Source organism: Thermobia domestica, unplaced genomic scaffold, assembly GCF_964235325.1.
Source record: "Thermobia domestica unplaced genomic scaffold, izTheDome1.hap1.1 HAP1_SCAFFOLD_464, whole genome shotgun sequence".
NCBI lineage: Eukaryota > Metazoa > Arthropoda > Insecta > Zygentoma > Lepismatidae > Thermobia > Thermobia domestica.
The window spans coordinates 1-144,179 of NW_027656174.1; the positions used below are offsets into that span (position 1 = coordinate 1).

The 144,179-nt window shown below is 35.8% G+C and overlaps 3 protein-coding genes across 4 annotated transcripts; 2 read left to right on the forward strand and 1 right to left on the reverse strand.

Annotated features, from left to right (window-relative positions):
- Nucleotides 1–680: 680 nt before the first annotated feature.
- On the forward strand, nt 681–21,038 carry LOC145676904 (inactive CLIP domain-containing serine protease A3-like; the record flags this gene model as incomplete). Its single annotated transcript, XM_081747673.1, has 5 exons — nt 681–815; nt 6,264–6,388; nt 9,959–10,195; nt 14,317–14,518; nt 20,749–21,038. Coding segments are annotated over 5 exons (867 nt in total), but the record flags the coding sequence as incomplete, so codon positions are not given.
- Nucleotides 21,039–27,314: 6,276 nt separating this feature from the next.
- LOC145676906 (fatty acid-binding protein, muscle-like) lies at nt 27,315–59,963 on the forward strand. The gene is made up of 4 exons (XM_081747676.1): nt 27,315–27,579; nt 42,966–43,138; nt 50,366–50,464; nt 59,742–59,963. The coding sequence occupies exons 1-4, from the start codon at nt 27,495–27,497 to the stop codon at nt 59,793–59,795; spliced, it is 411 nt and encodes a 136-aa protein (XP_081603802.1). The 5' UTR covers nt 27,315–27,494; the 3' UTR covers nt 59,796–59,963.
- Nucleotides 59,964–78,756: 18,793 nt separating this feature from the next.
- LOC145676905 (chromosome-associated kinesin KIF4-like) lies at nt 78,757–141,740 on the reverse strand (the record flags this gene model as incomplete). 2 transcript variants are annotated; one of them, XM_081747674.1, is given in 14 exon segments in its annotated part: nt 78,757–78,866; nt 84,013–84,069; nt 95,756–95,958; nt 97,086–97,250; nt 100,656–100,820; nt 102,851–103,057; nt 109,568–109,681; nt 110,917–111,053; nt 121,365–121,503; nt 124,874–125,065; nt 126,316–126,537; nt 132,838–132,982; nt 138,677–138,873; nt 141,567–141,740. In XM_081747674.1, coding segments are annotated over 14 exon segments (2,211 nt in total), but the record flags the coding sequence as incomplete, so codon positions are not given.
- Between the last annotated feature and the right edge of the window lie 2,439 nt (nt 141,741–144,179).

The following is a 144,179-nucleotide window of genomic DNA, read 5'->3' on the forward strand; positions in this document are numbered from 1 at the left end:
TATCTTCCCTGCCCATATCTGGTAAATTCTATAGTAATTTTGGGCACTTTTCTGAAGTTTCCGCGGTCTGAAATTTTCAGGAAACACTAGTTGGGACCTAAGGAAGACGTTGTGATCAATTTTGAACCGAAAATCCGAGGGCCCGTTTATCTTCCCTGCCCATATCTGGTAAATTCTATAGTAATTTTGGGCACCTTTCTGAAGTTTCCGCGGTCTGAAATTTTCAGGAAACACTATTTGAGACCTAAGGAAGAGATTGCGATCAATTTTGAACCGAAAATCCGAGGGCCCGTTTATCTTCCCTCCTACCAAACATTTCACGAAACGGAGCACTTTTAGTAAGATCTAACAACAAGTGCCACCTTGTGTGCTCATTGTAAAACGAATCAAATATTTTCTTTTATTTCTTACATTTCTCGATATCAGGAGAGATAACCAAATGAACCAGTGTCTTGTGCTGTAGCTGAAACAATACCCCATCTTATAGTACAATAACGTTTCATTGCGCAGTAGAAAAGGGAATGAGCTAAAATAATGTACTGACTTCCGGGTGGTGATCCACCTTAATATTCTGTATATTATTATATATTATTATTATTATTATTATTATTATTATTATTATTATTATTATTATTATTATTATTAATTTTAGTAAGTGGCATTTTTATTATATTTTACAGCCTCCATCTGGCGTCATCTGCAGTCCAAATGAAGTCTGGTGTTGTTCTAATCCTGGAGGTCCAGGTCCTTCAACCTCAAAATGTGGTACACGCACTATAATTCCAGTCCCTGGAATTCAATTAGAACCTGGACAAGTAAGTTATTTTACCCAATGCCCTCGCAATTAATATGTACTTAGATTTCGGTTACCGTAAATCAAGGTTCTGCAATGTCCAAGAACTGAACTTGAAACATAACTAAATACTTTTGTGATAGACGTCTAAGCTCTGGTGTGAAGGGTCATTGGTTCAATATCAGGCCAATTGAGTTCATGATAGATAGCATTATGACCATTGGTTTTTCAAGGTACTCTCGTTTATTCTTGCTTTTTGGATCAAAAGATCCAATATATTTCAGGCAAAAATGTTCTTGTAGGCATTATATCTCGAGAACTACATACAGTGTAGAAAAACCGAAACTATCATTTAACTCAGTAAGATATGCTTATTCTGTAAAAAATACGAAATCTCGATTTAGGGGCCGTTCAAAACTTTTGTGGCCCCTGATCCAAAAAAATCAATATATTTCATTCAATCAAATATTTTCTTCTACGCCCCATATTTTGAAAACTACAAACAGTGTAGCCAAACTAAAACTAAAAATTTACTCAATATGATATGCTTATTCCGTAAAAAAAGAATATATAAAAACTCGATTTAGGGGCCGTTCAAAAATGTTGTGGCCCCTGATCCACAAAATTCAAGGTGTTTCATTCAATCAAAAAAAATTTTGTATGCCTTATATCTGGAGAACTACATACAGTGTAGCGAAACCCAAACTATCACATAACTCAGTATGGTGTGCTTATTCCGTACAAGGTACGAAAACTCGGTTTAGAGGCCGTTCTAAACTTTTGTGGCCCCTGATCCAAAAACTAATTATTGGCCAAGATCGCAATCTTTTGATGCATTTTTTGAATCATTCCTAAAATTCTTGTTTACTTTCGCTCTCCAGTAAACTACTTTTATTCTGGGGGACAGGAACAACATTCGGAAATAAAAGAAAAGTCTGGAGAATCTTATAAGATCTTTAACACTTTTGTACTACAGCCAAAAATATAGCAAGCAGATACCGTGGGGTCCCGTATAGAAATTTTATACAGATATATTTCAAAACAATACTTTATGCATTGTACTCCAACTCAGACTGTCACCTTCGAAATCACTGAAATCTTCGTGATCGAAAATAGAAACGAAATACTTTGACGAGCTCGTCACGAGATATCATAACAAGCACAACAACTAGAATAGTCCAGTCGTATCATATTCTTGGGGTTGTTGCTGGAAGTAACAGGCTTTAGCCCTTTGAAATTAGCTACTTTGTTATTCACAAACTGTTCAAAAATACAAAGCAGGTTTCAAGATTTCTGTTGCATCGAAGTGTAACTTGAAGAAGAAAGAGTCAAGGCCACAAACAATGTAGTGTTATGCAAGAAAAAAATTTCTCACTACATACCCGACTTCCTTCATTATATCAATAATTAAGTAATTTTCAGGAACAATATATTACCAATTTCTGCCGTCCATTGAGCATTATGTATTATACTAATTATGTTCGGTTGGTAAGAAGAAAGAAAAAAGAAATAATTGATTTCATGAAAAAATGAAATGAAATCTTTGAGTTTTACGTCCCAGGGTAATGTCGGCTAGGCTAAAGGGGGTGGTGATGATGAGAAATGAATTAATTGGTGGAATGAAGAAAGGAGAACGAAACAGGGGAATCTGGAGAAAACCCACGCACACGGTGTTTGTCCACCAGAGAGTTCACTTGGCTTAAGCGGCGATTGAACCAGGGACCCCACGCACCAGAGGTGAACGTTCTACCATTGAGCCACCGCGACCCCATGATTACTTCATGAGTATGACCTTGTGGTACTTTTACGACTCCAGTGGTAAACAATCATTTTATACATAGCAGCAAACGATATTTTGAATTAAATATATTAAAGGTATACTTGGGATAAAATACAAGAACAGACTTTCAAATACTCACGTTCATTTAACAGATATATAGTTAGTTCATTATATATCTCCTGAAGGTAGTACACAAGGGTTGAATTTAAAATTTGATCATACATTGAAAGATGCTAAAGAGAGGGCGTAACCCTGTAATGGCTGAGGTTAGTTTGCCCCCAAGTATGATGAAATAAACAAAAATAGATGAATAAAGAAATTTCACAAACCTAATCCCTTACCTTAAAAAAGTGTGTTCTAAGTGCGTGTGTATATACATAACGGGATGAATGAAATAACTTTCTGGTACGTAATAGAGGTCATGAAACATACAAAATTTCGAATTTTATCGTAGCTGAAAGTTAAGAAAAAAAATCTGGAAGAAATTTTCCATACATTGAACTGAATATGTACTTAATCAGCGCAGGAACTATCCAGGAAATTATTTTACATTTTTTTAAAATTCATTTTCTCAATTTAATATCAACAAGAAGTAAATCGTTTATATTATAAAAGGTTCGACAATAAAGTTTAAGGTTGATACTGCTACTTTGTAACTACTCATAATCATAAGCATTCTGCCATTATTAGCAGGTCACTTGCTTTAACTGAGAAGCTTCCATGTTCCACGGTCTTCCTCTAACCTCTTCGTCTTCACCTATGATTTCTCTGTTTTGATATCGTTCATTTGTTGTGGTCCCCTTCGCCCCCTCTCCCTCTTTCCTGCCACCATACCCTCTAGCACTTCCCTAATAATACAGTTCCTTCTTATCCAATGTTCCAGCCACTTTCTCTTTCTCTTCTTATTACCTAAAATTGTTCTTTTCTTTCTTCTTCAATGAAATTCTTTCTGTTTTTCAATAATAGTATTGAAATCTGGAATAAGTTTTGTCAATTTTAGGTTTGATTTCACTTTAAGGTTTTAATACTGCAAAGAGCAGAAAAGGTCTGCTCACATAAGTAAGTGGTAGGGAAAGATCATCAAATGTTGCAATGCCTTTTTAGACAGCTCTTCATACTCACAATGCACACGCAACCAAAATCTACAAAGTTCGTTTTCTTTGAAAACTTTTTCTGGTACGATAGGAAAAGGCCAGGATTTTCTGCCAGGATAGTTCTAATAACTGTTCTTGTTCTGTGTTAGGGAGATTCATACCTTGAATGTAATTGATTTCTACATTAGTGAAAGTATTTTCAATCCAACCATTACCAGCTTGTGGAACAGGGAAATATTCTCGTAAACTTGCAGCTAATGCTTTCAAGTATCCTACACCTACAAGTGTTTTGTACATTTCGGCAGAGAGTATTTCGCCTGAAGAATCAATGAAATCTTTGAGTACTGGAAACGATGAATAGTTATTGTTTTACACTCGTATGCCCGCAGCTGCAGTTTCTTAATCTTAAAAGTACTTCGTGTATAACAGCTATGAATTACATTTTATTACAACAGATTTCAATTTTTAGGCGTCGCGGACCCCTGGCTAGGTCCCACGGACCCCATTTTGAGAACCATTGATTTATATCATCATTAATAATACTAACCAGGTATCGAAAACTAGTTACCTGTTCTATTTTCTCACCCCATATGAATCAGTTAAAAATCAAAAATGACCTACGTACTCAACACTGATAATGATATATGCAGGAGCAACGGAGTATTTGGCAAAATATTAGGGAGCAGGTTATCTTTTAAAAGACAACAATTCTTTCTAAAACTGACTTAAAATTCCATTTTATACACTTGACAATTTGCAAGGGATTTCGAGTCATAATTATGCCTCTTCCGTTTACGACTTTTCTCAGGTGATTGTTCACTGGTATTTGCGCACGAGACGAGACAAATAATGTTCTCTCGTCTCGTCTCGTATTTTTTTTTTTGTAAAAATCTGGTCTCATTTCGATTCTCGAATAATTCTTTCTCGTCTAATCTCGATTCTAGAAAAGTTTGTATCGTCTCGTCGTGAAAATATTCCCATCCTGTTTTCTAAATTTATGTACAAAATTTATGCCTTATTTTTTTCTTAATTATGTCCAGAAGTTATCAAAATCCTTTCAGGTAACAAGAAGTCCAACAAGGAAGTGATATAATAACATTTTAAACCATATTTATTATTGGAGTGTATTATGTACTGACTTATATTCTTTAAACGTTGATAAATAATCTTCATTATATTTGCACTATCACATTATCAATTTATAGTGTTATATTATAATATTAATTTATAGTATTATCAATTTATAATAACAATTTATAATATTATCAATTTATAGTATTATCTATTTATAATACTGTCAATTTACTGTATAGTATTAATAATGTATAGTATTATCAATCTAAAATATGAACTATGAATTTATAGTATTGCCAATTTATTATATTATCCATTTATAGTATTAACAAATTGTAGACTTATCAATTTATAATATCAATTTATGGTATTGTTAATTTAATATATTATCAATTTATAGCATTAATAATTTATAGAATTATAAATTTATATTAAAATTTATAGTATTATCAATTTAAAATATTAACTATGAATTTATAGTATTATCAATTTATAATATCACTTTATAGTAGGGATCTAAACAATTTATAGTATTATCAATTTATAGTGTTATCAATTTATAGTATTATCAATTTATAGTATTAACAATGTATAGCATTATCAATTTAAAATATTAACTATGAATTTATAGTAAAATTTATTATATTATCAATTTATAGTATTAACAAATTGTAGAATTATCAATTTATAGTATTGTTAATTTAATATATTATCAATTTAAAATATTAACTATAAATTTATAGTATTATCAATTTATATTATCACTTTATAGTAGGGATCTATAACAATTTATAGTATTATCAATTTATAATGTTATCAATCTATAGTATTATCAATTTATAGTATTAACAATGTATAGCATTATCAATTTAAAATATTAACTATGAATTTATAGTAAAATTTATTATATTATAAATTTATAGTATTAACAAATTGTAGAATTATAAATTTATAATATCAATTTATAGTATTGTTAATTTAATATATTGTCAATTTAAAATATTAACTATTAATTTATAGTATTATCAATTTATAATATTATCACTTTATAGTAGGGATCTATAACAATTTATAGAATTATCAATTTATAGTGTTATCAATTTATAGTATTAACAATTTATAATAGTATCAATTTGTAGTCTTATCAATGTGTATTATTATCAATTTATAGTATTAACAATTTATAATACAGTATTATCAATTTATAGTTTTATCTATGAATCATGTTAACACTTATACTAAAACAGTGTTTGAGATCTAAGATTAGGGTGAATAGTATTGTCCACGAGACTCGTAAAATTTCTTGTCTCGTCTCGTTTTCGAAACGAGAATCGAGACTAGACGAGAAATCTCTCTTCTAGTGGGCAGCACCATTCTTTCCCTTTTTTCTTTTTGACTTCTAAAAGTATTTCCATTCCGAGATTTCAAAATTTGATCTGAATAGCTTAATGAAAACATAGCTTAATGTAAATGTGTCATTGTCAAACTATTTAAATTATTATTATTTTTTTTCTTGCTGTAGGCTGAATTTGGAAAGTATCCGTGGGAGGCGCTAATTCTTGGAGTGAACAATAATTATGTAGGGGGTGGAGTCTTATTAGATAGTCTGCATGTTCTAACTGCAGCCCACAAAGTAGCTTCTTATCCGTAAGTATTCGATTTTTAAAATATTTTAAACAGGTAAATATATACAGAGTGTTTGTAAAGTCAATATTGGGGTGTACCATTTGGTTATTAAGTTACATTTCAACGTATGCACCCGCAATTTCAACACACACTTCTGGAATCTTTTAGGAACAAAATCTACTGCCCTTCTTAGCATCTCAAGTGGAACATTTGCAAACACTTCACGGATATTTTCTTCAAGACTGTTCATATTCCTTAGTTTTAACTTGTACACTTGTTCTTTAGCCTAACCCCAAAAGAAGAAGTTGCACGAGGTTAGATCGGGGCTGCGAGTAGGCCATTCTCTTGGTTCTGGAAGCACCACCGACCTCCAAACTTCATACATGGCGTCAATCTTAGTTCTGTCTTCTACGCTATATACACCAACCATTTTTGCAATTTTCACTGGATCAACTTCTGAAATCATAAATGGTAAACCTCACATTAGTAAATAGTATTACATGCAAGCTAGAGCCGATGCTAGTTTCTAGAATGATCTAAATTGAAAATAGGTATTGAATTTACAACCACCCTGTAGAACTATTAAGCATTCGAAATATTAACATTTCATTAAACAATAATATTTCTTAAGAGGAGTGGATAAAAGCTTCGATTTAACATGAATCATGAACACTTTTCATTTGTATCTGGGATCTATGTAGTTCATGAAGTTCTTTAGTGCTGCTATACTGATGGAAACTTCATAGGCATAATTAAGTTGTAATTTATTATATTAAAAATCGATTTCCTTACTGAGTTTTCCATATAAAAACAACCTCATAGACTCAAGATATACGAGGCAGTACCAAACGTTTTGCCATAGTTCGAAAAGTAATAAGAGTAGAGTAATGTAATTACATCTAAATAAACTTTAGATATCGAAGGTTAACTGTGCAAAATTTTAAGTTTCTAAATATGTTCGTTTTTAATATATGCACCTGCGAAATAAAGCCTCCTTTGATGCTGATTTAAAAATACGGATTTCACCATAGAGATATTTACTATGTTAAAGATGTTGTTTACCTGTTGTGAGATACGTATCATATCCATCGTAGTTCAAGGATGTTTGTTATGACACTGCTCTTGCTGATTGTACTCTGCGGAAGTTGGTGCAGGAATTTACAAACGGAGAAAAATACACAATTCAGTCGGCATGTAAATGCTGTTTTTACCAGGTTACGCGCGTCAACACATTAAGTAATGTTGTTTCATCCGTAGTACGATCTACACCACCGTTCGGTGAAAATTTTGTATTGTGGGACCACCATTTCAAATCTAGAATTAACGCCATGCCCATTCCCACGGTGGTAACTACGTATATAATGTTGTTACTACTTTCTTACGATTGTCCCCTCTTGGTTCTTTCTAAATCTGTGACTCCCTACCTTACGAGAGTAATAAGATGTCATATCATTCTGTGAGAAGGGAAGAGAGGAAAGATGTTTTTAACACGAAATCCAGACGCCGAACTGCAGACTTGGTATGGTGTTCCCATCTGCTGTACTTTTATACATGAAATTACATTACTTAAGGATCGCATCCGCGTAAATACGATGTATCCACACGGAAATCCTAGTCTTTTTTTCTCAGTGCAGGGGCGTAGGGATCAACTGAAGATCTGCAAAGGTCTGGAAGCCTAATTTGTGCAACTAATTCAAAAACCATTGCTGCTGTATAGAGGTCTTGGTCATGAGAACAAAAGGCTTACCATTATGGATATTTGTAACTGTAACTTTACAGGATTCTCACATTGCATCGTGGAAAGAATTTTAACAGATCACTTGAAGTTGTCAAGATCGTTTTACGTTAAAGTCCTCGACTACTACTGGATGAAGACAAGATGGTCTCCCGGGTAAGAAGGCATTTTACAGGATAAGAATATCGAAGTGGTCTTTCATGCATTCTGTTCCCAAGAAATAGCCCCCAGTGACCTCTGTATGTTTTGAGAACTTAAGGGTCTTCACTACAGTGAAATTAAACTACCGCTAATTTTAGAGTTTTTCTGTAATATCTTCAAAACAAATAAAAATATTCGAAAACCAGAAACGTAGTGAACTAGACAATACGATTTTGCATGTGATACCTTTACCACTATTCACCTATCTGCTTTTAATGTGCCGCTATTTACAGAAACCACAAAAAATGCTAAATCTATCTACAGTTGCGCAAAATCGTATTGTCTAGTGCACTACGTTTTTGCTTTTCGAATGTTTTTATTTATTTTGAAGATGTTACAGTAAAACTCTAAAATTGGCGGTAGTTTAATTTCGCTGTAGTGAAGACCCTTAATAAGGGCCCATTACGAGGAAGAAGTTTTCAGTCCGGAAGTCCCGTCGGAAGTGCCTAAAACACACTCCACAAGAAGACTTCTCAGACAATTTTAACAATGGGATAGAAAGATTATTGTAATAGTATGTAGAAATAGGCGGGAATTGAGTTGAAAACTGACAAAAATATATATAAGCCGAAAATTTAAAACTGTGTGGTTTATGGGCATCTCGATCTAATTTTAATACGTATCTCGTATAATGAAAAGTTTGTATGGTCCATGTGAAATCTAAGCTTTCAGTATGTACTAACTGTATCAATTCCTGTTTCCTGTTAAGAAAAAAGAATAAAAAAAAGTTCATAGAGAAGTAACGCTTGGTTCAACCAACACAAGAGAAGATGCCTGTATGTCTGAAAGTTTCCGATAGATGAAGAGAGGTATTAAATATATTGGGTGGTATTCAGAGAGAATTCGTTAATCGAAGGTTAGCCACAGACTAGTTAGTAAGTATAGTAAATCTTTACTAAGGAAGGTGCACTTTTTGGTATTCAGAGTCTACTTTGAGAACAACTAAAATTATGATTTGGGTATGATTAACTAACAGAACCTCAATGCATCGGTGAGTAAAATAAATGTGGCAACTACGGAAAAGTAGATGAGCGCATGCGTAGTCTGTAAAAATGAAAATACATGAATTACGAAATACGTAATGTTGTGTCGCACTCTAAACCGTGGGTAGAAGATTAGTCTCAGCTCTAGATTAATTAGTCACATGTGATTAACTTCGTCCAATACTACGTCCTAATCAGTGATTCTGAATACAATTTTGATAACCATCCGTTAGTCAAGCCCGTAGTATGGTGTTAATCAGACGTCAGAACGACTCTGCATAAGGCCCATTATGTCTTGATACATTAAAGATTTCGAAATAGTTTAAAGCATGCAAAGGCTCCTCTAAGAGAGACACTCTGACCTAATTGAAGTCGATATTGAGTTCGAAGACGTGAGCAGGAGACAAGTAGAATAAAAGAAAGTACCTAGTAGATAGTGGAAAGTTGAAAAGATGAAAAACATAAACGTGTCAGAACAAATAAATGCAGCCATAAAACAAACTCATTATAATGATTCTGGGAGTTCAACATACCAAAAAAGTGTTAATTGCTCTTTGGTTTAGTACATCACAAGTTCAAAATTTAACTATCGATGAAAATTAGTCGACTGGCTCTTGTATTGAATTAACGTAGTTGATGGATTTAATAGCATTATTCGTGTTCTTTTTCTAGCAATGGCGAAGGCCTGAAGGTGCGCATGGGAGAATGGGACGCCAAAGCCAACTCAGAACCTTATAAATACATGGAATTTTCTGTGATCAGAAACTTTATTCATCCAGGATTTAATCCCAACAACTTATTCAATGATGTGGCTGTATTAAGATTAAGTAAACCAGTACCACTCGGGGCTTTCCCTCACATCAACACAGCGTGCATTCCACCGCCTACTGCAAGATTTACAGGACAAAGGTAAGAGTCTAATTAGTTGAATTTATTATTATTATTATTATTATTATTATTAGTAGTAGTAGTAGTAGTAGTAGTAGTAGTAGTAGTAGTAGCAGTAGCAGTAGTAGTAGTAGTAGTAGTAGTAGCAGTAGCAGCAGTAGTAGTAGTAGTAGTAGTAGTAAATATTTTGCCTTTTGGCTAGTCCTGGGACTAATGAGATTTCTTTCTTTTCAGTTTTAGGATTGGGCCTGAAAATGTTTCTTCCGCGTTTTTCAATATTCAGCTTCCACTTTTAGCTCTCAATATTTTCTTCTATTTTGCAGATCATCGATCAGTTGTATTCTTCTTCTTCCTATTCCTCGCTTTCCTTCCATCTTTCCTTCTATGGCGGTGTGAAGAAGACAATTTCTTCGCAAAATGTGCCCCGTCGTTCTTTTAGAAAAAAATGTTCTAGAGGGCACTGCTGGTACTATTCCATTTATTATTATATTATAGGCTATTATTTTGGTCTCCTCCGGGAGGCACTCTCAGAGCTCCGGGGAACCAGTGTCCCCAAATCATGTCTGGAAGAAACACTGGATGTTTCCAATCCAATTGGCCTTCCTATGAAAGGATGTTGGCTAGAAGTGTCCTCTTTACTCCTATCCGTTTTAAGACATCTTCTCTTACTCCCTCTGTCCATTTTATCTCCTTCATTTTCCTCTAACACCTCATTTCGAAGTTTTCTGAATGTTTCTTCTCTAACTTCCACAAAGTCCAAGTCTCTAACCATACAGTACAGATATATAGATAGCACTTGACCAACTTCTTCCAATATTAAGTCTGCTAGTTAAGAATGATCTTTTCTTGTTGCATGCTTCTTCGGCTATGGCAATTCTGGATCTGATCTCTTTGGTACCGTAAGCGTCTCTCGTCAAAATACTTCCAAAAATACTTGAAATTATCGACCTCTTCCAGTTCTCTTTGTTCTACCTTCACTTCTAAGGACGCGTTTCCACAGAATATTCTCATAACTTTCGATTTTTCGATGTTGATTTTCATTCCATATATTTTCCCAGTGTCAACTATTTTGTCAATCATCTCCTGTAGTCCTTCTTTGGTTCTAGCTATAATAACCGTATCATCTGCATATTTTATCTTGTTAATGATCTACCCTCCAATCTTGAAATCTTCAATTCTCAAGTTGTATTAGTTGAATTATACAATTCCAAATAGATTCATTATCAAATTATAAAAAAAGTGTGGTTTCCTAGCGGTTCTAGAATATACCAGTGACAGATGCAAAGAATAATTTCAAGTAGGGTCATGGGTTAACATGTACCGTGGTCCGGGACGGCAAATGTTGGGGATGGAAATTTTTCTCGGATTTTTTTAAATCATACTCCAGTTCTAAATTTATTATGGACGCGCATAGATACTACACTGTGTTACCAACTTATGTTTCTCTCTCTACACTATTTTCTTTACTTAAATCTCATATTCCTTGTGAGAGGAAAGAATGGCAAAATCTACTGCTCAATTCTGATTATAAAATAAAATGAAGATTAAGTTCCTTCAACCAGAAACATTGTGCGCTAGGAGCACGGGTACAACATCAAGCCATTGATAGGCTATTGATATTATGGGGGCGGCAAAAATGTTGAATATAGATCTCGGTATGAGGAATTATAAACATGAGAGAGAAAGTTTAATATTTATGAATTAAATTAGTTAGACCCTTTCTATTTGAAATGTGTCCTGTTGGCACTGCTGTTGATGTGTGTTTTCCCTACCTCGCTCAAAAGAGAAGGGGCAAGTTGCTTTGACCGAGATTCTTCAATAGTTTGATGCAGACAGGGTTGCCACATTGAATTATTTCACGGGATTCGATGTGCACTGTCTTGATAGCCGTTCCAAGTAGCCTACGATCTTTACTCGCCAAGACCAGATGACTGATTGACAAATTGGCAACACAGGAGAGACCACGCATTTCTTTCCTCAAAGCAAAGGGAAGGTTCCCTCCTTAAAAGGGCGACGGGTGTGGGGGTCTAAGTATGTTTCACATATTTTACGAAGGCACACTTGAAATACAAGATCTTCGAGAAGGGAAATTTCCTGAATTTTCAACTATTTTCTTTCTTAAAGTACTAATAATTAGATTTAAAGATTCTGATTTCTTAAAGTATATATTGGCCTTATTTCATAGATTTATTTAAGTAGATAAAGCATGAATTTCGAGAACTACCACTTTCCGTCATTTAGCTTTTAAAGGGATGCGTACGCTTATAAACAGAACTTTTGGAAAAGTGAAATTTGCTCTTTTCTGTGGATCAGCGCCTGAATTCGTCATAAATTATGCAATGAATTGATCTAAAATTCTGGAGAGTTAATCTAATAGAAAGAAAGAAAGAAATTGAAACCAGCTTCCTTAATCAGTCTGTCATAACGACCATGAATGGGTTAATCTATTCTCATAAAATAGAGTTAGCATAATTTGAAATCCCAAATTACAGTCACCCTTCCGTCTGGTTAACTTTATATAATCATTAACTTTCGACACAAATATGACAAGTTTCATCTTTTCCTCTCAAGTTTGTTTTTACAATTTAATTAAAATAGGTATATTGAAATGTGTAGATATGAAGAGTAATTAAATAAGAGCATACACTAATTTTACGTATTCACATTTTAGTAGATCTGATCGATTGACAATTCTCTCTCTAAATACAAACAGTCAAACATGTATTTACATCTGATATATCTGAAATTAAATTAACAATACTCTTAAGCTTAGAAAATGCGGACTTAAATCAGGGAGCTTCGGAAAATGTATGCGGATGGAATTGTTTACACTCAAAATGCGGACAAATCAAGGAATGTGGGAAAATATATATCGGATGGAATTTTTTACACTCAAAATGCGGACAAATCAAGGAATGTGGGAAAATGTATGCGGATGGATTTTTTTACACTCAAAATGCGGACAAATCAGTGAGTGTGGGAAAATATATGCGGATGGAATTGTTTACACTCAAAATGCGGACAAATCAGTGAGTGTGGGAAAATATATATCGCATGGAATTGTTTACACTCAAAATGCGGACAAATCAAGGAATGTGGGAAAATGTATGCGGATGGATTTTTTTACACTCAAAATGCGGACAAATCAGTGAGTGTGGGAAAATGTATGCGGATGGAATTGTTTACACTCAAAATGTGGACAAATCAAGGAATGTGGAAAAATGTATGCGAACGGAATTATTTACTCTCGAAATGTGGCCAGATCAGGAAGTTTCAGAAAACGTATGGGGACGGAATTGTTTACTCTCAAAATGCAGAATGTCTAAATAAGTGCTGACATAGATAACCTTACAAAAACTAATAAGATAGTAAGACCCTAATAGATATGATATATGAACACAAAACATGAATAGCTATTTTAGATGCCAGATATGTCTCTTACACAGCAATAACCCGTGGCTCTGATCGGAGTAGTAGAAACAACTCTAATTGGTGAAGATAACAGCGAATATGTTAATATTCTTCTTTTATCTTACTGTTTTGAAAGTTGTAAATCACCAAATTTGCTAAATAAAACAAAAAAGAATAATTAATGTAATTACAAAATCTAATGTAGCTGATATAATAATGGTACTTTTCTTAATAACTACATACTTCCACTACCTAACACAGTAATATCGTATTTTAATATACACTTACCTCTGTTTTTCTTAGCAGTTAGCACTAGACAAACGAACACACACAATAACAAGTCAGAATTCGCTCCATAATAACACGAAAACCAGTCGAGCATGCACAGCAAGTGCTGGAGACTAGCTTGAAACAAAACATGACAGGTGACGCTCACATCAAGAAGAACTGCATCAGAACAGATGCAAAAATCTGCATCAATCGAGTAATCTTAAACCACAATGCATTTATATGTCTCAAATGACCCGTTTTTTATTTTGGATCGTTCTCTCGGGTTGAAAATGCTGCGCATCAGTAACAAAAACGAAATTTATACATATTAACGCGCCATTTGATGCACGTAAATGTTTCAAATTTCCTGTGATGCACTTGTAGTTCTGTGTGAAACTTTCATACAATTAAGTTAACTACCTTAAAAACTGAAAATAACAAAACTACTTTTACCTTTCCAGATGTTGGGTATCTGGCTGGGGCAAAGATGCGTTTGGTCCAGCTGGGAACTATCAGTACATTCAAAAGGAGATTGATGTTCCTATTTTACAAACGGACGACTGCGAACTCAAACTTCGAGGCACAAGGCTTGGACAATACTTTCAGCTCGACCGCAAAAGTTTCCTATGTGCTGGAGGGGAACTTGGGAAAGACGCTTGCACGGTGAGTATAGCTGCTTTGCTTTACTATCACAATGGTTTTCAGTAACGTCTACGAGATTATGTTTGCCATAAGTAAAACAGAAAACTTTCTCTTCAGTGCTACAGATATTAAAACTATTATAATTATACAGTAAAATGGACGTCTTAATTCAACGCAGTGAATCCACTGTTAAATTTTGGCATATGCCTATTGCTACTTCAACTCCATTGTATTTTGGAGTAAATTGTTAAAATGACAGTGGTTAGATCATGTACCTAACATCATGACTTGTAGTATGGAGTCATTTCAGTAACACACCACTGGAGTTGTTTTCTATATAGTTGCTAAAATATTACGTTTACACAAAATGTCTTTCTTACTAAACGAAATTTACTATTATGAAGGATAATGCATGGCATCTATTATTTACAAATGGTTACGAGGAAGGAATTAAATGTCGACTGAAAGCAGGCAATTCATACTGTTATTCAGTTCAAAATCTTTTCCCATCGCGTGTCGAGGAATTTGAAGCTTAAAATATATAAAACGATAATCATGTCTATTGTGCTGTATGATTGAGAAATGTGGTCGCTTACTCTGAGGGAAGAACGCCTCACCTGCAAAGACAAGAAAAGAAAAAAGGAAAAAGAAAGATTTGTTGCAAATGTTGGTATAGAACAAAACTTTAGGTGTGTGTGAACATTATGTCGCGAACCACACATTTCTATCTATCCTGCTCTCTGAATAATAAGCAATTAAAGCTGGAAAGTTCATTTTGTAACACCCTGTATTATTCATTAAAGATTATTTATTCTCATATTTCATTTGTTATAATGTTGAATATGCTTAATTTTAACAGAAACCATACAACTCATGAAATTAGACTTCAAACCTTTAATAATGAATGAATATGTCGAAGGAATTTTCACCTAGGCATTTGTGCCCATTGCCAACAAATGTGGGCAATGGAAAATAAGGAAGTGCTACGAAATTACTATTAATATGACATATTTTCTGTTTATATAATAACGAATACTCATGCTATTACGATTTAAAAATCATGTGAAACAAGTATAATAAAAATTCAAAGCAACGATATATTAACTTACCTTTTGCAACTGTTCAGTGTTCTCTATTCTTTGACTTCGACATGTACTAACAAGCAAACAAATGAAATTCGCGCTACGAAAGCAACACATTACAATGAATATGGCCATTTCAAGGATGTTATAAAATAGAGGATCTGCCCTTGCAACAAAATCTTGAAGCCATTCGTCACAGTTTCCCCACCCCTACTCTGCCCACTCCGCCCAACAGGATCGCAATGGTTTGAGCCAACAATCATGGCGGAAACGAAAGTAGCCAATCAGACGATGGCAGAAACGAGAGTAGCCAATCAGACGTGCCGATGTTCGGTTGTTTTTTGGATTCATCGGTTTAATAGGATGAAGGTACATATGGGCATATCCTCTATTTATAACATCCTTGGGCCAGGTCCTAACTGTGTACTGTAAAAATATTTCGTTCAATAATTTCGTATCTAATTTAGGACATGAATAACAACTACCAACAAATGTGAGCTATGAGCTCTAATGGGATAATGTTATCATTTGGTAGCCACAATTCCTGAATGAAGGAAAAGCATCAGGGAAATGACCAGCAAAGTGACCAAACGCGGTTGCCAAATGTTCTTGGCTTAGCTCCATTTTCACGAGTCTTAATGGATTGAAAAATACACTAAGAATAAATGAATTGCACTAAGAACATGAAAAACATATTGAAACACTTCTGTAATGAAAATTTTGTCAGAAAATGCATACATCGAATAAGCTATCTTTGTAAAAGATTATCAAAAAAATAACACTTTGTTTGGTACTTGATATGAATTTCAAATATGCCACGTAAAGCTTCATTCATAGTTCAAAATAAAAGCTAATACAAATTCTGAAGTTACATAGATACTTATGATATCCCTAACTAACTAACTAACTAACTCTATGGCCTATGGAACCCGGAGGTTCAGTGCCGCGTTCACAAAAGCTCTCCACTGACTTCTATCCTTAGCTAATTGGATCCAGTTTCTACTTTGTATTCCTATCTCTGCGAGATCCATCTTAATATTATCCTCCCATCTGCGCCTAGGTCTTCCTAATGGTCGTTTTCCTATGGGTCTACCAGTCAAGACTTTGAAAGCGTTTCTACTTTCTTCCATTCTAGCTACATGACCTGCCCACCTAAGCCTCCTAGACTTGACGACCCTAACAATGTTGGGTAAACCGTATAAACTATGTAGTTCCTCGTTATGAAGCTTCCGCCATTCCCCATTCTCGTTCCTCTTGGGTCCGAATATTCTTCTCAGGATCCTGTTCTCAAATACTTTCAGTCTATGTTCTTCCCTCAGAGTAAGCGACCATGTTTCGCAACCATACAGAACAACAGGCATGATTATCGTTTTATATATTTTAAGCTTCAAATTCCTCGACAGAATTCGCGACGACAAGAGATTTTGAACCGAATAGTAACACGAATTCCCTGCTTTTAGTCGACATTTAATTTCTTCGTGAATATGATTTTCGTCTGTTAATATTGATCCTAAATATTTGAAAGTATCCACTTTATCAAAAGTATTATTTAATATTTTAACGCCTCCACAATTTGCCGTATTACGGTCCCGACGCACTTCCATGTATTTAGTTTTCTCTGCATTTACTTCTAAACCCATGTCCCTGCAAGCGTTTAATAATATTTCTGCATTTATTTCTACTGTTCTCCTATCATCCCCTATTAAATTTACATCATCAGCATATGCCATAACCTGGTGAATGCCGTTCAACTCTAGGCCCTGGTTGCTATCTTTGATTTTCCTTATGACATATTCCAGCACACAGTTAAATAATAATGGCGACAACGCATCTCCTTGTTTCAGGCCATTTTCGACGTGGAAGTTCGTGGACAAAAATTTTCCTACCCGGACTTTACTTTGGGATTCACTTAAACATATCTTAATTAATCTAATTAGCTTTCTCGGTATTCCAAGCTCTGTAAGAACGTTGTATAATGTTTCTCTCCTAACCGAGTCGTAAGCCTTTCTAAAATCAATAAATAGTTGATGTACCGGGGTATTGTATTCCCACTTCTTTTCGAGTATTTGGTGAATGGTAAATATTTGGTCGATAGTTGATCGATTTCGTCTAAATCCGCACTGATAATCTCCAATAATTTCATCTGCGTATGGGGTCAATCTTGCTAACAGAATATTTGAAAGGATTTTATAGGATGTTGACAGAAGAGAAATGCCTCGATAATTATTACAGTCAGTTTTGTCGCCTTTCTTGTGAATTGAAACAATGATTGACTCTTTCCACTCTTGTGGCAATTCTTCCTTGTTCCAGATAAGGAGAATGAGTTTGTGTATCTTGTTCCACAATTTTTCGCCTCCAGCTAAAATTAACTCAGCCGGAATTTCATCTACACCCGGAGATTTGTGTTTCTTTAATTTCTTTATAGCGGCTTCCACTTCTATTCGATTGGGTTCTGGAATATACGGTTCTGCGGTGTGTATCTCCTTTTCTCCACGTACATTAGTTTTTGGCTGCGTGTTCAGCAAATCGTCAAAGAAATCTTTCCATCTATTTAAGATGCTATCCGTATCAGTGAGAACTGTTCCGTCAGATTTCTTTAATATATAAGCACGAGGTTGATAGCCTTTCTTAAATTCGCTGATCCCCTTATACATGTCCCGAATATTTTTATTTTTACTATTATCTTCAAGTTCCTTAATTTTAGCTTTCAAAAAATCCCGTTTCTTTGTTCTAAAAGTTTTGGAAGTTTCCCGCCTGATATCTGCGAAATTTTGTGTAGTTATTTCATTCGGATTTTGTAGCCACCGTAATTTTGCCTGTTTTCTGTTCTCTACTAGTTTAATGCATTCTTGGTCGAACCATGGTTTGTTCCTACGTATTTCCGCGTGTCCCAATTTTTCTATTGCTGAACTTTTAATGCTATCTCTAATTTCAATCCAAGTATCTTCAACACTAGTGCCCTCCGAGTCTTCTAAAACCGAGAATCTATTCGAAACTTCAATCTGGTATTCCTCTCTTACCTGGCTCTCTTCTAATTTCTTTAAATCAAATCTCTCCGTTTTCGGACATTGAGTATTACATTTATTCAACGATAATCTCTCCCGTATTATCGCTGCTACCAGGTAGTGATCAGTGTCACAATCAGCCCCTCTAAACGACCGGACGTCAATTATGCTAGATTGTCTTCTTCTATCTACTAAAACGTGATCAATTTGATTATGTGTTTTTCCGTCTGGTGATGTCCAAGTGTATTTATGAACGTCGCGATGTGGGAATTTTGTACTCTTCACGATTAGGTTTTTGGATGTTGCAAAGTTCACGAGCCTAACACCGTTGTCATTACTTTCCTTATGCAAACTTTCGTTCCCTATAATCGGTTTGAAAATATCCTCTCGTCCTACCTTTGCATTGAAATCCCCTAATAGAATCTTCATATGGTATCGCGGGAGTTGGTCAAATATCCGTTCCACTTCTTCGTAAAAACTATCTTTTATATCGTCACCCTTATCTTCAGTTGGAGCATGTACATTTAAAACAATAATATCACACCACCGTCCCTTAAGAGTAATAAAAGAAAGTCTGTCAGTAACAAATTCAACCCGTTTAATTGCTGGTAATATTCGTTTGTGAACGAAAAACCCTGTTCCTAACTGGTGATTTTTATTTCCTTCCCCGTAAAAGAACGTAAAATTTCCGGAATTCTCAGATCCATTTCCTTCCCACCTAACTTCCTGAACTCCTACTAAGTCCATCTTGTATTTCTCTAACTCACTCGTTACAGATTTTAACGCGCCTGCCCTATAAAGACTTCTAATATTCCATGTTCCAAATCTCATGTCCATTTTCTTTTGCTGATGTCGTGCCAAGTTATCAGTCCTTGTCCGAGGCTTTTGTGAATGTTTCTGAACAAGTACCTTTTTTTACAGGATGAGGGTGTTAGCCTTACCCAAACCCCCAAGCTGGAGGACCACTCCTAGTCGTCTGTCCGCGACTGCTTATTCAGTATATTCGCAGCTAACCTCTATATCTAGAGGCCTTCTCCTCGATCCGCAACCTGAGGACGCGCCATGCCGTGGTGACAGGAACCCACGTTACACGACTTATGATATCCCTAAAAGGGTATTCACATGCTATAAATTACATTAGGCTTATAGATGTATATGTTGATGCATAATATCTTGAAACAGTTGTGATTCATTTGCTAGGTCACTGCTCTTAACAACTAATAGGTTTGTTTGATCAGTGAGGAATAATACAGTTGGTAGTCCTGATGTGAAAAAAATGAGTCATTTGTAGATCATGTAAAACAAGTTGGTCAGACTGCATGGAAATTGTTCCTGGCATTTTAACATACATTTCAAGAGACCAAGATGTAATATCTATGTATCACATTTTATTGTTTTACTTCGGAAGCATTGGAGTTAGGCAAAGGTGTATCTAATCTACGTATATATAAATGTATAATTTCAAACAATATCGATACTAGGTAAAAGAAATCTCTACGGGCATTATACAGAGTCGTTTTGACGTATGATTAGCGTCATACTACTGCACGAAACATTAGTCGAACTCTAGTATGGCATTAATCATGCGTCAAAACGACTCTGCATAAGGCCCTACATGTCTTACATTTACCTATCGCCATGGCCTCGGCAGAATATTACGAGGGGGAGTCCGAAAATAAGTTTCCCAGGCAACTGTGGATAGAGGTGGGGATGCAAGACCAAAAATAGCATGTGGCATTCAAGACCAGAGGTACCTTTATTTTTCCATATAAGTACAACGTACATTCAGACATTTATCATACCGGTCTATCAGCTTCAGAAATCCTTCCAGGAAAGATGCAGGGCTCTGCATATGGAAGAAGCGTCGAACAGCTTCTGTAACTGCAGCATTGCTTCTAAAACATTACCGCAGAAAGTCTTCTTCAAATCCGGATAGAGAAGGATTCACTGGGTGCGAGATCAGGATTGTATGGCGGATGGGCAAGATGTTCCCACCCAAGAGTTCTCCTGGGGAAAAGGAGAGGGGAAACTTATTTTCAGACTCCCCCTTGTACGAAATCACTGTAAGATTCTAACTTTTTAAACAAAAGTTTGTCATTAGATTCTTGCTTTACAAGTTTATGCATTCTAAAACTTAATTTTATTATTACAATTATTATTTTAGGGCGATGGAGGTTCACCACTTGTCTGTGAAGTAGCGAACCAATTTTATGTGGTGGGCATGGTGGCATGGGGTATTGGATGTGCGGATCCTGGCATTCCAGGAGTCTATGTAAATGTCATTAATTTCATCGACTGGATCCAACAACAAATGCATCAACAAAACTTCTAGTGATGTCCTTTCTTACTACAACTCAACAGCTGTTATCACTGCTTTGATTAGAAATGTTTTTATTTTTTACAAAGACTTCATGTACAAATTAATCATTTATAAAATATATGTATATATTCTGATTATATTGTTTCATTCTGTAATTTAATAGGATCACGCTAATGGGCCTTAAGGTTGTAGTGTTAGTAACTCCTTCCGTTACTCCATACAATAAGGTTGTAGTGTTAGTAAGTCCTACCGTTACTCCATACAATAAGGTTGTAGTGTTAGTAACTCCTTCCGTTACTCCATACAATAAGGTTGTAGTGTTAGTATGTCCTTCCGTTACTCCATACAATAAGGTTGTAGTGTTTGTAAGTCCTTCCGTTACTCCATACAATAAGGTTGTAGTGTTAGTATGTCCTTCCATTATTCCATACAATAAGGTTGTAGTGTTAGTATGTCCTTCTGTTAGTCCATACAATAAGGTTTTAGTGTTAGTATGTCCTTCTGTTAGTCCATACAATAAGGTTGTAGTGTTAGTATGTCCTTCCGTTACTCCATACAATAAGGTTGTAGTGTTAGTATGTCCTTCCATTATTCCATAGAATAAGGTTGTAGTGTTTGTAAGTCCTTCCGTTACTCCATACAATAAGGTTGTAGTGTTAGTATGTCCTTCCATTATTCCATACAATAAGGTTGTAGTGTTAGTATGTCCTTCCGTTACTCCATACAATAAGGTTGTAGTGTTTGTAAGTCCTTCCGTTACTCCATACAATAAGGTTGTAGTGTTAGTATGTCCTTCCATTATTCCATACAATAAGGTTGTAGTGTTAGTATGTCCTTCCGTTACTCCATACAATAAGGTTGTAGTGTTTGTAAGTCCTTCCGTTACTCCATACAATAAGGTGTAGTGTTAGTATGTCCTTCCATTATTCCATACAATAAGGTTGTAGTGTTAGTATGTCCTTCTGTTAGTCCATACAATAAGGTTTTAGTGTTAGTATGTCCTTCCATTACTTCATACGATAATTCGAACAGACGATTATTTATTTATTTATTTATTTTTGCAATAAACAGCTAGAGTCTGTTATTTCTGCTGAGTCTTTTATGGAATCAATCCGTTAATATTTTCATTGACAACGGTGGCTATTCCTATCCCATACATGGAAATTTACGCTGACGTTAAAATTTTGGGGTTTAAAAGGTGAAATTTTTTTGAGGTTGAAAATGGTTTTGAAATTAAAATACCTTTTGGTTAAACATCAAAAAATATTGATGAGCATAAAATCTTTCCTATTTTGGTTATATATATATATATATATATATATATATATATATATATATATATATAGGTGGGTCCAAGGGGGGCTACAGCCCCCTTGACGCTCAGGTATATACTGGATAAAATGAGCTTCAATCCTGTTTTTCACTGGATAAAACGGCAAAATATGGTTTAGCCCCTCCCTTTATCATATCATGGATCCGCCCCTGTATATATATATATGGCCAAAATTTTCTGGAATTTCACTTTCCGGATTTCATTTTCCAAAATCCGGAATTTTTCTAATTTTTGGAAATTTTTCGAATTCCGGATCTTTTCCGATTTTACTTTCCGGATTCCGAAAATGGCCATCCCTAATATAATATATCTATATCTATATCTATCTATCTATCTATTTATATCTATATCTATCTATATATATATATATATGTGTGTGTGTATGTATGTATGTACTCCCCCTTGACGGAGTACATACATACAACCTTTTTTGACTTTGCAACCTTTTTTGACTGACAACACACTTTAGTGAACTAGTGAACATCCGGGACATCGCGACACACCTCTTTGGTATTTTTATTATAAATAATAATAATAATAATAATAATAATAATAATAATAATAATAATAATAATAATAATAATAATAATAATAATAATATCTATTATAATAGTGAAACCTATTAATTTTTATAAAGACTCTATATAGCACTGAGCATTATGGCTACCGCTGGAGGTGTTGACTGGTATAGTCTGTCTCTATCTTAAATAATAATTATTAGCTTCTTTATGATTTTTAAATTCTAAAATTTCGTGACATAATTACCTTAGAGGACTTTGTGACACACTAGTGTGTCGTGAGACATCGGTTGAAAGCCATTGGTCTAGAATATTGTTGTATAAGTGATGCTGAACAGAAATGCCTCTCAGTGGTTAACAGATTCATTAGTTAAATCTAAAAACAATATTGATGTTTTTAAAGCCTAACATACTTGGGACATGAGAGGGTACACAAAGACTAGAGTATTGCTATTGTTTTGGTATCAGCTTAACTTCAAATATAAAATTTATGTGGTTAAATCTCAATAAAAATGTTGGTGAAATTAAAACTTCACATAACTAACTGAGTATTCATTTATTTGCACAGGGTTTAAGCCCCAATTACAATAGGCTTGCATACAGTATACTGTACAGAAGGGTTTCATAAAGCGAAATAAAAAATTCATAGAGACAAACGTAATAAAAGTAAAAGTTACAAGAAAAAAGAAAGAGAAGAAAGTTACTCAAGAATAACAAATAGCAAAACATCACAATATATATATATATTCCCAAGAATAGAAAGTTTGTTAACCTATACTAAATCACAATAACAAACTGGCGAATCATGAGTAGCGAACGCAAAAATTCAGACAAATTTAGAATCCAAATACAATACAGTTACCATATTGTTCGTTTCCTTTGAAATAACCAGAGATTCTCTTCTAAGACATATCATTATTCACATCTGGTGCATGGGGTCCTTGGCTTGATTCCAGCTCGCTTCAAGTGAGCTTTATGGTAGACAAACACCGTGTACGTGGGTTTTCTCGGGGTTCTCCAGTTTCCTCCCACTTTCTTCGTTCAACCATTTCATTCAGTTCTCATCATCAGCGTCTCATTTAACCTAGCCGGCTTAATCATAGGACGTATAACTTAAAGATTTAATTTCATTTCCTAGTCTAAACTCTAGTAACGCAACCTAACCTTCCTTACTAACCTAAACTCTTTCAACGTAACGCAAATTAACTTAACTTTACTTACGCTGCTAACTTAACCTACCCTACTAATCTAAACCTAACCTACTCCGTGCAAATTTACGATAGTTTGTCAAAATCAAAAAGTGCTTCACTTTTCTTGTTTTAAATTATTGTCTGGCAAGGTAATTCGCGAATAGTTCCCTCCGGATTTGTGTAAAATTGATTTAAATGCAAAGTACTTCGCGGCCCAACGTGTATTGTACTAATTTTTGCGTCCCATGCCGGTAATTTGCATATTTATGAGCCTTCATATATCCGGATTTCAATTATACTCTACTATAACGCTCGGACACAAGATTGCTTTTAGTTTCGTTAGATGTAACTGGTCATGAATGTGGGCATACACAAAATAAATTGGATCAAGTACTGTTTCCCTGACACATGTTACCTACCCCGGCCGCCATCTTGAAACTGTCATGTTGGATTCAACTTTCAGTTTTTCGAATGGGAATAGGTACAAGTGATACATCAAATTTATGTACAATTTTCTCGGAAATTTACTGGTGTAGTGAGTTTTACCGTAGCTTGTACCGGTTTACAAGGTATTGCATGTTAAATGTCAGGCGTTTCACGAATATTGAACCAAATAGAAAGTTGTGCAGGGCCCCGTGTGGATATGTAATCTTTTACGTGATTTATAGTTGACGAAATATTCTCTAGATGTACATACACACAGACACACAGACGTCAATACGGAAATGGTAGGTCTTCACCCAATTCTGGTCGTATGTGGATGTACATTAGGCATTTTGACCATAATACAATACATCCTTGTTATAGTAAAACATAGAAGTAATAACAATCATTCACAGAAATGTAATAAGATTATTACACAAATGTTGTAAAGAGTTTTTTTTATATAACTACAGTATTTTTCCAGTTAGAAATTGTTTTGGTTTGTCAACATCAAAAACGTAAGCCTAACTGATATTACTCTGGAATGTCTACTCGCGAAGTGCTTGGAGGGATTTAAAATGCAATATCTTCCAAACGGTACAAGCTACGGTAAAATTCACTACACCGGTGAATTTCTGAGAAAATTGTTCATGAATTTGATGTATCACTTGCACCTATTCCCATTTGAAAAACTGAAAGTTGAATCCAATATGGCGGATTCAAGATGGCGACCGGAGTAGGTAACATGTGTCAGAGAAGCAGTACTTGATCCAATTTGTTTTGCATATGCCCACATTCATATTCAGTTACATCTAAAGAAACTAAATGCAATTTTGTGTCCGAGCGTTATAGTATTGTATAATTGAATTTCGGATATATATGAAGGCCCATAAATATGCAAATTACCGATATGGGCCGCTAAAATTAGTACAATACACATTGGGCTGCGGAGAACTTTGCATTTGAATTGATTTGACACGAATCGGGAGGGGACACTTCGAGAATGTACCTTGTGAGACATTCTGAACTGTTATTTTCCTATCGCATGTCCAAATAATTTCGTACAGATTGATAATATAAGTGAAACTTATGTGCCAAGAAAACTATTTTCATTCTAAATATAATGTTTGCTACTTAAGAATAAAGTAAAGCAGAATAGATTAAGTTAGAGGTTGGGCTTTAAAGTAAGATGGAAGAGGTTAGTAGAGTAGATTAAGTTAGTACAGTCGGTTAAATTAGGTTATGATAGTAGGGTAAGTTAGGCAAGCAGGTGAGATGAAGTTAGGTTAGAAGAATTTATGTTAATACAGTAGGTTAGGTTACATACATTACTAGAGTTCAGGTTCGCAGAGTAGGGTAGATTAGGTTACCAGAGTAGAGTAGGTAAGATTAGGTTACTGTATATATGTTGCATTTACAAGTTACTTATTGTTTGTTTTGCACTTGTATGAATTTCTATAGCATTTGTAATGGTTTTACAGTAGTAATGCTACACTTGTAAATATAAAATACAATTTTTGTACAATATTGCAGAAACATTACGACGGCGGAAATTAATTTCTAATACAGTTCTCTTTCATACACAGTCAATCAATTTAATCATAAAATTACCCTTTCTATGACTATTGTAAACCTGCATTGCCTACACTAATAACCTAATGTACTCTGCTTTGCTCTGCTCGGCCCTACTAGACGCTCGACCCTACTTGACTAGCCTAGCCTAACCCAGGGGCGGATCCAGGACGGACTTTTTGGCGGGGGGCGGGGGGTTGTAATACTGCTACTTAGAGCTACTTTTAAGAGCTCTAAACTCTGGGATAGGTTTTATTTATGTATAAAATAGGAAAGTTTCCTCTTCTGGGGGAGTGATCCCCTGATTGCCAACACCTGGATCCGCCTCTGGCATAACCTAACCCAGTACACCGTATTCTATCCTAGCAAACGTTGGTGCGTGACTTTTGTATTAAAAATCGTTTCCTTGACACCTCATTTTCAATGCATATTATCAATCTGTACTGAATTATATGAACATGTGCCAAAGAAATTACAGTTCAGAATGTCTCAGAGAATCTAAAGCAAAAAAACTGAAGCAAAGTATATCTATTATTATATAAATGAACTATTGCAAACCTGCACGCAAGCCTTTTTCATTTGCTTTAATTTTTAAAAAAATGTGAAAAATAGAACGGATTTTATCTGAGAAAATTTGGATCAAGTGTTCCATTTCATACAAAAATAACACGTCATTCTCTTCCATTCATGATCAAACAAAAGTTGGATGAAAAGTTTGTTGTTATATTGGATGGAAAGGATGAAGAGATGGCGCTGTAAATACTAAGTATTGGGGAGCTTTGCTCTCATTTTTAATTCAATTTTTACTATTTACAGTTCTTTACTTTGGACGATTTTATTATTTGTTACAATCTTCATATACTATATTTCATTTTCAATTTTCATGCGCCGCTTATCCTTCTGTATTATTACAGTAAAAGTGTGATAAACAATTTTATTTAAAACAGGCAAATTCCGCCATCTTGGCTCGTGCCATTTTAGTACATTTACTTATTTCAAACAATTTATAATTAAAACAAATATAGTGACATAGTCCACAAGGCCCTAAGGCTGGGACTTCCTTTAGACATAAATATCCCGTAAGTGAGGTAACTGAAAGAAAGAAAAAAAGGATGAACCATCTACAGTGAACTCATAAATTAAAATGCGAATTTTGCATTGCTTTAATGTAAAAAGCTCTCCAAGCTATTGTAATACGTTCAGTGCTATTCTCTTCTATTTGATGGTGCATGATCGTATCTCAAAATTGGATCAAAGTTCTGTTACAAATCACATCCAGACGCAGTGTTGCATGTCATAAGCTGGACGGAAATTTGTGCCGTCTACAGCGAGGTTAATGAATCATTCTGAAATGACCCAACCCTTCCTAAGTGAATATAGTGGTCAGAAGTATTTAATGAAACAATCACATACCACCAAACGACTGAGGAAAAAAATAATTATTTACTGAAGAGTGCTTATTCACATATTTACCTTTGGCTAAAAACAATCTTTGCTTTTAACGAATTGAGCATCTGAAACGTTTTTGTTGACCCAAAGAATTGGACTCTCAATATGAGTGTCGAAGAAGATATCCCAGTTGGAAAAAAATTTAGACTGTACAGGAGTGAAAATTTCGACGATTATCTTAGAGCAATAGGTACTGAAAAGCTGTTTTGAATTACTTGTTAATGTTTAAAGTGATATGGATAAAACTGTATAGATTTATTGGCTTGTGTATAGCCCGCTCCCCCCAGTTCTTTGTCACCGGAACTGGAAGAGTCACTACTACTACTTATATCGAGAACAGAACCCAACCAACCCCTGCGGGGCTTCTAACCCGTTCCTACTACTACTACTTCTATTGCTACTAACTACTATTACTACTACTACTACTATTGCTACTAACTACTACTACTACTACTGATACTGCTACTACTACTACCGCTACTACTACTACTACTACTACTACTACTACTTATACTAAAACTTCCTTAGCACAAGATTTACATCTTAAATCTTTATAACATGCGATTCCGATTCATTATGAACTAGTATGAATCGTTAGAATCACTATGATTCGTTAAAAATCACTGGGGGAGAGCGGGCGATTTATTTATTAGAATTTCTGGTTAATACTATTTTATTAAATATTGGCTAATTTTGGTTAGTTTAATTTAGTTTAGCTTAGGTTAGGTTTGGTATTTGACGGTAACTTAAATTTGCACTTACCTTCACACTTTATATACGAACGGAAATCTTTTACCAAAATTGGGACAAAGGTGCGTGAGAGTCATCAACGTGACAACTAAAGTTTCAAAAAAGACTAGAACACCTAACGTCACATCTATTTGTTTTTTGGGATTGAGTATATATAGCCCGCTCCCCCCAGTGATTTTTAACGAATCATAGTGATTCTAATGATTCATATTAGTTCATAATGAATCGGAATCGCGTGTTATAAAGATTTAAGATACAAATCTTGTGGTAAGGAAGCTTTAGTATAAGTAGTAGTAGTAGCAGTAATAGTAGTAATTGTAGTAGCGGTGGTAGTAGTAGTAGTAGTAGTAGCGGTAGCAGTAGTAGTAGTAGCGGTAGTAGTAGTAGTAGTAGTGGTGGTAGTAGCAATATTAGTAGTAGTAGTAGTAGGAGTGGGTTAGAAGCCCCGCAGGGTTGGTTGGGTTCTGTTCTCGATATAAGTAATAGTAGTAGTAGTAGTAGTAGTACCGGTATTAGTAGTAGTAGCAGTAGTAGTAGTAGTAGTAGTAGTACCGGTATTAGTAGTAGTAGTAGCAGCAGCAGCAGTAGTAGTAGTACCGGTATTAATAGTAGAAGTAGTAGCAGGGCCGGACTTAGCATTTTGGCGCCCCTAGGCCCAATAATTTTTTCCGCCCCCTAGTCTGGTTAAAGTTACTTTCCTAAAAACCTTTATTAAAAAATTATATCAGGCCTATGTGTTAATTGCTTAAACACTACTCCACGACGCAATTTTATCATTGCAAGTTTTTTGAGGAATTTACTTGGTTCTGGGCTTAACAAAATACCGTTCATGTATTAACAAAAGATTGGTGAATAACTTTGGTTTTGTTCAATTTAGCCATTTGGTCAAATAAATAAAAAAAAAACTCTGTAATACGTTATAAAATAGTTTTAATCTCAGAAACACAGCTTACATGAAGTATTTTGATAACGTGACACAAAAACTGTGTTTTAAAGTAAAACTAGATATTTTGTATGTACAAATAGTAAATTGTACTAGTATAAAAAATGACATTTTTGAGATCAATGTTGTAACGAAGTTGATGCATAATGTTGAAAAATAGTTTAACTTTAGCAACAATTATTTGTTCCAATGAACTTCAAAATCAGAATGCTTTATTAGCCTGATTTTTTTTAATCAATTCAAAAAATATGTTAAGTTATTTTTATTTCTAAATATTTTTTAATTTTTTTTTCTCTTGGCCGTGCGCCCCCTGGGAGCTTGCGCCCATAGGCCCGGGCCTACCGGGCCTATTGGGAAATCCGGCCCTGAGTAGTAGGAGTAGTACTAGTAGTGACTCTTCCGTTCCTGTGACAAAGAACTGGGGGGGAGCGGGCTATACACAAGCCGTTTTTTGTGTGTCTATTTTATAAATGTTTCGCTGTTGTTATACACGTAGGTGAATCAAATATGAACAAGCCTTGATTTGCTAAGCATTTGAACGGGTAACTAGGTATGATTGGACAGGTGCGGTCAGTAGGTGGGGCTGCCGAGAGTCAGGAACCACGAACCAGAACAGCCGGTTTGCCGCATGCTTCGTTTAGCAATCCTCACGATGAGTGAGAAGAGTGTACCAGTATCTGTTGCTCAACGCATAATTATCAAGTTCCTCACCCAAGAAAACGTTAAACTTGTCGAAATTTACCGCAGATACCAGGCCCAGTTGGGGAATGATACCCTTTCGTGGGCAAGAGTGAAAGTGTGGTGCAACGAATTCAAGGAAGACCGTGAACATGTTGCAAATGAAGTTCACTCCTGTCGTTCTCGCACCAGTGTGACTAATGACAACATATATTCGTGAGCTTATCAAACGGAATCGACGCGTCAAATTGCGGCAGAACTTTGTGTGGGCTACGGAAGTGTCCAATCAATCATCACAAAACAGTTGGACTTCTGCAAAATCACTGCTCGGTGGGTTCTCAAGCTGCTGAATGATGTTCAAAAAGCTGAACGAGTTCGCATTGCTCGAGTGCTTCACACTCGTTTTTACGTGGAAGGAGAAGCGTTTATGCATCGTATCGTTACTTGTGCGGAGACATGAATGCATCATTAAACCCCAGCGTCCAAGCGTGCCAGCATGGATTGGTGAAGGAAACCCCTTGAAAATCAAAGATCGGTTGTATGCGGGGAATTTGTTGGTCACTGTGTTTTGGGACTGGAAGGGGTCCTACTGGTGGATTTCTTACTCGAACGTCCGACCATCAACGCAATCTAGTACTGTGGCCTCGTGGATCAAGTTAAGCTGCAGTATCGACGCAAAAGACGAGACTGTCCCAGTGTCCTATCCGCCAGGTGTTGATCCTCCACGACAACACCAGACCCCACACAGAAGGTGTTACGCAGCAGATACTAGTGGAAATGCACTGGGAAACGCTTCAGCACCCAGACTTATCGCTGTGCGATGTTCACCTGTTTGGACCCCTCTAAGAAGCATTTTGGGGCAAGCGATTTGCGACCAACGATCAAGTGGAAACCTTCGTTCTAAACTGGTTGGCTACCTGCGCAGCTTCATTCTACGAGAACGGCATCAAAAACTACCAAAACGTTGGGGAAAATGTATCCGTAAAAGCGGAGACTATGTAGAAAAATAGATTGTAACAATGTCTCTGTTTCCTACCAGGGTGTGGCAGCGTTCATAGCGTAATTTGACTTGCGTAGTACAATGACGTACTGCATGAATGCGCGCCAACTCGTGCCGCATTCGTGTACTAGTGAGCTGCCATTTCGAGTGTGACAATGATATGGAGCGGTGGAATGCAGAGCATCGTGCCTTTGCTGTTGAAAGTTATTTCAAGAATAAAGACTCTGTTATTGCTACCCAGCGTCTATTTCGGCAACATTTCAACTTGGGACCAGGCCCGTGCTGGCCCACCGGGACACCGGGACGTGTCCCGGTGCGCCCTCCAAAATATCACAGTATAAATAAATATACAAGTTTTTAGTAATAAGTTCTTACAGTTTTATTGGTAAAGAACCCGTAAAAGGTGCAGTGCGCTCTTTACATTAGGCGCCCTTCCGAGACCACATCAAAGATGAACGAAGACTTTATTTACTCTTGTGTATAGCACAGTTCTGTACAATAAATACACACAGTTACTGTTGGCGAAGAACCCGTGAAAGGTACAGTGCACCCTTTACTTAAGGCGCCCTACGAAACATCACATTATAGATAAGTGGTTTTAGTTATCCTGTATACCAGCTTTGTTTAATAAATTGAATTACTGACTGGTAGAACAGAACCTGTGAAGAATACAAGGCGCCCTTTACATAAGATGCCCTGCGAAATATCACATTATTTTTTTAAAAAAAATTTATTCTTCTGTATTTCAGTTTTGTATTATAAATTCATACAGTTGCTATTGGCAGAAAACAGATAAAGAGAAGAATCACTTACAAAAATATTATAAAGTTATATAGCTATAAAACGAAACAATGTCATACATCAAGAATAGTTCGGATAGTCAAACGTACGATGTATTTATGTAATACTACACTGACACTAGTCTGTAATGTACGATTTTTACGGCATCGAAGCTTTCACAGTCTTAATATGCATCCATATATCCGAGCATATTCATTGTTCTTGTGTGTTTTAAAGCAGTTTTCGGATAATCAATACCTGTGGTATTTCTGAAATATAGCTGTATTAATTTCCGTAAAATGTGGTCTTCCTGCAACCACGCCACGGCGCGTCCTCAGATTGTGGATCGAGGAGAAGGCCTCTGGGATATAGAGGTTAGCTGCGAATATACTGAGTAAGTAGTCGCGGATAGACAAGGGGTGATAATCCAGCTTGAGAATCTGGTGTGAGGCTAACAACCTCATCCTGTAAAAAAAATGTTCAGATAAGTTCGCAGAATCCTCGGATCAGAACTGATAATTTGGCACGAACTCCGCAAAGTAAAATCGACATGAGATTTGGAACATGAAATATAAGAAGTCTCTATAGGGCAGGCGCGTTAAAATTTGTAAAAAATGAGTTTAGAAATAGAGGTTGGACCTAATGGGATATCAGGAAGTTAGATGAGAAGGAAATGGAGAAGTCAAGTCGGGAAATTTTACGACCTTTTACGGGGAACAAATTAAAAATTATTAACTAAAAACAGAGCTTTCCGTTCACAAACGAATACGTAATATCAGCAATTACATAGGTTGAATTTGTTAATGATAGATTTTATTTTACTTCTCTTAAGGGTCGGTGGTGTAATATTATTGTTTTAAATGCACATGCCCCAACAGAAAATAAAGATGGCAATTTAAAAAATACAGTCTTTACGAAAGAATAGAATGCGTATTTGATCTTCTCCTGCAATACCATATGAAAATTCTGTTAGGCTGTTTCAATGCGAAGGTAGGACCAAACCGATTATAGGAAATAAATGTTTGCATAAGGAAGATTGTGACAACGGCATTAGACTCGTGAACTGTGCAATATCCAGAAACCTTATCGTGAAGATTACAAAATTCCAACATCGCGACAATCATAAATATAGTTGGACTTCATCAGATGGAAAAACACATATTCAAACTGATCATGTTTTAGTAGACAGAAAAGAACAGTCTAGCACAACTGATGTTCGGTCGTTCAGAGGAGTTGATTGTGATAGTAAGAGAGAGACTATCGTGGAATAAAGGAAATATTCAATATCTTAAAACAGAGCGGTTTATTTATTTATTTATTTTTAAATAAAGGAGAGTCAGGTGAGAGGGGAGTCAGATTGAAGTGTCGAATAGATTCTCGCTTTTAGAAGGTTCGGAGTGCACTCGTGTTCAAGATACTTGGTTGAAATTAGAGATAACATTAAAATTTCAGCATAAGAAATATTGGAGCACGCAGAAATACATAGAAACAAACCATAGTTCAACCAGGAATGTACTAAAGTAGCAGAGAAGAGAAAACAGAAGAAACTGCGTTGGCTACAAAATCCGAACGAAATAACTACATAAAATTTCATTGTCATCTGGCAGAAAACTTCTAAAACTTTTAGAACAAAGAAACACGACTTTTGAAAGTTAAAAATAATTACCTTGAAGATAATAGTGAAAACAAAAACATTCGGAACATGTATAAATGCATCAACAAACTTAAGAAAGGCTATCAACTTCGTGCTTGTGTATATTAAAGAAACCTAAAGGAACAGTTCTCACTGATACAGATAGCATCTTAAATAGATGGAAAGATTTCTTTGACGATTTGATTAATACATAGCCAACAACTAATGCGCGTGGAGGAAGTGAAATGTATGTAGCATAACCGTATATTCCAGAACCTAACCAGACAGAAATAGAAATCGCTATTAAAAAAAATTAAACACACATCTTCGGGTGTAGACGAAATTCTGGTTGACTTAATTTTAGCTGGAGGGAAAAAAATGTAGAGCAAGATACACAAACTCACTCTCATTCTGGAACAAGGAGGAATTACCATAAGAGTGAAGAGAATCAATCATTGTTCCAGTTCAGAAGAAAAGTAACAAAACAGATTTAATAATTATCGAGGCATTTCTCTTCTGTGAACATCCAATAAATCCTCTTAAACATTGTATTAGCAAGATTGATTCCATACGCAGATGAAATTATTGGAGATTATCAGAACGGATTTAGGTAAAATCAGTGTGAGAATTAGATAATCTATATTGGGAGGATAAAATTAGGCCAACAGGACGTAAAGTCTGAAGGTCCAATACTTCAAAATGAGACAATAATGTCTTACTCCCCCCCCCCCCCCACACACACACATAAATATGACATCTTCAATAATCTATTTACAATAACTATGTATGTATATATTGTCTGACATGCACACACCACACCTAATCTTTCTGAACGTGTTTAAATGTAGGTCTACTCACTCTTGTGCCCGTAGTTCTCTAAGGTTCATTTACTTAATAATTCGGCCCAAGCGATAGCCATGATCACAAGCATATGTTAATTTTTCTACTCATATTGAAATCTTCCATTTTGCGTTATTACACACAGCTTGAAAAAAAAATTTCTTCAGTATTATGAAAATCACTAAAATTATCAGTTAAACCGGACTTACTTTTTTTAAAAAAAAAAATCTAGGTATTAGCCTATCATACGAGAAAAAGATTGTTGTTGGTCCCGATTTCTGGCATCAAAGTCAAATCGAAGGCCAAATATTTGAAAAATCTCAATTCAAATTTCGAGCTTGCGCTTCTACTCCCCGCTAAAGTTGCACTTTTCATTTTTTTTTTAAATTTTAATATCGATTCCGTGACAGCTCAAGAAGTCAACACTTACAATTTCTTTACTGTTAGGTTACAGATGAGTTGATTCACTATGTGCTACATTATTCAAATAAAGTAAAACATTACACTGAAGTTTTCCAGACAACATTATTGGCGTGGACAGCAAACTGTACAGCGAAAAGAAAGATGGAAAAAGCCCCCTCCAGTTGAAGTGCTTATACAGACACAGACAATGACATGGAGAACCAGTCGTATTAGCAAATGCTGAAACAAATCTTCAATTATGCGCTTACTCACCCTCACATGCCTGCTCACTAGGGGCGCATCCCCAGCGTATATGTTAACATATAGCCACGAGAGAATATATCTCAGATTTTGAGTACAGTTTCAAAAGTTCATTTCCGTAAACTATAAAAGGCTAATTACCACAAATTAAACTCAGCTTTTGAGTTGCATACACACAAACTACTAGAGAATGAGGACTATGTGCTAACAAAGAATACACTGGAAAATAAAAAAAATATAACAAAAATAAAAATAAGATGACAATCGATACAAATGTAGAGAATGAATATGACATGTCCGAACTTCGCTAAGTATGGGGGAAGAAGCTATTTGTTTACTTCTTGGACAACCGCTAAGAGCACTTATAAATCCACATGTGACTTTGTTATGCGCAATTAGTACATTGCAATTCACGAACGACTATGAACTGAAGGGTACAAAGATACGGTTGCAAGTAACAACTGTAGTCATAGTAACATAGTCCAACTAAACAACGGTGAAAGTAGTGGGGAAATTAGCAATGACCAAAAGTGAAGAGTTTACATTGCTCATTTCGAAATACAGATAGATAAAACTTACAAGAAATGACAAAAATCAGTGAAATTGGGCGTTATACTAAGCATAGTTTGGGTGGGGGTAAGCGAGCATCCCCGGTGGGGATACTTCAACTGACTTCTTTGGGGGGGACAAAATGTGATTGAGGGGGAAATCCCCTTCATCCCCCCGGTAATTCGCACCTGGGTAAAATCGATCAACTATCGACCAGATATTTACCATTCGACTAATACTTGAAAAGAAATAAGAGAATACAACATCCTGGCACATCAATTATTGACTTTAGACTCTGGTAGGAGGGAAACATTGTACAGCATGCATACAGAATTTGCAATACCGAAAAAGGTAGATTAATTAAGATATGTTTAAATGAATCCCAAAGTAACGTTCGAGTAGAGAATTTCTTGTTCACGAGCTTTCACGTTGAGAATGACCTGAAACAGGGAGATGCGTTGTCGTCATTATTATTTAACTTTGTTCTGGAGAACACGATAAGGAAAATCAAAGACAGCAATCAGGTCCTACAGCTGAATTGTATTCGCCAGGTTATAGCGTATGCTGATGATGTAAATTTAATAGGTTATGATAGAATTATAGAAAGGAATGCAGAAAACTTAATTAACGCTTGCAGGGATATAGGCTTAAAAGTAAATGCAGAGAAAATAAATAAATGGAAGTTTGTCGGGATCGTAATACTGCATTTTATGGAGCGTTAAAATGCCAAATAATACTTTCTTTCGACAAAGTGGATACTTTCAAATATCTAGGATCATTATTAACAGACCAAAACCATAATCATTAAAAAAATTGATGTCAACTGAAAGCATGGATTTCGTGCTATTATTCAGTTAAAAATCTTCTGTTGTCGCTAATTCTGTTGAGGAATTTGTAGCTCAAAATATAAAACGATAATCATGCCTGTTGTGCTGTATGGTTGCGAAACATGGGCACTGACTCTGAGGGAAAATCGCAGACTGAAAGTATTTGAAAACAAGATTCTTAAACCAATATTCGAACTCCAAAAGGAACGGGAATGGGGAAAGCGGAAACTTCATAAGGAGGAACTGCATAATTTTATACCGTTTACCAAATATTGTTAGGGTCATCAAGTCTAGGAGGCTCAAATGGTCAGGTTATGTAGCCAGAATGGAAGAAATTAGAAACGCTTTCGAAGTTTTGACTGGAAATCCAAATAGGAAAATGACCGTTAGGAGGACCGAGGCGCAAATGGGAGGACAATATTAAAATGGTTCTCGCAGAGATTGAATATATAAAGTAGAAACTCTGTTCAGTTTCCTAAGGATAGAAATCAATGGAGAGCTTTTGTAAACGCGGCAATGAACCTCCTGAGTCCACAGGCGTGCTATATTAAGTTGTTGATACATTTAGCTTATTTTTATTTCACAGAAATGTTATTACAGGAACTAAAAGTTTTTCTCTAGTAAAGAGGATTTCGATTCGAGGTTAGCTATTTACGTTAATATTAAAACAAATCGGTGGTGATTTTTATATAAAATGTCACCCATACTCTTTCAAAGATTCCTCCCCTCTCTCTCTCTCTCTCTATATATATATATATATATATATATATATATATATATATATATATATATATATATATATATATATATATTCCCGTTTGTATGGGCGCCCTTTTAGTAGACTTGTCCACCGCCCTCATTAGTATCCCAGCACGGCCCTGCTTGGGACGTCATGGGAAAGTTCCAGATGGACGGTCCATTGTGAGGTGGGTACGTGCATTTTAAACAACAGGCTCTGTTTGCAATGGCAAACCGGGAAGAAGTGAAAGAACTGAGTGGACAGCAGAAACCGTGGAAAATGTTCGTGCTGCAATATTGCGTAGCCCAAAAAGATCTGCTCGTCGTCATTCGCAAACTGTGCATATATCCGATTGCTCATTCAGGAGAATATTGCCCGGAGATCTCTATTTTCACCCATATAAGCTGCAGATTGTTCAGGTAATTAGGCCTCGAGATTGGGTTTCACGAGAAACATTCTGCTTAACCATGCGTGATCTCCTTCGCCATAATCCACAAATGTTGCTCACCATCGTGATGTCAGATGAAGCTCATTTCGAGTTATGTGGTTCAGTGAATAAACAGAATATGCGAGTGATGTAAACCCGCATGAACTGCACATCAAGCCCTTGCGCAATTCTCGTGTCACAATGTGGTGTGGAGTTGCTTCCTTTGGGATTATTGGCCCTTACTTCTTTGAGGATGATAGCGGTGTGGCTGTAACTGTCACCAGTGAACGCTACCTAAAGATGCTGCAAGACTTTGTTCTTCCCCAATTAGGTATGGTCGATGTGGATGTGGAACAATTGTGGTCTTAACAAGACGGAGCGACCTCGCATACAGCCAGACTTTGCATGGATTTCTTGCGACAGACATTTCCAGGTAGAGTAACTTCCCGTTTTGGTGACATTTCATGGCCGCCTCGCTCCGTGATCTTTCATGTGCAGACTTTTTCCTTTGGGGCTACCTGAAGCAAGCAGTTTTCCGTACACGTTGTGCCACCATTCCTGAGTTGAAGGATCGCATCAGAACTACCGTCGGCAATGTCCCAGGGAATACGTTACGCCGAGTTATGGAAAGCTTCTAACGCCGCGTAGATAAATGTGTTGTGCAGGGGGGGGGGCATCATTTGACAGAAGTCATATTCAAAAAGTAATCCACGCAATGGACAATGACTTACACATTAGTAAATGGCATACCTTTAACTATTAATTGACATAAGAGGTAATAAATAAATTACAGTTACTGCCTGATGGTGTGTTTTTAATATCCTACTATGAACGCTGCCGCACCCTGTGTATTTTGTTTGAACACAAGGTTCGTTTATATTTGATCCTCCCTCGTAATTCTAGAACTCTCATCACAATGTCTATATCAAACAACACATCAATATCTGAAATGTTGATTCTAGAACTAGAGAAGTAGATATCAGAAAGCAACCACAAAGTAACTACATGATGTAACATCTAAGCTGGAAAAGGGCAAGCGTACTACCCATACAGATTTCCGTAGTAAATAGGAATCCGTATATTTGTACAATATACTTACCACTGTCCCGATAACAGATTTTTCTCAGTGCAGAAGTCAGCCACCATAAAGTAAATTAAACCTTTAAGTATTCGCTATTTTTTATCATGTTTAATAGCACTGTTCTACACACATTTTGTTACATAAACAGCAATTTTAGGTAGGACCAGGGGGCATAATCCCCCTAAGGCCTCCCTTGACCCCTCTGAGCCAGCCATAACGTATAAGGGGATGCAGGACGTTAGAAAGGAAGGGATCCAACAAAATTACTAAGATTTTTCGTCAAATAACACCAATTTTACGTAGGACCAGGGGCCCTAGTCCTTCTAAATTATAATTTTGGGGGACTAGGCCCCCCCTTGACCCGTCTGGTTATCGACCTATGTTGCGGGTATATTTTGCCACCAACGCTGACATAATATATTGGACTGTGACGTTTGCCAGACCTTGAACAGTGTTGCAACATATATAAAAAGTATGGGAACACTTAGATATACCCCCCCCCTGTTACACCCAAACGCGAGACTTTTTTAATTTCATTTTCGTATTCAGCATCTCCAAATTAGTTAAGAGTGTGTGTTTTCATTTATGTAACAGAAAAAAAGTTAAACTTTGTAGAACAGTGTAAAATATATCTTATTTCAAATACTAGGACAGAATATTACTTCATAACAATATGATAAAATAGAAAAATACCTGTTCTTAAAGGAACTTTTTGCGCTGAATTCGAATATGCAATCGGTTTTTCTCCATCACGTACGATTTTCCCGTAACAGAGGGATTTTCGGGAAAATCCCTCAAAAATTTCCCTTTTCGTTTATTTTACACCCCAAGATCTTGTCCCCTTGCATATACTAACATAGAAATTATACCTAAGTATACTTTGATTCATATTTAACAAACCCTCCAAGTTTCGTAATAATCGCTTTATTCTTTCTAGAGAAATAAATATGTTTGTATGTATACTCTGTGTACTGTTTATTGCACCTTATAGTAATGCTTTCAGATCTCTTAAGTTGAGGTAAAACGTTTTGCTTTATTACCACAAACACATATATAAAATATAATACAATATAATTTACAAGTGTGACAATTTACAATAAACAATAATACAAATGTACCAAAAGGTCATGAAAAGACAATCAAAACTATCACAATATATGAAACTTCCATTGGGTTACAAAAACGTACACTACTTCCTTCTTTTGTAAGAAATTTTGCATTCTCTAACAAGACCCTAACAATAGTCCCCCATCATTGAAGGATCCCATCGTCCCTGGTACCTTTTCTCCATTGCCATTATATCTTGGTGGAATCTTTCCCCCTGTTCGTCGCTGAGAGCACCTAGGTTAGCAGGAAAGAAGCTGAGGTGGGAGTGCAAAAAGTGGATTTTTAAAGACATCCTACAACCCAACTCTTTGTATTTCTGTATCATGTCCTGTACGATTTCTGTGTAACTCTCAGCTTTGTTATTGCCCAGAAAGTTGCGCACAACACACTTAAATGCAGTCCAGGCAGCTAGCTCAGCACTGTTTAACTTGCTGTCAAAGCTATCATCAAGCATTAATTTCCTAATTTGGGGACCAATAAACACTCCCGCTGAAATCTTAGCATCACTCAGGTTAGGGAACTTATCTCGCAAATACTTGAAACCTTCACCAGATGTGTCCATGACTTTGACAAAGTTTTTCATAAGTCCTAACTTGATATGAAGTGGCGGTAGTAATATCTTATTAGGATCTACCGAAGGAGCGTATTTGACGTTGCATTCTCCAGGTACGTAATTCACACTAGGTTCCCATTCCTTCACTTCATAATGTTTGTCATCAGCTCGGCTATCCCATAAACATAAAAAACATTGGTACTTCGTGTAACCGCACTGCAGTCCTAATAAAATACCAACTACCTTGAGATCACAACATATTTGCCAACAATGGTCCTTGTAATTTATAAGATTTAGCAAAGTTGACATGGTGTCATAGGATTCCTTAATCTTCACTGAGTGCGCAAGTGGTATAGAAGGTTTTTTATTTCCATTATGTAAAAGGACAGCTTTAAGGCTGACCTTTGACGCGTCGATAAATAACCTCCATTCTTCTGGAACGTAAGGAATTCCTAGCTCCGCCATCAATCCATTTATATCCGTACATACGCACACATTATCTTGCATTGAGAAATAGCTTGAAAATTGAACATGCCTTTTCCTGTACACTGATATGTTGTTGACTACAGCAATACAAGTGTGTTGTTGACTATTGTAAATATTCATTTTTATGTCTGTGTTTGTAGTAATAAAGCAAATCGTTTTTACCCCAACTCAGGAGATCTGAAAGCATTACTATCAGGTGCAATAAACAGTGCACACAGTATACATACAAATATATTTATTTCTCTAGAAAGAACAAAGCGATTTTTACGAAACTTTTAGGGTTTATTAAATATAAATCAAGGTATACTTAGGTATAATTTCTATGTTACTATATGTAAGGGGACAGGAGCTAGGGGAATAAAATATCTGAAAAAGGGAAATTTTTGAGGGAATTTCCCGAAAATCCCTCTGTTACGGGAAAACTGTACGTGATGGAGAGAAACCGAGTGCATATTCGAATTCAGCGCAAAAAGTTCCTTTAAGATCAGGTGATTTTTCTCATGTAACAAACAAAAAGTTTAAATTTGTTAACTAGTGTACTCGATAAAACTAAATAAACGCAGCAAGAATTATCTGCAAATGTCCACGGTTATTATGCATTTCTTCAATTACCATATTTACTAAAGAAGGTGGAATACAAACCCTCCAACTGTTAGGAAAATGGAAGTTCTTATACAGCAAAATTCCGTTTTCCAATTTATAGAATTTCTCTACATTTCTATTTTTGATGTTACTGTAAGGATCGTTCGGTTTCTCTAAAAACTTAATAATTTTATCGTATTCAGGATGTTCCTTTTGTTTTTCGGTTAGCTCTCCTGGTGTGAGATTTCTGAAAAGTGAAGGGAGAACTTCTAAATTGTTTATGTCCAAAATTTCACTGGAAGGGGCCAAAACTATTCTTGACAATGCATCACTGGCAACATTCTCACTCCCCTAAATGTGCTTTATCTCTAAATCAAATCCCTGTAATTCCAGACTCCACCGAGCCAAACGGGAGTTCGAATGGCGAATTTTATTTAAAAACACTAAGGAGTTATGGTCTGTGTAAACTTTCACATGGTGGCCGTATTGCAGTTACAATCGCGTACGCTTCTAATTCTGTAATAGTGAAATTTCGCTGTGCACTATTCAGTCTTACTGTAAAAACCAAGTATGTGTTTTATCACCATTGACTTCTTGAAATAATATACTTCCGACCGCTACTAACGTTCGGTCACTAAACAAAAATCGTGATCTAACAACGGGTGATTTAACAACACCTCTTCAGCTAAAGATTCTTTTAATTTAACAAAACTCTGCTCACACTCGTCGGTCCAAATCCACTTTTTATTCTTTTTCAAGAGTTCAAACAACAGATTGGCTAGATAAGCGAAATGATATACGAATTTGGAACACCATTCAAATAAACCTAATACTCGCTTTAGTTCCTTTACATTCTTGGGATGTGGCAATATTCGAATTGTTTCGACGTATGATGGATCCTTTTTCACACCTTCAGATGTGACTACGAAACCAAAAAATTGGAAGCTCGTGTTGCAAGATGAAGATTTCTTTAAATTTACAGTCATGTTAGCTTTTTCTAATTTCGTAAACAACAAATTCAAAATTTCTAACTGCTCATAAAAAGAAAAACTTGGTATTGAAATATCATCAATATACGTAACTAATTTATCAAATAATGCATGACCTAGTACAACCAAAAGACAAGCCATTAATCCTACACCTCCATTTGCGTATCCGAAAGGGATGGATGTAAATCTATACATCTTTCCGTTCCAAGAGCATGCTGTGTAATCTCTACAATGTAAAATGAAGTTTCTTATCTCTTTTCTTACGGACGGGACATCAAATGCAGAGATAAGTTCGGAGTTATTTCCAAGAGAACCGCGAGCCTTTTTCTTGCGAACAACAGTGTCTGTTAATAGAACACAGAATGGCTATTTCCCCTTCAAAACTGGCAGTTTCAAGTTCAGTCACATAACTGAATAACAGTATTGCAAACTGACGTCCCCTACACGTCTCAGAAGAAGCTTGTCAGGCTCCATCTTAAGTTAGACAGTGTAACATTCAGAAAACAAAACAAATAAGCGGAGTTTTGTTCTATTTTAATAATTAGAATATTTATCGCCCTTATCAGGTACTTTTCAAACTCATACAAACAAAATTAAAATTTCACTCAAATGTTTATTTTGGCGCGGAACGCCGGTACACTGAGTTCTATGCACTCCTGATGCATAAAAACCAGTAAACTGGAAACCAAACAATATTCCATGAAGTGGTGTCTTTTTGCTTTTGCAAGTCTTCTATTACCGGTATGTTTGTAATGAAGTGTAAATAAATAGTCTCCAAAATATATCTGCCTCTCTGTCTTAGTTTTCTGCCTACATGCCCGAAACCCGTCAACCGTGAGACGTTTCATAGTGCTGCACAGGACAGCTAGGTAAACCTAATACTACTTGCCTTTAATTGAGTATTGTAATTTTTCCTGCATGTTAAATACATGTAGCAAATTGTTTTCAGGCGTTGGTCTTTCTACAAGGCGAGTAAGTAGTGCTGTGACTCCAGTATTTGAGATCACGGACCATGAAGGTGTATATACCATCCAAAACACATCAGCCTTTAAACACACTGAAATTCAATTCAGACTTGGAGAGGAATTCGATGAAGAAACGCCTGAAGGACGAAAGGTTAAGGTGAGTTGTCAGAATAATATTCTCGGCTCTATAGATTGTTAGGTTTTAAACAAAGCAATTTCAATACAGTATGGCCATTTCAGATTTTGCTAGTGGAGGGGGCAAGATGCTACAAAAACATAAAAATTTCAAGTTTTTTGTTATATTAGTATCCAATCGATTAAAAAGTATGGATCTCTCAAACTTATGGTCAATTGCCCCCTGACCATGGGCGTCTGCAGGGCAGGGGCGATCGCCCCCCAGAAGAAGAAACTTTATTGTTTTTTATATATAAATCAAATCCATCCCAGAGTTTGGAGCCCTTAAAAGTAGCATTATGACAACCCACCGCCCCCCAGAAGTCGGTCCTGGATCCGCCCCTGCTGCAGGGGGGTCGAATGGATCGACAAACCCCCCTGGAATCTAGTGAGTACATGCTAATATTTCTAAAATAAGAAGTAATTGTTTCAAATAAAAATGTATGTATTTTTTGTAAAGAAAGAAGGATGTTTATAAAACTGGAGCTTCATATTGTTTAAATACATAAAACATCTTATCTACGCATTTCCACTTGTGTGTGTGCTAGTTAATATATATATATATATATATATATATATATATATATATATATATATATATATATGTCGACCTGATGCACAGATGTAAAATGCTTATTATGACAATATCTGAACAGATTACTTTGATCTGCTAGACCTCTTGGTGGGCCTTCCAAGTCAAATGTCAGGAAAACAAGGTAGCATTACTCCGTCTTCCCAAGTGACCAAAACTTCTTCGAAGAAAGAGAAGGAGACACACACACACACACTCTCTCTCTCAATCTCTGCGTTGCTTATATTAAATCCCTACAAACACGTGACTTGCGTTGGGTTAAGTGCACAATTGAAAATAAATATTTGAATTCAGCGGGCGGTTTCCTCTATAAATCGAACAAAAGGCGTTGTTTGTGTGTTCCCAGGAGAGCAAGGAGAAGCACACAAAACGAAACATCTTTAAAAGTAAAGGGGGGCATGAGTTCGCTGGCTTGGGGCTGGCTCGCTCTTTTTTCTTTGTTGAAACAAGGAAAGAGACACTATTTATTGCCTCCCTCTCTCCTCCCCCTTACCCCGTATTCAAAAGCAAGACCCATAAAGCTATGACCTGCTACTTGTCACCAATAATGACTACTCGCTAATCCATATTTCAAGGTTGGGTAAATGACCTGCCTACCAAATTTCTTTGTATGGAATGTTATTTTCGGCTGATAAAGAAGGGATGCTAATAAAATACACCATCTGTTGCCAGTTAGACATTATAAATTTCTATTTGTGGTGGCTAGTCAATGTTTCAGGTAAAAGAGGTCAAGTTAGTTCAGTTGAATTCTTAACTGTGTGGAAACCTCTTGTTGATATTTGTTTACAATTTATTTTAATTTGTGCGTGTAATTAAACTAATAGTAGCCTTTTTCTCTGCTCCGACAATGGTCAGGAAAAGGAAAAAAACAAAGATTGATATATTCTTAAAAGAAACTAACTTTTCTAAAGATACTTCTTCTGTAGTAAGTGTTGGTGCAAAAGTGGAGTTAAGTGATAGTGGAGAAGTGGAGTTATCAAATGAGAGCGAAGTGTGTTTATTTTCCTCCAAATTTCCCAAATTTGATTCCACATTTTCTGACAGTTTTTTAAGTGACGTGATCAGCTATGATCCAAAAGATATTGGGAATTATGTTGATTTAAATTACCAGGCATGTTTGCCGGACACTGACAGGTATGATTTCCTTGTATCTCCATGGCAGCCTAGCCAAACGTATAATTTTAAACAAGATGCTATGACTGGAAAGCGTCCTTTTCTATACAAATGGTTTAGTCAGTTTCCTTGGCTTTCATACTCTAGAAAGCTACAGGGAGGGCTATGTATGCATTGTGTTTTATTTCGGCCACCTATAAAAAGGGGATTTCAGGGGTCTTTTATTGTAACTCAATTCCAAAAGTACAATGACTTTTTTGCCTGTGCTCGTTCACACGAAAAATCTGAATGGCACAGCGCATCCACAGAACGTGTTCAAGCTTTTTCAAACGTTATGACTAACAAAACTTTACCTGTTGAACAGAAAGTAAACGAAGCCGCTCAGATACAAGTTGAGGAGAACAGGAAAAAGCTATCATCTATTATTGAGTCAATTGTATTTTGTGGAACACATGACTTATCTTTGAGAGGGAAGGATTTCAATTCCAGTCATTTCTATGATCTTCTCCAATTTAGGGTGGATTCTGGCGATGGTTTATTAAAACAGCACTTGAGACTGTCGCTGAAAACGCCAAGTATGTGTCAGTATGTGCAGAATGAGCTTATATCAATTGTCGGTAATGTTTTATTCCGAAATTATATAAAACCTAAGATTATGTCTTCGAAGTACTACAGCGTGCTGGCAGACGAGACAGCCGATATTGCGGGTATAGAACAATTATCAATAGGAATTCGATTTTATGATCCCAGTGAAAATAAGGTACGCGAAGACTTCATCGGATTCATTCCATTAGATGAGTTCAATGCCGAACACATTGCTAAGACAATTCTAAAGGTTTTAGAGGAGAATCTGAATGTGAACTGCTTGGACAAGGCTTTGATGGTTGTTCTACCATTGCAGGGTGTAGTAATGGAGTGCAAAGTATTATTAGGAAAAAATGTCCAAAAGCATTTTTTACCACTGCGCTTCACATAAGCTAAATCTTGTTGTTAACAAATTGTGTTCCGTTTCCGACACACGCAACACTGTCGACACTGTTAAAGAAATCAGTAGTTTCTTTCGTGGTAGCCCATTGAGAAGTAAACTTATTCCTAGCATCCCACTCCTTTCAGATACTAGATGGACTTCTAAATACAAGAGCATAAGAACATTTTCTGAACACTTCGTTCAAATAATGCGTGCATTGGAAGACTTATCTATAAATTCTCCTGTTTCACATATAAGAAGCAATGCTTATCGTCTTTTCTGTACAGAATCTACAGGTAGTTTCATAGTTTCTTTGGTACTTATCAGTAATTATTCTTCCTATCTTGAGTCAGTGGCGCAAATTTTACAAGGAATCCAATTGAACTTAATGGTAGCAAAGTCTCATATCAATGAGTTGATGGTACTATATTTAGAAATCACAGAGTAAACACAGAAGAAACTTTTCAAGCGATTTTCCAAAAGTGTAATAGTGTAGCGAAAGAACTTGATATTCACTTAACAGTTCCAAGAACTTCGTCTCGACAAGTTTATCGTGCTAATCCTCCTTCAACTTGCACAGAAGAATATTATCGAAGAACAATTTTTGTCTCATACATCGATTACAGTCACTAAATAACAGATTTTCTGAGGATAATAGTCCAGGTTTCTCTCTGTTTGCATTACATCCATCCGAGATGAGAAATCTTTCTAAGTTTCAGTTCTTGCAGAAAATGGAAGAAGTAAGCCGAACGTACAAGATAGAAAATTTCATTTCTCAGGCAGAATGCTGGTTTGATTGGTGGAGACATAGAAATCTGGATTCTGCCAATTTAGAAAAACTCACTCTTTTCAACTCGATGGACCAATCTACATTTTACCCAGCAATAAAAGAGGCAATTTAAATTTCTATTACACTTCCTCTTACAACATGTACCGTCGAGAGAAGTTTTACTACATTAAGGCGTGTTAAAACTTGGTTAAGATCTACCATGTCTGAAGAACGATTAACAGGGTTATGCATGATGAGTCTCCATCGAAAAATTGTACAAAAGAACAAAACAGAATTTATATCTGTTGTGTTGGATGCCATCGGAAAAGAGCCAAGACGTGTACAATATTTGTTCAAAAAGTAACGCATATAAAGTATTGATTGGTTATTATTCATGTGTTATGTGAATCTTGTTTTAATATTTATTAGAGTAATTTAGATGAAGCAAATTTAGTGTTTTTAATTAACCACGTGACTTTGAAAAGAGCCATTATCAAACAAACTTCACAGATATGCAAAATTTCTGCATTAGTAGTACTTCATTAACTGTGATTCGTATAAAGAATAATAAAGGATAGAAATTCGTACTTCAAATCAAACATAGTAAACAATTTAGTTGTGTGAGTGAAATCTGAAATGGTTTTAGTTACCAGAAATATGAGGACGTTGGCAGACTGATAGTGATCTTTATTGTGATAATCCTGAATGAGGTCTCTCCTGCTATTTGTAAATAATATATACTTTTTTCTTTTAAATTTTCTATTCAGCGTTGATGAAAGTTCATGTTGCTCTTATATGAATAAAACGTATTTCCATTTGACTCAAAGTGCATATGTCATATTGATTTGTTAAATAACAAGAGAAATAAAGAAATATTTTAAAAGAGGACTCTGGGAAAGGTTGTGCTACAAAGATTTTGAAGTAGTCTGTACAATCTTGGTGTACAATGTATATATATATATATATATATATATATATATATATATATATATATATATATATATATATATATATATATATATATATATATATATATATATATTAATTTTATGTAACCCATTTTGTCATATAATTTCATTCCGTATTTGTTGTCTTTCGTAGTTTTACAGTGATAATAGTATCATCAAAATAAATAATATATTCATGTTTTGTAGTAATAGAAAAGAGAAAATGCTACTAAAAGGAAGCAGGGGTGTCATTTGAGATCATTTCAGATTTGGCTTGCGGGGAGGGGAAGGCCCCCACTGACATAATATTTTCACGGGTTTTACTAGTATATTAGTAGACAGTTGAGTAAAGTATATTGTTTCTCAAACTCAGGGATGCGAAATTGCCCTCTGTCTCCTAAACGACGCCCCTGAAAGTAGGTCGTGACTTCTTTTTCGAAAATACGGGAGCACATGGAGCACATTAAATGGTTAAATATCTTTCTTAATCTTCCAGACCACAATTACTTAGATTTTTATCTTTCTAGTAATAATAATAATAATAATAATAATAATAATAATAATAATAATAATAATAATTTCCTGGAATGTATGCAATATATTAATATTTATAGGGCTTGGAGTTTGTATAATCTGAATTTCAACAAGACAAAAATCATATAATAGCATGCTAATCATTTTGACCCCCCTGCGAAATTTTCTACGGACGCCTCTGCCCCTGACCTCTCCAAAAGATATCCCTTGTGCAATGTAGTGATAGTGGTACGTCCCTGAATGATTCAGATCAAGCGTAAACTATGCAATACTATCCCAGAAACCTCAAAGGTGTGCAATTTACAATGAAGTGAAATGGTAGAAAGAAGTGAAAATATTAAGAACAATAGAATACATTTTAAAGTGCAGTTTGCGTTGAAGAGGCGCATATCAGTAAAAGGGGCCGACATTTAAAGAAAATATCATAAGAGAAGAATTTTATTGTGATTTATACAGCGTGTTTCAAAATAACACCGGCAACGTTTGGGAGGTGATTCCTGACACCAAGATAAGGCAAAAAGTATAAACCAACCTGGGTGCACAAATGCTTCCTTTCGGAGTTATAGGCCACAAAAACATGAAAAAATGAATTCTAAAGATCCATAGCTGCAAAACTATGGGACCTACCGTAGTCGGGTCAAGACTTCGCTTATGTGTGCTATCCAAAATTGTATGTTTCAGAATTATAAGATACTCACAAAGCAATTTGTATAGAGAGAGTTTGACTACAGGCATATAATTTGAAGTACTATCTAACTACCTCTGCACAAATCGTTGCGGAAATACCACAGAATTCTGAAACATGGATATTTGGATAGCGCACATATTAGTTCTGAAGTGAAGTCTTGACCCAACTACAATTGATCCCATAGTTTTGGAGCTATGGACCTTTAAAGTTCATTTTTTCATGTTTTCGGCAGCCTATAACTCCGAAAGGAAGCATTTATGCAGCCAGGTTGGTTCATACTTTTCGTCTTATCTTGGTGTCAGGAATCATCTCCCAAACGTAGTCGGTATTGTATTGAAACACCCTGTACATATCTTGGCTATTTTTCTATGTAGTCACAATGAATCTCCAAACATTTCTGGTAGCGTGGCACAAGGTTCCGTATACCTTCTATGTGAAATCTTCCGCTGGAGATTGCAGCCAGCCCAGAACTGACGTCTTGAGCACTTCACGAATATTGAAACACTTCGATGCAAGCCACTTTTATCGAAGGAAAAGAAAGAAATCGCTGAGGGCAAAGTCGTGCCTGTAAGGGGGATGAATGACTAGTTGCTATCGAAATCTTTGAATTGTCTCAAAACTACGAGCAGCTGTATGTGGGCGGGAATTGCCATGGATCAGAAGAGTTCCAGAGCGTAGCAAAATTCCTCTCCGCTGATTTTGAATGATACTTCATAGATTATGTAATGTTTAGCAATACACACTTGTTGTAATTGTTCGTCCTAGTTCCAAGAATTCCACAAGAATCACTTTTTTTTTTTGTCCCAAAACATGATTGCCATGATTTTGTGAACTGATAGTGTCTGTTTTTATTTCTTCGCTTTCGGAGAACCACAATATTGACATTGTATTAATTGCTGCTTAAGGTCCCCAGTGGCGTACGATATCTAGATTTCATCCTCCGTTACTATGTGAGAAAAGAGGTTATCCTCATCCTTCCCCCGCGGGCCAAAAAAAAAAAAAAATTATGTGCAGATATCATTCAAAAATCATTTGCTCTTAATACCGCATATACTCTTAACGACCCATCAGAAAATGAGAGAACTTGGCTGATTACACTGTATAGCTCAAACCTGGCACCATTAGACCATCATTTGTTTCAGTCTTTCGAGAATTTCCTGAATGGTGTTCAGTTTATTACAAAAGAAGCCTGTGAAAACCGCGTGTCACAATTTTTTGATCAGAAGTTCTGTAAGGACGGCATTCAATGGCGGATCTAGGTCCCCCAGTTTTTTGAATGACAGTTGTGAGCAGTGGCGTATTTAGGATTTTATTTCGGGGGCTATGCACATTCTCCTGAGTAAATGTATATATACTGAGTCTTTATATGTATACAGATTTTATATATAATATATATAAATTTATCTATTTCGGAGATCGGCCTGAGCTCGATACCCACCCCTAAATATGCCACTGGTTATGAGTGATTTTTGCATTTTTCTTTACTTTGCGTTGCGGTATGCAAATTTTGCGGAGACTGGTACGGAATGACATCCAAAGGTTTAGTTAATAACAAAAGTTAATAAAGTTTTTTACTAATAAAATGGCTTTATCTTTACAGTCTACAATCACAAAGCAAGGAAACAAACTAATTCATGTGCAGAGAAATAAAATAGAAGTTGTAATCGAGAGGATATTCTTAGCAAATGAAATGATGGAGGTAAGTTTTTAAATAGGTTTAATTCCGAAGCATATTATTCAAGTTATGACAACTGTAGTAAATCAATGACAGTTTTAAGTAGACAAGTATTTATATTTTTTTTTTCTAAAGCCTACATTCAATTTTAGTGTTACGGCTAATGGCATTTTAACGCTTAGCGTTGAAAAGATTAAGAACCTTAGAGTCGTTTTGAAGTATGATTAGCGTCAGACTGCTGCAGGAAACATGTGTTAGTCGAACTCTTTAGTATGGCACTGATCCACGCGTCAGAACAACTCTGCATAGGTCCCTATGAGCCTTATGCAGTCATTGTGACACGTGATTAGTGCCATACTAAAGAGTTCGACTAACATGTTTCTTGCAGAAGTTAGGTCTTTAGTCTGACGCTAATCATACGTCAAAACGACTCTGCATAAGGCCCTATATCAGCGTTTCCCAGCCTTTTTCAAATTGCGGCACACTACAGGTGTTACTTGGATTCTCGCGGCACACTTATAGATATTATTATTTGTAAATATAAAACACAGTGGTATTTTTTCTGTGATTATTGATCTTCTTACAGAGAAGAGAGCTCTATCACTGTTTTTTTTTTTTCCAGTGGTAAATCATTATCCTTATTTTTCATTCTAATTTAAAAATAGAATACAAATGCAATGCAATATTGGACTCACGTTTTTAAAAATACTCTTTCTTTTTAAAAACTGTATCCAATTTTTACTAAGAAGGAAGATCACTAAATAACGAACGAACAAACAAATCTCTTATTTTTAAAACACAAACGTAGGTAATTTGTCGAAAGGATTGAATGATATTTTAAATTTTTAAGTCACGAAATCTGGAACAATAAAGAAGCAATAATGGTCATAACAATGATAACCATTGTTTTCAACTTTAGAAATGTACAGAACAGTAACCTGGTATGAAACTTAAAATTGTAGATTCACAGTAGAAATTCATAGTAATGTGAAATACAAATATAAATTTTCCCCTAGGTTTTGCAATTTGATTGCTATAAAATTAATAATTTTGTTTCGATTCCTCGCGGCACACCAGCGGCCCATTCACGGCACACAGGTTGGGAAACGCTGCCCTATATGTTTAAGTTCATGCACTGTACTATGTGTTCAGAATTCTACTAATCTCTGGAAACCTAGTGAGTCGATTTGCTCAGCCAAGCAGCCAGAAAAGTTATGTGCAAACCAGCAAAGTAATGTCAGTGTTTCCAGTTCGATATTTATGACACCACATCGAGTAATTTGAGTGCAGTGGAGTGATTACATAAAAACTGAACTCACCAAACCAGAGTCGAAAACATTAATGACTTGTTAAAAAAAAGCTTAACGTAAAACCATATTATTCATTTATCATGGCAATTAATATGATAAATTAGAAAGAGCGAAGAGAGACGAAGTTGCTGCAGGAAAATGAGGTGTAAACAAATATAGCATTATTATTATTATTATTATTATTATTATTATTATTATTATTATTATTATTATTATTATTATTATTATTAACTATTGTTTTGCATTTTTAGCCAAAAGAACTCCACTCGTTAAATATAATTGAAATGATTACCATTATAAAGTAAAATAATTAATAAACACGTCTTTCCGTGTGTTTTGCAGACACATTTTGTGGTTCAGCTTGTTTCTGTGATTTAGTGCAATTTAGCGTCTTATAATTAGTAACTCCTTGGGGCGTGATCGAAATACCTTGCACATGTTTCATGGCCCGATTCTTTAGCACAGCGAAATTAAAAAAGCGCTAATTTTTTAAAAATATTTTTTTGTAATATCTTCAAAACAAAAGAAAACATTCGAAAAGTAAAGATATAGTACACTAGACAATATTATTTTGCATGTGATACTATCACAACTCATCTATCTGCTTTTGATTTGCAACTATCGATATATTTAGCATTTTTTGCGGGTTTTGTATACACCGTATAGCAGCACACCAAAAGCAGATAGGCGAGTTGTCATAAAGGTATCACATGCAAAAGCATATTGGCTAGTGCACTACATGTTCGTTTTCCGATTATTTTTATTTGTTTTGAAGATATTGAGGAGAAACTCTAAAATTTGCGGTGGTTTAATTTTTCAGTGGTGAAGACTCATTTTTAGCTCAAATATGGTGGATCATGCATAATACATTTACTATCCTCCGAGCCCTTCTCGCTAGCTAGTGTCTAGCACGAGAGTTAATGGTGCATGAGATTTTGCTTTCGATTCCCGGTGGGAGAATTTTTAAAATTTGAACGCGTTACGGGGTTTGTATCTTACCTTTAAACTGTAGGTCTGCGTCTGATATAGCAGCCTCAGTGAAAGGGCGATAGACTTCATTTCAACTAATCAACATATCATTTGATTTAAAAGTGCCCTATTGGCTTTAAAGGAATACAAATTTATTACAAAATATAAGGAAATGGTAGTTACACCTAGTTTTCAGCTCACAAATCTGCAATGCGGCTTCTTTTAACCGCACAATATATATCAAGGGCCCCATTCCATACCGGTCTATATCAACACAAGGCAAAATTTCAGTTTTAGATTGCCATAACGGGTACCTCGTACTGATTTTGCGATATCTTGTTAGTGTCGCAAATTTTACGTTTGGGAATAATCTATTCTCACTACCAAATGATGTTAACGCATACTTTGCGTTGCTTTCTGACCCGCAAAATTTGCTAAAACTGTTATGGAATGAGGACAAACGTCAATAGTCAAATCTTGAACACTGACGGGGAGTTGTGAGTTGAGTAATGGTTTGCAGGAGACGGTACTAGCAATCATCGCTTGTGTACTTAGCGATCTCTCCCACCAACCGAACGAAACTTAAGCATTCACTCCTTTGAACTGTAGTCGTCTTATTCAAGTACGATTAACTGTTTTCAAGCGATAAAACTTTGAAATCGGGTGAAGACTTTAGAGATTTTCTGCATTTTGCACACAAGCTTTCATCATAACAGAACTCCATTCTAATTTGAACAGTTAATCGGACTTCCACGTTAATATGGTTTCAATGTATACCTTTGGTATGCTATTGTGTGTGGTAGCCGAATTAGCGTTTGACCTAGAGAGTTAATCTCACGTCATCCAATCCGATCATAGCAACGCTATGATATGGAAGTCAGCTTTTGCAAACGATTGTAGTTACATCAAGTTTGTGATTAAGTCATGAATTTGAAATTTAACCATCAAACAAATATGGAATTGTGTGAAAGTTTTAAAATGTTGAGTTTTATGAAGAGGTCAAGTTATTATTTCAAAAATAAAAAGAAATGTATTGTCATTATATAGTACGTTTGTGCAATAGAAATTGGAATATGCGCCTATAGTTTGTGATCCTTTCCACCAGTTTCGAAAATAAATAGAAAAAGTTCAAAATAAGTTACAATAAAATATACTGCTCATAAACATTATGTCTCTCATTATGTACCTTTGAAAAGATTTATTTTGTTGTCACTTGAAAATAGGAAGTTTATATAACGAGTATTATATCCGAAGAAAACATAGTTGGTATCAAGGAGGATAATATGTTAGAAATTACCCTTTTATTGTTCTCGACAAAACCTGAGTTAGCCATGTTTTTTTGTACGCTTGATAATACAATAAATATTAATAAAAAAAAAATATCCACTATACTGTATAAATTATGTGATGTGTGTAATATAGTGGAGTGTATTGGCTTGGATATATTTTAGTTTGAATTTGCTATTCTTAACAGTAAGTGTTTTCAGTTGGTAACTGATAAATTATAGAATACTTTTGTCCGTTATAAGTAAAAGAATACCCTATTTGTTATAATTTCATGTTTATGGTATTGCATATCATTTTATGATTATATATAAACTAGCTGAAAGGCTTATTTTTCACACGGGGAAAATATTTCAATCCATTTTCCCCTTAGGACACCCATTTCAATGAAGCTTATAAGATACTCTACTTTTAAAATAAATTGTCAAACACCCTTCCGCCGTTGCAACGATAATGTTTATGTATGTTTAATTTTAGGGCAACATGGATAATAGTCCGGTACTTACGATAACAAATGTTGTGACCAGGGTTGATTAACAAGTTAAGTGCCGCGTGAGACCACGTCGGTCTCATATAAAATATTTCTTTACGGCCACATGGTGCCAGGTTGGTCTTACACAACTTCTTGTTAGTTTATGCCCTGTGGTGACACACTGCTCTCAATTTTTACATTAAAATCTATTGTAGTGTATAGTAGTTGGTCTGGTAGTACGAAAAACAGCCTTGGCCTGTGGAATTGTGTCCAACGTAGTGTCACATGGCTCTAGCCAAAGTGGCAGAAATAGATTGTGATTTCCACATTACCCAAATATCTCATGTATTCTTCAAGTCATTCAAAACTAAGGCGAGACAGCAATCACGTGGAGTAAAAGTACAACAAAGTGTGCAGAAGTTGCCGCTATACTAAACTCGTACTAACTAATGCGTTCGCATTTTCCCGAGAATCCGGACACCATCGTTTAAAATTTGCGTGGTAACATGTTGGTCTCACGCGGCCACTAAACCTATTCCGGACGTCAGCCTATCTGGGGCAGTGTGAGACTAACGTATCATCACACACAAAAAAAGTATCAGTATTAGCCTACATAGTACCGATACTACAGAATTACCTAAAATGATTAAATTACTACTTAGAAGGGCACGCAGAAACCAGAAATGAAGAAAATATATTTTGGCCATAGGGGATGTTTCTGTTACGATATAGGTGGCACTTAGCCTGTTAAACTTGTTTTCTTTATGCTGTTAAAAATATAATAAGTGAGGAAGCCATAGTTAATGGAAGTATATTTTTAATTTCTGCGAAATGAATGATAAGTATTAAGAAAATAATCCGCCTTATGCAGAGTCGTTTTGATGTATGATTAGCGTCATGCTAAAGGCCTGACTACTGCAGGAAACGTATGTTAGTCGAATTCTTTAGTATGACTCTAATCACGCGTCAGAACGACTCTGTATACGGTCCAATAAGTTTAAAAGGAACAAAAACAGTTTAACTTATTGGAATTATTATCGTAGTAAGTTTTGGTGGATACTAAAGTAATTTTAAACGAACTGGAACCTTAATATTTTGAGTGTATATATCGTAGAATACGAACTTTAATCGAAGTGACGTGGTGAAAGTCCAGCTTGAGGTCCATAGTCACGAAATTTCAAAAGTTATTCAAACAGGTCCGCTCCGAAAATTATGAATTTGACACAATTCTCGGTAATTTTGGGTATTTTATTTTTCGTGCCGATGAGGTCTGAACGTGAACTTAAATGGTGTCAGGAATACCAGTATTGATCTCAGAAACCTCAAAAACTATAGATTAGAAAATAATATCTGTCCTTTCGGATTATTTTTATGTTATCCCCTTCCCGCCCCTCCGCTTTAAGGATGTCTTACCAACTTCAGACTGAACTAGGACTTAACGGCATAGGGAGTTTCAATATTCATATCAGTGATCCCGAAAACTATGGTTTCGACATTAAAATCTGCTTACATGTAACATCTTTCTAGCCCCAGTTGAACTAGGTGGTGTTTACTATACAGCATCCTTTTTCAAGATCGTAGATCGTATGAGTAAAAAATTTGATTGAAATTGCTCCGAGTGTTACAATACACACAAACATTCATCTTTTATATACGTATATATATATATAGATGTACGAGCTATGCTAAAATAAATAGCAACCTTTGTCAGTTCCTGAACCAGGTTACAGCCCGTTCTTCCCTAAACTTGGTTTTAAATGTCACTTGGACTGTCACAGATAAGCTTAGGAACTTCAAAAACTATGAGTTCGACAGTTGTCTCGGTAATTTTTGGACATTTCATTTTCCATCCTTTCTCAATTTCCATGCCAATGGGGCCTAAATTTAGACTTAAACGGCATTGGGAGGGTCACTATTCATTCCAGTGATAGCAAAAATTGTATTCGTCACTAAAATCGGTCGTTTTTGATAATTTTACATTTTATCCCTTCCCACCCTAATCCTTAGGGATGTTTTATCCTCACTGTGAACTTGGATTTAAACCATGTCGGGATTGTCACTAGTTATTTATTATTATCCTTTAACAGACATAAAAAGTCTCCAATTACAAAGAAGGTATATATATACTGATTAATGAGGAATCTGAACCACATGAATTCTCACCGGGTCTCCTGCGCCAAAGGCGCGTACTGTTTTATAGTTGAATTTCTAGAAATATTAACTCGTTTGTTATAAAGTTAATGTCCATGATTCTTTCATTTAAGAGCCGGGAGAGATTGTGAACCAAACTAATCCTGTCTAAATTCTACCTTCTTTCTTTTTATTTTCTTTGCAATGTAAGTACGTCTCTTTACAGGAGGGTTGGACGAGACACGTGTCTTTTTTATCATTTCAAATTCCACCGTTATCATGCTAGGGCTCTGATCGTTTCCCATATATATTGTATTTGCTCTTGGATTGCATATTATTATGAAATTATTCAAAGAATACAACCAATCCATATCTAATTATTTGCTAAACTTTAAAGTCGGTTTCCTGGAGGACGCGTCAGTGGAGCATTTTCTATACTTTTCTTCACCTTATTGGAACCGACGTTGCATGACAAGGAAATGACTGAACCATTTGAAATGAGTTTTAGAACATATAGTAGCTACTACCTACCTTAAGCTGGGTTTTTAACATTTCACTTTCATCAAAGGGCGAATTCGAAAAGGAGTAGGAGGTTCAAAATGTATGTAAAAATAGAGTATTTCATGGATTTTATCATTACATTTTAATTGAAATGTATTCTCCATTGAATTTTAATGAAAAGGGCGAAAGTTTAACCTATTCTTATGTACGAAGAACGAGCATTTGAGCAAGTTAATAATAAAAATGCTTGCCTATAATTCATAGAATGTGTTAATATTCGTGAACAGTGGCAGCTGTTGAGGGAAGTCATGTCAGTACAGAATTCAATTTTATCGTTACAAGCGTAAAGCCGGTTATCGATCAACTATTGTATCAAATGTTTCAGCACAGTGGAATTTGAACGTGTACGGTACCAAGTTGTATGCAACTTTTGGGTTGGTTACATTTGATACAACTATTCTAAAATAAAAATAAAAAATGTTCTATTGCTATCCAACATTGCATCAAATAGAACAAACGACAATCATTGCGGTGACGCTAAACGTGGACACGGGAAGCAATTGAAATGCTTATTAATGTCTACAAGCAGCATCCTGTTTTGTATAACTGTAAACTTAAAGAATATTACAATAAATACAAACGCATAGAAGGCTTGGGGGGGAATGTGTCTGAAGTTAGACTGCCAAGGGCAGAGACTACGAGTTAGTGAGCATTCACATTTCACATCCACGGTTCATATTTCCAATTGCTCGTTAATTTTAAGATTTACGATCTAAACAGCTTACTTTTAAATAGCTGCCTCAAGTGAGTACCGCGTTGCACTCTATGCCTACCAACAAATATACAATTGAATGAAGAAATGTAAACAAATAAGCAACAAAATTAAGTTTTGTATTTGATCGTTTATAGTGCGTGTAAAAGTTTTAGGCAACTTATTTGAGCAAATGACTGAAAAATAAGTTTGATACAATATACCTATTTGATGGAAAACTATGACCATGTATAAATGGCTTAAGGGAAGAAAACTTCATAACATTTTAATTCTTCCTCCATGTACAAATGTACATTATGATTCATTCCAGATAAGCTCATAGGAGATAAAACAAGTTTTCTCCCCAACAGGATCACGCACCTGATCTGATAAATGTGAGTTTTGGTGTTAATCTTTGCACTATTAATCTCAGCACGAAAAGAATTAATTAGAAGTTTCATAATAGCTCTGCATACTTTAAAACACTTTATTACATTTATTTGTATTAGTGAGATAAGTAGTAATACATTTTCTACTATGAATGTAACTTTAAGTGAACAATATTGTCATTCACTTTGTAGTTGGGTTTGTGAAATGAGGCTAAAATTGCAAGCGATGACAGGGTTGGAAATTGATTTGGCACTTACTATATTCTTTGAATAATTTCATAATAATATGCAATTCAAGAGCAAATACAATCTGTATGGAAAACTCTCAGAGCCCTAGCATGATAACGGTGGAATTTGAAATGATAAAAACGACACGTGTCTCGTCCAACACTCCTGTAAAGAGACGTGCTTACATTACAAAGAAAATAAAAAGAAAGAAGATAGAATTTCGACAGGATTAGTTTGATTCACAATCTCTCCCGACTCTTAAATGAAAGAACCATGGACATTAACTTTATAACAAACGAGTTAATATTTCTAGAAATTCAACTTTAAAACAGTACGCGCTTCTGACGCAGGAGACCCGGTTCGAATCCCGGCGGGAACTCATGTGGTTCAGATTCCACATTAATCAGTAGGTCCCGTCTCATATAGCTCCGCTGTTGAAAGGCACGTTAAACTCAAAATCAACTCAACTCAATTTTAAATCTGCTACTAAAGTCAAACCTTAGCACATAAATAATAATCAATATTTCTTTTAAAGACAATTAAGCTAAAAGGAGTAATTGTTCGTAGCGGTATTTGGTAATGGTTAAAAGGAACAGCAATAAGTAAAACTTCTTAACATCAGATGCAAGCGAAATTGGGTAAAAACTTAGATTTTATAGGAGATCACGGTGGCTCAGTGGTAGAATGCTTACCTCTGGTGCGTGGGGTCCCTGGTTTGATCCCCGCCTAGTACGTTTGTAGTGGACAACATCGTATCTCGGAGCACTCCCGTTTTCTCCCACTTTCTCATTCCACCAATTCTTCCACCATTATTCGCTTGATTTAATCATCGCCTCTTTAGCCTAACAGGCATAACCGTGGAACGTTAAATTCAAAGATTTAGATTTTACCGGATGCTGCCGCTTTGTGAAGATGAGCGACTTGTCAATAGCAATGATAAAGAGGTGGGAGAATGGGAGTTCATTTAAATTCCTTATCAGATTATCTGGAATTAATAATACTCAAGTTCTCTTCCATTAGCTTGCAAGGATAAAAGATATATATATATATATATATATATATATATATATATATATATATATATATATATATATATATATATATATATATATACTTACGTAAATTCCCTCGAGAGTCATCACATCACTGCTTCCGAATTTCAGATGTTATCATGAAAGCTATAAAACGTAATCCTGCTTACGAACATATGTCAATAACGATTATCCTTTATTTCGTATTATTACATTCATCTATTTTTTTCTTTCAGGTAATAAAAGCAGGTGATGTTGTATGCACCAGAAAATACAGGATGGAGAAATAAATTATTGAGTGAAGTAGTGCCGTTTTATCCACAAAAATCGATATTTTATTTTCGAATAAACCGTAAAAACTAACCATTCTTGCTTTCCTAAAGCGTTATGGATCAAATTATAATGGAATTTCATTATGTATGAAAAGTTTACTCCAGTAAAAGAAGTATCGTGAAGTACTTGATTGTAATTCATTCAATATCAAGAATGAAATAAAGAAATTAATTATTTAAAATATGTAGGGAAAGGGGGGTTAAAAGTACACGCGCGGCTAAAGAGTGGTTGCCTGTTTCAGGTAGTTGGCAACACTGAGTGAGTTGATCACACCATCACGATAGAAGTACAGGACATCTTAGGACTGTATTCATAGATGTATCTTAACGAAAAATTTTTCTCAAGATCTGTCTTGAGAAGTGAATTGCTGTTCAGAATCTCATTCAAGCAAGATTTTGATAAGTTTTCAGTTAGAAGGAATGGATGAAAATAAAATTTGACTTTATACACACACATTTCTTAAGATAAGCTTTTGATCTTGCTAATTTATAGTCAAACAAAGTTAACAGCAGGAATGGTCCCATATTTTGTACGAGACAGGAATGGCAGTCTTGACCAAGATGCCTTTTTACTAAGAAATTCTCAAAACATGTTTATGAATAAAAGTTGTCTCACGACGGAAATTTTTATAAAAAATAAGTCTTACTCAAAGTAAGATCTTGAGTAGGCATCATCTATGAATACAGCCCTTAGAGAGCCACAACATGGAATGTCGTGTTCTCGAATTTCGTATAGTTATTGTAGGTAAATGGTAATTCTTCTGATTGTTCGTATATTTCTGGAGAATAACTTAAGCATTAACACAAACTACGTCACCACAAAGAACGATTCTTATTAGGCAGGATCAACGTATGGGTGTGTAAGGGATACCTATTTACAAAGTATATTCATGTCCAGTAGTATATATCAGTGTTAACAGCTTCTCTCACTTATGAAAAGGAACAAGTTACCAGCGAGATAGAGGTTAATAGACATTCATCTGAGTTCTGTTACAAAAATCGCTGGTGCGTGCAGCATGTCTCCAACATCCAAAAGTTGGTTCCAGGAAAAAAAATAATGTCGGAGAAGAAACATTAGATATCTATCTACTACCTGGATTTCCTTGTATATCTTTTTTTTTATACATTGAGTTAAATGCATCATTAGGTATGAATGTGGTATTTTTATTTATTTTTAATTGATGCCCAAATTGTTGTACACTGATGACTATTTGACACAGCTTAGATATTGAGTTTGTCATGTCCGGTGTGGACGAAAGACAAGGGTTCACATGTCTGTATTATCCCAGAGTACAAACCTACCGTACTCTTGTGTAATGATAGAGTGGATCATGAGTCACAGGGTCAACTTCTGTGCGGCTCATCCGGGCCTGCGTCTCACTACTCAGACACGGTGACCTAGACATACCAGAAGATTCAGGTAAACCCGTTGATCTGAATAAACTGATACAGAAATTTCTTATTGGCATATTTTCATCTGGACACACTGTAGCCTATATAACAAACAATATTGCAAGTTCAAAATAATAAAATATCTATAAATTATGACGGATCATCAGCGAAGGCCTTACATAGGACGAGTCAGAAAACTGCCTGAGGCCCCACACTTCAGAATATAACTCTTGATTTTTTTTTTTTAAATATGGTTAAGTGCGTCATTCAATAAAATTATGAAGTTTACAAAATCCTAATCAACTCGATTACAGACTTCCTCTCATTTTCAGAGATATACAGGGTGTCGAAAAACTAATGGTAAAAAATAAAAAAAATGAGTTTTATGTCCCACGGTTATGCCGGTTAGGCTAAAGGAGACGGTGATAATGAGAAATGAATGAAATGGTGGAATGAAGAAAGTGGGAGGAAACGAGACAACCCCGAGGAAACCCACGCACGCGGTGTTTGACAACCACAAAGTCAACTTGGCAGGAGCAAGGTTTGAACCCGCTACCCCATGCACCAGAGGTGAACGCTCTACAACTGAGCCACCGCGGCAAAATAATAATAATAATAAAACAGATTCCTAGCACTTAAACAAGAAAGTCTCTACGTCAGGGATAATGAAACGGTGCAGTAAACATGGAAACCATACAGAACAAAGTTGATATACACAGCCCGATTGCACGTTCATGTATGTACACGAGCAAAAGTGCATTGACACTTCCAATTTTCATATCCTGCAACGTTACACAACCAACAATACTGTTAAGGTTGGTTGGCTGAGAACAACACAAGGCGTTCTACAAGTGCAATAGTTTGTTTGAAATATATCAGTGTAGCAAACAGCAAAAATAGAAAAATATTCATGCCTCTCCAACGAGTAAAAAATCATGTAGAACACGCCTCTTAGTATCTACAGAGCGATTGGTATCATGAGAAAATTACAAAGAAATCTTATCTAACTTATACATACCAAGGAAAAATCAATGTTGGTCAAACATTCATTTTATTTCACAGGTTACAGTATTTTGTAAAATCTCTGAATCTTTTACATTATTCGTTTCAACGTTACCTTCACTTTTGATACTTAAAAGTTTTAATAGTAAAACTTTATGAAAAAATATGAGGTCGAGATTGAAACAAGACAATTTACGGTAATTGAAATTATGAACTGGAAAGCCAACTTGTAACGACCTTATAATCTTGTGGCTGGAGAGCCAACTCTGTTACGTACAAGTTTACACTAATTGTTTACACTTTCATTTGTAGCTAACTTTATACTGGGGAAAGAAAGAAAGAAGGAAAGAGAGAAAAAATATATCAAGTGGGTCGCCGAAACTACTTTCTTCCTTATGCTACGACCATGTGCCAGTAAGCACAACGCTATTTAATTTCCAGATTCTTGCACACCAATGGTATCATCGCTACCATGAAAGGAAAGAAAAAAATCCATTTCCAAAATAACACCATGTACTTTGCATATTATATTTATTTAACCCTTTTAGCGAACAGCAAATAATTGCAGAAATTATATCAATGTTAGCGAATATAAAGTTTAGCTAGACTCAATAACCATAGTTAAAAAATCATTTGACCTAGTACTTCAGTCTCGAAAATTTTAGAAAACTTCTCACACCAACGCAACAGAGTATAACAACAGCGTGTAGATATTATTCTTGATAATACATTAAACAGTCGTTTACATTCCTCGATCAAGCATATGAGGTAGAACTTTAGTGAGCTACATCATAACAAGTGAAGGGAGATTACAAATTACATTATTGTTTACAAAACATCTCATTACAGAGGGAGTAAGTATACGGCTGAGTCGAACAATCCCCTCCCAAGAACATAACGCTTCCACTACTTTCCGCAACCAACTGTATCAAGAGGGCGCTACTCCTCGACTTAGCTTACAATTTAAACAGCGGCGGTAATAATACATATGGTAGAAACATTTGTAGGAGGTACTTGACCAGCCAGCAACATAAACTCTACCACTGACACCATCACATCTAGGCGTGAGTACAATAGCAATGTCCACCGTCTTTGACGCGTCCAACAAGACGACTAAAGTAGCTTCTCAACTAAAGATAGGACATAGAGACAACTAGAGGATTAACGTAAATCCTTTCCTTGCGTGGCGACTTTAAATTATAGATTATAAACTATGGATTATAGTAAACAATACGGAGTGCCCACTAATGAGACAAACATGAGCTAGCTGTCGCTAAATAAATCTTTAACTTTACCAAGACATGACAACTATAGAATAAACAATACGGAGTGCCTACTAATGAGACGAACATGAGCTAATGATACATTATATATCTGCTCAACTTAAGAAACTAATTTCGCTTAATGCAAGAGAGAAATGGTGTTGACATCGGACTACCCCGTCGGCGTATGAATTGGCTTACTGGATGGAGAACTCACTTCTGTCTACTCAGACATGTTACAGACGGAACGTACGACAATAGACAACATTTTATCGTTTTATACTGTTTTGATTTTTAAGTGAATACACTAAGTAGCAAGCTTTCTCTAAATAAGATGATTCGAAACAACAGAGTAAATACACGATATTAATAATATTTAACCAACTAGTTACGGACAGAGACAAAAACAATTGAATTAGTTAGGTGAATTATTGACGAAATTTCTTTACCGTTCCCAGATCGACATTCATTTCTTCAATAAACTGTATCGGAAATAATAATGACAAGAGTTACCTGGAGGCGGTGATCAAAGTTAGTCCATCTGCTACTCACGGTATCCCACTGGTAAAACAATATCAGCACCGCAGACTAGTTCCAAGGGCACAGCTTCAGGCAGCATCGTGGACAGCAACCGATCTCCGACAGTTCTTCAGGTCGCTCGACGCGAGGCGATAGCAGACTTCAGCCAAGGGCATAGATTTACCCAATGGCGACCTTTTAAGTCGACAGCAAACTGGAAGCACGTCCTCAACTTCAACCGGACGGACGTAAGTCAACCGTATAAGTCGTTGTAGCAATTAGTCCACACCGACGACCACAGGCGATAATCCAAGGAGGACAGCGGGTCCAAATCAAAACTGGAAGAGGAAGATGAGAGGCCGCTACGGAGAGTACCTGCGCTGACGGCGTCACCGACGAATGATCCAAGGAAACAGCAGGGCTAGACACAAACTAGAACAGAAGGACGGTTCCCAGCGTCACTGCAGTAAGTCTACACCGACAATATCATGATGAACAGTTAGAAAACAGCAAGTAAGACCAAGCAGTAACAGAAAAAGACAGTTCCTGTTATCATTCCAAGGAACGTCAACACTACGGACAAGATTACAGATGAGCTATTATCGTTTATCACACATTACGTGGATTTTTACAATATCACTTCAACACACCATCTTCTATATAGAATTCTTGACAGGAACTGGTTACATCACTACGCTGGTATAAAGAAACTTCGTTCTCAATTGATGGAACGGCGCACTATCAACTATACAACGACAGCCATGTTTCAGTACAGAGAGGTAGGACAAAGAGAATGCGCTCAGAGATCCCGCTCGCTCTCTGATTGGCCGCTCCTAACTACGCAGCATAACGCAAAACTAAATAAAGATTTTAACATCAACTTAGATATAACGAAACGAAAGTAAAAATTATATAAATTGTTATATAATAATGTATACCCACAACAGATTACTAAATCTTAAACGAAGATACAAACTCCAGTTTTCAAACAACTAACGCCATCTCGTGGAATTGAGAAAAATCCAACTCGACGCGGGCCATAGACTTACAAAGAAAGTAGCGTACTTCAACTACACACTAGCCCAGTTGTCGACCATCTTGAATCCTTCAAAAAGGTCGAGAATTGGGGAAAATAAAAATGGAAAGAAATGACGCTAACTAAGAGCTAATTAAATTATTCTATAAAATAATTTCTTTGAGAAAATGTAACGTTCAAAGAGGATCGTTACAAGATGATTTGACTCCCATCTTTGTTTTGCGTGATGTTTTTTATCAACAAAACCAACGTAGTTTTTATTTTTTAAATGTATTATTAATATTATCTTCCATTGACACATTAAAGCTAACAAGAATATTTTTCTGAAGTTATATTACTAGTTTCCAGTGTGTTCGGAAAATGAAACAAAAAAAGAAAAAGAAAAAGAGAGGAAAAAGAAAGTCAATCTAAGAAAGTAAAAACAAGATATGCAGTGTGTACCAGTTCAATTTGCGAAAACCATTGCATCAGTAGAAAACATGTCATATGTTTCAAATATGACAAATAGTCATATTTTGTGTGCACATAACATGAGTTTGTGTAATTTAATCCCCAATTAATGATACAAGCATGTTTTTATTAGAAGAATATACGATATCAAAAGAACACGAGTTCTCTCTTATAATACGCCGTAATATATCACTCACTATCCCTTATTATATTCTAAGTAATCGAGAACTGTAATTTCGTAAAGAGGAATAAACAAAAATGAACTAAAACATAATCAAATACAAATATCGATGAATGTTTCGGTTAATATTTCATTGGAGATATCTCCACTCTCTCTTCCTCTCGGTTAACATGTGCATGATTCTTACATCTCATCTCTAGTTGGAGAACTTTGAGTAAAGAGAACTCATCAAACACCTTGCAAGAAGAAATTAAATTTAAAAGTGTTAAATTTACTTACAGTGGATTTGAAGCCGCGATCCCACGATTTCTAACCTAGTGCCTATAACACCTCGGCTATTCTTTCAGTACTGCCGTAGTCTCCTAACTTGAGTGTTATGTCGTGAAATGATTGTCGGAGGGAGAAAAGAAAAGAAACAAAAGTTTGATTTTAAAAAAAGAAATAAACACAGAACTTTCGGTTTGCCGAATGAAGGCTTAAGTAGCCAAATCTCCATTAGGACAACCCTTTTAAAGAAACTTTGAGCGACACAGTATTTTTTCTACCATAGAATCCTGTGTCTTGGTAGGTATTGAATTAATTACGCTGAAATCTAAAAGGAGCATCTTGAGTGGTAAAATAATATATTACTATTTGTCAAAAAGATTTTTGTCGCGGGTCTACATTTTTTAACCCTTCTTGAAATCGATGTTATGAATCGTGGCGGATATAAATCCTTGACTAGGTAATGGCGATTGTTTTGAAACCAAATGTGAGTATGAGAATTAAATTTGTCATATCTGTAGTTTGGTGTGGGAAATAAACTAAATTGTGAACCAAAGGTCTGAGAACAACTCAAGTTATTAATATACACTTCGCTAAATGTTATTGACTTATAATAAAAGAAATGCGAAAGACTTTTTGAAACGAAAAAAAAAAATAACGTATAACTTTGTAACTGGAGGGAAAGAAACCTAACAGACAGACTAAAGACGAACCACTCATCGCGTAGTGATTGTGATTTAGTGGTCAAGGCGTTCGGCCAGTAACTAAAAGTAATCGGTTCGGATCCCGGGCTGATAAGTTTTTTAGTTTAGACTTTTTCCTGCCAAATGATCGGCGATGACACACGTTTTATTATGTTCAGATATTTGAATACTTGGATGTTTCAATACTTGAACTATCAAATCTTCAGGAATAATAATAATTATCTCACAGAAAGTTAGGAGCCTATTATCACTCAGCTCATACAATTACAAGCAGGAACGCGACATTTTGCAAGAATATTGCGGATTTATTTAGTGTTGCCCACGAGAAGAGGAATTTCTCATCTCGTTACTAAAACAAAACAAACAAAATCGAGACGAGAATTAACATTTTACATTCGAGACGGGGCAAGGCTAACTCAAATTATCGTCTCGCTTTTGAGATGAGAATCCAGACGAGACGAAATGTATCGTAAAAATTTCTCGTCTTATATCGATTCTCGGAATAGTGTATGTCCATTCTTTAAGTAACAATTGCTCTGTAGACTGAATCCTGTATGCTATTTTGTTACTTTGTATTTTGGAGTTCACCGAATTATGGTCAGTGTAGGATTTTGTAGTAAAGCTTTTATAATTATTTCTACATATCCTAAGTTAGTTTATTATATGCCTTACTGTTCACTGATATTCGGTTATTTTTATTAGTTATTTTCCTTGAAAGGTACGGTAGAATAACTTCTACATAAAGCTTAAGTGGAAAGAATGCCATCAAGAATTGTGTGCGGACATTTTAGAAAATGTACCGTAAACTGGGTATACTTTGGCCCGCATATTTTAAATTTCATAATTCCCATTCTAATATCTTCTAAGATTAGGGAGCTAATTTAATGATATTTTTCCTCGTTATAATGCAACTCTTTGGCTTTCTTTTGAAAGCAGTAAACAATCAGCATGATCAAGAAATATGATTGTAGTTCCAATTTTTTGATGACATGCAAGATTTTTCATGGTTGGGGTAACTTTAGCCTATTTGTCAAAATGACTAATTAATACACGAAAGTAAGCACTGTATTTGAAAACAGAAGGGAAGACCTGGTATTAAAAACACGCTGATGAAATTATCAATGTTTTTACTCAATTTCAATCGAACGAGGAATATCGTTCACTGAAAATATTTATATTGTACTTGGGAGAATACGAAATACCTATAAAAGAACATTACAAATTTGTGAATACTTAACTTAAAATACATATATTACAAATATCGGGGTGAAATCACTTTCCTCAATATAGAAGCTAACAAAAATATCATTCAACGGAAATCTCTCTAACAAGGAAAGCTATCCAACTCCTCGACGAGTATTCCATTGAAACTTGCACAAGTGAAAGGACATATTGAAAGATGGAAATATGCTTACTCGTACGATTCGCAACGTCCTCGAATAGGAAGTAGAATGATTTCCCCCCTTAGCCCCTGAAAGTTATGTACTCTGGTTATACATGCCAGAATGTGATACACTTGAATCTGTTTTCTCACGAAGGCAAATATTGCTAACTTAAGATGATAACAGTCGGTGGTGATTGGGATCTCTGGTACATCATTGATACTAATCGATGTCAAATGGAACACGATAAGCGATCGTAAGTTTCAAACGAACACGTTTACTCGGTGGAGAAAAGGGACACGCTGAAAGCACAACGCAAAATGTATTATTATTATTATTATTATTATTATTATTATTATTATTATTATTATTATTAGTAGTAGTAGTAGTAGTAGTAGTAGTAGTAGTAGTAGTAGTAGTAGTAGTAGTAGTAGTAGTAGTAGCAGTAGTAGTAGTAGTAGTAGTAGTAGTATGATCAGCATTATTAATATGAACAGTATGATGAGTAATAATAATAATAATGAGAAGTAGAAGACAACAAATATATTGTTGGGCCCATTCAGTAACGAAGAACTTCGGCCCGTCTTGAGTGTCCTCTAGCACTGCCATAAACGTTTTAAAATCCACAAACAACCATACCCCAGTCGAGATTCGAAGTCGGAACTCTTTAAGTATCTGGCTTGACGCCTCAACCAACACGAACATGAGGTTGGCAAAAAAAAAAATAGTATAGGACAGGGTTTCTCAACCTGGGGGGTGCAAAGATAAGCGAAAGAGATAAATATAATTAGAATCTAATACCGGAAATAATTTTAAATATTATTTTGAATTTTGTTCTGATAGACAATGTATACATACTATCAAGAACAACAACAAAAAATTGGTCTACTAAACATTTTCAACATGTGCAGAGTTGGTTTAAAATAAATTTAAATGAAAGATGTACGATATGAAACTAATGAGAACTGCACAATGAAATACCAGAATAATGCAAATGCACTTTATTTTTTATCATATAACCCAAAATTATGGGAGTTATGGAGTTTTAAAATTTTCAAACGACCTCCATTTTGAAACAGTATGACGGATTGGATCCAATATTTGTAATATGAATGAACTAACCAAATTTGGTTTTAATCCATTCCAATTTAGGGAAGTTATTGTATCCATTATGTACAAGAAATGGATTTTACTATCATAGAAACAGATAGATATCGTGAAATCTCCGCAATAGGTATATTAAAAAATAAAAATCCCACAGAGGCTTATTACAACCTAGAAATTACAAGGGGGTTGATTGGCAAGAGGATGTGATAATATGGGGGTCGTGATCGGAATTAGGTTGAGATCCACTGGTATAGGATTATTATTATTATTATTATTTCTTTGTCATCCTTTTCGTCTTATTGTCGACCTCATGTTCGTGTTGGTTGAGGCGTCAAGCTAGATACTCAAGAGTCCTGACATCGAATCCCGACTGGGGTATCGTTGTTTGTGGATTTTAAAACCTTTATAGCAGTGCTAGAGGACACTCAAGACAGGCCGAAGTCCTTCGTTACTTAATGAACCCAACAATATATTTGTTGTCTACTACTTCTCATTATTATTATTTTTACTCATCATACTGCTCATATTAATAATGCTAATCATACTACTACTACTACTACTACTACTACTACTACTACTACTAATAATAATAATAATAATAATAATAATAATAGAAAGGCATTTTGCGTTGTGCTTTCAGCGTGTCCCTTTCTTTTCTCCACCGGATAAACGTGTTCGTTTGGAACTTACGATCGCGTATCGTGTTCCATTTGACATCGATTAACATCAATGATGTACCAGAGATCCCAATCACCACCGACTGTTATCTTGAGTTTGCAATATTTGCCTTCGTGAGAAAACAGATTCAAGTGTATCACATTCTGGCATGTATGACCAGAGTACATAACTTTCAGGGGCTATGGTGGAAAATAATTCTACTTCCTGTTCCAAGACGTTGCGAATCGTACGAGTAAGCATATTTCCATCTTTCAATATGTCCTTCCACTTGTGCAAGTTTCAACGAGATACTCGTCGAGGAGTTGGATAGCTTTCCTTGTAAGTGGGTGAATACTTTAACATCCAAAAATGAGAGCACAATATTCTTCATTGCGGTAGAGTACTTTACCGGTACCATATTGCTCTGTTTTAGGAAGAAAATTCCTGCAATTCAGGCACTGTACAATATCCTCGTTTAGAAGTTAATCTTCCTTATTACATCGCACTGTTTGTACAACATTTCCTCTTTAATATTGTGTCATTTCAACACTTAAAAAATATGGGCCAATGTTACCCCACGCAATTAAACGCTTAATAGTTTGTGCGTAATTGAACAAACATTTAAGGCGTTAGCTTATCAATGTTCGCTAATGAACATGTTTTTATATTCTACTTACTTGTGCATTCAAACTATGTCACTTTAATATAATGAACAAAAGTTGTGGAACGTGAAATATAAATTTTTACTAGCACTTTGATTCACACGTTCCGGAAACAAATCACTAGTGCCAATATTCACGTGTTCCCAGGGTTGTAATACTTCGATCCACAAGTTTTCTTACTGATAGAAACCATAATAATCATGAAAGAAAAAATCAAGTCGTCGTCTTCCTTTGGGCCAAAGTTGCCTTTAACCCGTAAGTAGTCGCGCCATTTTTTTGTAACGTAAGTACTCGCGTGGGGGTGCCACAGACCCCCATATTTTTTGTTGTTTTTTTTAGCTATTAATTAAAATATTGCGGTGAGAATTGCTAGAAACATTCCTTATAACCTTTCTTTTCGACTCAGTGATATATTGATGTTTCTCAGGAACGTACTGTAAGTGGCAGCAGTATAACAACTCCATTTTCAAGAAAATCACTAAGGAAACTTGCTGGGGGTCCAGGAGACCCCCACGCGAGCACTTACGGGTTAAAGGGCTAAAGTATACCCAGTTTACGGTACCAATCTAAATACCTTCGACGAAATGGAGTTTCACCTACGATCCGGAGATTCAATTGCAATGCATGCAGTGAGGATCCACGATTCCTCTAGTCCGAAGAAAGCACGCCAGTTGAGTTCAAAATTTAAGGCTAATCTGCTTGTGTTTTTTGACATTCGTAAATTTGTGATGTTCGGGTGGATTTTATAGGTCGGTGGAGGACAACTATTGAAGTTTTGACCAGACCGCCAAAACGTGAGGCGGCCTGAACTTCTGAAAAAAGGATGAATCCTACAAGATAACGCAACAGTTCATAAGGTGGAATTTTTCGTGTATAAAAATATTAATGCCATGAAACATCCACCTTCCCTACAGATGTGGTATGTTTCAGCTATGTGACTTTTCCCGGGACTAAAGTCTGGCCTGAAGGAAACAAAGTTTTGCGTCAGTTGAAGTCAAGTCGAAAACGGCAGAACTTCTAAATGAACTTCACACACCTGGCACCAGTGGATATAACAGACAGGCACATTTTATTTGCAGTCGGAGTGGCATTTACCAACAATTTTTGGAGTTTGTAGGACAAATCTACAGTATAAGGTTTAAGTTCAACATAAAACTGATGACTTAAAAGAAACAACTTATCTGCACAATTAAGTTGAATCTCTGAAAATGTCCACAGGAAAATAGGTGGATGAAATATCAATTAAAGAATCAGCTTCATGTGTCTTCCAGTATTGTTACAACAGTGGCAGCGGCGAATGCACAACTGTGTTATTGCTAAAAGCAAGGATATTGTAATATAGAGGATATGCCCATACCTTCCTTTCTTCCAATAGCGTATTTACCTGACTGTAAACAGAATTTTAAATTGATTGATTAAAAAAAAAAAAAAAACTCCCGGCTTCGGATAGATATCGTTAAAATGTCCGTTCAAGTAGATGACACCTTTTATAGTAGTGTCATTCAAATAATTTATCAACTAGTTCTATGATTAGTAAGTTGACTAATTATTACTGTATGATTATTATCAGGACAAGAAAACTCTTGCTTGCAAGTACTAGAAAGCCAAAAAACTAGTCTACTGGCCAGACAGTGTTTATACTCGCCAAATGTACAGTACTCGCCACTGGCGAGCAGGAGGGTGGATTTTTCAAGCTCTGATTATTATTATACAGGGTGTCTCAAAAGTCGCGACATAGGGTAACTCTTTATCAGTTACAACAAAATGTAAGACGGGAAACCGTCTCCAAATATAAGTTTTGAATCTAAAGTGAGAGAATTCTTAAATCGGACAAGCCGTTTGAGCAGTACACTCTTTATGCGCTCAATGTTAAATGAAAATGCAACGTTACCTGGACCCACAATATAAGTGAATGAAGTTACTGTCTTTTACGCTAACCATGTGGATGGCCAGCTCCCATTTACTTTGTTGTAGGACCAGGTAAATGGCAACATTGCATTTTCACTTAACGTTGGACACATAAAAGAGTGTACAGACCAAACGGTTTGTCCGATTTTAAAAAATTCTTCATTTTAGATTGAAAACAACATATTTGGAGACTGTTTCCCCTCTTACATTTTGTTGTAACTCTGATAATAAGAGTTACCCTGTCAGGGGACTTGAGATACCCTATATTATTATTATTAGCTTTCGGTTTAAGCATACGGAGGTTTAACAATTTCACTCCAGGTGTGCGTATTTGGTACTTGATTTCTTGGTAACTACTCGCCGAATCTGAAGAAAAAAAAATGGTGGCTAAACTGTTAGAGAAGGTTCGGCAACATAAAGTATGTTTTACAGTTTTGCATGCCGGTAATCCATTCATTTCGGCTTATATTATTATTATTCCAAAACACAAAGGCACCAGAGGCCCCATTTAAAATAGATTTACGTCAACGCAACGCAACACTGGTTAAAGAAACGAACTGCATCAGGATCAGCCGAATTACATTTCCGTTGATGAGATGCTGGGAAATTAAGTTGTCAGGTGTGAACTGCAGCATACTTCGTTTCTTTAGAACATGGGAAGAAATATAACTAGAGAACTTCAAAACCGCTTCGGGTGAACCTCCTAAATGATAATTTTGCTTTTACCGAGCAGTGTTGAATTCAGGCATGTTCAAGGGGGGTGCTGAAGCACGACCTTCGACATAACAGAAGGCCTTCGCCCTAGCGAGTGACGTCACACTAGGGACAGGCAGGCGCAGTGTGTTGGGCAGAGTTGAGCAGCTCTACACGAGAGCCAAAAGCGAATTGTTTTACAAAAATGATTTTTTTTATTTATATATAAGGAGAGAGGCGTAGAAATTTGATCAATCAAATTAAGATTATTATCGGAAGGATAATAGTAATAAGAAACATATTATTCTTAAATATTATATTTCTGACAGAAATTTCAACAAAATAATATGTTAGAAACATTTAAAACTACAGGAGAAACAAACTCGAAGCATGAAAATCTTTCGAGAGCATATTTGGCAATTAGAAATATGTTTAAATGTATTACTGACGTATACCCAAATGTTGCTTTGCGCTTGCTAGGGATTAATTTCATTAATAATAATAATAATAATAATAATAATAATAATAATAATAATAATAATAATAATAATAATAATAATAAAACTAACAATAGTGATCCTGGCTAATGGAGATGGTGGTGATAATTAACGAAATGGAGGAGTAAAGAAAATGGGAGAACTCCAAGAAACTCATCCATGCGATATTTATACACTACAAAGCTCACTTCGAGAGAGCTGGGATCAAACCAAACTTGAGTACTCTGCCACTGAGGCACCACGAACCTTTTGCAAATTAATGTTGTTATAGGTCTACCAAGGAAATAAAAGTCGATTAATGCATAGTTAATCACCAGTACTCCGACTAATTATTCTTCCTCTATTATTATTATTATTATTATTATTATTCCCCGCTTTTCACGTCACCCAGGTGGTACGGTGATCAAACGCGTTTACCACTTCTCTTTATTATTATCTATTTGCATTTAAGAAAATGTTTTCGGCGTATTGCAAGATATAGTCCTCGCGTTTGCAAGACGAAACTTAAAAAATCTGATTAGGAAGAATTGGAGAAACACAAAAGTAATCTTATCCACGATACAGAAGTTTCTTGGAAACGAGACGATAACTGTATGTTCAAATTAGAGACGAGCCTACAAACATGACAATTCTCGTCTTATCTTCGAGACAAAATATTTGGTCAAGTCTCGTGGACAACACTGGTTCACTCAAGTCTTAGATCTCAGTATTTTAGTATTACACAATTCATGGTAAAAATTCATAAATTATTAAAGTGTTTGTACGAACACACTGAAGAGCATTCATCAACATTTGAAGATATGCAAATGATTACATAATATACTTCAATAATCAATATGATTTAAATGTTGTTATATTACATCTTCGTGGACCACGAAAGTAGAAAACCTTCAATTTTTGTAGGATTCTCGTCGTCTTGTCTCGATTTACGAACAACTATTTCTCGTCTCGTCTAAATTTTGTTGCTTAATGGTAATTGTTGACAGATCTTCAAATCTGTTTTGAGATCAGCCCTCTATAATTGAATCGGTGAGTAGAAAAAGGAGAACATTCCAAAAATAAAGGATAGCTTTCCACGATAACAATTTCTCTATAACTAAATATCCAATTCCATTACGTTTTTGGAATTTTGGGAAATGAAAGGTCTTAACATACGCTACAAATCTCCCATACAGATATTTTTATATAAGCAATGGTATTTCTGGTAAGCAGTTTTACTTTTCGTTTTTCAAAAGTAACGTATTGGGGAATGTTCTCCTTTTTCTACTCACCGATTCAATTGGTTATGTAACTGGGAGAGTCACGAAACCAAATCAAACAAAACCGTACTTTTTCAGCACCGAGTCTATATGAGACGAAGACAGTAGATCTACAATTGAAGGTGGAATTTGAACCTGACACCACATGTACTGAACCAACAGCTGGGCTAAGATAACTGAAATCGCAGAAGTCAATAAAACTACTGTCATTGTAACCAACACTTAACAATTAGCACGGACAGTGTCAAATCACCACAATCGAATTTGATATGTAGGATTGAGAAGAAAAAATAATCTTCTTCCCATTGGAATGCTTTGACAAAACTCATATATGTGAACATTTGTAATTATTAAATAATGTAGAATTATGTATACAAAGTTGTCAGATCATCGTAATAACACTAGTTGTTTGTCTTTCCACACTATAGTATGCAAGGTTTTTTTTTTTTTTTTTTTTTTTTTTTTTAAGTTTAACTCCTCCTGTGAGTAAGATACGGAAAAATAAATATTTACTATATTATGATATATATACACAAAAATCACACTTGTCATGAAATGTTATGAGATTAAATGTTTGAATCATTTCCTTCTTGAAATTTTGCGAACGTCACTGACTTCCCATATTACTAGAATTACTGTAATTTGCATACTACTGAGAATTGTGTCATTTATTCCCTCCCCCCAATAACTTGCTAATGGCTGTGGAATTTAAACCAAAACTATTAAGAAGAGGTAAATTTCTTCCGTCCTCGCAAAATTTCGCATCTTGAATTCGTTCTACAAATGAAGCAGCTAAATAATCACATTTGAACTGACTGACCCTCTTAACCATATAAATTACTGAAGCTTGTTAGTAAGAAAATACAGGCTCCTTATTCACATTTGATACTGTTGCTTCTTTTTATAATTTAATGTATGATAAATATTGCTGTTGTATGTCAATTGTGAATGCCCAAACATGAATATAAAATGAATTACCATCCTTTTTCAAAATACTTTTTTTTTTCCACAACCGTAGGCACTGTTGACACAGTAGGCAAATTCAATAATTAAACTATAAATACGTATGGTACTGATTCAGAGTACTGAATTATTGATCTGGTACTTAAATATAGTTATTATTGAATTTGAGAAATATGTCAATACATCGTACTGTTGCCATTTGGATTTAGTTGATTTTTTAACCCTAGGAACACCAAGGTACTTTTGAGTTACATGAAACACAAACGGGGAGGGGAGGGGCTCTGAGGCTCAACTGAGGTGTCTACTGAGTTTCATTTTCAAAGTATATTTCCAGTATCACTATCAGCAAAATTTCTGTACCCAATACAATGATTCATTTTAAAGTTCTTTAGGAATAATCACACTCTTGATGATTTCAGTCATTATCAAATAAAATGTCTTCTGTCTTGTGCATCAAGATCTTACAGGCTTATTTCCACTCCGTTATCTTTGAGCTCAACCTTTTATATCAGATTCACTTAAAAGTTCTTGAAGTTTTTCCTATTTTATATATATATATATATATATATATATATATATATATATATATATATATATATATATATATATATATATATGTGTGTGTGTGTGTGTGTGTGTGTGTGTGTGTGTGTGTGTATACGTATTACGAAGAATTTTGTCCAAACTATCGATCGCTGCGCCTCGGCTCGGCTATTGGAGAAACGAATACATAGTCTAATTTATATTAATAGCCGCAAGATGTCAGTTGTCTTCCGTTTTGCTTGTTAACCGTCATATGTTTAAAATGGCTACTCCGCAGCAGAAATCATTTTGTGTTCTCGAGTTTGCGAAGTGCAATTCCGTGATTACTGTGCAAAGACGTTTCAGGTTGAGGTACCAAATTGATCCTCCGAATGGGTGGAACATTCGCAGATGGTATCGACAGTTTGTAGATTCAGAATGTGTATGTAAAGGAAAGTGTCCTGGCCGCCCTCTTGTTCCTGAAGAAAATGTTGCACGAATTCAAACTGCTTTCCAACGTAGTTCTTCAAAATCAACTCGTCGTGCCAGTCGGGAGTTACAAGTGCCGACAACAACAATTTGGCGTGTTTGAGACGTCGGTAGGTTATGAAGCCGTACAAGTTACAGCTGTTACAAGCTCTGCGTCCTGATGACAAATGCAAACGTGTGGCATTTTGTAACAAGATTCTGGATGCTATTAACAATAACACTTTTGCACAACGCATCGTGTTCAGTGATGAAGCGACTTTCCGTATTAGTGGTCAGGTAAACAAAATGTTCGAATTTGGGGCTTACAGAACCCACATGCAGTCATTGAACATGTACGAGATTCGCCCAAAATCAATGCGTTTTGTACGATATCCTGATCTGTTTACGGCCCATTCTTCTTTAATGGAAACACGGTTAACGGTCAGCAGTATCTCCTAAGACAAATTCATTTTTCAATAAGACGGGGCACCCCCTCACTGGAGTCGCCAAGTGCGTGAATATCTGAATGAAACTACCGAACCGTTGGATTGGTCGTCAAGGAGCTGGCGACTTAGCATGTCTCAGCTGGTTTCCACGGTCATCGGATTTGACACCCTGTGACTTCTTCCTGTGAGGTTTCGTTAAAGACAATGTTTATGTACCATCACTCCCACAGAACCTGGAAGAGTTGAAGAACCGGATCCGTACTGCCATAACATCAGTGACGCAGGACATGCTTGCCCAAGTATGGGAGGAATTTGAGTATCGATGTGATATTGTTCGTGTCGCTGATGGAGGACATATTGAACATCTGTAATTTGAACTTGAAAAACCGAAACTTTAATCCAATATGACTGATCCAAGATGGCGGCTGAGGTGGATAACATGTGTCAGAGAAGCAGTACTTGATCCAATTTGTTTTGCATATGCCCACGTTCATGTCCAGTTACATCTAAAGAAATTAAACGCAATTTTGTGTTCGAGCGTTATAGTAGTATATGATTGAATTCCGGATATATGAAGGCCAATAAATATGCAAATTACCGGTATGGGCCGCTAAAATTAGTAGAATACACATTAGACCGCAGTTTTACACAAATCCCGAGGGGATACTTTGCGAATGTACCTTGTGAGGCCCATAACGTTTCGTTTATTTATAAATAGAAAAAACAAAGCACTAAAGACTAAGCAGGTAACGTTTTATGATGAATGAGGTCACGCCTGACAATATATTTTTTTTTTAAGATTTATATTGAATCAGAAATATTACAAAATGTAAAATAATAATAATAATAATAATAATAATTTGTGAGCCTCAACCCCCTCGCTTCCTTGGTGTTCCTAGGGTAAAGTATTCAACAAAAATAAATTACTTCGTGTGAAAAATATTAATTTAACAGACTTCATTAGATTTAAGAAAATTCATTTCTTATGCTTTGTATGCTTCCCGAATTAAAAAAAAAAAAAAAATCTTGGATTTCCCAGAAAACTGCTTACAATCAAATAAATACGGACAGACGACATACTTCAACATTCACAATACTTAGGTTTTTAATTGTGTATTACAAGATTAAAAAATATAGGTTTCTAAGTGTTGTGTAATTACAACTATTGTCATTATAATCAATTGTTTTTATTCTTTTAAAATCATGTACTTATACAAAATTCAGACTTACTAAACAGGAAGATATTACTGGAAAACATATATACATGTACTCTCTCACACACACATGCATTATGTATAAAGAATTTAAGAATATGTCTAAAAATAAATAGATTCAATTCTAAAACAATGATCAATTTTCTTCTACTTCTTTATATACAGATGTTCGTATAAAAAGTTTAAGAAATTTGTAATGAAGTTAACAGGTATCTCATTACAATTAAAATGGTCTTTAATGGAAGTTATATTCAGTTAAAACAATCATTTACATATAAAGATTAAAAAAGTTTAATTTATTAATGTACACTTTGCCAAACATTTGTTTTAGAAAAAAAATCGTGGAACTACGAAAAACTTTTCGGCGAGCCGAAGTACTTTCTTTTCGGTGGAGACGGCTGATTGTCTACTGGGATGTTCTCGTCTTCCGTATCGCTCAGACTGCAAGAAAAGACATTTGTGGATTACATTTTTTTTTTTCTGTAATGAAACTGAACATATAACAGCTTGTTTAATTTAATATTACTACAGAGCTACTAACAATAGTAATTGTTTATGTAAGCAACCATTTTGGTTTCGGTACATGGAAGTTTCTTATCCCAGGATGGTCATGACTACACACTGGGGGCCATATTCAGAAACAATTTTAGATTTGATTTAGAAGTATTTTTTGATTATTGGGTTGGCCCATAAGTGTTTGCGTAAAAATTTTGCATGAAAAATAAAATGTAGCAATTCGTGTTGTTACTCGATAGGGCATTATGTGCTCTACAAAATTGTGTTTAGATTTTTTTTTTTTTTTTTTTTTTTATGCTGATATAATTTCTGTTTTTGTCAGGTCATTAAAATGGAGTGTCAAGTGGACAGAAAAAGAACATTTTGGACACCTGCTGCTGTTTGGGTTTCATCAAGGTGCCAAACCATAGAAGTTGTTAGCGAGATTTGTGCCTCTTCGCACGGCTTAATATTAGTTTAAGCGATTCAAAAATGGCATTGTTTCACAATTCGCATTGCTTGGCAATTTCGACCTCAAAGATGTGCATCGCACCAGACGATGACGAGCGACTGAATCAACTTATTCACGAAGATCCACACCAAACAATAAGGGAATTGGCAGAGATAATAGAGTGCTCCCACAGTACTATACAGCGTCACCTTCACTCGATGGAAAAGGTTCAAAAGTTAGGCGCATGGGTTTCGCATGCTTTGACTGACAACGACAATCAACGCGCCACGATCGCCGCCGATTTGCTTGCCCGTCATCGGTCAACACGTGGACACAAGCAACGATTCCTCGCCATAAACTTCACAAATCTCTCGAACAACTTCTGTGACTTTCGCACCTCGACTAAACCCAAACAGCAGCAGGTGTCGAAAATGCTCTTTTCTGTTGACTTGACTCCGTTTTAATGACCCGAAACGAACAAAAAGTACATCAGCATAAAAATCTGAACACCATTTTGTAGAGCACAATATCTTATCGAAAAACATAACACGCATTGCCACAACATTTTATTTTTCACGCAAAATTTTCACTGGAGAAAAAAAGCAAGCGCTTATAGGTTAACCCCCAACATTTGGTACACTTTTGGTTACAAACTGGGGGACTGCCTTCCAGAGTGCAAAAAGTTGAACCTAGACTTACGTTCCTCGGATCTTACAAGGAAAATCTATTTTTACCTCCATCCTATTACAGAGCAATATGCGTATTCTCTAGTAAAACAAACATAAAATATGACCAAAAAATAAGTAAAAAATTGGCATTCTACATTATACGAGATTAAAATCTGTCAAAAATACACCGTCAACAGAATAATAATAAACAAACAAACTAACTAAGAGTGTTGTCTTGATCTACTTGTAAATAAATAATATGCATTTTACTGACGAAGAGCATTCATGTTTGAATGCAAGAAATTTATATATCAAAGCTATGCAATATAGTTTATTAGAACACACATTAAACAAAAATCAAAATTCCTTCTTCTCGTGTCTCTAACAGTTACTTCAGGGTGGGAGATACATATTCAATTCCCAGTGGAGCTCATGTGATTCGGATTCCACGTTAAAGTATGTCCAGGTCTTATATAACCTCGGTGTTGAAAGGGACGTTAAACTCCAAATACTGCACAGTCTAATGTTTACAAGAACAGAGAGCAATAGGGAAAGATGCTCATTCTAGAAACTAATTCTGAAGAAAATCGCATAAGCAGGGGGCGTCATTTATGGAGGGCAAGCGGACAATTGGCCTTTTCTCAGTTTGAGATGCATATACATGTTAATTAAAAGTAGTGTGTCCATAAAAATACTATCATACTTTAATGTGGTATTACCTCGCTTTGGATAATCGTATTTAATGAAATTGGTTACATTTAAAAGAAAAAACAAATATTTTTGTGCACATGAACAATGAACAACAATATCAATGAATGGGATCAAACACAGAAAAAGTAAAATTCACTCATGTTTACTGAATTGTGATTAGTCTATATGGGCCACTGTCACAGGTCCAACTTATCTTGACGTGCTCACTAATTGGTTATTTCCACAATTGGAAGAAGGCAATGACTATTTTCCAACAAGATAGAGCACCTCCTCACTGGCATTTACATGTTCAGGAACATCTGAATGAACGGCTTCCAGGAAGAGGGATGAGACGTGTAGGAAATAATGATTATGTTTTCTACAAGTGACCGCCGAGGTCGCCTCGCTTAACGGTCTGTGATTTTTTATGGGGTTACGTAAAAAATTGTGTCTATGTACCCCCATTGCCTCAAAACCTGCAAGAAGTGAGAGTTCGTATCAGTGCTGCCATCCAGTCTATTTTATCAGATACGTTGGAGCGTGTGTGGCGTGAATGGGAATATCGTCTTGACGTCTGCATCGCCACTAATAGGTCCCACATTCAAAGTCTATCAGGTATAATTTTCTATTATATATATATATATATATATATATATATATATATATATATATATATATATATATATATATATATATATATATAAAATCAAATGTGACCAATTTCATTTAAATACGATTATCGAAAGCGACGTAATACCGCTTTAAATTATGATAGTACTTTTAATGACACGCTGTTTAATGAAAAACATAAAATTATGTACACTTATGTCCAAAATTATTGTCGCATGTCTATAAATATATTGTTCTAGGAATATAATTTGATAACGAATTCGCCCGGTATTTCTTATAACGTCAATATGTGTATAATTGGCAAAGACATATACAGTAAAACCTCTCTATAGCGGACAGCCGTGGGGAATCAAAAATTGTCCGCTATAGAGAGGTGTCCGCCTTAAAGAGGTTTCAATATTTTCTTATGTAAATTAGTGAACAAGGTAATATCCAATTAGAAAAAAAAAATATTTTTGCATGAATCACATATTTAGACTATTTACGAATATTAACTGCATTATCCTCTGTCATCCAATACTCTATGTTCGAGGCACAACATGGAAATAACATGTTATAGTTCTCTGCACTTTATACTTATCAGTACTTCCTACGTTTTCAGTATGGAGGTTTAATTTGTGGGGTAATTGCAGTCCAGAAGTGTCCTTTATGAGACAATATACATACCTGAGGGCAAAAAATACTAAACTTGTCTTCTCCATTCGGCGGGCAACTGTCAATCACTTTTGTGTCTAAAACAGCTTGGGTGGGAGTGTTGTTAAACAGAGACGCTTCGTCTGGGTTGCTGAAGAGACAGTTGAGGGGGCAAAATGTTGTCACAATGCTTCCTTGGTGACATGTATGAATTACTAAAAATTTATTTTTACTACACTTTTCAACTTGTTTCTAGAGAAAGTGTCCGTAATACGGAGGTAAATAATATCTATAAAAGACAGAAAAGACTGTCCGTGTCCGTACTAGAGAGTGTCCGCTTTAGAGAGGTTTGCCAATATGTTTTTCCTATTACAGTGTTTGGGGATTACAAAATATGTCCGTTAAGGGAGGTGTCCGCCTTATAGAGGTGTCCGTTAGTAGAGGTTTCACTGTATGTGGGAAATTTCAAGTCAAAAGAGCAGTAAATAAGAACAGTAAAACGAAAATAAAATTTTCTTGTCCATTTTACAACATTTTATTTTACTCATAATAATTTTCGTATTTATAATTCTTTTTCTATGAAATTTACCACAAATATAGATTTTCCGATTATACACATAGTATCAGTATTAGAAGTACCCTGCAAAGTCACTATCCAATTATATTCTTAAAAGAAGACGTTATAGATATGCGACAATAATTTTGGACATGAGTGTACGTCAGAGAGTTTTGTCCCCTTCCTCCAAGCACAACCTGAAGTGACTACCGCGGGCAAGGGGAATCACGGTGTATAAAAATAAATAGTCACTAACTTTTATCACTAGTAATAAAAGTATCTTTTCTGTGTACAGAAAGATGTAATAAATATAAAACCAGAAATCTGAATAACTGTAGAAATTGACTTTTTCCTCTTCAAATATGTATTTCTTTTTTTAAAAAACCTGAATCAGGTATTTTAAATTACTAGTTTGTGTACAGTAGAGCACATGTTCAACTTAAGCAAATCTCAATATTGAACACTTTCGGAATAAAAAGAAATTTTAATATTTCATTTCAATTCAAATAATATTCTAAAGGACAGAAATTAGGTTCAATTAAACCCTTCAAATATTTTACATAAATCTACTTTTTTCGTGCACAGAATATTTCAGCTAGTCTTTCTATACTGCTTTCTGGTCAAGGGTATACATTAGAGTTGTAATTTTGCTTAGGAAATACGTTTATAAACTGGCGATATTTCATAGCAATGATGTATTTTATAATTTCGATTGGATTAGAGTTTCCTAGATGAAACATTCTTTCAGGTGACTGACACGTATATCAGTGAAAAATTTAACCAATGTAGCTTCTTTGTTCTCATTATAGAAGTGGACTTTTTCCTTTATAACTTTGCGCTTATTAACATCACTATTTTGGATATTTGTATTCACTTCCTTTACATTTGTTTTATTGTTTATCACTTTGCGTTCTCTCTCTCTCTCCTATTGCTTGCCTAGAAACAGCGTGAAAGGATACTGCGGTGATTGGCGAACCACTCTCTCTCTTTAGTTTCTTTTACAACACGTGCACCTATCTGTCAGAAGCCAGCTTTCATTAACTATTGTAAGCTTCATAAAAAGATACAGGGAATACTGGGTTAATTCACACCGGAAACAGATCTCTAAAACACAGAATGAGTTAGCAGTCACAATAATCCCAGCTCACCAGTTACATGTTAAGATAATTACTGGTTGTGCGGACTCCACAGAACTGAAATTTCGACGTAGTTTGGCTCTGAAAAATCCTGGCCATTCTATAATAAGGGAAGTACCCAAGTTATTACAAACCAATTTATAATGTGCAAATACCTCTCCACCCTAAGCAGTAAGCCCATCACACGTTACTATTGTATATCTATAGCGAAACTAGTTTTAAAAAAGTAACTACAGTGCTCCCTTGTACACAATCAATTTTATGGATTAAAAATTAGTGGCGTTATGTTAGAGAATTTAGCTAATATAATAAAGTTTATTTCACTTACTCGGGAAATAGTTCTCTTGTAGAATTTTCTAGAGAAAACCAAGTATATCTGGGTTTCCTAAAGGTGATAAATACTTTAATAAAATATTGTGATCCAATAAGAAAATTTTAGAATTACTAGATACCGGATATTTAGTCATTAAAAGCATGTAAACTAAGTAGGCAAATAGATATTTATGATTAAGGTTCGGATTTCTATATCATACTTTTTATCTTGGAGCCTTTTACATATCTAATAAAACTGCAAACGTATTTCTGACATTTTAAAGAAAATGCAGTTTTTATTGGTCATACAAATGCATATTCGAACCATTTTTTCATATGGAAGTTTAAATTCATATTTGGACCCGAAATGATACAGAAGCACATTCTCGTAATAAATTTGCACCATCATTTCTATCATCTCTCTAACACTAAGAAATAACCATTCTCCCCTTCATTCGATTTTCAGTTATTACAGAATTTCCAGACATACAAAATAGCTAGGGGCACGAATTTTAAGCACTAAGAATTTGAAAATTTCGCGTATCGTTTTTCATATTTCGCTTTTTGTCACATTCTCCAAATAAAGTTTTGCATTTTGTAGTTCTTGTGGAAAAGATATTCCCTGACATTTTAAAAATTGTTCCTTTTAGTCATAGATCAGTACAAAAACGAACCATTAATTACCCAAAAACCAAATATACAATATTTCACTTGACATTGTAAATTTCACTTACAGAAAATTATATTTTTTGATCAAACTGAAGGAAAATAAATAACTAAACTCACTATGAGTAGGAAAGTTTTGCCGTCTTCTGAAAACACACAAGTTACATATAAGCATTAAACAACCATATGATCTTGAAGCTTTGCTGGCGTCTACTATGAATCCAATGTTCTCGGGATTGCTGCCAGAGTGAGTGCAGCAACACTCACTCTGGCAGCAATCCCGAGAACATTGGATTAATTAAACAACCATGTTACATGTTCCCACATTTTCCTCCTTCATTGTTATACGTTTGTCACTTACCACCAGTCCAAACCATTCGCTAGCTAATTAAAACGGCTCCTCCCCATCCAGCTGCGATGGTGATAGCTAACGCGCAACATGTTCTCTATAGCCGTGTCCGAAACACCCAAAATGCACCACGTTCTACCGTTCCGTCAGCGGAAAACGCAGTTTTAAATTGATGAAAACGTACTTTTAAAATTTCGCGTTAATTTGCGTATTGTTAGGAATTTCGCGCAAAACTGCCAATTTCGCGTTTTATCGCGCAACGGAATGACAATACACAAAATATCATAAATCGTCAAGACACTGAAAATTACTTAATTCTGACGCATCTGGTTTCATCGTGCATTGCGAAAAAGTCATGCCTCTAACAATGGCTATACATACAACACTTTTACTTTGTATCCTACTAAAACAGTTTTGAAGTTAGTAATAGTAATCCTGAGTTATGAAATGTCTAAGGCTCCTTTCCAAGCCCCACTCTCATTGGTTGTTTTTTGAAATATGTTAAATCAGTGATATTAGTCTTCTTACAAAGTGGTTGAAAATAAAATACCGTCTGAAATAATCGTTGCCTTGAACTAAGTAACTGTTAACCCTGAATTTGCGAAAAATTATTTTCGCAAGATTTACGCAAGGTGGTATACTAATGTTACAAGTAGTTTTATAATTAAATTCTACGAAATTCGAAAAGTGAAAAGCGCGACTGGGCCGAGAACCTTTTCACTATGCTGATGCGCTCTTATTTTTAAAGATAATACGATTATACCAATTTACATTTATACTTGCAGAGGACTTATTATTTTACGTAGATATGGAATGAAATAAACAATTATTGTGTAACAGGAACAAGCATGATAATAAAAGAGAAAAAGTAATAATATTTATATTTTTAAAAAGTACTGACATTCTACAGATTGTCTATGCTAGTTAGCTGGTTTTAAATGTGTCCACATGGAGCTTTTCATTGAGTCCGTAACAACAACTAGAAAGAGAATTTTCTAATTTCATACAAATGTTCATTTCTCTCGCCATTTCAATTTCACAACATAAGAATTAATACAAGGGTGGATCAAAAAGTAATACTTCCCTCGCTATAATTTTGCTTCTATTACAACTACTGAACGACGAGGGGCATCCAATAAGTTATCTACCTAGACAGGAAAGAATGCTGATAGACTTATCTGGTCATCTGTTTTTCGATGCAGTCTCCATGGAAATATATGCACCGTCGCCATTTTGTGGGCAATGAAGAAATCACAGAGAAAAATAGTCCTTGTCATGGCCTGCAAACCACTGGGAAACAGCCTGTTGGATCTCATTGGTTGACCTGGATGGACTCCTGCTTGCTCTCAGGATCCCAATGATGGATCCAGGTTTGGTTCTCTGTCACCAGTTGGGACAGGAATTTGTCCTGTCCTCAAAGTAGTCCAACAAGTCTTGAGACAGCTGCATCCGGCAAACATTCGCTACGCGCCGTAACACACACTGCTCACAGCCACTGCATTGCTCCGACTGACCTCAAATTGCGCAGCGAGGTTCCCCACAGTGGCCTTGGCGTACGTGTTAGACGTCATTATGCTCCGCCGCTCTCTTCCTGTTTAGGTAGATTACTTATTGGACGCCTCTCGTATCTATGCACGATATTGTTACTCTACTAAATGTAGTCTTTTCTTTTTTAAGTTGAGTGATTAGAACCATGGATCTGAAGCTAAAAGAAAGAGTCGGCATTGAATGTCTGACAAAAAAGGTTGTCCACCTAAAGGAAAGGAAATCCATAATAACTTCAGAACTGTTTATGGGGATTCTGTAATGCACATCAGGAATATGCAGCGTTGAATGAAGAAATTTAGAGATGGAGAAACAGAAATTGCAGATAAACCAAGAAGCGACCGTCTGTCAACATTAATCACAGATGCAAATCGAGAACGTGCTGATGAATTGAATCGAGGAGACGGGAGCATTACAGTTCGGAGTGTTGCTGATGAATTGAATGCCTCCTGTCCAAGGAATAATTTCTTGCCTGGGACATCACAAAGTCACAAATTCAATGAATTTAATGAAGTTAAAATAGCTTTAAAATCATAGGTCAAAAAGTAAACCCCTGAATTTTTCCATGATGGTTTTGATGCCTGGGTTCGACGAAGGCACAAATGTCTTTAGAATCATAGAGACTATATTCAACGGTAGTCTTCTGTAGAAGATAGTTTAGACTATGATCTGTAATACCTTTTGCTATTATACAGGGTGTTTCAAAGCACCGACAACGTTTGGGAGGTGATTCCTGACATCAAGATAAGACAAAGTATAGACCAACTGTGTACAGAAATCCTACTGCCGAAAACATAAAATGAAAAAAAAAAAGAACTTTAAAGGTCCATAGCTTTAAAATTACGGTACCTATCGCAGCTGGGTCAGGACTTCAGTTAGGAACTAATATGTGCGCTATCCAGAAATGCATGTTTCAGAATCCTAAGGCACTCATGCAACAATTTTTAAAACGGGAGTTTGGATACGGTCATATAATTTGACGTACTCACCAACTACCTCTATAAAAATTGTTGCGGAAGTACACTCATGTCCAAAATTATTATCGCATGTCAATTAATGTGTTGTTGTAGGTATATAATTTGATAACGAATTCGCCCGGTATTTCTTATAACGTCAGTATGTGTGTAATCGGCAGAGACATGTATGTGCCAAATTTCACGTTTAAAAAAAAACAATAAATAAGAACAATAGAACGAAAATAAAACTTTCTTGTTCATTTAGCAACATTTTGTTTTATTCTAATTTTCGTATTTATAATTATTTTCCAATGAAATTTACCACAAATATACATTTCCTGATTATACACATAGTATCAGTATTAAAAGTACCCTGCAAAATCATTATCAAATTATATTCGTACAAGAAGACATTTATAGATATGCAACAAGCATTTTGGACATGTGTACATAGTTTTACGAGCGTACCTTAGGATTCTGAAATATGAATTGTTGGATAGCACACACATGAGTTCCTAAGTGAAGTCTTGACCCGACTATGGTAAATCCCGTAAGTTTGGAGCTATGGACCTTTAAAGTTCATTTTGTCATGTTTTTGGCAGCCTATACTGCGAAAGGAGGCATTTGTACACTCAGGTTGGTTTGTACTTTTTGTCTTACCTTGGTGTCAGGAATTACCTCCCAAACGTTGTCGGGGTTTTGAAACACCCTGTATATTCATTAACATTTTTTATACAACTCATTAATACATATTTTTTTTTTTAATTTTAGGAGGCATTACTTTTTGATCCATCCTCTTACACATTTCTATGTCGAATATATGAAACTTTGTAGAAAACAGAAGGGTCAAAGAGCGAGTATTGTTGAGTTTTCGTGTGCAGTTTCCGAAAAGCAAGCTCGGGGTCTTGCATCTCGAAAGCCCATTGAAGCGCTTCCTCTACAATTGGGGGCCCTCAGAGAAAACTGAACAGCATGACTAACGTGATTTAAACCTAAACAAGCAGCGTAAAAGGAGATTTTTTAAATTGTTGTCCAACTACGATCTGAAGGTTCAAAGAACAGTTGTAAGCAATATGAACGGTATCTTGCTGGTGAAAGATAAGTTCGTTGTTTTCTTTAGATGAGGCATATCTGAGCAAGGTTCCCACTTATTTGGGAGCACAAATTCCCAGATATTCCAGGTCTACATATAATGTGAGAAGGGAACTATATCTTTTCCCGACCAGGCAGTTCCTTATCTCCCATATATGCACACATACATATATATATATATATATATATATATAAAATATTCCCTACCACGTAGCCAGGTAAGCTACTGATGTAGCAAAATAGTGGTTTAAAAACAATGAGTTCTGAGAAGTAAATATCCGCACTTAAAATTCCCTGACTTTTCCTGGTTTCCTCAGCTTTTCATCATGTTCACTGAGTCTTCCACATTTTACAAATAAACTGAATTCCCTAAGTTTTCCAGGTTGGTGGAAATCTTGCTGTCTTCAACAAAATCCAGGCAATATATTACCACCCAGTTGGAGAAAACCATTTCGAAGTAAAATCTTTGAACTTAACTAACGTCCCTCGATTATGCCCGTTAGGCTAAGGGAGATTATGATTAAGGCAAGTGAATGACGATGGAAAAATTGGTGGAATGAGAATATGGGAGTATCCTGGGAAAACACATGAACACGATATTCACCACAAACTAACTTGGCCGGAGACCGAACCAGAGATAAGCGCTCTATCACTCAGACACCATGCCCCACTTAAAATTTCAAACCGTGGTATCAGGAAACGCTGGAAAGTTTCCTCCAAGGGTTTTTTATGGTCATTGCAGAATTCAGTTCCAATACCAAGTTAAGACTATTCGGTAAGCTGTCCCCCCCCCACTTTTTATGAATTTTGGTGAGCAACTTAAAAATAACGCATCATTATATATATATATATATATATATATATATATATATATATAGTATATTAAATGTAGAAAGACAGGTAGTACCTACAAAACGCTATTATATTAACTAATAAACTCGGAACGACAGTAGAGAGAGAAGAAATATATGTATGGAATATGGATAGCCACTGTTAAACTCACCGTTACCTGTTAAAACTAACAGATTAACTCTATTAAAGAACTGGGCCAACGTAATTGTTTTGTTGCAAAAAAACAGAATTAAAAAGTTCCCTTACATGTATAGGATATAGGCTATAAATAGCCAGTTAAAAAATGAAATTAAATTGCTTTACGTCCTAATGGTGGAATGAAGAAAGTGGGGGAACACAGGAGAACCCCGAGAAAACCCACGTACACGGTTTATACCACTGTGCGAGCTAGGATTGAACCAAGGACTTTATGCACTAGAGATGAACGCTCTATAACTGAGCTACCGCGGTCCCATAACTGCATTTAAGTTCGCAGTTATCCGCTAATATGTTAACGGATTTACTCTATTAACAAACTCGGTCGAGATAATCATCTATCTACCTATCGCAAAAAACAATTAAAAGTCGCTTACATGTATGGGATATAAGCTATAGAAGCCACCGTTAAATAACGAAATGGAATCTTTCAGTTTAACGTCCCACCTTTATGTTCTTTAGGCTAAGGGAGACTATTAGGCAAGTGAATGATGGAAGAATTGGTAGAATGAGAGTGTGGGTTAAAACGGGAGTACCCCGAGGAAACTCACGGACACAATGTCCTCCACAAACTAACTTGACCGGGGATCGAACCAAGGACTCGACGAACCAGAGGTAAGAGCTCCACTACTAAGCCACCGTGCCTCCTTTAGCCATAGTTACGTCAGCGGAGGCGGAGGGCGAAGTAGCTCAAGTGGTATAGCGTTAGCTTCGTATTCAGGAGGTTGTGGGTTCGATTCCCGCTGCCGACCCTCCTGACGGGATGGTACCTACTAAACAGGCCCTAGCCGATACCCTCCCAAATCCTTTCTTGTTAGATATTCAGTATAAAATTGCCTCTAATCTGTATCTGGTGATTGTTACAATAAATGTGATTCTTTTGTTTTTCATCAGGTTTTTTTTCGAGTCATTCCCCCACTTGGGGATACATTCAAAAATTGGTATGTGAAGCAATGAAGTAATGCAGTATATGGTAATACCCTGTATGTACTTGTTGCTTATAAGGGGGAGAAGGGGAAGGGGCAAAGTTGGCAGATTTCTTGAGCCTCAGTTGTTTAACGCAAATTACATTGATTTTCAAGATGGTTCCATATAAGACATCTTTTCACTGAATTGGTCTACAAGCATAATTCTTGTTGATGTACACTCATGTCCAAAATGATTGTTGCATATCTATAACTGTCTTATTGTAAGAATATAATTTGATCATGATTTTGCAGGGTACTTTTAATACTGATACTATGTGTATAATCGGGAAATGTATATTTGTGGTAAATTTCATAGCAAAATAACTATAAATGCGAAATTTGGAATGAGTATAACAAAATGTTGCTAAATGAACAAGAAAGTTTTGTGTTTTATTGCTCTTTTGACATGAAATTTGCCACATACATGTGTTTGTCGATTATACACATACTAACATTATAAGAAATACCGGGCGAATTCGTTATCAAATTATATTCCTACAACAACATATTTATAGACATGTGACAATAATTTTGGACATGAGTGTACATTATGCAAGCAGCAAAAATGTGGTTATAACATGGCACAACGGTAGTGAACATCAAATTGAATGCATTTTTCTTATAAGGTACTTTTTTTAAGAATATTTCCTACACAAAACGAATTCATTACGCTTTTTTTTAAAGTAAAACAAAAATTCTATTTTCTTTCACACACACACATTTTTTTTTTTTTTTTTTTTTAAAGGAAGAAAAGAGTAACATTATTTCACCGCTATACTCTTGTCTACAAGCTAAGCTGAAAATAGAAAGTCAGCGAGGGCGTCATTGTTTACTGGAGTTCAGGTGGTTGTTGAGGTTTTGTTGCCGAAGGCGAAGTACGAGTGACAAATGTTATCGTGTTGGAATCTGTGTTCTATAAGTTTTCTAATGATGTATCAATCATGACTGTGGTAATTAGACGGTTACCAGGGCCACCAACTCGATCTGCAACACCTTTCGAAAATGATATACAGGGCGTTTTTATAGAAATTTCGTTCTGAATTTTTATCTCGCTTTGTATTGCAACAATGAGTATTGTAAGTGTGCTGCCTAGACATTAGCATAATTTTGTCAGCGTAGAGTGACTGCAAAGGTTGTTAAGGCTCCCCCCCCCCCAAAAAAAAAAATCTATTTAAATATTTTTAGGACTGTTTTCTTCTACGAATACAGTGGGGAATTGCAGAAATGTTACCTCGTTTGGAAACTGTCTTTCATAACCTTTCCAACGATGTATCAATCATGACCGTGATAATTAGGGGGGTCAAGAGGGCCCCAACGTGAGTACGATTTCGTTCAAATCCCTGGCAGGCGTAGAAAGATTCCTCCTGACGTCTCAAGAATCAATGGATACTGTATTTTTGGGTTCTTGGAAAGAATCCGTGAACTACAGGGTGGACATAAAATCTCTTCCTGATAAACAAGAAAACAAAGAATGATAGAAGCATACGGTCTGAAAACATCGCTTGTATGATACGCCAAGATTTTGCTACAGCCTGTGCTGCCATCTATTGCAGCTGACTGCAGCACCAGTCATTTGTTTAGAAATTGCGTCAGCACAGCAGAAAGCAAAGTGTATGTTGTGGTATCATGAAACAAAATCTCCCGTTACAGTTCAATGAACATTCTGGAGAGAGCATGGGCAGCAGCCGCCAGATGTTAAGAGCATGAAGGAATGGTATAGCAAGTTTATTGCAACAGGAAGTGTTTCAGGTCGTGATAGAAGCGGTAGACTGAGTGTTAGTGAGGAACGTGTGAAAGGTGTTAGTGTTGCTTTAATCCGAAGCCCACGGAAATCCTTACATTGTGCATCAAGTGAACTGGACATCCCAAAGACAACTGTGTTAAAAATATTACACAAACGCTTGAAGTTATACGCAAATATGATGCAGATTGTTCATGCGTTAACACACGAAGATCGTCCCCGACGCGCAAGTTTCGCATGTAACATCGCACGGGCAACTAATGGAGCACATGTGGAAATTCTCTAAATCAAGGGGAAAAATTTTTTTTTTCTTATTTGCCGCAAACCGCATGCTTCTATGTCCACCATGTATTTCTGGAAAGTCTGTCAGTAGGAGTGGACTGATCTCAACACGACTGCACTTCGCACCAGCTGGCTCTAATTGGAATTGCTATAGAACAATAATGCTGGCGACATAGTATTTCATATACAAATTTCTCAGAAATTCATTTGTGTAGCGAGTTTCACCGTAGCTTGCACCGTTTGGAAGGTATTGCATGTTAAATGTCAGATACTTCACGAATATTGAACCAAATAGAAAGTTCTGCAGGGCTCCATGTTTACATGTAATCTTTTACGTGACGTACATACACACAGACACAGCCGTCAATACGGAAATGGTATGTCTTCACCCAAATCTGGTCGTATCTGGATTTACGTTAGGCATTTTGACCGTAATACAATACTTCCTTGTTATATTATAACATGGAAGTAAGAATCACTCACAGAAATGGAATAAGATTGACACCAATGTTGTAAATAGTTTGTTTATACGTACAGTACTTCAACATCAAAAACGTAAGCGTAACGGATATTACTCTAATGTATATTCGCAAAGTGCCTGGAGGAATTTAACATGCAATACCTTCTGAACGGCACAAGCTACATTAAAATTCACTACACCAGTAAATTTCCAAGATAATTGTACATGAATTTGATGTATCACTTGCACCTATTCCCATTTGAAAAAAACGAAAGTAGAATCCAAGATGGTGGCCGGGGTGGGTAACACGTGTCAGAGAAGCAGTAGTTGATCCCATATGCCCACATTCATGTCCAATTACATCTAAAGATACTGAAAGCAATTTTGTGCCTGAGCGTTATAGTAGTTTATGATTCAATTCCGGATATATAAAGACTCAAACATGCAAATTACCTATGGACCACTAAAATTAGTACGATACATCAGAGGCGGAACGGAAGTACAAGGGCCCACCCGGAAATGATGCTTAAGGGCCTTGATGAATACCGAGTTGGTCTGGAGTCTGGATTGTAATTTTAGGAATAAACTCCTAGCTTAGGATGGCTAAACCCTCACCCCCACAAAATGTAAAGTTGTGTATGCGTATCTATAGGTAAGTATTATTTCACTTTATTTTCTACAATCTGAAAATCTTTGCAACGAATCGTACATGTGCCTTCAAATAAGCGACTGTTTATGTCGAAAGAGATCTGAATAAATAAGAAGAGAAAGAACTTCCAAGGTACGACAATGATTAATTGGAATATCTTTCCGTGACCTGTTTGCTTGGGGGGCCCCTTCGTATTAAAGACTCATATGATCTGTGTAACCCATACATTTCCCTAGAATGAATTATTCCACATAACGCACACACAAATACATTTCAAATTATATTATTTTTAATGTTAGACCTATTATTCATAGCGTAACTAAGATCGCGTGCCCCCAACTCCCCGCAATATTTGCAAATGGGCCCCATCAATATTCGTACACTACTATTAAATATACCAAAAATTAGAAACCCCATTTCGCTATACCCCTTCCTCTTTATCGACTCAACCTTTAAAAAACTATGACTGCATCAGCAATGGAGACCACCTCCTATCTTAGTTTTGGAAACAAGTAAAAAATAAATAAATAAATAAATAAATAAAATAAAAATAAAAAAAATAAAAATCCTAAGTTAAAAAATAAAGATTTGCAAGGAGTGGTGCGTTTCCATTGGGGTTCACTATTTCCCGTGTACTTTATATATACGATAAAAAGAAACTGTTCCAATCTAATGCCCTGTTAACTCCCATAGCTTTGTAATGTCTTTGTTACTCTTGGATAAGGACAGAGATTATTCCATGAAAATTCTCCTACAGTAAGGGAATCGCGTTAGACATGGAGTTGCAAATGCGAGTTGTGGCGTTGGAAAGAAGCGGGTCCCCTGAGAAAAGCGGTGATGTTAGAAATCGGTCCTGTGGTCCGAAACCTAAGAATTCGGGCCTCACATGATTTGACTCAGGTCCCTTCTATTCAATATCAAATATATTGCGCTGTCCCTTACTGACACGCAGCATTACAGTATTATCTTGTAATGTCCGGTTGAATAACATTCAGGCAAAATAATAAGGAAACTTACTTTTGTGAGCAAAACGCACGGAGAATACGGCATCTTTTGAGGCCCAATTTCTTGGGCTTTGGACCTCGGGCCAGATTTACGACGTCACCGGTGTGCTCAGGGGAAACCGACCCTTTCCAATGCAACCACCCACGTCCAAAAATTCCATGCTTCATTGGTGAATAGAAGGGACCTGACTCTATGCTATCGGGACTCGGTATCTGATGACTTCAAGTCCCATGCTCATTTGTGACATCACCACTGTGCTTAGGGGACCACAACCTTTTCATTGCCACCTCCCACGTCCAAGAACTACATATTTCATTGGTGAATAGAAGGGACTCAAGCTCGAAACTTTGGGACCCGATTTCTGGGGCTTCGGGCCCGTTTCCTGACATTACCGCTCTTCTCAGGGGACCATTATTTATTGGCACTACTCACGTCCAACAACTCCATGTCTAACACGGTTTCTTTACCGTAGGATAATAAGGTCCATGCTCTTATATTTTCTCGATTGCACATCACATTATTGAATACATAAATTACGGACGAGATTACATTTTCGAGTTAATAACTTACATATATTTTTGAGACTTTTTTCTTATCTTATTGATTTTTCAACAAACAAGGCGACGGATTGCGGAGGAACCCCTTTCTCTAGTGCCCCCTTCCCTAGCACTGCGGGTCCGTTAGAGCATGGTTACTATAAACGAGAACGGAGTTTTGAATTAGTTATAACTAATCGTGCAATATCTTACGTGATTTTGCAGAGGGCAGGGCCCACTCGGAAATTTCCGGATATCCGGGCGGTCCAGTCCGCCTCTGCGATACATACTGGATTGCGAAGAACTTAGCATTTGAATCAAATTTTACTCAAATCCCGAGGGGATACTTCACGAATGTACCTTATTAGTGGTATTTCAATTCAATGTTGGTAATAATTGAAACGATCAATAAGTGGTTGTTATATGTTTTCACTTTTTAATAACGATAATTAAAATTACTTACCTTAATCTCTTATAGATGCTTCTTCTATTTCTTTCTCTCAGCGGTGATCTAAGGTATTTATATTCCTGACACGACGATGGAATAACTTCTTCATCGAAGTTCTCATGCTGTGGGTTGTTGCCACTTGGTAAAACATTATACGTAGTGTCACCATTTACCTTGCTGCTTTCATTCCTTGCGTCATCACTGGTGTTCACAGAGTCCTGAAAATACAAGGAAGCTCTTAGTACCATGCTGAAAAAATTGGAAAATTATTCAACTAGCCAAATGCTTCCATGTGTTATTAACAGCGCTGGATTCACCACTAAGCCCGGGCTTAGGGGCGCACGTTGTACGAAAATTTAGAAGCAAGTAAAAAATTTGAAATTATTATTAATGTTCAAGGTAAATACTTACATCAACCTGGTTTATAAAAATAATTTTCTTATAGTATCAATAGTACCCTTTTCTACTATTTCATTTACTTTTTATGACTTTACTGTGATGAAAAATAGCTACGACTGAAAAGGTTATTTAGTGTGTTAATTGAAAAGATTAATTTTGTATTCGAATAAAAATATAAATTTCAATCAAAACTAATCTTTTCTTTCAACAATCAGGATAAAATGTTTTGTTTTTTGTTAAATATTTTTTCATAGGTCTAATATAATTTCCCAAAGTACAATTGCATGTATTCCAACAGAAGATATAATAATAAATGGGTAATATTCAAGTGTACACAACTTCAAGAATATCCCACAAATTCAGTTTTCTGTGTATGCTCAAAGGAACTCTTCTCGAACCTGGGAGAGCTTCATGTTTGAATATTCCATTGTTACGGACAAAAATTTAAAACTATTTTATTTTTGAACTAGTGCATAATGCGAAGCTAAAACTAATCAGCTCCTGTTAAATTTATTTTAAAAACTTAAATTTCTAAAAATATAAATCTTTCTGAACAGCAGATTCAACATACAACCGTAGGAAAATTTATTTTTAAAAAGTTGAAACAAAGAAAGGTCTAAAATAACTATTTTATGTATATATTAAAATGTTAGGTTTATAGGTTTGTGGCCAATCCTTTCAACAGCAAGTTCTCGGGAATCATAGGCTCTAGGAAGAAGCCATTTTCACTGATCGATAGCAAATTTTGTGTACAATGTTCAGTTCTAATTGAACATTTAAAACAAACACTACCGTTATTTCTTTATTACATTTTTAGGGGTACACTAGAAGTGTTGAAATTTAAAAAAATCCTACGAGTTATGTATTCCAATACTACATATATGTATATAGGGGTTGTATACCTCCCAGGTATTTGTTTCATACGTTGTATAAAACATTTGCCTACCTCACTCCTATTCCTATTGACACAGGTTTCTGCTTTGCATCTACAGTTTTCGGAGCAATTTGCTTTGTTCTTCTTGCAACCACAGTTTCCTCTCCCACATGTACCTTTGCACGAGCATCCTTTCTTTGTGGTATCTTGAGAAAATCTCTTCCCAGGAATACTGGCCTGCAAAATAATAATTCGCTAATATAGTGACTGAAAAATCAATACAATTCAATAAACAATCACACAAAAGTTACTACAAGGTTCAGTTTTTACTATAAACTCAAGTCACTAGGAATGTGAATACGCATAAACAAAATCAAGTGATACAAACCCTAGTGAATTAAAGCCAAATTTATTTTTACATGAAAGAGCACATCTTAAAACTATTTTTCGATCTAGTTTCCATCAATGTTCAAACACTTGTCATAATGGTTTACCAACTTGTCCAAACCTTCCTCAAAGAAACATTCCGCCAGTGAAGACAACCGCAACTCCACAACACTTTTTGCGTCGTCGTTACATTTAAAATGCTTACCGCCGAGCTTGTGCATCAAGTGCAGGAACAAGTGGTAGTCAGATGGCGCCATGCCGGGGCTGTACAGTGAGTGGTCAAACTGCTCCCAACCGAACCGCCAGATTAACGTTTGGGTGGCACCAGCAATAAAGGTACGAGCATTGTCACGACGCAACAAAACTCCTTTACTGAGCATTCCTCTCCTTTTATTTTGGATTGCATGCGGAAGTGTTCTCAGTCTCATAGTATCGTTCCGCATTGATGGTTCAAACGAAACTGTGCATACTTACCGCACACTGCAGGGACGTTTCGTTGAGTCAAGTTTGGACAAATTGGTCACCCCTATAACCAGTGGTTTGAACATTGGCGGAAACTATGTCGAAAAATAGTTTGTGTGCTTTCATGTAAAAAGAAATTTGTCTTGAACAAAACTGTTTTAGTGTGTGTGTATTTTCTTTTAAACTGTACTTACTTTCTACGACACCCCTCGTACAACAGGCGTTCCAGCATCGCTTCAAGTAATGGCTAAAACATTGAAATCTGTGTATTGTGTATACATACAGCAGGGAATTACTTTCAAGGGCAGAAACATGAATAGGTGGCTAAGTGGTTCCTAGGATTTTATTTACACCAGTCCTGGAGTTAGCAGTGTCATGTGTACACCACGTGAAAAAAGTTTAATTTTTATGGCGTGATATTTTTTCAATATTGAAACCGCTGTAAGACTTCTACCATTCCTGATTTTAGTGGAAAGATTAGAGTGGAGATCGAATAGGGACATTCCATGTCAAATCAACAAGTCATCGAACTTGACCATCTCAATTTTTGTTAAAAAATGGTGCACAGCTTTATTACAATGGGAGATGAAAAAATCCCAAATATTACCCCTCTCTTTCTGAAAGGGTCCCCATACAGGGTGTTCAAAAATTTCAAAAAAAAAAAAGGCATTTTTTTCAGTTACAGTAATAATTAAAAATTGCCATAAAATTGTTAATATGTTTACTAGAGACATGAAACAAACATCATTGGAAAGTTTAAAGATTGCTCTACAAGTTGTACTATATTGAAAAAACCTGCACAATAAAAACACTTCAAAAATTAAAATTAAAATTTGAATTTTGAATTTCGCATAGAAATGTCCCTTTGAATTTGTTCAGATTGTAGTCTCATGTGTGTACCAAAACACCACAAAGTTGCAATTTGGGCACTCAATGGGATCTGATTCAAAATTCAACATAAACCAAACATTGCGAGATATTGACCATGAGAATATCTGGTTTCAGATCGATAACCACTTGTCTGTAGCTATTTCTTGCAGCATCAAAGGAATTTACATTCAATTTTCATTTGTTTCTTGATGTATTCATTTGAATTTGAATGTTCGGAAACGCAGTACCTCTCTAAATAGCTCGAAAGGTGGATAATTGTGTAAATTCAAATGAATACATCAAGAAACAAATGAAGTTGAATATAAATTCCTTTGATGCTGCAGGTAAATAGTTACAGGCAAATGGTTATCGATATGAAGCCAGATATTCACATTGTCAATATCTTACAATATTTGGTTTATGTTGAGTTTTGAATCGGATCCCATTGAGTGCCCAAAATGCAACTTTGTGGTGTTTTAGTACACATATGAGACTACAATTTGGACAATTTTGAACGAATTCGCAGGGGCATTTCTGTGCGAAATTCAAAATTTAAATTTTAATTGCGATTTTTGAAGTGTTATTTTATTGTACAGGTTTTTTTCAATATAGTACAACTTTTCGAGCAATCTTTAAACTTTCCAATGGTGTTTGTTCCATGTCTAGTGCACATATTAACCATTTTATGACACTTTTTAATAATCACTAACTGAAAAAATGCCCTCTTTTGAAGTTTTTGAACAACCTGTATGGGGACACCTTCAGGAGGAGAGGGGTAATATTTAGGATTTTTTCATCTTCCACTGTAATAAAACTGTACACCAATTTTTACAAAAATCTGAGATCGTCAGGTCAGATTTTGTCATTTTATTGGTTGATTTCACATGGAATGTCCCAATATCTTTTTGGGACACTTAATTAAGGGAAACTGTTTCTCGCACTATTACAATTTTTACTTCATAATGATCAACATTAAAATTGGAAGTGGCTGACTTCTGCCACTTCGGGTTGAACACGAGTTAGAAGAGAAGACATCATCTGTTCTTAGAATGCTAAATAGATACTAAAAAATTGTTTGTCGCTTCTCTAATGGTTTTTGCTCTATGTAAATTGAAATCGGAAGTTGTAGTGGATGTCTACCATTTCCGGTTTTAGTAGGAAGTTAAGAATTGAGATTTAATATATTGGGACGATTAATCGAATGCACAAAACCACTTCTCGCTATATACATTTTTTGCTCTATACGTACCAGTTATTTCTACCACTTTCGGTGAGCGGTCCCGGGTTCGATTCCCAGTGGGGGCACTCGGTTGAAAAAGTAAAAAGCTTTTTCAGACCAGCCATCCAAAATGAAGTTTTTTCCGGGTTTTCCTCATTCACACCAGGCAAATGCCGGGGTGGTACCTAACATACAGGTCCCAAGCCGCTTCCTTCCTTCTCTTTCTCCGGATAGTGTGTTCGCCGAGGGACGTCATCTTTCATGCGTGACGGGCTAACATGACTATAGATGCCAAAAGCCCAGAAATCTAAACCCTAATCTACCACTTCCGGTTTGAATATCGACTCCAACGAACACGGTTCCTAATTTTTGACCCTCTATACCCTAATCAAAAGTGATGATGATCCATCAAATAGTTTTTGAGATTTCTGTCTTCCGGACAGGGTAAATAAAGGAGTTTTGGTAAACCGATCTCGAACAGCACTAGTATGTGGTCTGCTGGCGTAACAACTTATTCCATTCTAGCAGTCTGCTTGTGTGCTGTGTCGCGTGTATCACAGTACATCGGTCCCTTTGTTAGATAGTATTCGTATTTGCATTCTACCTTCATGCAAGCAGAATCTTACAACTATCACAAGATGACAAAAAAATAACTAAGCTTTCACAATTGACTATTTATCCAATGTTACTGTTTATAACTTTACCTTCATTCTCTGAAGTTTTTTAGCGACTGGTGTGTGGATCCAGTCAGGATCGGCCTCTTCGTCGTCTGGATCGTCGATGTGGTCTTCTTCAGTTTCCTCCTCCAATATTTCCAGATTACTTTGCCTGATCGGTTTCGTCTCATCCAATGGTGCGAAGAACGATGGCTGAAATAATAACAATCACGAAATGTGTGTTTAAAATGCTACCTATAGAATTTTGTTCTTTACAAGTTTATCCAGTGCTATTATTAGGATTCGTAAACACATCGTAATATTTTTTCGTCCAATTTATACAGGGCTCACACTGAAATTCTGGTATTTTTCTGACCCGCGAACATTACCATTTATGGTGAGATTTAGAAACAAGAATTTTAGGAATGATAAAAAAATGCATCAAAAGATTACGATCTTGGCCAATAATTAGTTTTTAGATCAGAGGCCACAAAATTTTTGAACGGCTCTAAATCAAGTTTTCGTATTTTCTACAGCATAAGCACATCATACTCAATTAAGTGATAGTTTGGGTCAATGGTGGCAATTGGACGTTAAAAGTAGGGGACAAGACATGATATGAATCTTTGTATATTAGTTCTTCTGGTTGTTTCCAATACTTTGACGAAAGATTGTATAACTAATAGGATTCTATCTTTTTCAGTTTAAATACCGTAAATTGTATTTCATATTTTATTAGTTAAATTGACAAGAGCAATTCAAGTAGGTACTATCCCTTTGTACTCAAACAACGACGGTGTAAGATGATGTTCATGAGCAAGAAATCAAATGTCTTAAAATTATGTCTCGACAATTGTGTAATCAGATTATTTAAGAACAAATTTGCAAAACAAATAAATAGAAAGGATAATATCAATTATAGTAATGAATAATGAGGCTTAGTTTGCAAAAGTTATATTGGAAAATATTAATGAACAACTTACATTTTTAATTAAACACATGCTATTAAATGGAAGACAGTAAATACTACAAGCATATGATACGACATTTAAATACTTACTTTTGCAGCTTCCTGAAAGATGTTTGTTGCCATTAGGTTAATTTTTGGGTCATTTACCATGGTAATTAAAACGCAATTCCTGTCGCTTTTTTTTCTAATTTCACGGGAAGACAAATAACTAATAAATTACTCACGCAATGGCATCACTTTTTTTTTTCTATGAATCAGTAATACACACAAAAACTTTACCTTTCCAAATGAAACTTATATGCATTAAGGGGTAACTTCAAAACAGTAAGGGGGAGGCAACTGCCCCTTCTAATCGCCGCCTTTGGTTTGGATTTGACTATAATTATATAGTTCTCCAGATATAAAGCGCGGAAGAAAATTTTTGATTGAAATATATTGGATCTTTTGATCCAAAAAACGAATTTAATCTGCCTTCATCACTCTCAAAGTCGTAATTTTTTTTTTCTCCTCCAATTTTTTAAATAAAGTATAATCTTACGTTTTACTGTAAATACTCTAAATCAAGCTTCATGTATTTGGAACATAATAAAACATTAGCATCAAACAATAATTATACACTTACTGTAATTTTAATATTTTGTCCATTCCGAATACAGCTATAGGGTGTTTTAAAATAACACCGACAACGTTTGGAAGGTGATTCCTGACACCAAGATAAGACAAAAAGTATAGACCAACTTGGGTGCACAAATGCTTCCTTTAGGAGATATAGGCTGTCGAAAATATGAAAAAATGAACTTTAAAGGTTCAGAGCTCCAAAACTATTGGACTTACCGTAATCAGGTCAAGACTTCACTTAGGAACTAGTACGTGCCTTATTCCAAATATCCACGTTTCAGAATCCTGGGGTACTTCCACAACAATTTTTATAGAGGTAGTTGGTGAATACGTCAAATTATATGCGCATAGCCAAATTGCCTCTATAAAAATTGTTACGTGAGTACCTCAGGATTCTGAAACGGATTTTTGGAATAGGGCACATACTAGTTCCTAAAGTGAAGTCTTGACGCGACTACGGTAGGTCACAGCTGCCAGTTACACAACAATGGAACAATATTTATTACGAGCTAGTTTCTTCAAATTCCTATATTTACGTGAATTAGGATGGTTGTCCTAAAGGGAATTGTTCCGGGCTTTGCATTGTCAACTTACACATAAATTCCCAGTTTTATTCTTTCAAGGAAATCTAAGAACAATTTTTTCTTAAACTGACCTTTTTTCGTCTCTTAGGTGCACATTTCTGTTGTTCCATTCGTTCTTTTAACTGCTTCAGTTCTTCCTCTAGACGATTGTAGTCCTCTAGTTTATCTGCTAAAGTCTTAATCTCAGCTTCTAGCATCTCATTCCTATCTCGTAGTAATTGATCTGCTTGTTCTTTACCATCACATGACTGACCTTGAAGCTTTAACAACAGCACAACCTGCAAAACAGTGACATATTTTATATTATATATATATAGAGCCGGATCCAGGATTGTCTGATGGGGGTGCACCAATAACTACAAAAATAACCAATTACACTGAAACTCTTCAAAGTGACATGTGACAATGTTCTTTTTCCCTGACAACACTGATGCATAGAACTGAGGAAAGTATTTTAAAGAGAGTCGCAAGTGTTATACAGGGGAAAAAAAAAATGTTCTCTCCTCCTGGCTTCTGTTTTCTTCCCTACTTGACAAATGCTATATTGTTTTAGACCAGACGCTGCCTCACATTGAGCATGTAAAATTTTACCGGAGCTAATGTTTCTTCTGTCCTGTTCCTCACATGATAATGATGTCATGTTCCTAGGTGGTGCAAAACCAACATGGCGGCCAAAATCCAATATGGTTACCACGCCATTCGATAGAATTGTAGACTTTTATTTAAATAGACAATGCTGCTGTATTAATTGTCTTACAATTAGATTTCGCACATGGTTTTCTTCAGTTTTAAACAGGCTTTCAAGTTGCACTACTTGCGTTGCCTGTGACGAAAGAGAGAGGAGCTGTGAGGGAATTTCAACAAAAATTCCCTCTGAAATTTCCCTTTTTGCAAATTTCGCGACCCATAGCTTAGCTCTCCTTATAGTCAACATAAATACAAATATTTAGAAAAATGTAACAATGTAACACTTAATGAATGACAAATTCACCAACTTTCACTTCATTCGGAGCAATGTGTGGAAAGAAAAATATTATTTCAAGTTCTTCCTATTTGTAAATTTGTCACTTCCACTGTAAGGAAGCTTTTCTTTTATATATATATATATATATATATATATATATATATATATATATATATTATATATATATATATATATATATATATATATATATATATACAAAATTACCTAATAGTGCATTACTTTACCAGAACCAATGTTCCTTCGGTTGTATTTCCTATACCATGGTGATGTCAGAAATCGATGACGTCATGCTCGAAGATAGTGCAAATGCAAGAAGGCGTTCGAAATGTAATATTACTACAACAACTTGGTAAAACAAGTTAGCTGTATAAGTGTTTAGTTTGTTTTTGCCTCGGAAGACAAAAATATAAACTTAATAGAATTGAATTTGTATTGAGTACTCAGTGTAATCTAGATCTTTCTCTATAAAGAGTATACAAAATGTTACTGAGGTTTATTTTTCATTTGGCATAATTTGTGATCTCTACTAGTTTCTGATTTTATGTTTCTCTTTTCACATTTGTAATTTCTACCATTGCAAAGTAAGCACAACATCTGAAGTTATACAGCGTTCCAAGGGACAGAATGTATCAGCTAGCTATCCTTGCATCATTTGCCATACCTCAAACGAACAGCAGAACGACAACAGGATGCATACCTTCAGAGTATTTTTAGCAAAGAAGAAGCAGGTGCTCAACCTGCATTAGTATGGCACAGGCAGTGTTAATGTTCGTATGTCAGTGAACACAAAACAAAGAGAACAGCAACTACAGAAGGACTCATACAACAACCTCTAGCAGAGCGATAATCTTATTACGGATGGAGGTGTACAGACTAGACGTGTTGAAACAGACATGAATTAGTGTGTCTTCTGCCAGCAAGAGAGAAAGAAAGAACTTTATATAGAATATGCAAAGCAGGAATGGCTCCGAAGCTTTTGAATGCTGTAGACGTAAAAAATAGTTTATTTATCGGATTAAGTTTGTACTACCCATAAAAGTAATGGGGTTATTTTTAAGCTAATAAAATTTGACCAAGGGAGTCACTTAAGTAACAGAGAGAATGTATTGTTTGAAGTCTTTAAGCATTTTGATCCAACTACGATTTCTCTATGCAGGGTTCCTACTCAGGGTGTCTACTAAAATTCCAAAATTAAATTTCATGACCTTTTCTTTCCCAAACCATAGAATTTAGTAACATTTTCAAGAGCAAATTTGGGTGCGAATGGAGCCGAATTTTCATGCATGCGATAGAAGCATGCTTTGCGTGCGATTTTGTAGCGTCTAAAGCCTACCATAGACATTTTTCGTGGTGAATTTTGACGTTTTATAAAACAAATTTTCCAGTCTATACTTATATTTATACAGATGAAAAAAATCGTGAACTAAAAGCTAAATTTCGTGACTCTTTCTTGACTTTCATGAGCGATAGACACCCTGCTACTGATATGGAGAAATCTATTTCCCTGATTTTCCATGAGCTTTGGCAGGAAATTCCCAGACTTTTATGACAGGTGTCGAATGACGTTGACACAAATAAGGAATAAGTAACGGTGAATATGAGAAGATTTATTCTGTAGAGATAAATAGTAATCAATTGTTTATACATTGCACTTACCTTTCATAAAAATCTGAGCAACGTCCCATACTGATCATTAATGGTTGGCTAAGCTGAAATTGGCGTACAATTAATGTTAGAAAAAGTGTATTTTATAAAATTTCCCTGACTTGCACCATTTTCCCTGAGTTTTTCTTGGCCAGTAGGAACCCTGCTGTGTGACTTCTATCCAAAAAGATAGATATGTAGGTAAACTTCATAAATTTGCTTTTGTATATATATATATATATATATATATATATATATATATATAATTTTCAGTTAAGCACAAAGTGATTTAGTATTGTTCATCCAAGTATTATGGTTCACATTCACTCTTCAGAATGAGAAGCTTTAAAATGGTACAGTCCGCAGCAAAAAACCTGCACCATGAGCATGTAAGTTTATGAAACTACGCCTAACAGCGCAGGGAATCAACATAATGTCTAAGTGGCACAAATCACGCCAGGAGAAACCTCGGCGTCCTCCTCTGCACGCTTATTTCGGAGCAAAAGACTTCGTCGTTTCACAAACTTACATGCTCATGTTGCAGGTTTCTTGCTGCGTACTGTACCATGCACACACGTGTTCATAATGTAAAAACAATGGAAATTTGGGATAAATAGGAAAATTTCTCTTCATTTTTTAAAATTTATTTGGCACTCCCTGGAGCGATCGTGGCTACAGATACCCGAATATAATTTATCTTGAAAAATATTATGGCCCATACGTAATGAGAGTGCCAAGTGTCATTGCAATATCTAGAATTGTTAGGAGGGAAAAATATTTCTGAATTCTGTTTGACAATACAAATGAGATACTACCGAAGAATCGAACCCAGTAATAGCACTCTTATCCTTCTAATGTTAGGCATTATATTCAAATTGTACCACTTAATTGCAATTCACTAATTAACTCGCTAAACTCTCATAAATAGCAACATTCATTTTCGTTGTTTGCATCAGAATTAATAAAAAAACTTCTAAATGTACAGGAGAAAACGCCATAACGTTTATTTCTTAATATATGCACATAAACACTAAGTCCCGACAAACAACACTAATAAACTATTTTCTTCCCACTGTTGAGAAGTAAAGAAATATTTCTAGGCTATCCCGAAACAAGTAACTTTGTTTCAAAACCAAACTTGAAGTAACGTCATCACGCTATATTGTCGAACACAAAGATAGAAAATGCATTTTGTTATAACCTAATACTCTCTAAATATGAGGGGAAAAATACTTTGAAGCATGCATATAGGTTCTAGGGGATGATAACTGATAAGTGTGCGTCGCACAGCTGTCAAAGAATTTAAAAGGGTTTAAAGAATGAATACTTTGTTTCACTATGCCAAAAAGTAAACCAAATCATCGTTAAGACGGTAGTTAGTAGATGTTGCCACACCTTCAAGCACATTAGGTTGAATTGCAAAAAAGTCTACATAAAAAGAGGACTTTTTCGCCATATTTTTTTTCTTCTCAACTGAGTCAATATTTGTTATATATATATATATATATATATATATACAGGGTGGCCCATAATTATGTATAAGGTTTGACTATAGTACTTGTAATTCTGAACAAAGTTTGGAGATATGGCAACACACTGTAGCTTGAGAGTGAAGATAACGCTCACTGAACTTAGAAGATTAAGCACTGCCACACTATGCCATACCAATGCGAGAGTGGCTGAACGAAACATTCCCGGACCACTGGATCGGTCGACGTGGGTCTGTGGAATGGCCAGCTCAATCTCCCGATTTAAAACCACGTGACTTATGGGGTATTTTACAGTAGCGTAGCGTGATATTCCGAAAGGGGGATGCCAAAGTTAGTTATTTGTGCGATATAGTACTACTGCAAGCAGCAATACATAGCTATTCCGAATAGAAATATAGGGTTATACAAAATTTAGGAGGAAGCCCCCCTAATTGGAGGTCTAGTGGGGCATAGAGAAGCGAATGCGTGGATTACGTTAGAATTTAAAAACCAATTGTCTCAGCTCCTCCTTGCTACTACCGTTGTGACGAGAAAACTAGGCCCCACTTTTGTATGAACATTGTTTCCAGTATCGTTCCCTTCATTTCTTTCTCGTGGGCGGCTTTTTTCTCTCCACATACCACACGTCAATCTCGTTCTTTCAAATATATATATATATATATATCGCCCCTAGAAATTTGTCATCTTAGGTCCGGAACTTAGACGCCCGTTCGTGAATATGGGCCTGATTGTATATATCATTTGAAGATGTAAATACAAAGCACTTAAACCAACTCTGGGGCCTGTTTCTGTATCCAGATACTGAAGTCAAGGGCGCAAATCTGTCTTCAACGTTCGTGGGATGGGTAAGACTTTTCCCATAATCCTTTCCTTTTTTAACGATGTTCAAAATATTTATGAAGTTGAAAAAAATGCTGTGGAGGATTAGGGAAGCAGAGTTGTCTATAACATCGGCAGGAGGGTACATTTTAAGGTTTATTGTGGGGGGAGGGGAGAAGAGACTCATATTACAGTAGATGAATCAGATTTCTGAGGTAAACTTGTTGTACTCGTATATTATATACCAAATGATGTAGATGAAATAGTGGTACATATCATTATTACAACTCAGTGCCGTGAGCACATTCTGAAATTTGAATATATGCATAATAATAATTGACATGTTTCTACTTACGCATCCACAATGATCCATATTAAAATTTTAGGACATTTGTTTTATAACAATACAAATAATGACTTCCCCAAAACTATGAAAGAAAATCAATCAGGCCTATATTTGGCGCAACAATACTCTTATCTGAGCAAAATTATGATTACCACAATAGCATTATAGGAATTGTTACAGGAATTAAACAAATAGTTGAAAATAGACTACTAATAATTAATGACAATGAAATATTAAAGAATACGATTCTTTTTTAAAAATGAAACAAGTCAAAGGACATCAGTTTCGTTTGTGGCAGTCGGATAGAAATCATCATCACAATCTCAAATCGGATTATTGGGGGGGGGGGACAAGATTGTAGGGAACATGTTCCCCTTATGTCCCCGAGATTTGTGCCAGTGACTGAAGGGCACTGGCACAATCTTTGCTAGTGATGGGGAGTGGTGGCTCTCTTGTCCTACCAGATCGGTGACCGTAATTCTACAGAATGCTTTAAATTTATGCCTGTGTCTGTGAGCTCCTTTACGATGAAGATTACAATTACGATGCATTTAGTTACGATTAAGGCATAACTATTTTAATACTATTATTTACATAACCGGCATGCTTCAAAAATGCGTTGAACTAACCATTTCCGTTTTGTTCTATTTCCTTTATACTAGGGCTCGTACGTTCTGTTCAGAAACTATAGCTTAGTTCAAAATATATACAGTTGGAAATACTTGAATATGCCAGCGTATATCTAAAGCAAATGTAGGGTTGCAAGGGATGAGGAGGAGTGAGAAGGGAAGTATTGCGCATGCGCATTCAACAGAAAGCAGACGAAAACGCCGATGCTTTCAATAGGCCTGGAAGCCCGAGGAAAATAGCATACGACAGGAGGAAAGACAGAAAATGTGCATCTGAGCTACGCGCATGCGTAGGTTCCTCTTGTCAAAGTAAGTCGAGAGAGCGCGCCAGAAGCTTGCAGTGGAAATAATTGTGATAATTACAAGCAAACAATTTATATATAATGAAATACGTACTTTTTCTTATTAACAGGGGATGCCGGGCATACCGGCGTTCTCTTACGCTACGCCGCTGGTGTTTTAAAGGACAAAGTGTGTCAACATCACATACGCAATTTGGCCGAACTACGGAAAGCTATCACAGAAGAGTTCCACAGGATACCAGTACTGGTCTGTCAAGCTGCTTGTGACAACATTGCCTTTCTTTTTGAGGCATGTATTAACTGGGAGGGTGCATTGATAGACCATGCCATGGACAACAGAGATTAAAATTCTTGTAAAGAAAGGTGCAAGAATAATGTGTTTATGTTCAATTTTATGTTGCTAGTTTCTTTACCGCAGTCTGAAACCTATATTATATATATATATGGGCCACCCTATAATGTTGAAAAAGAGACACTAGTATGTCCCGAGCGTTTCTTGGAATTGAGGATTTTCTTTTAAATTTACAACATCGATAGCAATATTTTACAGTACAAAACGAAACTAATACAAACCTTATCCTGACATTCTCTCTCAAGTTTAGCCATCTCACTTTTGTACTCTTCTTCCAGCATTTGGAATTTTCTGTCATTTTCTTGCACCTGATTTTGTAAGTCTGTTAACGAGACCTGAAAAACAAACATTTCCTGAAACATCTTCGTTGTCTGCATACAGTACAATCTAAATTATACACCCGATTATATGCTTAAATCATGTATTTGCGAGAACTTCTTGTAATTACAGCTACTAAAAGCTATTGCTATAATGATATAAAAAAGAAGGAAGACAACCATCATTTTGAATATTCTTCAGAAATACACTGTTTCCAGCAGTGTTGCGAACTTCAATGTTTATCATATCTCCGGAACGGTTTGAGATATCGACGTGTTGTAAACGGCAAAATAATTTGTTTGTCAATTGTAAACCATACAAGCACTAGCGCAAATCCATGTCCCCTTCAATCTTGGAACTAGGGGGAACTGACCCCAGAATAAGCCTAAAATCTGCCCGCCTCCCAATGTTAAAGACAACTCTGCTTTCCTGATATTCCACAGCATTGTTTTTCAACTTCATAAATATTTTTAACATTGCTTAAAAAGAAAAAAATTAAGGGAACGGTCTCCCCCCCCCCGGGCCGCAATGTCGAAGACAGATTTGCGCCGCTGCATACAAGTAACTAGATATGATACTTATCTAAGCATGTTTTCGAAATAAAATCTTTCGAAAAAATTAAAATTTTCAAGCTTTGTAATTTCATTCGAAACAAATCGTATCATGACCATGTTACCCAACGTTAAAGTACTTTCGATTTGTATTATCTTGTCCATCTCCGTTGTGCCGTATGTACATTAAAGGCTACCAAACTTTGCATGTTTGTGATACGATAACATCCTTTGTTTGCAACACTGAATAATAAATGTAGTATTTTAAGTCTTCGTTTGATATGTTGATTTGAAATATGTAATAATTTCACGTAGTGCCATTTGAAAAAAAAAAAAAAAACAGCTTTATATTGGGTTGGCAACACTGTTGGGTGTTTCTGTAACACGTGCAAAGATGTCCCTCTCCTTATAGCTGATTCGTACAAAGTATCGCTTTTCTCTCCCTTTTGATTTCTCTGATACCACGGTTGGACATTATAAATGATGCACCCTATATATAATTACAAGATAATGGAAACTTATCATGCTACCCAGATAACAAGAAAGGTTTCTCGAAAAAGATCATATATAATGGCTACATCAAAAAGTAACACTACTTATGTTTATTCCTTCGATTTTTTACAATATCAACACCATAAGAATAAAACTCTGCTTAAAATAAGATATGCTTAACAAAGAAATTTTGGCTATATTCAACATACCTGAAGATCTTGCATTTCACTTTCCTTTGAGCCACACTCGACTTTATATTCCACTGCGTTATCAAATATATATTCCAAAGCGCATTTTGCTTCCAACATCGATTGAATATATTCCCATCTAGTTTTCGATTGTTTTTCTACAAAATAAAAATAAAAAACCTTACAATGATCTTAAGATTTGGTAAATTCAAACCAATAATATTGGAACAAATCTGGTATATATCGTATTTACCCTATTGTAAGCAATTTTTTCTTGGTTAAAAAAGCCTTTCACCTTAGAATCTGTATCGTTCACATGGCTGGTCCAGTCGACGACATCCGCTATCGATGCAATACGGAAAGTTCCGAAAAATACCGCGAGAAACTGCTATCAGTTAGTTCTTGGTATCGTTACGACTATGTTGCAAAGTTGTCAGTGAAGTTTCTTTTAATTGTAGTGGATTTTATTTTTTATCAAAAAAAAAAAAAAAAATAATAATAATAAATAAATAAATAAATGAAATTAAATCTTTCAGTTGAACGTCCCACAATTATATCCATTACGCTGGGGGAAACAATAAAAAAAGAAATGCCAAAATTTATATTGTTCATGTCTGGATTTTAGTAGTTACAGTAAAGCCCAGATTATCCGCGGAATTGCGATCTTGGCCAAGAATTTTAGGAATGATCCAAAAAAAATGCATTAAAAGATTGCAATCTTGGTCAATAATTAGTTTTTGGATCAGAGGCCACAAAATTTTTGAACGGCCCGTAAATCGAGTTTTCATATTTTCTACGGAATAAGCACATCATACTGAGTTAAGTGATAGTTTGGTTAGGCTACACTATATGTAGTTCAAGATATAAGGCATACAAGAAATTTTTTTTATTTAAATATTTTGGATCTTTTGATCCAAAAATCAAAAGATCATACGTAGTTTTCGAGAGAATTGAGGAAATGAAAAACCAACTCAAACTTAAAATTTGATTCTGTACAAGAACTATGCCATTCATTCAGGTCAAACTGATACTGCAATATCCTCAGTAAGCTCTTCATTATAACACATCACAACATTACTATGCACGGTTAATGAGATATTAGCCTTAGATTTTAATTACTGCTTGACCAAAATATTGTAATATCCCACACGTGATCTATATTTGTAAACACTAACATGTGCTTACTTATAAACAAAACCAACGTACTCTAACTACAAGCAAGCAGACGACAGGAATCACCATCATGTCACGTAACAAGCGGAAGCTAGCGCCACTGCTGTTCAGAAACGGGATAAAAGAAGCTGTAAGGTCTCCATCGACATCAGTTTTGGCTGGTCATTCCTGCTCTCGTAGCTTGCCTAGAGCTCTGAATGTATATGCACACACTTCGGCAGGTGATTAGTGACATGAAAAGACAAAAAGTCCTATTGCATCTTGTCGAATTCCGCGTCGTGTACGAGTGACAGGGTGCCAACTTGGAATCGAAACTCGAATCTTGACAATTGGATCGGAATAGAAAGATGTGCACTGCAAACATGACGTGGAATTCGACAACATGCAAGAGGACTGTCTTCTTTTGATGTCACGAATCACTTCCCGGAGTTTGTGCACAACACCGACAACGTTTGGGAGGTGATTCCTGACATCAGAATAAGACAAAAAAAGTATAGACCGACCTCGGTGCACAAGTGCTTCCTTTCGGAGTTATAGGTTGCCGAAAACATGAACTTTAAAGGTTTTTAGCTCCAAAACAATGGGACCTACCATAGTCAAAACTTCGCTTAGGAACTAATATGTGCCCTACCCAAATGTCCATGTTTCCCAATCCTGCGGTACTTCCTCAACAGTTTTTACAGACGGAGTTTGGCTGCAGGCATATAATTTAAAATACTCATAACTACCTCTATAAAAATTGTTGCAGAAGTATCGCAGGGTTCTGAAACATGGATATTTGGATAGGACACATACTAGTTCCTAAGTGAAGTTTTGACCCGACTACGGTAGGTCCCATGGTTTTGGAGCTTTGGACATTTAAATTTAATTTTCTTTTTTCATGTGTTCGGCAACCTATAACTCCGAAAGGAAGAATTTGTGCACCCAGGTTGGTCTACACATTTTGTCCTATCTTGGTGTCAGGAATCACCTCCCAAACATTGTCGGTGTTGTTTTTAAAAAGCAACTATATCTTTCCAGACCAGAAAGTTCCTTATCTACTATACATGTACACTCATGTCCAAAATTATTATCCCATGTCTATATGTTGTTGTATTGATATAATTTGATAACGAATTCGCTCGGTATTTCATAGAATGTTAGTATGGGTATACTTGGCAAAGACATGTATGTGGTAAATTTCATGTCAAAAGAGCAGTAAATAAGAATAAAACTAAAATAAAACTTTTTGTCCATTTAGCAACGATTTGTTTTACTCACTAATTTTCGTATTCATAATTCTTTTCCTATGAAATTTACCACAAATATACATTTCCCGATTATACCCACAGTATCAGTATAAAAATACCCTGCAAAATCATGATCAAATTATATTCTTATAAGAAGACAGTTATAGATATGCGATAATCATTTTGGACATGAGTGTACATGTATGTAGTGCGTGTTTAGGTAGAAAAGTTCTGCAAAACAAACTATTTTATAAAATATGTATTTCCTAGCAAATAATCGGGTAAGGCAAAAAGAGAAATTCAGCAGAACTACAATTCAAGTACTCTGATAGGTTCTGAGTAAAAATTCGTGCTTTCCTAAATTTTTTCAGCTTTTCATGAAATTCCCTGACTCTTTCAGAACTTTTTATGAATAAGCTGAATTCTCTGAATTTTCCAGGTTTGTGGGAACCCTGAAAAAAATTATGTCACTCCAGACTACCGGTCTAATCATGAAATTCTTTTTCACTCTTTGATTATCATTGCACTAGCAAGCTGTTACAGGTGGCTACATAAGCTCAATTTGTACTCTATAGATTTAATCTAAAAACACATTTCCTTACCGAACCTACGAGCTTCGAACAGCCACGTGATAATAGCCCGAGTATCACTGGTTCGAATCCTACCTAAAATTAAATGAATGTCTCATCCAACTTGTATGAAAAATGTATACTTCAAAGTTACGCTAACTATCTTGGAAAAAGTTTGATAAGGCATTCAGTATATCGTTCTTTAAACTCATTTTTAATAGAAGAAGTAAATTAAGAGCCTGACATACTAAAAATAATCCAAAATTTACCATTTTTCATTTGCTTGTTTTTCATAAGTGAAATAAGACAATGAAATGCAACTTACCATAATCATAGATGAACTTGAAGAAGAATTTTCAGTGTTCCCATCCTTTGAAGTTACAGTGCTGCCAGAATAACATTTCTCCTAAAATCTACGTTAAGGCAGCGACTAGAGAAACGAACACAACTGCATTTGATTACGCATCATATTGTTTTGGTATCCTGTGAACTACTTTTTAAATAACATTATTATTTAATTTTAACAACCGTATGTTACAACTATTTTGTTTCTTACAAACTGAATACAATTATTATTTAAAAACTACCTACGTAGTTCACAGGATTCCAAGACAAACACGATACGAAATCAAATGCAGTTGAGCTTGTTCCTCTAGTTGCTGCCTTAACTTAGATTTTGGGGGAAATGCTATTCTGGCAGCACTAACTTCAAAGGATGGCAGCACTGAAAATTCTTCAGATTCATATTTTTTGTTGTAGAATATCATCATCTATCATTATGGTAAGTTGCATTTCATTCTCTCTTTTCACTTATGAAAAACAAGCAAATGAAAAATGGTAAATTTTGTATTATTTTTAGTATGTTAGACTCTTAAATATTTGAGTATTACGAAAACGTACAGTACACAAAAAATAACATCGCAAGCAAAAAAATGTATGAAGTACTCAATTATTCCCCTGCGAGTAACAAAGGACGGAATCATGTCTAGTACAAGGCACTGTAATACTCGTAGATAACCGGGTTCAGAAAGGAGACTAAGTAACGAGTAGCATTACCATCAGCTCGTTACAGTGGGATAGTACTCCCGCCAAGTCTGCTTTGTGGAGAACAAACACCGTAGTTCTCTCCCTTTCGCCGTTCCACCGTTATCATCCATCTCATTATCACTGACTTTCTTAGCTTCGGTGCATAATTGTGGGACATTAAACATACAAACAAATAAATATATATATAAATTTATTAAAGAAACATGTAGTAAAAAAAACACATGGTTTAGTTTTCGACTATTTATGTTAGGATAACATGAGGATGAGGATACAACTGAGTATATAAATTACAAATTGTCCTGTTAAGAGTATGTATTGGGTTTTGTTTAACAAGTGGAAGAAAGGAAAACCAAAAAATGAATTAAAAAATGAATTAAAAATAATTAAAAATCTATCTATTAAAATGCTACAGTACCGATTGAGAGCGACTCTTTTTTTTTTTTTTTTTTTGGTCCGTCGTCCCGTTTAAAGGGTTTTGCCCTTTCTTCGGGTAAGTGCTTCATGAATAGAAAAGTTGATTGCACTTTAATGTGGTTGGTCTAAGAGTTGTACATATTTAATATTTATTCATTTATTGAGTACACATACATACAGAGAGGTGATTGAAGGGTGAAAAATAACATATAATGAAAATCAAACATAATATGATGGGAGGCCAAGTGTGCCACAAAAATACTGTAGAAAATAATACATTTATTAGCATGTCGTGATGAATTATGGCGAAGCAAAACTGAATGATTGTAGTGCAGGATGCAGTGGGCAGAGAAGTAGATGAAGATGGAATGCAGTGCTCTGAACGCCACACACAGGGTTTTGTTAGTACTGACGAATGCAAGTTATTTCTGTTCCTGGGGCGATTCAGGAACTGATGGAAATAGAAGAAGCCCATGTTAATAGGTAGTTACGGTGCGTATGATGGGTAGATGAATGATGAGAGCTCACGTGGTTCATAGATGTGAAAGATTTCGGGATCCACTGCAGCATCATCTAGTTGTAAATGATAGAAAGTCATGAAATGCTGGAGAGGAGTATCGACGTAAGTCGGAGGTGCGTCGTGATCCCGATCGTACCGTAGGATATCAAGTAACATGGGATGCTGCTGGTCAATTCGCTTGCAAACGTACCGAGTACGAAGCTGTTCGAGATGATGCAATAAAGGTGGAAAATCAATCAGCTCGTAAAGTAACCGTGTCGGATGCGGTAAGGTGATGCGATGCGCTAGGCGTAGAGCATGACGTTCTAGGATTGCCAATTTCTGATAAAATTTTGGCGGGGCGGATGTCCAGGCTGTGTGTCTATATGTTAATGTGCTGCGCATAAAGGCCTTGTAAGTATTAAGTACTGTTAAAGCTTTTAGCCCCCAGGTTGTACCAACTAAGCGCTTGAGTAGGTTGAGCCGATTTTGTGCTTGGCGTACGATCTAGGTGAGATGTGGATTCCAGGTAAGTTTGGCGTCAAATATGACACCAAGATAAGTCAGAGTATTTGACGCCAGTACAGGTGTATGATCTACGTGAAGGTTTAATCGACTTGGATTCCTGTATATTCGAAAACAATAGCCTGAGTTTTCGTAGAATTAATACTTAACCGCCATATATTACACCAGTGAACGAATGCGTCAATTGCCGTTTGCATGGTTTTACTGATTGATTGCACTGTGCGGGCCGCTGTGAAGAAGGCGGTGTCGTCAGCAAACTGAAATATGCTTATGTTGTGTGGGACAACAAGGTCGGCAACATACAATAAGTATAATAGAGGAGACAGTGAGGAACCTTGAGGAACGCCGGATTGTAGGAAGATCGGATGAGAGAGTGTTCCGTTAATAGAGATATATGCTAGCCTCCCTAATAAGAAGGAATGTATGAACCTGATATATGAAGATGGTAGGAGATAGTTATGGAGTTTGTAAAGTAAACCAGGGTGCCAGCCTTTATCGAATGCTTTCTCTAGATCAAAGGCTACCAGACAAGAAGGAAAACCTGTGTTGTATTGATTATAAATAGCCGTGGATAGTCGTAATAGTTGATCCAGCGTACTAAAATGAGGTCGAAAACCGGCTTGGTGAATAGGAAGTAGGTTATGAGTTGCAAGGTGATCGTGCATGCGGCGGACTAGAATTCGTTCCAAAATTTTACAGAGGCAACTAGTGAGGTGAATAGGGCGATAAGACTGGACGTCAGACGGAGGTTTCTTAGGTTTCGGGAAGAGAAGAACTTTTGAGTATTTTCAGTCGATTGGAAAAAATCCAGTTCGGAGGATGAAAGTATATATGGTGCTGAGAAAAAGAAGAAAAGAAGGTGGAGCTTGCCTGATGAGTACATACGTAACAGAATCAAATCCTGGGGCAGTGTTGCGTTTACGGAATAATGTTTGGCGAATGTCGTCTGGTTGGGGTAGTAAGTTGATTATTGGGTTCCAAAGAGTGGTTGATAGATGGGCGCAGAAAAGCAGAAGAGGGATCTGTAAGTAGGTTTATTGACTTTTGTAGGCGTTGCGATGTATGCCAACCTGGGAGAGGTGTAAAAATATCTTGAAAAAATGAAGCAAACGTATTAGCTTTATCCCTATCAGTGATGACTGCCTGATTATTTTGAACAATGGGGTATGGTGTGCGAGAAACTGTCCCTGTGAGTTGATGAAATTTGCGCCAATATTTACTAGGGTTGATTCACTTGCAAGTGTGTTACAAGTCTGATCCAATGGCGTTTCTTATATGCAACAATATAGTTATGCGTAATCCTAAGGTATTGGCGATGAAGCTGAAGCGCTTCAAGATTACCTGTAGCGAGATACTCGCGATGTGCTCTACGAGAAGCGGATATGAAAGGTAAATAATGGGGAGGCAATTTTGGTTTATGCAATTGTATTTCTGTTGTTGGAATGGAGCGTTGTGCTGCTTCTTGAATACATTCAGTAAGATTAGCAATTGTATGATCAAGATCGTATTGTGTAGTAGGCATGAGCAAGTTATTAACAGCAGTGTCCAGATCGGAGCGATATTGTTCCCAATTGGCTCGTTTGTAACAGAATACTTTCTGAGGAGGTATGTTAGATTGAGAGCAAGGAGAACAGTGAAGTGTAAGTTTGATAGGCACATGATCACTACCAATTGAATCAAGCACATCGATATGAATACTCTGCGAGAGAGATGTTGATGTGATGACAACATCAGGAGTAGTATTGCTGACGGGGCGTGTAGGTTTCGGTAGAACATGGAACTCAGCAACTGTTTCAGTGTGAAGAAAGTCTAAAAAGTTAGTTTTGTCCCGCTGTGACCGACTATGAATGTTTAGATCCGCCATGATAATGTAGTGCCGAAAGGTAGAATCGATGTATCGAAAGAAGTCGTAGTTGATTGGTTTGCCTGGTCGAAAATATATGGTAACGAAGGTAACAGTGCGGCCTCGAAAATAAATAGTCATGGCATTATGCTCAGGAAGGTGAAGTGTGAGCGGAAGTGGAACCGTGACTGCTCTATAAGGAAGGCGTTGGCTAACACCTATAGCTGTACCTCCGTAGACTCTTGGACCAGATGGATCATCATGTCGGAGCAAGTGATATTTCGGAAAGTAACAGTTCAAATGTGGTGCGAGGTACGTTTCGTTAAGTGCAAAGGCTGCAATTTGTTCTTCTTGAAGTAGTTGTGTAAAGAGCACATGGTGTGTTAAGACTGATCGAATGTTAAGAAAAAGTAAGTTATAAGCCATAATGATACGTATTATTCTAGCATATGCAGAAGTACCCATATTAAACGTAGACTTCGAGTGGTTGAATTTGAAAGTGAACTGTAGGTCCGGAATATGTAGCATGAAGTTGTAAGTTAAACAGTAATTTGGCTGCATACATGATCTGATTCAGGATATGATTGCGATCAAAAGGATGGATATTTTGTAGAGAAATAGTGAGGAAGCGTAATAGGTCTTCAACAGTTATTGGATGGCGCAGCGAATTTGCTGGCGGTGTTGGAGTGTCAACAGAGCGTCGAGCTCTAACCTATAAGCTTAGCTTTCAAACCTTTGATTTACGGTTATTTGTGATTTCACGTTTATAACAAAGACAAATATTTTTAAAAGAGTGTACTTTAAATAAATTACTTAAAGAAATATTTTTCACAAAGTTTATTCTTTGAAATTATTGTTCAAAGGCCTTTGCCTTTAATAAGAATTCTCCGAAATAAATGCAAATGAATTGTGCTGCCATCTTTGGAGCTCTTTTAAAATACATTTATATGTTTCTGGCCAATCCTTTCGACAATGAGATCTCGGAAACTACAGGCTCTAGAAAGATGACGTTTTCACTGGTCGATTGCAAATTTCACGTAGATTGTCCAGTTCTAATTGAATATTTAAAAAACATGGCCACTATTTCTTTATTACATTTTTACGGGTACATTGGAAGTGTTGAAATTTAAAAAACAAAAAACTAAAGCATCATATCCTACGCATTTTACATTCCAACACCACACTGTTGTATATAAGGGTTGCATATGTCTCAGGCGTTTATTTCATGGCCAAATAATAATGGAAACGGAAGGATAACCATTTCTCCAGTCTAAGAACTTGAACCTTAATTTTTGGAGTGTTTTGCCCAATGAACACCATATATAACTGACATTATAATTAATTGTGTATGTAATGTATTTGCTTATTACATATTGCAATAAGAAAGAAAACACTGGTCATACATGAATTAGAAACTCCAACCGGAAGTAGGCTCAAATCTTGCAAACTGTGCGAGATATTGAGAAAAGATAATCGAAAAAAAAGTCTCCCCTTGGCTTTTTTTTTTTTTTTTTTAATCAATACGTCTTTCATTTGTGTCTGTAAAGGGACATGTACAGTCTGAGGAATGAGTAGATTTATGCTCATATGCGAATGATGCGCTGTGTAGAGAGCGCAGGTTCAGCTAGTAATAATTAAAAAATAATTTTAAAAAAATAAATAAATATTGTGATCTTGGCCACTAGTTAGTTTTTGGATCAGGCCAAAAAAAAAAAAATTGAACGGCCCCTAAATCGAGTTTTCGTGTTTACTACGGAATAAACACATTATACTGAGTTTAGTGATAGTTTGGGGTTGGGCACATTATATGTAGTTCTCCAGATGTAAGGCCTACAAGAAAATTTATGGTTGAAATATATCGGATCTTTGATTAATTAAAAAATAAATAAAAAAACTGATAGGAATAAAACTAAACGGGAATAGAATTGCTTCTGTGCTTAGAAGAAAGCCTGTATTATTTGCTTACGTTCAGATATAAGACATGTCCCAATTTAATTACTAAGGGAAAAATTGTTCTGAGCAACCGTTCATTTAGAACAAACAAATATTTTATTTTTTAAGATTATGAAAAACAAATAAAATTAGCTTTGATACATTTGCAAAAGTATACTCATGTCCAAAATTATTGTCGCATATCCATAACTGTCTTCTTGCAAGAATAGAACTTGATAATGATTTTGCAGGGTACTTTTAATACTGATACTATGTGTATAATTGGGAAATGTATATTTGTGGTAAATTTTATAGAAAAAGAATCTATCTATATATATATATAAAAGAGAACGTACAAATCCTTTGTTAGCTCATCACGCTAATACGGCTGAACCAATTTCTTTCATTTTTGGGGGGTTATTAAGATTTGGACCCTAGATGGTTTTTATCATATCACTTTAATTTTCAATTACCAGTGTCTTGAGATAATTGACCATTCAAGTGTCCATAACGTACAAATTCTTTGTTAGCTCATCATAGCTAAATCTAACCGTATTTATATGCAACCCACATGACCGTGTCACTCGGCGGGTTAACATAAATGACAGGCGATATAATGTTAACATTTACTGCAATCTTCTATGGTTTTTATCATATCACTTGAAAGCGAAAAAGTAAAAATTATCTAAGTAACAAAGTTTATTGCGTTCCGGGGTGACCCTAGCGAAGCAGGGTGAACGCTGCTAGTTATAAATACGAAAATTAGAATGAGTAAAACAAAATGTTGCTAAATGGACAAGAAAGTTTTATTTTCGTTTTATTGTTCTTATTTACTGCTCTTTTGACATGAAATTTGCCACATACATGTCTTTGCCGATTATACACATACTAACATTGCAAGAAATACCGGGCGAATTCGTTATCAAATTATATTCCTACAACATATTTATAGACATGCGACAATAATTTTGGACATGAGTGTACATACTTCACCTTTCAGCAATGTTAACCATCCGCAGAATTGTGTCTTATAAGAAAAACTGCAGCAACTTAGAAAACTTGAAATTAATCATTTCTAGATCAGGAACTTCTAAATGAAAATTTTTGTAAATGTACCTTTTTTTTCTTCAAAGCAATAAATCTAATCGAAATAATTCTTATAATACAGTTTTTCGCTAACGAGTCAGAATTCAGGATGATACGAGTCAATAATTATTAACAATAGAACTGCTACTTACCCTGGTCAGTCTCCAAAAGTTTCTGCTGTAAATCTGATATTTGTGTATTCCTCAATGTTAGATCATTTTGCAACATTTCAATTTGTTCTTCTAAATCATGAATTTCCTCCGGGGAGAGACCAGCTTTCTCCCTTTCCTCCTGTAACAAAAGATACACAAAAAATTTGCTTTGTCTATTGTAGTTTTATGAACTATAACGTTTGACGAAGTTCCAGGCCTGATGCTAGTATCTGCTAATGACAGACAATTGTTTATAATCTGAGATTGATACTATGATATTCTTTGGCAGGACACGGATGCATTCGGTAAACAGTGTATCTGTGCCCTTCTAAACATTGGTCATTGAAGACACCCTGGTACTAATCACGGAGTTTTACATGAACAAAGGACGAACATTTACTTTTGCTGTAAATCAGACAAATCTGCAACTCGGCAGCACTTGATTGAGCTTTTTAATCTTTACTTAATTTCCTCATATCCTTCGAGGTCTGTAGGATTGTTTCACATCTTTTGTTCAGTGCATTCATCCATCATGAGGACGGTAATACGGCGGTCTCACTGCACAGGGTGTCTACTAAAATTCCAAAATGAAATTTCGTAACCTTTTCTTTACGAAACCATAAAATTTTGTAACATTCAAAAACTAATAACAGTACCTATATTCTTTGGCACTTATTTTTATCTTATCTCTATTTTCAAAGGCTATTCCCTGGAGCGATAAAAACTTGGTATCTTCTCACAGTTGAATAAACTGGTTAGAAACGTAGGTGGTTTCGGCGATGCGATGCGATTTGCATCATCACTCTCAATGACGCCAGCTGAAAGACAATCTCAAGAGCGAATTAGGCCGAATTTTCATGCGATAGAAGGCACTTTGTTTGCGATTTGGTAGCGTCTAAAGCCGATCAGACATTTCTGGCGGTGAATTTTGACGTTTTATAGAACAAAATTTTCTAGTTTATATATATATATATATATATATATATATATATATATAATCGTGTGACTCAAGAGCTAAATTTCTTGACTTTCATCGCCGTTTTCTGATTTCATGACTTTTTTTTGTGACTTCCCTGACGATAGACACCCCACTGCAATAGGTCGTGATCATGCTTCACATCATTTGAACGTCTGGTTGAGGACGTCCACTTCTGAGGTCAGATAAATCTTCACGTCCATTATTAAAACGGGATTACCATTCCAAGAACCACTACGTGATATTGCATTCTAGCAGAAAACTATGATCATTCTTCCTTGATGCTGATTTCCTTAACTTACCGTTCGTTCTTTGTTCCGTGTAGGAATTCGTAGTAGTGTGAACGAGATTGTCTTCGACGACCAATGTTTAGAATGGCACAGACACATTCTTTACCAAATCTTTGCATGTTCTCCAAACGAGGAATATCATAGCATTAATCTCAGATAATAAAACAATTTCCTATCATCAGCACTTACAGAATACCAGACATCAGTCCTCGAACTTAGTTTTTATTAAAAACCACGCTCATTGGCAGTACTCGGTAATTTCTTTTCGCATATTTACAGAAAATCTGTTAAGGGTCTTCACTACAGCGAAATTAAACTACCGCTAATTTTAGAGTTTTTGAGTTGATTTGACTGAGTTTAACGTCCCGTTCAGCAGCGAGGCTATATGAGACGTGGACCTACTGATTAACGTGGAATCCGAACCACATGAGCTCCCGCCGGGAATCGAACCCGGGCCTCCCACGCCAAAGGCGCGAACGCTAACCGCTTAGCCACGGAGGAGCTCTTTTAGAGTTTTTCTGTAATATCTTGAAAAGAAATAAAAATATTCGAAAAGCAGAAACGTAGTGAACTAGACAATACGATTTTGTATGTGATACCTTCACCACAATTCACCTATCTGCTTTTGGTATGCCGCTATTTACAGAACCCGCAAAAAAATACTAAAACTAGCTACAGTTGCAAATCGTAAGAAGATAGATGAGTTGTGATAACGGTATCACATGCAAAATCGTATTGTCTGGTTCACTACGTTTCTGCTTTTCGAATATTTTTATTTCTTTTCAAGATATTACAGAAAAACTCTAAAATTAGCGGTAGTTTAATTTCGCTGTAGTGAAGACCCTTAAGAACTACAATTCACAGTATAACACTAAATGAAATTGGAATTAAAAATATTTTTTTAAAGAATAAAACTACTTTATATACACCTGCGTTGCTTTTAATTTTCAATTAAAGTATGACTCTTCCTTGCACTGGAAGCTTCATCTAGATTCTATTTACCTCAGATTCTATTTACATATTTGCCATGCTATTTTCTATCTTTGAAAGATACTTCTGATTTTAAAATTTGAGCTCTAAAAATTCTTCTTGCTAAAACGCTAAATGAAGTTGTTATTTACGGGAATTATATGAAAACTTAACTGTCACTGCAAGAAGAGCAGTCACCACGCTGGGGCCTTGGTTTGATCCCCGGCCATGTAAGTTTGTAGTAACAGTGTCCGTGGGTTTTCTCGGGTACTCTCGTTTCCTACCACATTCTCATTCCACCACTTTTATCATTCACTTGCTTCACTCATCGTCTCCCTTAGTCTCAGGGGCATAATCGTGGGACGTTAAACTGAAAGATTTCATTTCATTTTTCCAGTCACCACGTATAAATTTACCTAGTATCTGAAGTGAAAATTGATGGATAACCAATACAAATATTACTGAAGAGAAAATAAACTATTTTTTTTTTTATGTGGATTTGATGGTATTTTCTAGGTTGATGTGATTCTTAGAGGTTCTCTAGATAGAAACTGGAACCATATCTTCAACCTAGGAAATACTATCAAATCCGCTTAAAAATGTATTTTTCTTCAGTAATTTTTGTATTAAATATCCATCAATATTCACTTCAAAAATTAGCTACATTGATACGTGGTGAATGGATGTGAGGAATTGCTATTCTTAGTGACAGTTAACGTCTTTTATATAATTCCTGTAAATAAAAGATTCATTTACGGTTAATAGCAAGAAGAATTTTTGGAGCTCCAATTTTAAAATCAGAAGTAACTTTCAAATACAAAATACCTAGATGAAGCTTCCAGCTGAAGGAAGGGAAAAATTGGATAATAAATTAAAATTGAAAACAACGCAGGTATGTTAAAACTTATTTCTACGTATTGAATTGTCAAATTTTAAAACAGTAAAGTTTTAAAACAGTTTTTCACATTTTTCTTCTGACTTTCCATTTACTTTTACCGTAGTTTAAGACTTTATTAATTAGTTATTAAAAACTTCATTGATTAAGAACTTGAACGACTTAATCCGCCTTACGCAGAGTCGTTTTGAGGTATAATTAGCATCATACTAAAGGCCTGACTACTGCAGGCAACATATGTTAGTTGAACGCTTCAGTATGGCACTAATGACTCATCAGAACGACTCTGCATAAGGCCCACTATCTCTAAGTTGTAACCAGTGATCGGCAAATACTAAAATGAGTATTACTGAAGGTGCAAAAATTATACAAAGTATACCTGTTTTCTTTTTAATTGCTCATTTATGCTAGTTCTAGCTTCGAGCAAGTGTTGAAGAGATTTTTCAGCCTCCCGTGCACAACAGACTACTTCCAGTTCCTGAGCCAGCCACGTTTTCACTCTTGCTGCCATACTATTCGTTGCTTGACCCTTTCTCGCCTCTTGAATTTGACTCTTAAGGGCAAGTGCTTCCTGGATGAAGAAAGAAAAAACCTGGGTAAAAAACTTTTTAATAAAAATTATTTCGTTAGAGCCATGCACAAAACATCCTGGTCATTCATATTTGCTTTTGAGGTTAACTCTGTTGTGGTCTTGAATTTCTTAGCCGGTGGTACGAAGGATGTTTTCATGTCATATTCTGAGGTTTTTGATTCAGTTGTCCATAGAGCTATTGGGGGTTACATCGCCCCTTATGATAGCGATGAAGAGATTAATTTCCTTCGGGGGTATATCGTGTGACATGGGTCAGGAAAAGCCCGTGAAATATGTTACGTGATAATTGCTATTCAGTTTATCCTACTGTAGTATAACAAATTTTAAAAGCCCCGAAATTATTGTAAATATTTAAACTTTTGTAAAAATCTATGTAAACAATTCAAGGCTGCTTGAGACAAAATATTAGCTGGCTGAATTAAGTCGGGGCTGTTTCCAGGATCTAGTCCGCTTTATTAAAATAAACCCAGAACTTATTTTATTCTATCAGACATACATATGGAAGTCCCAGACAAGGAAATATGAAAGGCATACGAATTTATATAAAAGGACCACCTACGTTCACTCAACACTAAGTCTATACTTCAGTTCTAGAATTGTCATTCGCCTAGAAGTTACATAAGCTACAGAGGAGGTGGAGCCTACGAAGTTTTACTTCAGCTACCACTAAGATAACAATGTAATTGCCTTTTCATATTACCTTATCTGATAGTTTCAGATTCCCTGCTTCGTATCTCAAGCACAGCCTTTATACACATTGTAAGAGCAAGTAATGAAATTAAAACCTTTTATCAGTCAATTATCAGTTTCCTATTCTTTTCAATCCATTTTTGTCTCTATCTCTTGCAATATTCTCTGAGAAATCAACTTAAGATTTAGACAGACTGAGAACCTACGATTTAGACAGACTGAGAACCTACGATCACGAGTCTAATTCTCAGTTTACGCCCCAATATTAAGTATTCTTTACAGAATTACACTATATCTTTTTTTTCATATTTTTTAGGTTTTTTTTTTCTCTTTTAAGTACATAGAGTAGATTATAATTTATCATTTGTAATTATTAGTGTACTACATTTTGAATCAAATTCTACATTATTTAGTTCTCTGGAGACCCAAAAAGAATTTTTCAAGAATACCCACCAGATATTATACTTCACGATTTATCTATTAGTGTTTTAAATACAACTGCACACTACAAATTTAAATGTATATATATTTTTAAATACCTTCAGTCTCTTGTTAGCAGCATTAGCTTCTTCCATTTTCCTTCTATAGACATTCTGCTGCTGCTGATGCAGTCTTTCCATTTTGGCTATTTGAATTTGGCGTTTCCTGTCCTGCTGCTTTAATTGACATAATTCTCTCTCCCGCTGGAGCTTCCACCGACGAAACCTTGCATTCTCAGCTCTCATGTCCTTGATTAGTTTTACCTTTGCATGCTTCATTGCCTTAAAAGAAAATTGAACGTACTGAACGATACACTCATATTATCAAGGGGAAAAATACATAAATAATTGGGTTGTATTTGAGTTTAATGTTCCTTTCTAGCAGCAAGGATATATGAGATGTGAATCTACAGCTTTACATGTGATTGATACATACATACATTATAAAACTAAATATATAAATTTAGCTTGCGTTTAATATTTGACCTAGAAGAGAAGAGGTGTGAAGAAGAGTGTTATATCCGAAACCAGAATTTGGATTTCTCATTTAAAATAATTAAACACGTCCTTTAGTAGTTTTTTCTTTTATATTTTGACCTAGAAGGGAAGAAAAAGAGGGAGCTAGTCCACGAAGATGCCCATACGACACGTTCAATTTTTTTGCGATACTTCGATTCAGACGAACTTTACATGAAATACGCATGAGAGGAGCGCAAAATATTGTCAGCAGTAACAAGTGGAATCATTTATTAGTTTTTAGTACGAAAGCAGTTCTGCTTCAAACTTAGGAAAACGTCAAGGGAATGACAAGATGTTGCTCAGGTATATGGAAAGTGTGTGTACGAGTGGTACAAGAGATTCTGTGACGGTCAGGACAACGTGAAAGATGTGAAACGGCCTGGCAGGTCCGTAACGTGTAACGCTGAAAGCTAGAAAATGCACCAACTCTTGACAATATTAATCGACTGAGTTCGAATATACTGGCGGAGGCCATAGGAGTGTCGTATGGGACTGCTTATGCAATTGTAACCGAAAACTTGGATAAACAAATTATGTCCGCGCCTAATAACTACCGTCTTGACTTCTGATTAGAAAAAGACAGGATGTAGTAGTGCTGATGATCGGCAACGTGGGTAATCATCGTCTGAACGAATCGTTCGGGTGATAAGTCGTGGTTTTGAAGTATGACCCGGAATCGAAAAGGAGTGCCACAAGTTACCGAAATCAAAAAGGTTAGGTATGAGAAGTCGCGCATTAAGACAATGTTGATTATCTTTCTTGATGCTGGAGAGATCATTCATAAAGAATATCTCCCAGAAGACCTGACATTGAATGCGGCTACCTACGCCTTCTGAAGAGGATCAGACATGAACGCCCCCATACCGCTATAACTGTACAGTAGTTCCTGGCATGTAAGGAGGTGGTTGTGCTCCACTCCTTTATTCACCAGATCTGACCTTTTCCCTCGGTTAAAGAAAGACTTAACACTTAAAAAGACTGATTTTCGGACATTGGCGACATTCAACGCAATGTGAACGCTGAAATCAACTGCATCCCACAAGTTGTCTTTGCCTAAAGTTCACATCCAGGGAAAACTTACCGTAAAAAAATATGGAAGATGAGAGTAGTACTGCGAAAATACTGGTAATCTACATTGAGCACGATCGAAAATATGGCCCTGGGAGAAATTTTCCCCAGATTACTTCCTGGTATCATCACTAATGCTTATAATAAAACATTTTTTCCCCACATTGAACGTCCGGGTATTTTTCAAATATGAGCGATGTCTTAATAAAATGTCTTGAGGGAGGGAACCTGACATTACTGTCATAGAACCTGACTTATTATTACAAGGATTTTGTAAAATAGAACAACTGTTTTAATAAATCATATTGGCCCGCCTAAACAGTATTTTTTTTTTCCTTTTGGTCCTCTCCTTAATCACCTTACAAGGGTTATGGTTTTATTATATATTTAAAGGTTTCAGCAACACTAGAAATCATGCACTGATATAAACAAGACAAAAGATACAGAAGTGAGTTTGAACATTCGTTGATATAAGCGAAGGGGCATTGCGTCGCGGAAGAAATGAAATGAAATCTTTGAGGTTAACATCCTACGATTATGCCCATCAGGCTAAGGAAGACGGATGATTACGGCAAGTGAATGATGGAAGAAAATGAAATCTCTCAGTTTTATGTCCCATGCTTATGCCGGCTAGGCTAAAGAAGACTGTGATGAGAAATAACTGCAATGCTGGAATGAAGTGAGAGGAAACTGAAAACCCACGCACACTGTGTTTGCCCACCACAAAGTCCACTTAGCGTGGGCTGCTATCGAACCAGGGACCCCACGAACCAGAGGTGAACGCTCTATCGCAGCCATCGTGGCCCATGATGATGGAAGAATTGATGGAATGAGAAAGTGAGAGGAAACTGGAGTACCCCGAGAAAACCCACGGACACGTTGTCCACCAGATTCATTTGATTTGATTTTAGTTTAGCGTCCCTTTCAGCAGCGAGGCTATATGAGACGTGGACCTACTGATTAACGTGGAATCCGAACCACATGAGCTCCCGCCGGGAATCGAACCCGGGTCTCCCACGCCAAAGGCGCGTACGCTAACCGCTTAGCCACGGAGGAGCTCCACCACCAGATTCAACCAAAGACCCTACGCACCAGAGGTAAGCGGTCTACCATTAAGCCATTGCAGCCTCCCACATCGGGAAACGTTAAGCAGTCATCTAGCGAAGACTTAGTTTTTGAAAAAAAAGTTACCTTAGACCAACCTTTTCGCATTTATGTATTCTTTTATCAATGAACAACAATACAAGTTTATTTTCTATTTTTTATTACTTTTTTTAAAGAAAAAGGCCTGAGTGTTACTTTAATATTTTGTTTATGTTAATATTATATGTATTTATACAGTACAGTGTCCATCATTTTGTTTCCTACAGTTACATTAGACATTATAAAGTTTATCTGAAAATGTATGCAATAATATATATAAATGAAAGTGATTATGTGACTTCATGAATCTTGAACCACCCGACCGATATCGATCCACTTTTCAACATAGATGAGATTCGGGCCTAAGACTGATATTATTTCACTTTGACGGTACAACATAGAGGAGGGTGGGAGATATATATATATATATATATATATATTAGGGCGGAGCGAAAAATCACTTTTTTATATATCGAAGACGCAATAGCGCGGAAAAGTTGCCAATTGATATTGATAATATACTGTAAAAATTTCGTTTCTGAAATCAAATATCTTCCGGTGGCGAATCGCCAAAAAAGATTTTGTATCTTTATAGGGTATGCAAACCCGCCGTACACAACTTTTTTGTGTTTCTACAATAAATGAACAAATTATTACCTATATTTCTTAACGTAAGCAGTCTATAAAATTGAAGAAATAATTTCCAGATGATTTAGGCAGATTTGGAACCATAAAATAGCCCATTTTAGCAAAACAAAGTACTGCATATCATATACTGTACTTGTGGTTTCTTATAAGGTTCTAGAATTAAATTAATATGCCGATAAATGTGTTCATTGTTCATTATAATTTTTCCTTCAACACTCTTTTTCCTTTTAAAAATTTTCGTACTGTTTTATAGAATTTAACTTCCTCCCCTAAATATGAGTTCAATTTGGACTAGTGTAATTGATACTAGCAGTATTAAAAAGAAACAACGTTAGTATTCGATAACTTTGTTCGAGTGTGGAAGACGATCTTTTCAAGGTAATTTTACGATGTTAGCATTGCGTTTCAGTGTTTACTTCGTTGTACGTAGTTGGTACGTCTATAAACAGTTTGTTTTTGTACTGTCAGTTAAACTTTATGTAATGTGTGTGAGATCTGTATTTTATATCAATATTGAAACTCTAACCATGTCGAAGATAAAAACAAGATTAAGAACGACTCACCCCGTGCTTGGACATTCAGCTGAACTTTCAGGTGTGTAGTTGCCCACAAAATTAGATGTAATGAAGCATTATTTTCAATTGGTAGAGCTGAAAAAGTGTGAGAAAGGGTATGACCGATCTGTAAAGAAGTTGGCGAGAGTCGTTGCTCAATATGTGAAATCTGTTTAGGGCAAAGCTTCCATCCCTACTTTGTCGTTAGAACGTGTAGTTCAGTTTCTACTTGCTTTGCATGGAAAGTATATAAGAAGTTTGTTAAATCTGAGAAGAAAACGAAAACTTCTACTAGCTTCCAGAAAAACTGAATATATTTAAACAAGATTACACGAAGTCTTTTGATATATGTTCCTGAACTTTCCATGTGCTCATGTGAATTAAGAAAGAAAATACCTAGGAAGGAGTGAACATTTCTGCAAGATCAGAGAACAACACGAGTAGCCAGAATAGAGGGAGTTGACAACGAGGAGACTTTAAAACTAATCATACTCACTAAAAGTAAATCACGAGAGACCACCCGCCAACAGTCTTCTTACACATCACAAACGAGTATTTCTAATGAACTCCAGACATCATCTTCTGATGGCGATGAGTCAGGTGTTGATGATTACTTTGCAAAACATCAGAATATTAGAGAGAAAAGAAGCAAGCAGCAACGACATGTCCTTAGACTTCTCAGTATGCTGGCAGACCGATTTCGAACATCTGATCGTGCAGCTGCTTTGATAGCAACAGCTACATTGCAATCTTTTGGAATAATTGATCCACAAAATGCTGGCTAGATGACAGACTGCCCAAAAGTCCGGCGGGAAAGGGAAAATATAGGACAAAAGGAAGTGCTAATGGCCAAAGGAAAGGATCTTAGAGGCTTGTACTTTGATAGTCTTAAAGATCAAACTCTATGCAGGAAAGAGACTGGAGGTCGCTGATTTTCAGTAAAGAGATAAGCTACTTGTAAAGATTGAGCTAAACACGTGTGGTTAATGAGAACTTCTTCAAGGTACATACCACAAAAGGAGCGGCAATTGGTTCATGAAGTGCGTAATCCAAAATAACTGCTATTTCGCACACCCGGAGAATATATTGCCTTCTATGGTTGACGATGAAAGACTTCACGTCAGAAAAGAGGGATAGAGAAAGATAGTTAACGTAATGGGAAAAGCTAGGAATGAGAAGAGTAGATATTATGACAGTAGTATCAGTATGAAGACGAAACGAGGAAGACAATGAGTCACATGTAAAAAAAAAAAAAATGTATGCTACCAAAGCTTAATTTCAATGCAAACGATTACACAGACCTTATTAATTGGGAATCAATTGAAGTGAGGCATCCTTCAGCGTTGTCTTGTTTTCCAACACAGAACTTGAAATCTACAATAATAACCGTGAATATCCAGTCATAAAAAGAGCTTTAAAATATTCCTGTCACATTACGAGTACAGAACGCTGCGTGAAACTTGTAACAGAAGCATCTGCAGCAGTTTGTGGAGAGAGAGTTTTATCAGACTTAAACTAAAAATACCGATTTGTAAACACAAAAGTAGAAACAAAGGCAAACTATACTCTGCAAATAACCAAAGATCTAAATTTGAACATACGTGTATGAATGGTAGGGTGGGCATGGGAGGGACCTGACTGGCACCCACGTCCTCGTCGTGGGTCCTCGGTCGTTTCGCTGAAACAAGCAGAGAGGTGCAGAAAAATATGTATGTTTTAAGTAGATTGTTATTTTGATCAAATTGACTAGTGTGTGATCCAAAATGCGCCTAAATCATGCAGAAAACATTTCTTAAATTTTATATATTACTTAACTTATGAAATGTAGGTTATACTTTTGTTCATTTACCGTAGAAACGCAAAATAGTGATGTGTACTGCGGGTTTGCATACCCTATAAAGACACAAAATCTTTTTTGGCGATTCGCCACCCGAAGATATTCGATTTCAGCGACGAAATTTTTACAGTATTTTATCAACATTCATTGACAACTTTTCCGCACTATTGCATTTTCGATATATAAAAAAGTGATTTTTCGCTCCGCCCTAATATATATATATATATATATATATTAAAAAAAAAACTTAACTCTTGAACCACGACACCGATGTCGATCAAACTTGCTACATAGATGAGGTTTGGGCCTGGGATGGTTATCATTTCACTTTGACGATGTGCAACTTACAGAAGGGGGAGATATTTAAAAATAATCGAAAATGCTATTAGTGTCAAATCCATAGTTTTTGGGGTCGCTGAGACAGTCACACTTAAGATGCCGTTTAAATCTAAATTCACCCATGTAGACCAAAATGAAACTCCCCGTGCGAAGAACGAGTATTCGACTTTATAAAGTAGTACATTACATGAACATTTATAAAGTTTTGGCCTGTACTAAGAGGTCAGGAAATATAAATAAGAATGGTTGCGTTTTTCATGGTGTGGATAGGGTAGGAAGTGATCGGCCTGTCGGCTTTCTTATTATTCAGCCTGCCCTTCTGCCACATTAGGCCGGTAGTCCAAAGTCTACTGTACATTTAATTCCTTAATATATGTACCGACCATAAATTATCACCGAAAAATATAGAAAAGTTAACACTATAAATACTTTATTACTTCGAAGAGGTTAATAATAAAAACTGACATTACTTACTGTAATTTCCTCTCGTAGTGCCTTAATTCGTTCTTCCGACTTCTCTTTCATTTTTATGACTTTGGCTTGTTCGTTAACTTTCTTTCGCAGAAAAGTTATTTCTTGTTCCAACTCCTGAAGACGCTTCCGGCGCTGTTCAGAAATTCTGTAAACAAAAAATTAACCAACGTCATACAACTATAAAGTACAAAATCTAACTTCTAAAAGATAAAATCTAAATAACTGACAAATCAATTTTATACATGAATAATAATAGTCTTTCTCAGCCCACGGAGGACCACAGTAAGAAAAATGAACATGTGCATAATGCATCGACTCCCAACCTTTTTCCTAAATCTAAGTATACTTTTCTTTAAGAAAAAATAAACTACTATTGAACAAAAAAATTGGCTACTTACCAATGAATCCTTCCTTGGAAAGCCTAAATATTTTTCATACGTTTCGGAACTCTAAGCTGGTTCCTACTTCAGTAGCAAGGTAACAAGGATATAAAAAAAAAAAAAAAAAAAAAACTCATAGAAGATAAAAAGGTGTGAAACAAGGAATACATACCACTAAATGTAACGTAAAGAATGGATCCTGAAATGTCACGAGCAGAGCAAAGCGCAAAAAGAGTAAACTGAATCGAAGGAAGCGTGGAATGTATGTTACGTCACAATTGCCAGACTCAAAATATGCATTAAAGGTAGGTAACCAAATTCTATCAATGTTGCCAGTATCCAGTTTTAAAGCAGATTTACATTTATGAATAAAGAATGATTCTTTAATTTCCTATTGTTTCTTTGTTTTTGCTGAAACTATTACATTAACCTGTTTTATATTATGTGTATGTTGTTTTTATGTGTATGAAGTGCCAATCCCGACATGCCCTCTCCTTGTGACTTTTGATTGTTTAATATGTTCTTTAATTCGGATGTTAATATTGCGTTTCGTTCGGCTTATATATGAGGAGTCACATTCGCATTAAACGCGGTAAATTCCTGACTTATTTAGTGGTAAATCAACAAAATAACTTTTAAATCCGGTAAGATGTTTTTGTAGACTTTCCGGGGGGATACCAGAAGCAGATAATGTTATGCTTTGCGGGAATACGTTGAATTTTTGTCTATAATTGTGAAAAGTAAGGAATTCCTGTCCAAGTTCTTGCTTCTTTGTGAATAACTGTTTTAGGGCCTTGCACCGATCTAAGTGATTCCCAAAGTTATTCTTTATTCCTAAATACAAAACTGTTTTGAATCTGGATACTGACAACAATGACAGAATTTGGTTACCTACCTTTAATGCATATTTTGAGTCTGGCAATAGTGACGTAACAGACACCGCGCTATCTTCGATTCAGTTAACTCCTTTGTCACTTCGCTCTGCCAGTCAGATTTCAGGATCTACTCTTTACGTTACATTTATTTATTTAGTGGTATGTATTCCTTGTTTTACACATTTCCTATCCGTTTTAATTCTTTTCACCTTGCCACTGAGGACGGAACCAGCTTTGAGTTCCGAAACGTTTGAAAAATATTTAGGCTTTCCAAGGGAGGATTCATTGTTAAGTAGCGTTTTTTTTTGTGTGTGTGTGTGTGTGTGTGTGTGTGTGTGTGTGTGTGTTAATTTGAATCACTCTCTCATGCGCCCAAACATTTTTTTTAAAATATTGATCTCAGTTATTTCAAGTTCACTAAATACTAATAAACATGGAACAACGATAAAATATCAAATTTGAAATTAATTGCAACAAGTTTTAGTATAACAGAGTCCCTAAAAGTCAGCACTCGATAACCCGACAGTCCGGATAATTCGGCCACACCCTGGGAGGGCGAAAGAAAGAAAGAGAAAGAAAAGAAAAGTACTTTGCAAAGTCAGCTAGTTAATCTTCATTATAGACAGTGTAATAAACTTATTTGTGAATTATTTTTGCTGGGCTCAGCTCAGACAATACATTTTTTTTTAAAGGCTGCTACTTTTCCACACACAGTGTAACTAATCGTTGTACGTTCTTGCAACGGATATATCAGCAACGAGGCAGACTAAGCAGTCGACGGCCTTGGCCATCGACAGCAGCCAATCACAGTCCTACCTGTGTTTACGTCACTTTGGTAGGTGGGACTCACGTGAGCAGCGGGGACAAAGAGGAAGCTGCGTGATGTAGCTGGCAGTCGGCGCAAAGACTCCTAAAAACTACCAGCACTTTACAATAGCTGCTGGAAACAATTCATAGTAAAGTTAGCAAAAATATGAATCCAGTGTAAATTTTATGTATCTTGTGCACCTACACATTTTAATAATTTTAATATAATTTCCTTGTCATTAAAGGTAATGTAAGTATAAAATTATTCAAAATAGAGCACATATTCTATTTCTAATACGGTGTCAGATTGATTGTGTATTGCAGCCTCATGTTATTCCATGGTGCAGAATATATTAATGCCAGCGAATTATTGCTTTACGTTCTTTTTCAGTTCAAACGATGCTGAAGTTTCATTCTGTTCACAAGTCTAAGGTTGTTGTTTGAATTATTGCCTACGTGTGGTTAGCGGTGAAGGAAGCTATTACTCTAGTGGTAACTTGTTTCGTCGTTAACGCTCGGGCGAAATATTCGATCAATGACTACCTAATGTAATGCTTACTCTACTTGGATCTTCATTCTATAGGGTAAACATCACAACAGCTTTATGCCTTCATAAAGTATTTTTCTGAAGTCTGTCTTATCAAGAAAATTACTGTACAGTGTGTATTCATTAATTTTCGTTTTCATGTATAGTAAAGGGTCTATACCTTCATAAAGTAGGTACTTTTCCTTTGTTTAAGGGTATTTGGGCAGTTTCTCTGTTGTATTCTTAAGCAACCAATACATTAAAGTTCAGTACTGTATTTTCTGAAAAAACACTCGTATTTATTCTTTTTTAACATCATTCCCGATAACCCGGCATTTTCACAAACTCGGCCACCCTAAGGTCCACATTAGACCGAGTTTTCGGGACTGTACTGTACTCTTCACTCTTTAGGTGTACAGATTCGAAGTTTTTCGACTTTATTAGTCATTTTTATGTCGTTTGAGAGAGAGAAGAGCGGACGAGAGAAAGAGCGAAAGAGAAAAGATTGAAAATACAATATCCACATATAATTTGATTTTATTACCATGTGCTAATCTGAGACTCATGCTCTAAAAGAGTGAAAAAGTGCATGACTAGATCTGGACTCAAATCTGGATCTTCGGCGTTGAGTGCCGATGCATTAACCACTACGTTACCCAGTACGCTACCTGCACAGCCATACGGTCTCAGTCTGTCCTTTCAGTCAGACCACAGAGAAAGAAGAAAGAAAAGATACTTATTTCTGACATTTGCTTTATCTTCAATTTACATTTTGAAACAATGTATAGTCTTATGTTCACAAGAAAGGTTTGATATGGACTCCCATCATCACCAGCGGCGATTTTTCTCAAACCATCTACTACTAGAAAATTCTGACAAATATATTTTGACATATACTAAAGTTAAATCCAACTTCTCCCAACAACTTATGTCGCTGGAAGATACTAAAGGATATATATATCTCAGTAATTCAAAATAGTTACTTTGGATCACAAAATATATAGTTGAAGTTTTAACCAACAATTTCAGTGTACGCTTACATTTTTGTGTATGACATTTAAGTGTTGCTAAGCTTGAGCCATAACTCCAAGTTCCTGCCTACTTGTGGAATTTTTCTGAGATAAAAAGTAAACAGCTTCCTTTTTCAAAACTAACTAAATCTGCTTCATGGAAAAGGTGTCATGCACACCTTATAGGTTTATCACGGTTTTAATTTGTCGCCCTTCAGCATATTTATACAACTGAAAATATAGAATTCACGTTCATAATAATAATAATAATAATAATAATAATAATAATAATAATAATAATATAATTTATAATATCAGGGCTCATAGTAGTCTCGTCTCTTGTAAATAGTTGAAAAGTGACCAAAAGCACACGAAAAAGTGACCTAAATCTCATCATGACCCCTTTTTCCTTTGCCAATTTCTTTATCTTTTTTTTTTTTTTTTTTTTTTAATCTTTTCTTTACTTCTTTTTGAGCTTCCTCCTTTCTTAGGTTTTCTAAGTATGCTTTGAATTTTTGGTAAGCAGACTTAGCAGATGTACGAAGCTTCTAAGTAAGTGGAATCAGTTCTGGCCTATTTCAGAACTTCTTCATCAGCAGACTTAGCACAGTTCTCAAAGCCATGAAATATTCAAATTCATCACCTACTCTTAAGAAGAACATACAAGAAGCATAACTCAAGACGAACATGATGAACCACACAAACACACACAACGTTGAGCGGAACGTTAACTATTACGAGAGAAAACTAAAAGACTATTATGATAGAAGAAAGAATAGACACAGAAGGGTTCTCAACTCCATCTTAAGAGCTTAAGCATCCACCAACCATCCACTGTACTTTAGAAAGAATAAAAGCTGAAGTGAGAATAAAGCTGATTGTTTCACATGTGGCAGCAAGTACTGAACCTCTCAAAAGAGTAATGAGTAACAAGTTTCTGCCTTTTTCCATTTGTTTTTATATTTTTATTAGAAAATTGCCAATGCAAAACAAATCACACGAAAAACTCACTTTACCTACCAAAAAAGTACCTTTCAGTGACAAATATGGAAAAAGTAACTTTTAGTGACAAACTTGAAAAAAATGACTTAGTTAAAAAAGTGACTCGCTATAAGCCCTGTAATATTATATGTCTCAAAAGTTCGCTGACATAGGGTAAGTTATTACAGAGTTACAACAAAATGTAAAGAGGAAACAGTCTTCAAATACGTTTTCAGTCTAAAGAAGGAATTTTTCAAGTCAGACGACCCGTTTGGGCTATGCATTCTTTATGCATTATACATATAAAGATCGTACAACTGGGTGAAACATGAATTACAGTTGACAGGAAATTCATATCTTTTGTTTTCCACACGAAGGACAATTAAACAGTGACACCTACACAAACTGAACATAGTTCTTTTGCACGAGGCTGAGTTCATTAGTTTTAAAAAGTGAGGTTTACTTTTTATCTCAAATTCCACAAGTAGCAAGAAACTTACACACACTACTTCAGTTAAGCAACATTTGGCAGTCATTGACAAAAGTGTGAGAGTATACTGAAACTTCAATACTTCGTGATTTAAAGTAAAAAAGTTGAGTTATTCCCTTATTTCCTTCAAGAGGCTGGAACACCTTACAACTTGGGTCGACGCGTTTTTGTTTGCAAAGTTTCAACTTGGACGTAACGTATTCTAGTACAAGAGTTTGGAATAGAAGAATTGTTAGCAGTATAAGTTTCCATACTAAACATGGATTTTAAAATAAAATTTAGTATTATTGGCGCAGTCAAACCGTACCCAGGCGGATTCAAAGGAAGCGAAATACCGTTGAAGAAAACCACATGTTTCGTTGTTACATGGAAGGAATATTCCAAAAGTCCTTCCTGTTGACCTGTTGAAAAAGAAAGCTATGTTGCAATTTTCACCCTCTTGCTTACCACCTCTAGAAGTCCGTCCTTGATCCGTCCCTGCCCATACTATTATATTGGATTGCTTTAATGCTTTTATTACATATTAAATAGTGTATCCATCGTTAATATTGTTAATATAAGTTTAGCGATGGCAAGGACACATCACTTGGACATCACACACGTGCCATTTATGGTTTATTTGGAGTGTTATTTATGAAAATTGTTAGGGTAAATTTTCTGCTTGAGTAAAAAGGAAGACGATTGGGGACAAATAAAACGCGGAAAATATACACCCAGTTTTAACTTAATCACCGTAAATGCGAAATAGTAAAACAAATTTAATCTCTTACTTGTTACTGGGATTATTCTTTTGTACATGTCGCAGAACCTGTTCTAATTCGTCCTTCTCTTTTATTAACTGAGCTATCTTCTCTTCCATCTCATTGATGTTGGCTTCATAAGACGGACGCATCGAGTCTAGTTGGCCAGATCCTTCGTGAAGCCTTGAAATCAACTCTTCCTTTACAGCTATCATCTTATTATATTCCTGAAAATTAAAACAACAGATAAGGTTAAATTCTTGTTGGTCGCTTTCTCGCTCTCATATATAAAACCTGATGACAATTCCCAGGAAAATATTTGATTGAGAGAAAAAAATTAAACCCCGGTAGACACGAAATGAAATGAAAGCTTTCAGTTTAACGTCCCACCATTATGCCCTTTAGGCTAAGGGAGACTACAATTAAAGCAAGTTAAGCTTGTCTCAGACAAGCCTGAAGTAAGGATGCGATTCACGATCTAAAACTCATGACGTTACTTAACGATCGTGTAAGAAGTAACTGTCCTTAGTTCAGGTTGAAATTTTCCGCTGTCCTTATTTGGATCCTGGAATTAGCCGTGGTAATATATCTATTACAAAAACAATTCAAAAATTTGCTTTCATTCAACAGTTATCGCGTGGACTAACGGACGTACTGACATTACAATCTTATAAGGACCATTAGCATGAACCTAACAACATTACAATCTTATAAGGCCTACTTGGAAATTAAAAATGAAATGAAATTTTTAAGTTTTACGTTCCACGGTTACGCTAGCTAGACTAAAGGAGACTGTGATGATGAGAAATGAATGAAATAGTGGAATGAAGAAAGTGGTAGGAAATAGGAAAACACCAAGAAAACCCACGCACACTGTATCCTCCACAAGTTTCACTTGCGAAATCCTATTAACATTACCATCTTATAAGGTCCACTAGGTGATCCTAATACAGGGTTCATACTGATTTGGAGAAAACTATTTCCCTGACTTCTCGCTGACTTTTGGCAGGAAATTCCCTGACTTTCATGACAGGTGTCGGATGACGCTGACATACAAATAAAGAGTAAATAACTTAATATTTATGTATCAGAACATTTATTCTATAGAGACAAATAGTAATCAATTGTTCATACGTACACTCATGTCCAAAATTATTGTCGCATGTCTATAAATATATTGTTCTAGGAATATAATTTGATAACTAATTCGCCCGGTATTTCTTATAATGTTAGTATGTGTATAATCGGCAAAGACATGTATGTGGCAAATTTCATGTCAAAAGAGCAGTAAATAACAACAATAAAACAAAAATAAAACTTTCTTCTCCATTTAGCAAGATTTTGTTTTACTCATTCTAATTTTTGTATTTATAATTCTTTCCCTATGAAATTTACCACAAATATACATTTCCCGATTATACACATAGTATCAGTATTAAAAGTGCCCTGCAACATCATTATCAAATTATATTCTTACAAGACAGTAATAGATATGCGACAATCATTTTGGACATGAGTGTACATTCCACTCACCTCCCATAAACATCTGAACAACGTCCCATACTGTAACCATTAATATCTACCCACAAACGTCTGACAATCAATTACTCTGAAGATACATTCATATACATTCATTTAATAATGACAAGGCTGTTTTAAAATATCCATAACCAGTTTCAATAAAGGTTATGTTACTTTTCCAATACTACAATTATTAGATAGCCTACGAACATCTGACACTGAAACATACATTACATTTGAGACATTTTATACATTCATTAATAAAGTGACAAGGCTACACTCAAATATCCACATTTTGTTTCAATTAAGATCTGTGACTAGTGCAACATTGCTGATTTCGTTTTTAATGTCATCAATTTAAGTTGCAATCTCCCTCTGCTTTACGTCTGTTTCTACTATAATGGTTGGCTAAGCTGAAATTTGTGTACAATTAATGTTAGAAAATATATATTTTATAAAGTTTCCCTGACTTCTAACCTTTTTCTCTGAGCTTCCTTGACCTGTACCATTTTCCCTGACTTCCTTGACCAGTAGGAACCCTGTAATAATATTACAATCTTATAAGTCCCACTACCGTGATCCTAGTAACATTACAACCTTGTTAGCCCCATGAGCGTGATCTTGATAACATTACAATCTTGTTAGCCCCTTGAGCGTGATCCTAACCTTACAATCTTATTATAAAGCTTTTTATCGTGATCCTAATAACATTCCAATCTTGTAAGTCCCATTTGCGTTATCCTAAGAAAGTAGAGAACACACAACGGGGTACTTTAGAACATTATAATGAAAAGTTAATACAATCTGTAATATAATAAAAATGAAATGAAATGAAATGAAATCTTTAAGTTTTACGTCCCATGGTTATCCCGGTTAGGCTAAAGGAGACGGTGATGAGAGATGGGTGAAATGGTGGAATGAAGAAAGTAGGAGGAAACGAGAGAACCCCGAGAAAACCTACGAGCACAGTGTTTGTCCACCACAAAGTCCACACGGTGCGAGCTGGGATCGAACCAGGGACCCCAAGCACCGGAAGTGAACGCTCTATCACTGAGCCACCGCGCCCTCATAATAAAAATGAAATATGGAAACATGGACAAGAGGTGGTGTATTATTACTAACCAAATCAAATTACGGTAAACTGTTTGCGTTTGATAACAGAACCGAATTAGAACATCGCAGTCGCCTATCCTCAGGAATTCCGGTCCAGGTAGAGTATTTTAAAAAATTCTCTCCTTTTTCATGGTTAATGTTAGCAGTGCAAAACACTAGCTGTTGTACTTCAAACTAATGCTTAAAAACAAATTGATCACCAACCGAAAATTGGAAATTAAAAAACTTTATTCTTAGCCCTTATTCTAGATGGCAACAAAAAGGAATAAAATTTGGTACCACTTACCAACAACTGCTTATTCAAATCTGCTTGTTTCAGTGTGTGAGACTCATCTAAATCATCTTCATCTTCCACTTTCGGTTCTGTTACATTCTCAGAAGAATTATTGGACCTTTCGCTGATATCCCTGTCATCTAGTAATTCGCGACGGAGCTGCTCCTCGTCGCGACGCTGATCATCCTGTAATAATAGCATTGATTAATACAATTTTTCTATTAATAAAAAGCACGATAACATTACACAAGTTCACTTACAAATGGTGTAAACTATCAACGTCAGTATTAGTATTTTCATATTATATCAGGGTGTCTACTAAAATTCCAAAATGAAATTTCGTGACTTTTTCCTGACCTTTTCTTTACCAAACCACAAAATTTAGAAACATTCAAAAACTAAGAACAGTTGCCTTTATTCTTCAACATTTATCTATGTTATTTCTACTTTCAAAGAATGTTCCCTGGAACGATAAAAACTTGGTGTCTTCTCACAGTTGAATAAACTGATTAGATGCGTAGGTGGTTTCGGCGATGCGATGAGATTTGCATCGCCACTGCTCAATTATGCCAGCTGAAGGACAATCTCAAAAGCGAATTTGGGTGCCATTTTCATTCATGCGATAGAACCGTGCTTTGCTTGCGATTTGGTAGCGTCTAAAGCAGACCACAGACATTTTTGGCGGTGAATTTTTACGCTTTATAGAACAAAATTTCCTAGACATATTTGTACATTAAAAAAAAAAAAAAAAAAAAAAAAAAAATAGTGACCCAAAAGCTAACTTTCATGATTTTTTCTTGACGTTCATGATCGTTTTCTGATTTCGTAACTCATGACTTTCGTGACCGATAGACACCCTGTATATTGATGTCAAATTCACTGCTCGGTAAACAGAAGATAAAAGTACGAATTATTGCATTCACACTTTTAGGTAACTGCATCGTTCATTTGTACCTATAGGTACTGAAAAATGCAATTCAAACTCAAAATACTTACTATAGCACAACCAGCGAACGAGTGCGGGCGGCCGGTTTTGGAACTAAAATGCAAGCAGCAGTGTTTCTAACCGGACTACTTGTAATCAATCTATCACAGTTCTGTATCAATCTATCACAGTTCTGTATCAATCTATCACAGTTCTTTCTGTCTTGTTCGTAATAAAGCACTTCACGCGTATGCTCAAGTCAGGGGCGGAGCGATCGGGGTTTTGAGTAAGAAAATTCTTTTGCATTGACATTATATTCGGATGTACTTCAAAAATTTGGTGAGAGAGAGCTTTCACCGCCACACTCCTAACCGTCTCCCCAGGGGTCCTGGGCCCACCCCCTGATTGAGATGGTACATAAAGATAATTTTGTCTAATCTCTGTCATTATTTAGCATGGTTTAGTAATTAAAAAAAAGATATTTCTGCCACATTTTGAAAACTTTCAAATAAAGTTTTCAAAATGTGGCAGAAATATCGTTTTTTTTTTAAAAAAAATACTAAACCATGCTAAATAATGACAGAGATTAGACAAAGTTATTTTTATGTACCATCTCAATCAGGGGTGGATCCAGGACCCCTGGGGAGACGGTTAGAAGTGTTGCATTGACGGCGGAGGGGGAGCGATTAAAATGGGGTGCCTGATAATTGAAGGTTCCTTATAACTCCAGTAAAATTCAGACAAAATCTCTGAATTACGTAAAAAAGAAAACATACAAAATACATTTTCAGGGTAACTCTTACAGCCATTACTTTATTCTAAGATTAATATTACTTCTGAAATTGATTAGAGCTAATATGTATTTGAATAACAAAACCATTGAAAAGAACGAAGTTTGTCTTCCATTGTTATCTCATTGCTCAAAGATACCGGTGATGAAGTAATTGGCTGGAAATCAATCGGCCGTTTCTTACATCAATTTATAAAGAAGATGAGTGCCAATGTTAGATATGTCAGTTCAGTATTTTTTAAAAAAAGCCACCCAACCTCTTGCAACCATGCGTAGCGCATTTTAATACTTACACTTGAAATAAAAATACAACTGGATAAAAACGATTAACTTTGCCTTTGAATTTCATATGTGAATAACAATATAGGACTTTTCAGATAGAGGACAGGGAGGAGCAGGTTTTATTAAACAAGACCGTACATCTGATATGTTTGAACTATAGGCAACTTGTGTTTACGGGCTAAACTCAATCCTCTGAAGTCAATCGACAAATACCTTTAAAAAGTTCAACATAATAACATATCAGCATTATTATATACTACAGACACAAATATAACACTAGACTCCCAAGTTTCAAAATTATATTGTGTGTGAAAACAGTTAGTAGATTTAATTCTTTGTGACCTGATAGCTAAAACCTGAGAGAAATTCAGAGTTAATCCAGAGGTAATTTCTTTCCTCATAAATAAAATTTATTGTGTGCTGAAGCAATGATACTTACTCTTACACTACCCATACACTGATGTTTTATCAATACTTTTATTCGAACTCTACCAAAGTGCTGGATTTCTATAATGATCCTAAAAGAAGGGTGCACTGAACCAAATTGTACAAATCAATCCCTAAAGGCAAGCTATCCAATCCATAAATCTTTAAAAAATGAAGGAAAAATTTCTTCACCTCCTTTTCC

Coding starts and splice junctions, on each gene's coding strand:
- LOC145676906 (XM_081747676.1), top strand. CDS start 27,495: ATGAGTGTCGAAGAAGATATCCCAGTTGGAAAAAAATTTAGACTGTAC. Junction 27,580..42,965: donor CGATTATCTTAGAGCAATAG/GTACTGAAAAGC, acceptor AATTGTTTTCAG/GCGTTGGTCTTTCTACAAGG. Junction 43,139..50,365: donor CTGAAGGACGAAAGGTTAAG/GTGAGTTGTCAG, acceptor TTATCTTTACAG/TCTACAATCACAAAGCAAGG.